This window comes from Notamacropus eugenii, chromosome 3 (genome assembly GCF_028372415.1).
Source record: "Notamacropus eugenii isolate mMacEug1 chromosome 3, mMacEug1.pri_v2, whole genome shotgun sequence".
Lineage (NCBI taxonomy): Eukaryota > Metazoa > Chordata > Mammalia > Diprotodontia > Macropodidae > Notamacropus > Notamacropus eugenii.
In genome coordinates, this window is record NC_092874.1 from 70,397,319 (window position 1) to 70,541,497 (window position 144,179).

Consider the following 144,179-nt stretch of genomic DNA (forward strand, 5'->3'; position numbering starts at 1 on the left):
TCTGGAGGTGCCAGTGTTGCTCTCGGGCTGGCTATCTTCTATTTCTTATTCTTGTGGCATTACCAACTCATCTTTTCCATCGTATAGGCCTTCGATGATGTCACTACTCCGCTATTCACCCACAAGGTATCATGCATTGATAATGTGCTGCACCCTACTTCAACAGTCATGGGTCTTGCCATTGTCCTTTGGGTTACTAGAAACTCTGACTCCTTTGAGATGGTGGATTCCATGATTCTCAGTTAAATACCAACACCACTGGGAAGTTGTTGATGTCAGAAAGATGGACTTTATAACAGTGAGCATTTGGGGATCACCAACACACCACACAATTTTCCACCTCTGGGAGCCTCCTTATGTAGAGGGCTTCCTGGCAATTTTGTCCCCTCCTCCCCCGACCCTCTTCCTGTCTTCCAACTTCAAAACCTCTTTTCCTCCCACCGTCCTTTCAACTCCCTTTTATGTAATGTCTTCCTCTGTCAGAATATAAGCTCCTTGAGGGCAGAGACTGTCTTTTCTTTTTACTTATATTTGTATCCCCCAAATCGCCTCAGCACAATGCCTGCCACATAGCAGGTGTTTAATAAATGCTTCCTTTCTTCTTTCTTTCATTCTTCCTTTCCTTCCTCCCTCCTTCCTTTTCTTTTCTTCTTTCCTTTTCTTTCCTTTCTTCCTCCCTCCCTCCTTCCTTTTCTGCTCCTTTCCTTCCTTTCTTCCTCTAGCCTTCTCTTCTTTCCTTTCCTTTTTTCCTTTTTTATTTCCTTTCTTTGTCTTCCTTTTCTTTTTTTCTATCCTTCCTTCCTTCTTTCTTTCCTTCCTTCCTCCAATTTCTTCCTATTCAATTTTGAGGCCAGCTAATTGTCCATTTTGCACCACTTATTCAAGATATATTCTGATGATCTAGCATAGTGCTTGCCACTTAAGTGTTTGATTACTAATCATTCATTCATTGTCTAAATGTAATGGAATTCCTTTCAAGTTATAGGTAATAAGCTGAATAATGTGCTTTTTCATCTACTTTTCTTCCTTCAGTGTGGATGGTTAGGCTATTCTCTTTGGAAATGATACAGATTTCACTAGAAAAGTTGCACAATGTTCCAAGACATAGGGTTCAGTCTGTGAAAAGACCTGGAGATGGGAAATGGAGAGCTGAGTACAAACCAAAAGAATTCCATCATTGGCAAGAGCCTCCAAAGGGATCTATTTAGAGATTGTGTAGTATTGCATAGTACCAATCGCATCGTCTTTGATAAAAAGTAGAGAATTGGTATCTGGAGGTTCTTCCTGCTGTTTTTATCTTATATCCAATTTCTATGGTTAAAGAGCAGAAGGAGATTCCCTTTCCCCATCATATTACATTGATCTGAGGTAAAAAAAAAAAAAATTAAAATAACTGATTAGGAAGAGTCATGCCAGTGGTTCTTGTCTCAAAGGGTGGCTAACATTTTCACAGGATCATAGAACTAAAGATTTTGAAATGTAAAGGACTTTGGAGGCCATGAAATCCAACCCTTTCATTTCACAGATGAGGAAACTGAGGCCAGAAAGGTTATATACAAGATTATGTTTCTTGCCCATTGTTAGCAGTTCAGTACTCAAGCCAACAATTCAATACATGATTATTGAATTATTTTTTCCCCAGAAATATGGTTGGATTTGCATGGATCCAATTATGTTCTCTTATGTAAAGCCCCTTATAAACTACCTGTCTGTGAGATTTCTATTGATTGCTGGGTGATAGGGTGTGGAGAAAGAGGATGGTATGGGAACCTATAATCAGCTCTATATAGTATTATAGAGTTTGAGTGGGAAGGAAATTGAGAGGTTAGTTTAGTTCAACTCCTTCATTTCACAGGTAAGAAAACTGAGGCCTAACACAGTTAAGTGGATTACCTAAGGTTACACAGAGTGGCAGATTCTGAATTTGAATCGAGGGCTTCCTGATTGCAGATATAGAATAGTTTCATGATACCACAGTGGGAAAAATTGCCAGATACTCTCTATGTGAACTGAACCTCTGACTTGGCCTTATTAACATGTGTTCTATCTATTGGGCTAATCAGTCACAGACAAAAAGAAAAAAAAAGTAGGTTGTTCACTGGTTTATTTATTTTCCTTTGAACTGATTAGGTTCTCTTGCCTTCTGTCCTATCAGTAATGTCAGGGATAGCTGTCATGCCATGTGCAATGATTTTTCTGCCAAGGCCACTGAGGACAAAAGTTGAGTGTATGCTGAGAGGCTGTCCAGTAAGTGGACTTTGTTTCTAGCTGATTTTTTTAAAAAAGCAGTTCCTCTACAGCATGTTTTTTGTACAGGTTTGGTTTTCCTAGATAAAAATCTCTTTTTTATTTGCTTAATTGGAAGCTGTTTTTCCCCTGGCTTTTTGCTAAACAAAAACTTTATGAGAAAGCTTAGGTTTCAAAGGTTTTCAAACTGGAAAGATCTTAGAGGTCTCAATTCCCTCATTACAGATGAGGAAACTGAAGAAGTGAGAAGAGAAGAATTTCTCAGTCGCATAGGTAGTAAGGAGTGTGCCTAGGATTCATGCCTTTGACTCCAAATCCAGTGGGCTTTCCACCACATCAGAACTGCCACATAGGCAAATATTCTGTTTTTCAGATGAGTCAGGAGACACAAATGACTTATTAACATATTCTGACATTTAATTTTCTATTTCATTTCTATTTTTTTCTTTTCCTGCTTCCTTTCTTCCTTCCCTCACTTTTTCTCTCCTTCCCTCCTTCCTTCCTTCCTTCTTTCCCTTCTCACTGAAGGGCTTTCAGTCTAGTTCTTTGAGATGGAAAAGACTATGAAGATTGTTTCTTTCAATCCTCTCCTTTTAAAAACAAAGGTGGGGCAGCTGAGTAGCACAGTGAATAGAAGAGGGGGCCTATAGTTAGGAAAAATGGAACTTAAATCTAGTCTCAGGCAATTACTAGCTATGAGACCTTGGATAAATCGATTAACCTCTGCCTACCTCAGTATCCTCATCTGCAAAATGGAGACAATAATAGTACTTACCTCCAAGGGTTGTTATGAGGATCAAATGAGACAATACTGGGAAAATGCTTAAAATAGTGCATATATAAATTTAAGTAACTTTAACTGGGCCCTCACTGCTGCTAGGCAATCCTTTTATATCTCCCTTATCAACTCACTATCCAACTTTCCACAGGGGCTCTCTTAAGCCTCTTCATCCCTCCTCAAATTCCCATGGCTCCCTCTCTCTCCCTCCTCTTAGTTGAGAAACTTGCCTCATAATTTATAGGAAAAAAATGAATATTATTTACCCAGAGCTCCCTCTTCTCTCCTCATCCCCATCACGCAGATACCTTCTGCCTTTTAATCCTCCTTCACCCCTGTCTCACATGAAGACAGTCTCTTTCAGTTCGAAAGTTCTATGAATTTCCTGTGGGTGTCTTATGAGAGAAGGCCAAGAAGAATTAGTGAATGAAGCATTTATTAAACACTTACTATGTACAGAGCACTGGGGTTAAAAATAAAAAAAGTAAGACACTTAGTCCCTACTTTAGAGAAGGTCATCTTTTCGTGGAGGAGACAATACATGTAGAGTTACAGAGCATAGGCCCTGACTGGCCATGCTTGTTCCCATGTAGGCAGGCATGAATAGGTTGTGATCTACATCACTGAGGAAGTATCTCACATTGATGATGCAACATATATTAAAGAGCTAGGTGGCATGATGTGTAGAGCACCAGACTAGGAATCAGAAAGACCTGTGTTCAAATTTGACTGTAGACACTTATTAGTTGTGTGACCACGGGCAAATCATTTAATTTGGTTTCCTTATCTATAAAATGGGAATAATAAAATATCACCCACCTCCCACGGTTGTTCAAGGATCACATGATCCTTGCGTACATGTGTAAAATGCTTTGCAAATCTTGAAGCATTCTAGAAGTGCTATTGTTTTATGGTATCAGGAACTTTCTTACAGTATGATTCCCCAGGTTTTTCCCCCTAAGGGTCAATAACATATTCTATTTTATGAGCATCTGATTTGTAAGTAGTGCAGACAGAAATTATTGGGCTCTTTTAGAAAGAAACAGAAAAATATCTCTAAAAAAGAGGTTCAATCAGTCCAATGTGTCAGATTTATGTTGGATAGAATGTTCATTGCAGAAGGCACAAGATGGTCATCTGATGACCTATTGGTTTAAAATGTGAAATAAGTAATATATAATATGAAATAAGTATATATAGTATAAATAACATTATATTATATGTATAATCAATAAATATGAAATAAGTAATCTATGTCAAGAGGAACGGAAGTCTGAGCAAACTATTTAACCCTGTGTCTTGAACACCAATGGTAACATTACTTCCAAGTCACCAGAATTCAAGAAATCCTTTTCATTAGCCCATAAAGGCACCATGCAAAAGTGTGAACTATATGAATATATCTAAGTAGATATTTGCCACGTAGAGGACTGATTGATGAGTTTATCCTTCTTTGGGAATTTTAATTGCACCTTAGTTAAGTAAGCTGTGAACATGTCTATGAACAGGCTTTCACGTAGTATTCAGGTCCATTAATAAGTATGAGTGATTAAGTTTCCTGGGTGATTTAGCTTATCTGTACCTTAGGTTATTATGGATTAGAACCACCCCTTTGTACAGGACCTGTTGATGAAGGTCTTGGTGCCTTGAGGTGATCTTGAAAGAACATATCATGTAGTTTAGGGGAAAGAGTGGAGTGGACCTGGGGAAGGAGAGTTGGAAGTGGCATCTACACATGCAGAGGAAGCATGTGACCTAGTAGTCCCACTTGTCAGTACAATGCCCTGTGTCCTTTGTTCCATTAAGTAAAAAGGAGGGGAAAGAGGGAGGATTTCAGTCTTTATAGCTTTCCTCCTTGTGAGCAAAGTTCTTTGTAAACTTTAGGATCAAAGGATCATAGATTTAGGGGTAGAAGGAAGCTTAAAAATTACCCAGCCTAGACCCCTTGTTTTACAGATGAGGAAACTGAGGCCCAGAGATTTAAGTGAATTGCCTAAGGTCACACAGGACTGGGTAAGCTGCTAATCACTTCTGGTTTTAAAAAGTCAAATTAACTGCACTTTTTCCCCCCATAACCTAAGTTCCTACTGTACTCTTTGACCCTATTGCTTTGCTGGTTCATGGCTGCAGATGACTGACAGATGTAGAATTGGTCTCTGCTTCAGCCTCAGCTCCAATCAGCTTGTGAGAGAGGGAGAAAATGGTTCAATTTCTGAGGCAAGCCTTTACATCTCAGAAATCAGCAAATGTATAGATGTGGGCTTGACTTGTTTTGTTGATTGTCTAGACCTAAGGAAGTGATAGAAAAAATGTTAATACTGCAGATTAACCTGAAAAGTTTCTTGAGTGCACATTTTCCCCACTAGAGAGCCAGTTATTAAACATTTACCAGCATGACCCTGCTCTGTACATGCTCTTTGGGCCAGACTGTACTAAGCTATGTTAGTCTAGTGGGGACCACTAGTGATTCCTTTCAAAGATGTATTGAAAAGATTCTCATTATCAATGGAGGTATTATAAACAAATCTCAGAAACCCTAGAAATCTACTCCACAGGGTCATGGACCTTCAGTCACTATTTTAAACCTGTCATATATGTGTGTGTGTGCGCATGTGTGTGTATGTGTAAGAATCTTTTAAGGTTTCTTGTCATTGATGCTACGTGTAGGGTTTAATAATACATGTGTACATTCTATACACCTATTCTAGAACCATGTTTGACTCCTCTCTCCCCTCCAATTCCTCATCCAATCAGCTGCTGAGGTCTATCAATTCTAGTACTGAGATTTCTTATCTGTTCCCTCTCCCTTTCCACTGACATTTTGACTACCTTACTTCACACCCTTGTCCCCTCTGATCCAGAATATATTGTAATAGTTTACTGTCTGGATTTTCTGACTCTAACCTCTCCCTTCCCCAATGCATCTTTCATCTGGTTAGGTGAGTAATCTTATAATGTGCCACTCTGATCACTTCAGTGCTCTACTCAATGGCTCCCATTCCAACTGAATAAAGCACAAGATCTCTAAGGTGCTAGTCAAAACTCTTAGCTATTAATCTCGAAACCATTTTTAAAAAAATGTTCTAACACTCATTCCCTTCATGGACTCTATACGTTAGTCAAAAGGAACCACTAGCCATATCCCCCTTTCATCTTGCCCCTTTCTGTCTCAGTTTGTGCTTGAAACAGATTTTTCTCTCATCTCCGATTAAAATCTTTCTGGCATTTTGAGGTGCGACTCAGTTACTACCTCTGGCATGAAGTCTTCTTTATCCCCTCAGCTGAAAGTGATCTCTCCTCTCATGTTTTCACAGAACTTTGTATGGATTTCTACCTTGTCATAGTTATTTGTTGATATGTCTTATTCTCCCTGTTAGACTATAAGCCTCCTGAGAACAGAGACTATGTCTTATTTCATCTTTGTGTCTTTAGCACCTAGCAAAGTGCCTTGTGTACAGTAGCTGCTTGATAAATGTTTCCCAGAGTATTGGGAATATATACTTATATTTATATATTTGGAATATATTTATTTATATTTATTATTTTATTATTCATTATTATTTACATATCTTTATATATTTGGACTATACATGTATATATGTGTATATACACACATGTGTATGTATGCACACACAGAATTAAACATTTTCAGAGAAAAAGATTCAATGACAGACAAAAATATTACTTAAATGAAATAAAAGGCTAGAATTCAGTCAACTTCTAGCTGACAAGTCTCGGAAATGATATGCCCCCTTTGGCTATGAACAAATTTAATCCCTGTGAAGACTAAGTAGATATTTCTTTTATGACAGCACTTGATATAATTGTGTTGCATTAGAGGTGATTTTTCTCACATTCAGCTACCAAACAAGTGTCTACTCATTTCCAGTAGCTGCTGTATGCCAGATGTGTATTATCTCATCGTGGACACATGCCTCCAAGATGCTGGGGTGCTTTCTCGGTTCATAGACATGCCTGGTACCACTCGAAAGTGCTGAAAGAAGTGATAACCTGCTCAAGCAGACCTTGTCTAAGGGATAAAAGAAAGAAAAAGGAAACTGGGTTTAGATTGAGCTAAAGTTTATCTACCTTCCTGGGTCAAAACCAATTCTTGAATGATGCTTGTTGACAGCAAGAAAGGGAAATTGAAGGGAAAATAATTCCTGAGCCAGGCAGTAATGGCCAGTGATGAAGGTGATGGAAGCTATGTCAGGGATATTAACCAGGTTTGTTGGGCTGGAATGGAGAGTGATAGGGGGTGAAGACAGTTGGGGATGGGGAGGATGATGGGGCAAGGGGGTGAAAAATTGTGAGTGTTTTTGAGAGCATCATATCAAAAGCAAACCATTGCATTTGGTACAATGAGAAATTGAGGTTAATTGTAGCTTTGTGCACACAGGAGTGATATGATCAAAACAATGCTTGAAAAGAGAATTCTTTGTGTTGTATCAGTTTCTGAGGATGAGGTGGTCCTCATTGTCAAGGTCAGCTTCTCTCATACTTTTAATTCCCTCCCTACAGTGTCTTCTGGAAGCTCATCCTCATAAGCATCCCATACCCTTCATACCCCACCTAATACATAGTTCCCTTCTTCCCTCCTTCCCTTTCTTTTCCCCTTCCTTTCTCTCATCCTCCCTCTCTTCTCCTCTTCCTCCTCTTCCTTCTTCTCTTTCTTCTTCTTCTTCTCCTCTTTCTTCTTCTTCTTCTTCTTCTTCTTCTTCTTCTTCTTCTTCTTCTTCTTCTCTTTCTCCTTCTTCTTCTTCTTCTTCTTCTTCTCCCTCTTCTTCTTCTTCTTCTTCTTCTTCTTCTTCTTCTTCTTCTTCTTCTTCTTCTCCTGCTCCTCCCTCTCCTCTTCTTCTCTTCCTTTTTCTTTTCCTTCTTCTCTCCTTTATCTCCCCAGCTACTGTATCTTTTTGCTCCACTTACAGGCTTGAGTGCCCCACCCCCGTCCTTAAAAAACCTTCACTAACCATAGCATCCGTTCAAGGTATTGTCCTAAATTTCTCCTCTCCCCCTCTCCCCACACTCTCTCTTCTAGTGAGTCCAATCTGGTTTCCAAACTTATTGCTCAAGTGAAACTATTCTTTCCAAGGTAACCAATGATGTTTTAACAGCCAAACCCTAGGGTTATAGACTCAGAGCTATAAGGGGCCTTACTAGTCACTCCCTCATTTTGCAGATGAGGAGACTGAGGCCCATAGAGGTGAAGTAACTTGTCCAACAGCACAACAGGCAAAAAGTGGCAAAGTCAGGATTTGGACCCAACTCCACTGCCTGCAAGTGCTGAGGCTGCTCTTCTGTGCTCATGACCTTTTGTTGCTCCTCATCTTTCTTGATCTCTCTGCATCTCTTGGTTCTGCTAGCCACTCCTTCTTCCTGGATATTCTCCTGTGCTTGGTTTTGTTTGTTGTTGTTGTTTTTGTTTTTTGACACTGGCCCTGACTTTTCATATTCAAAAACACAGGTAGGAGAAAGTATCCAAGAAGTATTTTTCTACCTTGTTCTCAGCCTGCTCTATGTCTTTCCCATCCTTCTTAGGCCTTCCATATCCTTTTCATTCTGTACACCTTCTTCTCAGTGACATCAACTCCCATGGGTTCAATTATGACATGAACCCCAGGTTTATATAGCAATAACAGGCTTTCCTGAGTTCCCACTGACCATCTGCTATGGGACATTTCCAACTGGATGTACACCTCTTAAAGTCAACATGCCTGAAATAGAACTCATTCTGTTTTCTGCACAAGGCCACCCCTATCTCTCTTGAAGATATCAATATGCTTCCACCCAAGGGTTCAGAACTTCAGTCATCCTTGACTCTTCATTCCCTTTCAACCTTTATATCTAGTAAGTTTGCAAATTTTATTGATTCTATCCCAGAATTTATTGCAATTATTACATCACTTCTCTCCACTTACATTGGGCCTTGACCTCATCACCTCAAATTTCTCCCTTCTCTAGTCTATTCTATACATAGTCACCAAAAGGATATTCTTAAAGGATAAGTCTGACCATGAGACCCCCTTGCTCAAGAAACTGCGATTGTTCCATACAGCCCTTAGGATAAAATACAAATGATTCTGTTTGACCTTTAAAGTTCTTCACCATTGGCCTCAGTATCCCTCTCCAGGCTCACTGAACAGTCTTCTGCTCACACTTTATGTTCCCTACACACTGCATTTCTTTTCCCATATCTGTGGATAAGGTCATAGTTCTCATCAAGGCCAACATAGGTTGGCCACACTCCTTGAGGGCAGGGATTGGCCTTGTAGAGGTGAACCCAATCTTGAAATGCCCACCTTCCTCACTTGTGCCCCTGAGGACCATTAGCTTTTTACAAGCCTCAATCCAAGTGCTGCCTCCTACAGGTAGTTTTTCCTGATCCCTCCCGCTGCTAGTACCCTGAAATTACTTTGTATTCATTTTTTAAAAATATATTTATGTTGAGTGATTGATGTCAATATAAGCCTCTTGAGGGCAGGAATTATTTAATCTTTGTCTTGCCAGCACCTAGCACAGGTTCTGACATGGAGGAGGCACTTTAAAAATGGCTATTCAATTGAATTGACTTGTATGCAAGATATCTTGGAGAGGGGGAAAATTTGAAGGGAGGTCACAAAACAGAACTATTTCACATATTCTAATTGCTAGATCAAAAATGATCATGGCTATTTGAACAGAAAAAAAAATAATCTATTTTGCTTCTACAATGTATATTTGTTGCAATGGTTTTGATTTTCTTTCTTTCTTTTCCCAATGGGAGGCATGGAAGGGAGAGCAAAATGAATGCTTAAATGCTCAACTTGAAAAAGAGTGGAAAAGGAACAGATCCAAAAGGAAGAAATGTCGAGACTTGATCATGACTCACTATTACTTTTGCTGTCTAGTTTCCTTCATGCAGTCTTCAAGCCTTTTTGATTGTATCTCCAGTGTTTCTCTTGTTTCTTACCAGAGGATCTGGGTTCAAGTTCTAGCTCTACCACTTACTACAAGTATGCCCTTAGGGTTATCTCTCTGGGTTTCAATTTCCTCATCTGTAAAATGCTGGAATTGGACTAGATGACCTGTACAAGTCTGTCCTAGCTTTAAATCTATGATCCTCCTTACTGCCAATGACATCACCCTAGTTCAGAACCTTATTTTCTTTCACTGTGACTGTTGTAACAGTATTTAGGCCTCCAATATCTTTTCTCCTGTCTGATCTGACACACTGTTGCTGTATTTCTAAAGCATAGTTTGCATCCTTTCACCCCAACTGGATACTCTGTTCTCCATTGCCTACTTAAAAAATAAAGACTACTACTCAAGGCCCTTCACCATGTGGTGCAACCAGCTCTCCTTACTTGTCTCATTCTCCTCTCAAGCTATGCTACTTGATATTCTCCCAACATCCTTCCTTTTCCTACTTCTATGAGTTCTTCTAGTTATATGTAATGCCCTTAGTCCAGGAGTGCAATCCATTTAATTGCTGCCCACCTACTTACCTATTGTATTCTTCAAGACCAAGGTCAGTTCTCTTCCTGTGAAACTGATTACCCACTTTCCCCTGCCTTCCCTCCCACCCTAGAAGGAACTAACCTATCTCTCCTGATACATTGTTTGGCTCTTGTTACACTTTCACAGCCTGCTTTCATCATAGCTCAGTGAACATCATATCTCTGCTACTAGCTTTCTCCTACTCCTTGAGGTCAAGGATAATGCCTTGTTCAACTTTGTAGAAGGGTCTCAAGAAATGTTTGTTTCCTGTGGGACAACTTTTCCACAGGCAGTGGTCCTAAGATGGCTACATACGATGGGAGAGGCTGAAATAGAAGGAGCAGGGTGATAAGTTGTGAGCCTGGAGATCAGGGAAGTAAGGGTGATAGTGATGGTCACTGTGAAGCTGGGATGTGTACTGGAAATATGGAACTCTTTTTAAAAACAAAGGTTCAGTTGAACAAATATCTATTAAGCTTTCACTTAAGCCTATCAAGAAGAAATTAAGAAAGAAGGAAGGAAGAAAGGAAGGAAGGGAAGGAGAAAAGAAGGAAGGAAGGAAGAAAAGAAAGTCTAATATGACTGACTGACTTGAACTCATGTTGGCTAGTAAAGATTGCACCTTCCTTTTTTTCAATAGTCATGAAATAACCATTTAATAACCAACTAGAAATCAAAGTAAAATTAACTAGTTTATATAGTTTGAAGAATACATTTTTCTTATCATTTAAGGAATTTGAACATTTTCCCATCCCATAGTGTAGCTCCCATTACTCTGATTCCTCAACAGTTCAGCAACCTGAAAGTTTTTTGAGTGCAGGGAATATGGTTTATCTAGGCCAGATGACCATAATTTATTGAAGGTAGGTGCAATCTGACCATCTCCTTATTTATCTTCAACTTTAATTTTCTGTGTTTCAGTTTTGCTCTATTCCTTCTGGTCTAAAGAGCATTCTCTTTGGTAAACAGACACCATAGGAATTGAATGGCTCTTCCTCCTCTCAATCACCTATTATCCACCATTTCACTTTCCCACACACTGTGGCTCTAGACTTTCTTTGATCAGATTCTTGCTTCCCAGCCTACCTCAAAATGCCCTTTTTGTTGTCCTCAGAATTTATTGCGAACGTTAGCTCATACCAGTCTCTAGATTTCCTTGACATTTTTCATATAGGAATGTGTCACTCTTGTGTTCATATTTAATCACCCCTCCTCCCTTCAATGTTTTTGTATATATTTCTCTTTAAGGGGAATACAAAAATGGGGTAGAAGGATGGAGTTTTTTTTTAAATCTTGCCCAGTGACCATAAGAACGAATAGCTGGCACAAAGAATATCATGGACAATTCCAGACATGAAGACTAGAATACACTGTACTTAAGCCTTTGTGTCAAATCATTTGAAGAAAAAGAAAAAAAGCAAAAGACATTCCCTCCCCCCCCCCCCCCCCCGGCCATTTCTACCACCAATTCTTTTGGACATTTAAGCTATTTTTTTTTAATCTCAAAGATAAATGAAAATGGGGATTAGTGATGCCTGTCGTAAGTATGACTTCAGTAATTTAACTAAAGACATGGTGTCTGTGACTGTCTGTCTCTTTCTGCCACATAACACAAAATCCATACTTTAAAAAAAAAATTTCGTTGAAAAAAATTGTTCCAAAACCCTGCAGTCAGTCTTCAATATGACTGTAAAGTGAGTAAGCTCACTATGAGATTGTGTACAAAATATTCTGCTCCTAATTAGCTAGCAGCCCCTGGAGTTAGCACATTTTCATTGTAAGGGAGAAACCTAGAAGAACCTTGCAAAGAGGAATATCCTAAAGGTTAGATGTAGTTTTACTAACAACTGGAAATGAATGATTATTTCCATATTTGTAAAGCTATGGTCTTTGCCACCATTGCTCCTGAAGGGAAGGCATAAGGATAGCTACACACACACACACACACACACACACACACACACACACACACACACACACACATATTTTAAATACTAAAGACAGAGCATGTGGGCTAAAAATTACATGAGCTACTTATTACCTATGTGGATTTTTTTAAATACTCCATGTCTCCGTATTAGTGTTACCCTTTATTATCCACTCCCAAGCAAAGCCAGTGAGAGAAGTGACCCAAATGCTTCCTCTAGTTCTACTGTGGATTTGTTATTGTCTTGTGGACCATCCTATGGAATGGCACAGTCAGCTTGAAGCCCCCAGGAGACTTTCTTCTATCAGACAATCATTATGGAAGTGGCTCCTCTGAATAATTTTTCAACACCTGTCTCCAATTAGCACAGATGTACATTTTTTCTTAACCAGTCTGACTTTTATACTAGAACTATAATCATTTGCCTCAAAGGCAGTAGGCCCAGGAGGGGGGCTCCTTTTGTCCAGCCATCCAGACTGCTCAGTCCTTATTTGATGTGTCTCCCCTGGGTTTCAGTGGGGGTGGGGGGATGGGGGGGGGCAGTGCCTAGCCTCCTGTCAATGACCATTTTGCAATGTTTGTCTGTTAAAAGATGAAACTCTTTATCCCAGCCTTTAGGGTCAAGTACATGCCTTGATTCAGATGTTTGACTTTCTCTAATTCCAATTAGTCTTTGTGTACCATACATTTGATACTGTTACAAGGTGAAATCCCTGTAGCGATGTTCTGTGAGATTTGTCAAGAAAACAGCATTATGTCTTTGTGGTTTTGTTGCCAAGAGGGTTGGCTAGAATGGATTATTTCTTCCACAACCTTCACAAGAAAACTCAACTCTGTCTGCAGTGACTGGATTGGAAAAGTAGGTTTCATTTTGTGCATTTTCCTGAAAACTACTTAAGGCACTCCAGTTTTAATGTGGGTATTTGCCTTCACTGGGTTTCATAATTTCTGTATCATGCTGCCACTCCATGAATTTGCTCTGTTGGATGTAAAAAGATTGAAAGAGAAACTACCCTGGGAGGAGGGCCACTTTGATCACTTTGTGGCAGTCACAAGTAAGAGAGCCATGGAAATGTTTTGGATCTATTGCTCTGACCAGACAAATTTTTCAGCCTCTGCCACATCAATGAACTGAGTATTCCATGGGACCTACCACTTTCTCTCTGTGTGAGAAGTCACATATAGAGAAAGAATATGAATATATGAATGAGTAGTATAGGGAAAAGACCTGGATTCAAATGCTGCTTCAGAAACTTAGTACCTATGTGACCTTAGACAAGTCCCCTGTCCTCTCCCAGGTCTTGGTTTTTCTTATCTGTGAAATGGAGGGTTGGATAAAATGACTTCCAATTCTAGATCTCTGATGCTATGAGCACATTAGCTTTCAATTCTGGTTTTAGCTAGACTTACTGAGAGCAGGGACCATCTTTTGTCTTTCTTTGTACCTCCAGCATTTAATAAATGCCTGGCATATGGTAGAAACTTAATGCATGTCTATGAACTGACTGCCCAAACTTGTTTCAATCTATTAAAGCTTTCGTGTTAAGAGGGTTCAAAATTCCTAAGAGAAAAAGCATGATGTCTTTACCGTCATGCAGACATTTTTTTCATCAGTGCTAAGATTAGTATAAAAGATAGACAGTAATGAGTGATAGATTTGTAGTTGGAACTTTGGTTAGAACTTTAGATTTAGTTAGAACTGCTAGGTAAAAAGGATGCTTCTGACTTATTGGTTTTGTGATGCTGGCAAAGTTGCTAAATTTCTCTGAGCCTCAGTTTCCTCATCTGTAAAATGGAGATTATAATTGTACTCACTTCCTAAAATTGTTATGAGTATAATAGAATAATAGATTTTGAATTGGAAGATAACAGATTTCATTTAGTCCAAATGCATCATTTTAAAGGTGATGACACTTAGGTTAAGTGATCTGTCCAAGGTCACATAGAGTGTAAGAAGCAGAGCTGGGATTTGAACCCAAGACTTCTGACTCCAAATTCAGCACTGGCCTTCCTCAATGAGATGTAAAATGTTTTACACACCTCTAGGCAGTATAATTAAAGCAGAAAAAAATTTATTCATCACCTACTGTAAGCTGTATAGGAGGCAGTTAGAAGCTTCAGTGGATAGAGAGCCAAGCCTTAAATCAGGAAGACCTGAATTCAAATTGGGTCTCACACACTCACTAGCTGTGTCACCCTGGGTAAATCCCTTAACCTCTGTTTGCCTTAATCCACTGGAGAAAGAAATACCAAACCATTCCAGTATCTTTGCCGAGAACATCCCATGGACAGTATTGGTGAGATATGGTCCACAGGATAATGGAGGGTCAGACACGAGTGAATGAACAAATATGCCGTATAGTATATATCTTTTGAGTATCTCATCAAAATTCTATTTTGCCTCCCTAAATTGTGAGTTAGGTGGCATAGCAGGTGGAGCACTGAACCTGAAGTCAGGAAGACCTGAGTTCAAATATGACCTAAGATACTAGCTCTATGACCCTGGGCAAGTCACATAACCTTTGTTTGCCTACCTTTCTCATCTGTGAAATGACATTAGCAATAGCATCTATCTTCCAGGGCTGTTGTGATATAAGATAATATCTGGAAAGTGTTTTGCAAATCTTCAAGTCCTATATAAATGGTTGCGGTTACTGTTAAGTTACCAGAATGCCTATGGCTTATGATTTTGGTCCTTTGTTCTCAGATGTTTTCACCCTCTCTGCACTTAGTCCTTCAAATCACAAGGGGAGGAAATTGACAACTGTTTACTAAATCTGTCTCTTTTCACTGAAATGGGGGTGTGTTTTATTCCTGGAAGGGTGAAAGCTCTATACTTGGAGTCAATAAAGCTATGAACTAAATAATAATAATGCGTATATAACAACATAGAGCACCTTTTATTTATTTCGTTTGAATCAATCAGCGAGCATTCATTAAACACCTACTATATCAGGTACTGTGCTATGCGCTAGGGATATAAATACAAAGGAAGACAGTGCATGTCCCACAAGGATCTTGCCTCCTACTAGCATTATATATTATATTCATGCAGAGGTACATACAGGCTATATACAAAATAAGTACATAGAGATTTGCCTAGCCAGTACAATCAGCCTAAAAAAAGATAGACTGGATTCAGAATTAGAAAGCGATTGAAGAGACAAAGAGAGGAATTCGTATTTTATCTTAAGGGTGATGGGGAGCTACTGAGGCTTCATTTGAACCATGTGAAGTAGGTTTTACATGTACTGTTACAATGTTCATTTTACAGAGGAGGACACTTAGGCTTAGAGACATCAAGTGACTTGTCCACTGTTAGTTCACACAGCAAGGTGATAGGTGTGAGATTCAATCCCAGGTCTTCTGAACCCCAAGCCCAATCCATGCACTAGCCACTGAACCACCTTTTTAAGCTGTGATTATTATAATCAACAAATACTGTTTTCATTAAAAACCAAAGCTTTCCTTCTCCCCAACTAGAATAGAATAAGATTTCTAATTTTCTGTGTATGTTCTAAATTGCCTTTCAACCTCCTTTCTTGAACAATATTTATAACTTAGAAAGAAATTACATAAACCCTAGGAAACATTGTACCAACTCCACTTATTATCCAAGGCTCCAAGATGCCTGACAAATTATAACCCCTTTAAGTAAACATCGTAATGTGATTGTAATATAGTGTCAGGTTGGGAAAAATAGATACTAGGCACAGACAGATATAGAAGACTTGTATTTCTTTGCTGTCTACCTTAATTCTGCTGGAGAACTTTTTATCTCTTTATTTATTTATTTATTTTTGCTGGTAATGGTGAAAGACACCCTTTTTATTTCAAATGATGCTTTGTAGCTGTGGTTTCTAAGTTCTTTCTGAATATTCCTATATGCTGTCCCATAAACTGACTTCATGTTTCTGCAAGCTTGGCATACAATGGTATTTGGCATTCATGATGTAGCACCAGCTGGATATTATGTAAAACACACACACACACACACACACACACACACACACACACACACACACACACACCCCATATTTTTCTCTAAAATGAACATAGTTTCCTGGGATCCATTAAACGTCCAGCATCTGATTATAATATAATAAAGTTGGTGCAAGCTTAAATGTCTCTGTCTGTCACTTGAATTGTTCATCTGGTCCCTGCTTATAACTATTTTCCAGGGTTCTTGTTATTGACATGAATGTTAAATCAATGGGGTGCTTTAAAAAAAAAAACACAACAACAACACTATCCTCCATGAATTTGGGTCAATTGCATTAAAATACACGACTGGCAGTTTTAATGAGAAAAACAGAACCCAAAGAACCCTACCAGACACAGACTTTTTAAAAAGCACAATGGTATTGGTTATGTGAATCTCTATCATATGATGGTAGCAATGTGGTTATAGTTAATGTTCATAAGAATTCATATCACAGATCTAGGGTTGGAAAGGACCTTGAAAAAGTTAGCTTCCTCCTTTTATAGAAGAAAAAACAAGCTTAGGGAGGCTAAGCTACTGTCCCAAGGTCAGGAAATCGGCATCAGAAGTGGGATTTGGATTCACATACTCAAAATCAATGTTCTTTCCACTATAACAAAGCTAGGGCTTTCCTTCTGACATTACCTTCCATCTCTAAGTCTTTGTAGAGATCTTTTATACACAGTTATTAGACTATGGGTCTCTTGAGGGTGGGACTATATTTTTGCCTTTCATTGTATCTCTAGTCTTTAATACAGTCCTTAATACAGTCCCTGGAACAAAGTTAGTCTTTAATAAATACTTGTTAACTGACTATCACATTAAATCTCTCTGGGATTCAGTTTCCTGATCTGAAAAACTATGGAGTTAGACTGGATCCCTAAGGTCTTTCATATCTTCAAAATGTTATGATGTCAACTACATAACCCAGACGTTTAGCTTCCATTTTGGAATACTCAGGTTGTATTCTTTGGGAATGAGAGCTCTTGGAACCTCACGGGATTGCTATCTTGGAAGAAAACCAATCTTCTTATAAAGGCACAATTGGTTGAGTAAATAAATGAGAGCGATCATGTCATAAACAATATATGGTCCTTGATTCTCCTTTTCTCTTTTTGGTGCCTTTTCTGGATTCTCTGTCCCAACCAAGTCCTCTAGCAATTGGAGACTTGCATAGTTGCAGATTCTGATACTTTTCTCTTGGAGGGTGAGAAAGAAGGGGAATAAGGATGTATTAATTATCTGCTATACACCAGGCAAGGTGCTGAGTGCTTTACAGATATTATCTCATTTGATCCTCACAGCAACCTTGTCAGGTAGGTGCTGTTATCACTCCCATTTTATACTTGAGGAAACTAAGGCAAACAGAAGATAAGTGACTTGCCCAGGATCACACAGGTAGTGGGTGTCTGAGGGTGGATTTGAAAACAGGTCTTTCTGAGTTCAGGCCCAGCACTCTATCCATTGCACCACCTAGTTGCCTTTGGACATGCCTTGAGGACATTACCATTGAATTTTTGGGAGATATCCTAGGGGTGTATGTGCCCAGTACCTCCACTTTGGCTTACTAGTGTTTGTTGTTGTTTAATTGTTTTCCAGCCATGTCTGATTCTTTGTGACCCCTCTTAGGGGTTTTCTTGGCAAAGATACTGGAGCAGTTTGCCATTTCCTCCTCCAGCATCTTTTACAGATGAGGAAACTGAGGAAACAGTCTTAAGTGGCTTGCCCAGGGTCACATGTTTAGTAGTGTACTGGTGTACAATGACTATGAAAGAGTGAGGAGCAGGAGGAGCCCTTCATTAGTGTACAAAACCTATTCTTTCAAAGTTATGGTTAGAGAATGACCCCATGGAAGTAGAGCATATTTAAAATGAAAATAGTACAGATATGGTCATCTAAAAAAACCCTTGCTGTTACCACTTTGGTTCTCTTTCACTGAAACTCAGAAAGAATGAAGAGACAATTATAGGAATAAGTGACATTTATATGGAAGGTAGGGGGTGCTGTGTATAGAATGCTGGACCTGGAAGCAGGAAGACTTGAATTCAAATACTGCTTCAGACACCTATGAGCTGTGTGAGCTTGGGCAATTCACTTTACCTTTAAGTCTTGCTCAGTTGTCTCATCTCTAAAATGGGGAAAATACCCTTACCATTCAGGGTTGTTGTAAGGATAAAATGTGATAATATTTGTATAGCTCTTTGTAAATCTTAAAGCACTACGTGTTAGCTATTGCTATCAGCATCATCATTAATTACCATTATTATGGGGCTTTGAAGTTTTCAAAGAACATTTCAGTTTTGATGGCCTAAAATTGCATTAAGACTTCTGGGATATCCTGTTTTATCTCCTTGAGTCTCACAAAAGCCCCATGAAGTAAATACCATGAGGTAGATACCAGAGATTCCCATTGTACAGATGATGAAATAGATGTCTAGAGATATGAGGTTTAGAGACTTATTTAGAAGCATCACAAAGTGATTCAAAACCAAATTTTCTTGATTCTAAGTCTAGCACCCAATCAGCTATGCATTGAGTCATACTATACCATACTATGCCATACCACACCGTACCATACCATATCATGCCATACCATACCATACCATACCATACCATACCATACCATACCATACCATACCATACCATACCATACCATACCATACCATATCATGCCATACCATACCATACCATACCATACCATATCATGCTATACCATACCATACCATACCATACCATACCATACCATACCATACCATACCATACCATACCATACCATACCATACCATACCATACCATATCATGCCATACCATACCATACCGCATTATATTACACATTAACTAATTTTGTTGGCTTCCTCAATATAGGTACTAAACAAATTTGACCAGGGTTAGCCTTATTGCTGGTCTCAATTCCAACCCCTAAGGGTAAGAGGATTATTTCACTTCTGTTGCTTATTTCCTTCATAGTATTTCTGTCAATACTTCTAAGGAGAAAGTGATTAATAGACTTCTAATGTTTTTAATAATTGTACTGAGATAATCTTTCCAAGAAAGCTTAAAAATCAAACCCTCCCCAAGTGTCAAGGATAAAAGCCTATGACTTCTTGTTACATATTACCCTCAGGGCATAGATTCCGTTTTAGAGTACGTTTGGAGATAAGCTTAGAACTCTTGTGATATCTAGGTTTAGTGGCAGAATGAAACAGATAATGACAAGTGACTGCTCTGACTTTTCTGCCTTAAGGGGATATCTGGAAGACCTGAACAGTATTTCAGTATGTTCCAAGGGAATTTAAAACTTTTCAGAACTGTGAGTGCCAGCATGCTTTATAATACCCTCATTTGTTTTTAAACACCAATCTTGCTTTCTAGCTACAAGGCTAAACAGAATCTTGGAACAGAATTTAAGTAAGTTCTTGTTTCAATAACAGTCTGTTCCTCTTCAGCCAGTGTCAAAGACAGTTAGGATTATAGTCACTATCCTTCTTTAGAGGCTGCTGTTGAACCCTCCCAGATTTTATGCTAATCATCTGGTATTTCTATACCATTTTCTACTCCAATAAATAAAACATGTGCGTATATTCTTCCCATAGTTTGGGTAAAGGCCCCAGGAGTTACTCTAAGATGCTATATTTAGCCATGGAGAAACTGTTGAGAAGAGAATGTGAAAACAGTTACTGAGAATATGTAGTCAGGTTCCTCAACTGGCAGGAAAGCTTGCTTTATGGGGAATGAGTTCTCCACAGTTGGCAAAATGGTGGTACCACCCTGAGTCAGAACAAGGCACTTAGGCACCCAAAGGAACATTTAAAAATTATGCTTTTTCTGTATGTTGAACCTTCATTGAAACACAGGTAACTTGGCATCACAAAATCAATTGTCTACTTGCCATAGACAGGAGAATTTCCTGGCATTAAAATATTGGTAGAATTGGTAGTTTAAAATGCCCATTCTTATCCACACAAACAGAGCCATGTTGCAACCTAGGAAGCTTCCATATTTCCCACCCCTAGTTCTGGCATCTGTAAAAACCTTCCACTGGTCATTGTCAGAGTGATATAATCACTCAGAATGGAAGTGAAGGTTGGTGGTGAGACGATCTTCTCAATCACCCACATATAAGCATGTGTCTGCTGTTCGTCAGTCCCCTGATATCTACTTCCAATGCACGTATTTGTAGATTGTACCTTTGACAGTCTAACTGAATGGATAGCAAAATTATTGTATTCTAATTTACTGGATGGCTGCTACTATCATTATGGATTATTAAGATATGGATGCTTGTGGAACCCAGCGAAGTAAAGAAGTATGGTTTCTTCCTGTCTGTTCCCAAAGCTAGGCATTAGTATTATTATTATAGACATTTTTGATACTTGAAAATTTCATCATTAGGACAGTTTAGTTGGACTTTATGTTAACAGGAGGGTCATCATATGGGGGCAGGAATTCTTGATCAGCTAATTCTTGCACATTCAGTAAACAAATATTTATTGTGTACTTACTATGTACCAGGCATGGTGTTAAATGCTAGAAGTTCCTGCCCTCAAGGAACTTACTTTCTAATGGGGAAGACAATATATAAAGAAGCTGAAAGTGGGGGTGGGTGGGAAGGAGTAAGGAGTCAAGGAGGAGAAGGTATCTCTGTCCGGGCATAGAAGAGAAAATCTAAAGAGTCAGAAGTGGAGTCTGGAAAGGAATGAAGACATGGATGATCTGGACATTTTTCTTAAAATAGAGGTTCTGGGAGGAACCAGCTAATCAGAGAAAGGAGCTGTCAGGGCAGAATGTATTTCTAATGTGAGAAGTTCAGAAGAAGGGTGAACTTCCAGGATGAAGAGCCTGTTTTGTCATGGAAGAGAAAATCCGAAGAGTCAGAAGTTGAAACTGGATAGCATAATGTAGTGGAAAGAACATCTTGAAGTCAGGACTTCTGGGTTCTAATTCTTACTCTGACACTTAATTGTTCTGAGTCTTAATTCCAACAGCAAATCTCAATCAAAGGGATCTGTGAGCTCATTGATTTGTAAAATGTTCCCTCTAATTACAATGAAGATCACAGCCCTTTATGTTCTCCCATAAGTCTGATGTGGGATTCCATCCAGTGTGCTTTGGCACCATCATCATTTTCTCCTGATATTGTAAGGTTACCCAGGGAGTGTCTAGGTCATCTACTTGTGGTCCCTCATTTGTGCAACATGACTACTCTATCCTCTTTATTGTTCATATGTTCTCTGGTGATATCCTTTAATCCAGTTCTTCAAAGTTCCATATTTGTTACATGTTGTAAGTTATCTACACACAGCATACACTTTTCCATTCATTTTTAATTCCTCAGTGACTGTTTTTACCAGTTATAGTCATACGACACTGGTAAAAAAAAAAATGGTATTAAAAAGATGGGTCTTTGTGTCTAAAAGAAGTTTAGGATCATTAAAGGAGTTTTGCAGTTTCCTGAAGGCAATCCAGCCCATCCTTTCCCTCCTGTTTAATTCTGGGCTCAATTCATTTGTACTGTCTGTCCTATTATATTCATACTGGTGGACAAGCTCTACAGTTTGTAGATCTAACAATATCATAATCTTTGCAACAAGCATTATTCATCCATTTGCTTTTTCCTGTGTGAATGGCCAAATTCCTTTGAGTGTTAGGGTTTTCTTTTTTTTTCCAGGGGGCTCTGACATTTTGGGGAGGGCTTGAAGCAGTTAGCACAATGCCATATATAAAGAAAAACAAAAATATTTGCTATGGTAATGTCTGAACTATTTAACCTTACATTATTTTTTGAGGAAAGCATTTTACAGACCTTTAATTGACAGATAAATATGATATGTTGTTATACACACTGAAGTTACCAGGGATCCATATAAGGTAACAGTAACAGGAGGAATCAGCCTACAATTCAGAGTCAGAATATCAGAGGAGCCAAGAAAATAAAATAACCAGGTCAGAGTCACTATTTAAGAGTAACTTGCTAAACAAGTTAGAGCCTCATCCAATAAGGTTTTTGTTTTAAAATTTATTGTAGCAGTGTGATCTAGGGACTTTTGAGAGTCCCCAAGACCCTTGTTATAGCATTTTCCAAGTCAAAACTATTTTTCATAAAAAGCTAAAGTATTTTAATTTCTAATATAGCCAATATTGATAGATATAGCCCATATAAGCAAAAATACTTTGAGATCCTCGGTAATTTTAAGAGTATAAAGGGATTATGACATCAAAAGTTTTGAGAACTGCATAGCTTGATCTGATACCCTCAAAATGCATACTCAAATAATTTTTTCAGGAAAAATATCTCCAATCAATAGATACTTCTTAAGTGCCTATTAAGTGCCAGGAACTGTGCTAAGCATTGGAGATACAGGAAAAATAAAGGCAAAACACCTTGGACAAATTACTTCATTGTTTTCCTCAGTTCCTCATCTGTAAATGAGCTGGAGAAGGAAATGGCAAACCGCTCCAGTGTCTCTGCCAAGAAAACCCCAAATGGGGTCACAGAGTCGAACATGACTGAAAAAATTACTGCACGAGAACGACATGTGCCAGGTCCAGGGCTGAGTGCTGGAGACAGATACAAAGAATGAAACAGTCCCAGCACTCAAGGAACTTTCATTTCAGTGGAAGAGAGAAAAGGTACAGATATTAGTATATGTAGGGTAAACAAAAAGAGAATGAATAAACACAAGGTAGTTATTGAGGGAGAAGCACTAGCCTTTGGGGAAATCAGGAAATCCTTGTTGTAGCAGGGAATTGCTTGAGCAACCTCTTTAAGTAAGAGAAGGATTCTATGGAGTAGAGATGAGGAATGAGTATATTCCAACCGTGGGCCAGGCAATGCAAAGGCATGAAGAGAGGAGATGGGAGTGTGAGTGAGTGAGTGCGTGTGTGTGTGTGTGTGTGTGTGTGTGTGTGCATGTGAAATGAAGTGAGAAAAGTCCAATTTTCATTATGGGGTGTGGGAGGGGCAGTGATGTAGACATAATTGGAAAGGGCAAGCTTTTAAAGCTAAATAAATATAGGATTTTATTTTATCTTATTAGGGAGCCATTGAAGTTATCAAATAAGGGTGTCTCATTGTTAGAGTTGCCTTTAAGGAAGACTACTTTGACAGTTCTTTGGATGATAGGCTGGAATGGAGAGACTAAGGAGACTTTAGGAGGCCTTTGTAATTATCTAGGGAAGAGGTGATGAGGGACAGAGCTAGCAAAGTGATTGTATGAGTAAAGAGAAGGGGTCAGATGTGGGAAAAATAGTGTGTAGAGATTAAAGCAGCAAGATTTGGTAACTGATTGGATTGTAGAACAAATAAAAAGTGAGAGGTGGAGAAAAATGCTGAGGTTATAAACCTAGGAGACTGGAAAAATAGTGTCTTCTGAAGAGAGAAACTCAGAAGAGAAGTGAGTTTGGGGGAAGTATAATGAGGACATGCTGAATTTGAGATACCTCTGGAATATCCAGTAATAAACTACACAAGGGGCAGTTGAGGACTCAGGATTGAAGCAGAAAGGAGAGAGATTAGATATAGAGACTGGATGTAGAGTTCTAGAGATGATAATTAAACAGATGGGAGCTGATGAGGTTCTCAAGGGAGAATTTATATGTATGTCCATCCTAGGACAGAATCTTGGAAAAGATATTAGGCCAATATATCTCCATCTGATATAACATGTGATAAGTACTAGATGAGTAGCATAAAATAAGTGCAAAAGAAGTATTCTAATTCTAAATCCAGTTCTACCAACTTGCTGTGTCAATACCTATGCCAACAAATAATTCAGCCTGTGTTTGCTCATCTATAAAACTGGAATGATAAAACTATCCGGTTCATGGAGAGGTTGTGAGAACTAACCAGAATTCCAAAGCTCTTTGTAATTATTAATTGCAATGGAAGTTAAGGGATTATGAAACTGGCCTCTGCTAATAGATTTTTATAGGGAAAAGGCAAATGATTTTAAAAAGTGTATTTTATTCCCTATTCCATTATCCTAAAGCTGGAAGAGTGGCTAGCTTACTGGGTTGGGTTCAAATTTTGATTCTGACACTTATTAGCTATGTGACCTTGGGCAATTCACTTAACTTTACTTCCTTCAGGTGGATTCCTTGGGATTTTTCTTTTCTTTTTTTGAGGGGGGGATTTTTCTATTAAAGCATTGGTGGGTTGAAATCTTTTTGCTTTGATGGAGGGAATCTCTCATACTCTGAAAATCTGATTCTATATTCCATTATTCTATCTCAACTAAAAGTAAGAAAATTCATCTGTGTTTTGACTTTAATGGATAGTACTTTACACATAGACACTGAGACCCTCTGTTTTTAATACTTTATTTAAGGTCTGATTCATCATCCCATTATTGAGCCACAATTAGCATTATCGTCTAAGCTCCAGTGGGCTCTGTTTGCTAGAACAAATTCCACAATTGATAAAGATAGTTTTTCAGCACTGGAGCCTACGCTAAGGAAGCAGAGAAAAAATGACCAATGAACTTTCTCTTTCCTCCCACATTTTGGACCCATCTTTTAATGGATAAAGTCAATTGGTATCTCATATTTATGATATAAAATAAATATGAATTAAATAAACAGGTGGTAACTTGTTATATAAAGGCAGGATTTATTTTTTTTAAAAGATAATAGTAGCTTTGTTTATGAATAGCATCTGTTCCAAGAAAGTTTAATATATTATGACTCCAATGTGTGCTATATAGAGAAGAGAAAAATACAGCAGCGGATTTAATACTACATCTGTGACTAGTTAGTTATGGTAACCTTCAGGTATGTGGTGGTTTCAGCAAAAGTTCTAATACACATTCCAGACACCAAGAACTATAGGGAAAACTGTAAAAAAAATAAATAAATAACACCCCTCTCCCCCACACACATGCATACATGGAGAATTAATACATTCACTAGTTTTGAGAACTAAAACGATAATGCAGTTATTTCCTTGCTCATCATCAAAAACACATTACTTCCTCCCTTCCTCCCTGAACCCACCCCCCACCCCCACCCCATATTGTTCCATGTTGGATAAGTTGATGTGCTAAAACCATTGACTTGGGTTGGGTTCCCAAATGGAGCCATACGCTTCAATAATGAGATTTTCAGCAAGGAGAAATGAGCTTTTTCTTATAAAAAACAAAACTGATTGATATATTTTCAGGCTAAACCATTAGCAGTTTCACTGGGGAGAAAAGCAGGACAAAAGACTCCAAGTTGCAAAAAGTCACTGCGATCCCGACAAAATGCTAATCTTTGGGTAAATGCTGCTACAGCAACAGAAGGGACATTCAGCAGCTTCTTAGCCTGAACAAGGCTTTGACTTTAGAATGTGTTTGTTCTTCAAAGTCAGCTGTTTCTGATGAAAAGCTGATGAACCTGCTTGATTTTCTTTTCTGTCACTTTGATTGTCTGGCTCAGGTATCTTCCTATAAATCACAAATAAACTTTTTTGAGGGTGAGGAGGTGGCAGTGGCGGGGAGAGTTCCTCCTGTTTCCATGTTTTGCTTTGATTTACTGGACACGAAAGTTAATTTTCATGAGATTAAGCAAAACACACAAATAGTAAAAGATCTTAGGGTTAAACACACTTAAGAAGAGGCACTTAAGAGGAAAACAAATAGTTTTAAGACAATAAACAGAACATAAGACAGATTATATGAAAGCAAAAGTATGTCACAAGATAAGATTGAAGGCAAACAAAGAACTCAAGGAGATTGGGTCAAGGGGAGAGCTGTTCTTGAGGTGGGGGCCTTTCAGTGCCTCCTGGGCAACCCTTGGACTTCAGCTGCAGTCTTAATCTCGTGGGTGACATTTTGTGTTTAATTATTAGGCACTGGTAGTATTAAGGAGTATGAGTGACTATATCTGTTTCAAAGATGTAACTTACCTTGCCTCCTCTTCTGAATATAAGTTTTGTTGCTAACTCAGAAGAAGCACAAATCAGTTTAGAAAGTTGCTTGTTAAATAATGATTTCCTTACTAACTTCAGCTAACTATTCATAGATGTCACTGACCCGCTCAACATCTATGACTCACTCCTCCAATCAACTGGCAATATTTTGCTAAGAGATACTGTTAGTGAAACATTTGGTTCACTGTTCATATTTTCCCTATTTTTTTTAAAAAAATTAAAACACACAACATAGCAAAATAAAAATTTTAAATCTCTAGTGATTTTCTTGTGATTCTTGGATAAGTGGGATATGAAATGTAGCTGAGTTGGTGGAGGAATTTACACACACACACTCACATATACTCAGTCACACACATACATATATTCACACACAAACCATCTTGCCTTGTAAACTGCATCCGTGTCCTCCTTCATGCCCTGCATAGCCTTTACTCCAGTGGGGATCCAGCCAGCTATTGTCATTGCCTTAAAGATGGTACCAATGAATAACTTCATCGTGAAACCAGGCAAAGAATTATCCAGGCTGCTCATGGATGAGATGCTTTGGATATCCATGTGTCACTAGTAAATAACAACCCTTTGCATAGGGTAAGTGGTGACAGAACTTGGGAGGGAGGCAGAAAAGCTGTTTCCCATTAACATAGCTTGTAGAAAAAAGCTGACATTAAGATAGCAACCAGATAATTAAGGAATAGTTTTGCTCATGCAGCCATTGTTCAGGTTCAACCTTCCTAGAGAGGTGGTTGGACAGGGCGAAGGTACGTGATTAAATATAGTTGTCTTGCAACATCCCCTCCCCTTCCCCAAGACATGAGATTTTAAACCATATTAGAGTCAAGTCTCTGATATATAGGTTCTTTGCTTAATTGATGACAGAAATACATACACAAATCAACAAATGTATGTTTTCTTTTTTAAATTAATTTTATTGATGTCTTTTTTATTTCCCAAAATTGTCTCTAGTGTACTTCCTTCTTTTCTCCCCATAGCAAGTTATAAAGACAAAAAAGAAAAGAAAAATAAAAATCAGCTAAACTGATCCATGCATCATGAATATCTGAAAACACACACAACATAATATTTTTGTAGGGATGGGATAGGGGTATACACTTTATCTCTTCTTTGGAACCATGCTTTTTCTTTGTAATTTTGCAATATTCACTTTTGATTTTTTGTGTGTGTGTATGATTGTTATTTCCATTCCCATTGTTGTCATGTATATTTTGTTTTCTTGGGTCTGCTTATTTCACTATATATCAGTTCATACAGATCTTTACATTCATCTCTGTAGTTATCATATGTATCATTTCTTACAATGTAGAAATATTTAATCAGTTTAGTGTATCGTACTTTAGTTAGCCATTTCCCAATCAGTGGGAGTCTACTTTGCTTTCAATTCTTTGTTATCACAAAAAAATACTGTTAGATGTATTTTGGTATATGTGGGCACTTTTTTTCTTATCAATGGCTTCCTTGTGGTTCTGTGGGTTAAAGGGTATGGAAATTTGAGTGAGTCATTTTGTTTGCATAGCTTCAAACTGCTTTCCAAAATAGTCATTCTAATCCACCAACAATGTACAAGTGTAGCTATCTTCCCTAAATTTCTGCAACACTGACTATTCAACTATTTTGTCATCTCTGCCAGTTTGCAGGGTATGACTTAAAACCTCAGAGTTGAGGGTATAACCAAGATGGTGGAAAGAAGGCAGGAATTCAACTGAGTTCTCCCCCAAATTCCTCCAAAGACCTTTAAATAATGCCCTAAAACAAATAATGGAGTGGTGGAAATCAAGGATGGGTGAAACAATTTTCCAGCTCAAGATAGTTAAAAGTTTTGTAGGAAAGGTCTGTTGCACTGGAGTGAACCAAGCCACACCAATGCAGACCAGGCCCCAGAAAACCAGGAACAGGCCTTGGGAGTGAAGGAATCAGTAGCTGCAACAGCTGCTTCCAGAACTCTCAGCCCACAGATAGTACAAGAGTTGAATAACTGGTCAGAAGAAGATTACAAGGATCCTTTTGTTGGCACTGGGCTGGAACTCTTTCGCTTTGCTCATACTCAGATCCTGGTCAAAGTCCTGGTTGGCAGCTCCAGGGTGAGGTGGAGCATTTAGCATACAGGAGCTTTTCAGTCAACAGTGGAGCAGAGACCCTTCCCACAGTTCCAGAGCAGAAAAGGGTGCTTGTGAACCCTCACAGTCCAGAGCACAGGTCAGGGGAGTAGCAAACACTTCTCCTTAGATCATACCACCTTGGAAGACCTGAAAACTTACAGGTCCTTAGAAGGATCTCTGAAAACAGCTGCACAAAACCTCTGAAGCTTGCGACAGTGTACTTTCATGGAAGCAGAGTCCCACTTTAGCAAAGAGTTAAAAGTCAAGAAATAGCCTGGAAAAAATGAGCAAACAACAGAAAAAATTCTGACCATAGAAAATTACTATGATGATAAGGAAGATCAAAACACACACTCAGAAGACAGAAAAGTCAGAATTCCCACATTCAAAGCCTCCAAGAAAAATATGAAATGGTTTCAGGCCATGGAAGAGCTCATAAAGGATTTTAAAAATCAAATAAGAGAGGTAGAAGGAAAAATGGGAAGAGAAATGAAAGTGATGCAAGGAAATCATGAAAAAAGAGTCAATATCTTGGTAAAGGAGGAACAAAAAAATAATGAAGAAAATAATACCTTAAAAAACAGACTAGGCCAAATGGTAAAAGAGGTACAAAAAAATCAATGAGGAAAAGAATGCCTTGAAAAGAAGAATTGGTCAAATGGGGGGAAAAGTCACTGAAGAGAACTCATTAAAAAAATAGAATTGACCAAATAGAAAAGGAGGTACAAAACCTCACTGAAGAAAATAATTCCCTAAAAATTAGAATTGAAGGGGACCTAATGACACTGTGAGACATCAAGAAACAAGAAAACAAAACCAAAAGAATGAAAAAATGGAAGGCAATGTGCAATATCTTATTGGAAAAACATCTGATCTGGAAAACAGATCCAGAAGAGATAATTTAATAATTATTGGACTTCTTGAAAGTCATTATTAAAAAAAGAAGCCTAGACAACATCTTTTAGGAAATTAACTAGGAAAACTGCCCTGATATTATAGAGCCAGAGGGTAAAATAGAAATTTGAAAGAATCCACTGATCACCTCCTAAAAGAGAACCCCAAATGAAAACTCTCAGGAATAGTATTGTCAAATTCCAGAGCTCCCAGGTTAAGGAGAAAATATTGCAAGCAATCAGAAAGACATTTCAAATATCATGGTGTCACAGTCAGGACAGCGTAAGACTTAGCAGACTTTACATTAAAGGATCAGAGGGCTTAGACTATGATATCCTAGAGGGCAAAGGATCTAGGATTACAACCAAGAATCACCTACCCAGCAAAACTGAGTATAATCCTTCAAGGGAAAAAAATAGATACTCAATGAAATAGAGAACTTTCAAGCATTCCTGATTCAAAGATCATACCTGAATAGAAAATTTGACTTCCAAATACAAGACTTCAGAAGTATAAAAAGGTAAACAGGAAAGGGAAATCATAAGGAACTTAATAAGATTAAATGTTTTACATGACTACATGGTTAGATGATACTTGTAACTTAAGAACTTTCTCATTCTTAGGGTAGTTAGGAGTATACATGAACAGAGGGCAAAGATGTGAGTTGAATGATGGGATGATATCTTTAATAATAAAATTAAGGGGTGAAAAAGAGAAATGCCCTGGGAGAAAGGAAGAGGAAGGGGTAGAATGGGATAATTTATCTCACATAAAAGACACCAGAAAGAGTTATAACAGTGGAGAAGAAACAGGGGAGAGGGCAGGGAACACTTGAACCTTACTCTCATCAGAATTGACTCAGAGGGAATAACATACACACTCAACTGGGTATAGAATTCCATCTTACCCTGCAGGAAAGTAGAAGGGGAAGAGGATAAGAGAAGGCAGGGGTACTCATAGAAGGGAGGGTAGATTGGGGGAGACAATATCAGAAACAATACACTTCTGAGGAGGTCAGGGTGAAAGGAGAGAGATAATAGAATAAATGAGAGAAAATAGAATGGAAGGAAATATAGTTAGTAATAACTGTGAAAAAAATTTTGAAGCAACTTTCTCTGATAAAGGTCTCATCTCTCAAATATCTAGAGAAATGAGTCAAATTTATGGAAAAAATGAGCCGTTCCCCAATTGAAAAATATAAAAAAATTGTTCAGTTTTCAGATGAAGTAATCAAAGCTATCTATAGCAATATGAAAAAAAAATGCTCTAAACCTCTATTGATTGGAGAAATGCAAAGCAAAACAATACTGAGATACTACCTCATACCTATTAGATTGGCTAATAGGACAGAAAAGGAGAATGATAAATGGTGAAAGAGATGTGGGATAATTGAGACACTAATGCACTGTTGGTGGAGTTGTGAACTGATTCAACCATTCTGTAGAGCAATCTGGAATTATGCCCAAGTATTTATAGCAGCTCTTTTCTAGTGGCAAAGACCTGGAAATTGAGGGGATGTTTATCAATTGAGGAATGGCTGAACAATTTGTGGTATATGATTGTGATGGAATACTATTGTGATATAAGAAATGATGAGCGAGATGCTCTCAGAAAAACCTGAAGAGACTTACATGAATTGATGCAAAGTGAATGAGCAGAAATAGAAGACATTGTACATAGTAACAGCAATATAGTAAAATGATCAACTGTGAATGACTTAGCTATTCTCAACAATACAATGATCCAAGAAAATTCTGAAGGACTTATGGTGAAAAATGCTACCCATCCCCAGAGAAAGAACTGATGGAGTCTGAATACAGATCGAAGCATGCTTTTTTACTTTCTTTATTTTTCTTGCATTTTTATTTTGACCTAAGTTTTTTTTTTAACATGATCAATATGAAAATATGTTTTGCATGATTACACATGTACAACCTATATCAAATTGCTTGCCTTCTCAAAGACAGAGGTGGGGAGGGAGGTAGAGAATTTGAAATTCAATTTTAAAAATGAATATTGAAAATTGTTTTGACATGGAGTTGGAGAAAATAAAATATTAAAGGAAAAAATAAAACCTCAGTTATTTTGGTTTACATTTTTTATTAGTGATTTGGAGTATTCTTTCATGTGGTCACTAATAGTTTTTGGTTCATTCAGTTCATAGCTTTTGATCACTTAGCCATTGGGGTGCATATTATACTTCATTTGTTTTTAAATGGCAATTCAGGTAAGTCAGCTTGCATTTATTTAGCACTTACAATGTCCCAGGTACCAACCCAAGTGTTACAGAGAAAGTCAAATGCATCTCCTACCCTCAATAAGTCCATATTCTAATGGAAAAGAACCTCGTGGCTATTATTTCCTGCACTAATCTATGGCTAAAAAGACCTATGGAAGGTTGTTTTTTATACTTGGAATACGAATGAAGTATGTTGGTTCCTTTAACACATGTTGAAAACTCCGCTGAGGAGTAGGAACTCTTGAGTGGGTTGATTCTGGGGGATGGGAGTGAGGGCAAAGATGACCTGGCTAGCTTAATTTCTGGGAAAGAGAATTAAGGAGGAACTACCACATCAGTTGGAGATGATACAAACTTTCTTCTTTTTTTTTCCATTGTCAGTCTTATTATCTGTACAGCACAATTTATCACTTTGTTACCCACTTTTGCCACTGAAGGGAAGTATGACCTAATGTACATGGCCTGACCTTGAAGTCAAGAAGTTCTGGATCTAAGTACTACTTCTGTCTCATACTAGCTTGTGCTCATAGACAAGTCACTTAACTTCTCAATGACCTCAGGTAACTCTAACACTGTAAGTTATTGATGAAGTTCTGATCTGTTTTGGTGGAATGGCCTATTCAGATTTGGAGACCCTTATGCCCGATGAAATCACAAGTATGTACCCCCAAAATCTATTTTCCCCATTAATTGTTTCATTGTACAGGTCTTATTTCCCCAACTGGATTATAAATTACATGTAAATACTTCTTTTGTACCCAAAAGGACCTGGCACTGGTGCCAGACATTTAAGTATTCCAAATATGGTTATTTATATTAAGTAATTTCCTGAAAAGTGGTAATTAGAGTCAATGTGGAACTCATTTTTACCTAGGTTGAATCAACTGGACAAAACTATTTATAAACATACTAACAGCTAACGTTTATATAGTGTTAAAAGGCTTTTCTTTACATCCTCATTTTGTGCCTCAAAACAATTCTAGGAGGCTGGCACTTATTTCCATATTGTTAATGAGGAAAATGAGGCTCTGAGGCTTAGAGGATTTGACCATATCATGCAGCAAAGTGTTAGAGGAAGCACCTTATTTCAGGTTTTCCTGACAGAGTCCATCACTCATTTGGTTACTTCATACAAGCAGAGCAAACCTCTGAGGAAGACATACATATTTTAAGATTTGAATTTTTTTTTCTGAAAGGCACAAGATTTAGAACACAAAGAGACACTAGAAAACATTTAAATTTTACAGATGAAGAAATTTAGAGGCTGACTCTAAATCAAACAGAAGCCAAGCAAACCCAGAATCTTGGCCCGCTTCTAATTCCAAATCCAGGGCCCCTTCCAGAAGAAAAATGGTTCTATTTGCTTTTTAGCTTTTCTTGCTAAGAGAACCGGATAAGAACTTGACTTGCCACATCTCCAGAGCTAATGTGGAATTATAGGATCGAGCCCAGCACGTGTAGGCAGGAGATTTAACTTCTAGACCCAGGTCTGGCCCTAGGCTACTGAGTGACCTCGGGGGAGCCACTTAACTCTGGGCTTCCATTTGGCCGTCTAGAAAATGATAGGGTTGCACCGGATGACTTCCAAGGTCCCTTCCCGCTCTCACGTTCTGGTTTCCCCAGGATCTTTATTTAAAAACAAACCCCCAACTTCACATCTATCACCATCCGAGACTTCCACTGCCTCCTTCCTTATATAGGTGCTCTTGCTCGGCTGTACCCCTACACGCAGGGCACACATGCCCCTGCATCTCCTGTATTCACCGCACACGGAATGCGGGCGTTTGGTCAGCGTGACAAAGCTCCAGTACAGGTGAGCCACCAAGTTAAGGAGCGCAGCCCGGACCAGCCCACCTGTGTCAGAAGAGAGCAGTGTAGTGTTCCCCAAAGGTTACCCCAATTCCTGCTTCTTTTTCTCCCTCCTCTCCTCCCCCATCCCTCTTCAGATCTTCTCTCTAAGCACCCTCTGCCTATGTTCCCTCTTCTCCTTTCGCTTCCCATCCCCCCCCCCCCCGCCCCTTTCCTCGTCTCTACCCCTCCCAGCACCTTACACCCCTGCAGAGATTCGAACCTCTAACTAGGGGTTGCCCGCAGAGGAAGGAGGCCGGGAGGGAGGCACCCACTTCCAAGTGGTTGAGCGTGGGGGAGGAGGAAGACCAGGGGGAGGGGGCCAAGGGGGCGGGGGCGGCAGAAGCTGGAGGAGGAGGAGGGCGAGGCGAACTAGGCATGCTCGCTCAGCAGCGGCCGCTTCAGGCTCGCCTGCTAGCTCACAACCCCGCGGCCGGGAACGGCGGCGGCGGCGGCTGCGGCGGGGCCGGCAGCGGGAGGCAGCATGAGGGAGCCTCTCGGTAAGTCCCTGACTTCCTCGTCTTCTGCCTTGCACCCTCCCCACAATTCCTACACCGCTTTCCTGTGTCTCTCCTCCAGCCCGAACCCTGCCTTTCTCCCCTCCGAACTTTTGTAGCCTGGGACCTGCAGCCGCCCCTCATTCCTTTCCTGTGGACTGCGTCGGTAAGGGTCGTTAATAAGTGAAGCCAAGCAGCGCCCTCCACCCCCAGCTTCCGCCGCCGACCCCCGGAGGATCTCTGCCATCCCGCCGCACTACAACCCCTCTAGGTGTCCTCCCTGTTCCGGTGCTGCCCAGGGTAGCCAGCGCTAGTCCGGGCGGCGGCGGCGGCAGCGGCTCTGCCCCCCGAGGTGCCCGCCTCTCCCCCCACCCCCGCCCCAGCTCCAGGACTCTGTGCCCTTTTTGCGCGCTCTCGGTTCCAGGGCTGCGCCCTGGGCGCACGCCGCCTGAGCCTTCCAGAGTCCCTGGGAAGACGGTCCCTCCTCTCTCCGCCAGTTTCCTCTTTTCTTGGGATCTTCCCGACGAAGGCTTCACCTTGCCTGTCCCTTTGCTCCCTTGGCAGCTGCCTATCGCCGGGGCGAAGAGGACAAACGGGTGACTTTTGCCCCCTCTCTTTTTGGAGGCTCCTCCCTGTCTCCCGAGTTCCCCAACTTCATAGAGGCGACCCTGCAGCGCTTCCTTTTGGACATCTTCTTAAAGCAACCGCAAAGCAGCAGACTACCCTTTGGGGAGCCTCACCTTTGTGGTCACTGCACATCGCGAACTAGCTGCATTAACATTTAGAACTTCAATATACAAAGTTCTGCCCTTTGCCTCCCTCCCCCTGCCCCCGGCACTCCCAGGCTCCAGCCTTTTGCCTGTTTAAATACCACAGGCAAGGGAAAGGCTGGTGGGTGCTAGATGTCCTCGGCTCCCGCCACAGCTGTAACGCACCCACGTGCACACCACACACAGTTTAAGGTCTGGGGGATTATGACTGTAATCTCTGGCTGTGAATTCTGAGCACTGCGTGTTTCTTCTGCAGTGTTTATTGTTCTGAGAGAGAGAGAGAGAGAGAGAGAGAGAGAGAGAGAGAGAGAGAGAGAGAGAGAGAGAGAGAGATTGTAAAAGAGATGCAGTAAATCCAGTTTATCAGCTCATTTATGAACCTGGAAACCTGTTCTGTCTTTCTCTCATTCCCTCAAGCATCTCACCTCATTCCCCCTCTCGCCCCACCCCTCCAAAGAGAAGTGCGGTAATCGGCCATAAAATGTCACAGCAACTCCAGCTTTCTTAGATGTTGAGACCACAAGCGCAGGACTGAATCAGGATTGTATTCCCGCTGCTGCAGCCTACAGGATTAAAAGACGCGCCTTTGCTTCCTTCTTGTTACTGTTAATAGGAACTAATACCTCCGATGCTTCTGGGTGTTGAAAAAAAGAAACTGTGATTTCACTACGAAAGTATCAAAAATGAAAACTTTTTTGGTCAGTGAAGCCTGACTATGCCCAGTAAACTCACTGGGGTGTGTGTATGTGTTAAGCTAGTCAGAAATAGATTGAACAAATCTGCTTTTACCCCCACCCCTGCCCTACCTTATCACCTTTCCCTCCTCTCCCCACCCCTAGTTTCATTTCTCAGATCCTGCGGTGAATTCTCTTCCCACTGAGAAAGAGGGATGGAGTAGAAGGGGGATATAGCTCAGTGTTCCTAGCTTTGACATTCGAATGTCATTTCTTTCTCTTTGCCATTTTGCAGAACTTCCCTCTTTGCCCCATTCTTTTTCAGTCCAGCAAACAGGAGAGTCCACAATCTTCAAAGAAATCAAAATCAGAGTGAGTTCTGAATTCATTTTCTTAAAAATGGAGGTGAGGGTAGATGATTTTTAAATTGTGTGTACTGAATAATACTTTTTAATATAAAAAGAAGGCTTAGCATTTGAATTGTTGGAGATTACTATGTTATACTATTGTTTAATTTCTTTTTGGATCTGATCTAAGATTTTTTTGTGGCATGGGGGAGCTCCCAGGATGGAAACTCCCTTTGTGGATATAGTTCTGCCTTCTGTAATTTATAGCCAGAGGGAGCTGGGTAGGGCAAGTGACTTGTTCATGGTCACAAAACTAGTCTGTGTCAGAGGCATGTAATTCTACATTCCTGACTCCATGGGCCCATGCTCTGTCCACTACTTCATATTCATTCTCAAGGTATATTGCTAAATGGTTTAAGTTTTGTAAACTAAAGTTGAGAAATGAGAAGAGTTAGGATAAATTAGAATTACAGTATTGTGGTCAAGCCAATTGAGTCACTTTGAAAGCTAAATGCCTTAGAAAGCTGCTTTTAGAAATTTAGGCTATGAATAGTGAGGCTTTTGGGGGGTACACCTCTCCATATATGATTAGGTAATTTAGTAAATTCATCAAAAGCAGAGATGATCTTTAGCATATAAAATCTATAAGAATCTGGTTTCCCATCTTTATTTGAAAATAGGCATCTGAGGTGGTATAACTGAGAGAATGCTGGATTTGGAATCAGAGTGCTGGATTCAGATATTGCCTTAGATACCTAGTAGTTGTGTGACCCTGGGCAGGCTATTTAACCTGAAAAAGGATATTATAATATATTAGCATTTACCCTACCAGGTTGTTGGTAATCTAATGATGTGTTTGTAAAGTGCTTTGAAATCTTTAAAGAGTTACGTAAATTTTATTATTATAGTCATTCCATAAATACAACTTTGTTTTTAAAGATTAGACATTTGGGCAGGAACCAGAATATTACTTGGAGGGAGGTTATATTTGAAAACAAAAAGAGTTGGATTTTTTTTAAACTTCCTTCTATGTTACTTAAAACATCCAGGTGTTGAATAGTGTGAAATGTTACATAAACTTGGATTAGCTTGTCTATCTCATCATAATCTCTGGCCACAGATTAGTCACATATTGTCCAGTAGCTCCATACCTGTTGCTGTTGGGTGATCTAGAATACCAGAAGTAAACAAGAGCCTATTTGTTCAGTGAGAAAAGCAACATTATGATAACAGTTTTTTTCCCTTGATGAAGGAATTTTTAAAATCAATATGTCACACATATTCAGGAGAAAAACTCTGGTATGACCTGTTTTCTTCTCCTTCCCACCCATTGGATATATTTGAAGGAAGACATCTTCCTAACTTTGTGGTGATATTGAATTCGAAACAAGTTCCTGTAGGAATGCAAAGTCCTGTTTAAATAAATTTGGCCAGAATCCACCTAATTAGTCTGAGGGGAGTTCTGGGACTGAGAAAAGTGAGTATGAAGCAATTGTTGTGCTTTTTATTTTTTTTCTCTGACAAGGAAAAACTGTTTCTGAAATCCTCTGGGCCTGTTGCTAAACCCATCACTGCATCTTATTTGGTTTTAACAGATGTTGTTTTCCACCTCTTGGATGGAAAGGGTTATCTCACTTGCTAAAACCTTGCCATTGTGCTTTGTTTCAAGGGCCTGCTGACTTAAGGAATGCTGGGGGAAGCTTACTCACAAAATCCAGCCTAAAAGGAAAGGGTAGGTCAAACTTTAAACACTTTGATATTGCCTTTAAAATCCAAACCTCTTCTATATCAGAACTTTAAGGGGGGGAGAAGGATGACCCCCAAATCTCATCTTGAAAAAGATTGAAACTTTAGTGTTATCTTTGTTTGCATATATCATCTATCTACCTCTAACTTAACCTTTAAAAACTTAGTTGTGGGCATCCTGGGTAAGTGTGATAGAATGTATCTATTAATATATAATATTAATTCTATAATATAATAGAATGTATCTATTCATGTCTAAATATTGCCCATTCTGATTCAGTACAGATTAGTTACCACTTCCTACCAGAATCTGCTAAAATTCTCTTGGATATCTAAATGTAAACAGTCAAAATTCAATATATAGAGGGAAAAAGACCCCCAAACAAAACAATTTCTTCAATGTTATAGTTATCAGGATTGTTAGGTTATCTGTGAAGTTTTTTCTTCTCTTTTTATTTTGGTACTGACCTGTGATTTCATCCATATGGGTACTCCTGGTACTAGTCAGTTACTAAAATTATATGTCTGAGAAAACCTTACATTGCTGAATGTGGATTTGGGCTGAGAATAATAGGTTATATATTTTGCTCTATTATCTGAGGTTATATAGCTGTCTTAGAACCAAGAAACTGTTCCCGCTCCCATCCCTATCTCTCTAGGGTCTGAGAAATTGGAAAGTATTTGATCTTAGTCCTTATGAGATGACTTCTAATGCATTTTAAAATGTGGTGGTATTTAAGTTGTTATAATGAATGACTAATGCCATTATCATATAAAGGGACATGTAGAGAGGAAGGAGAAGTCAAGAAAGAAGAAATTTTGTAAATCTGAATGGTGGTGAGAAAGATGAGATATAAGGAGTTCAGGAGTATGGCTGAACTGAAAAAGACTGAGGTCCTACTGTGTGCCTATGGGCAAATCATTTAACCTCTCTGAAACTCAGTTTCCTCCTCTGTAAATTGCAGATAATAATACAGTATTTGCTGGGATGGTTATGAGAAGAATATTCCACCAACTTTAAAGCCCTATGTAAATATTGGCAATTTTTAATGTTATATCGTTAGGAAAGAGGAGGTAGCATTTTTTTAAGAGAAAAAAAGTATTGCATACTTGACCCATTTTAATTCAGGCCCAGTGCTGACCAAGTCTGGTGAGATACTATTGTTCCATAATGATTTTGATTTAAGACACCAGTTTCCAAACTTTTCTGTCCCTTTCAGAAACCCCAACTCAGTGAAGAAGTCCTTATTAGAATAATGATTTCAAAGATTAAATACTCTTTCTGGTGATCTGCAGTGTTTCCCACAAATTTGAGGCTCTGGCTCCAATATCACAGTGGTTTGGGAAGAATTTTTGAACTTAAATGTTTGGGTATTTTAAGTGGGGCAGTTGGACAATCCTGCTTAATAATTAAGATAACAGGAGCTGGCAGCCTCATTTCTAAGAATGGAATTGAACAGTTTGGCCATTTGGTGGGTTGGGGTGGGGATGACAAATCTATGGATCATTTTGTAACTCTCTTATGTCTAGTTTGTTTTCATGCCTTGGATATTAACCTTTTGTTTAGTGAGAATACATTGTTGTTCATTAATCATAACATTAGAACTCAAAGTTTTCAGTTTGAAGAAAACATTTACACTGAACTTCCAACAACTCCAAAGCCCAGTTACATCTTAAGTATGGAATGTCAGTGAATACAGCTTAGAAGTTGCATATTTAAGGGGTTGGGTAGGGAGGGGGGTGGAGAATGGGAAATTCCTGGAGTCCGGAAACTTGGGATGTTTTTAGAGTAATTATATATCAAGCTTTGTTAGCAGTGCCATAAGCTTATCACAAACAAGTTAATCAGTTCATGTCACAGGTTGTAAGACTATATGCCTTATGTGATTTGGCTCTGTATAACGAGAAATTGGAATTCTTCATTTATCTTTAGGGTACCCCCCCAATCTTTCTTTAGTTACGCACAGTTGGGTTTTTGTTGTTGTTTTTGTATTGTGGCATATTAGATAGAGCATTGTATTTGAAATAGGAACACGTAGGTTCAGGTTCTTTCAGATACTAGCTGTGTGATCATGGGAAAATGTCCACACTTCAGTTCCCACATCTACAAAATAGGGACAGAATTGCTTATAATATATACATCTCAGGGTTGCTATGAAGTAAATATCTAAAGTGCTACGTGAATGTGAGGCTATTAAGCCTGTCCTGGCTGTAGAGATGGGGCTAGGGAGAAGCCAAAGTTTTGGCTTTATTTTATGATTATACTAATTTTTATTGAACTGTTTTGGAGGTATGGGATCCATCCCCATGTTGACTGCTATTTTTGCTCTTATATGACCACAAAATACTCTAAACTGTCTGCCAAATGAAGGCTGCTGGTCACAAGGGAAATCAGCCAAGAGAAAATAGGTGGATATTCAGGAATTCATTCCCATTACTAGAAAAAACAACTTGAGAGCCCCTGTCCTACTTATAGTGATTGATTCATTAGCCTTCTCTTTATAGATTAATGTTGGTCCCTTAGGTTTGTGTGCACATATATGTTACCTCCACTGAAATCTTGTTCCAACTTCTCATCTGTTACCTGGAGGTGACCCTGAATTCTCATAGATTGTTTCGGTAGAGAATAAATGTTGTCAGATTCTTCTGAGTTGGAAAAGATCCAAGTAGAGACCCAGGAACAAGCCTGTATCTGTTATCTAGAAGCTGGCCTCAGTTCTGAGGGTCACCAGAAGGTGGAGATTTAGAACTGCAAGGGGCCATAGAGATCATCTAATCTTAACCCTTCATTTTGGTCATGGGGAAACTAAGGTCCAGAGAGCTTATGGAGTTGCCTGAACTCACACAGCTACTAAGTTCCTAGTCAAGATTTGAAACAAAGTCCTCTGAATCCAAATCCAGCTCTTTCATAGATTCTGTTTACTAAGGGAGAAAAGGATTCTCATCGTCTTGGGTGGAAGAGTCTCCAGTACAGTGAAACCACATAATTTTTAGCTGTAACATCTCCTTAGTAGTTCATGTGCTCTATAACAGGTATTAACCTGGATATCTTCTTGTGATGCTACTATTTAGTTTGAGCTTTTCATTGGCAGGTTCATTTGAGAAAAAATCATCAAGAAATTGGTGATATGGGAAGAGGTAATTTAACACAGATAATTTCTGATAGGATAGTTGGGTGGCAAAGTGGATGGAGCACTGCGCCTGGAGTCAGGAAGACCATAGTTCAAATCAGGCCTCAGACACTTATTAGCTGGGTGACCTTAGGCAAGACACTTACTCCAGTTTCCCTTAGTTTCCTCATCTGAGCTGGAGAAGAAAATGGCAAAGCACTCCAGTATCTTTGCCAAGAAAACCCCAAATGAGATTATGAAGAGTCAGACATAGGTTTATAGTGTATGTTAACACTAGGAATTAACATAAGACAGAGATAACAGTCATTAATCTGTTGTTGAACCTTAATTAGACAAACATTAAATACTTGTTATGTTCTAGGCACTGTGCTGAGTGCTAGGGATTCAAAGACAAAAGCAAAAATCTGACCCTCAAATTAGATGTACACAAATAGGTAAATACTTGGGTAATTTGAAGAGGGAAAATGTGTTGGGGGTGGGTTGGATGTTGGACAGAGGGAGGTGAGAGTGGATCAGGGAAGGTCTCTTGGAAGAGGAGGCCCTTAAACTTAACTGCCCATAAGGAATTTTACAGATGGGATTGAGGAAGTGGTATATTCCAGGTGTGAGGGAAGGCTTGAGTGAACACAGGTAGCCAGAGGGTGGAATGTTGGGTTCAGGGAACAACTGGCAACACTCTTTGGCTGGAACAGGGAGTGCATTAAAGAGTAATATGAATGTAACAAGGATGAAAGAGTAGTTTGGAACTAGATTTTGGAGGGTCTTAAATGCCAGGTAATTTATCATAGAGGTAATAGGGAGCCGTTACAAGGAAATTAGGCGGTTATATCTATGTCTTAAGACTATTTTGGCAGAGGGTAGAGACTGGAAACACAAAAAACAATTAGTACTCTAAGTGAGAAGTGATGATATGAGCTATAACTAAAGTTATTGTAAATGATTTATTTTTGTAATGTACCACAACTTATCCTCTCAAATGAGTGTTTTCCCCATCAAAACAGTCACTTTGGAAGGCCACGAACTTATTACTGCATTTTGCCATTGCTTAAAATGGCTCTGTAATCCTTCAAAATTGGTGGTCTACTTTCTTCTAAATATCTTCAGTGGTGTCTTCATTCTTAGGGGACAGATTGATTTTTGGAAATAGTCACTTTGAGACGTGTCTGATAAATAAATAAGAACCAATTTAAGTGAACAGATGAAGATGCTTTGTGACAATCTAGCTTGAGGACCAAAAAAAAGAGTGCCATACAATTACAATATCCCAGAGATGGAAGAGATCTCAGATCTCAGAGAGAATGTAGTGTCATTGTACCTAGCCAAGAAACTTCTAAAATGGACTTGAAAACTGGTCATCCAGTTGTCCTCTTGGAAACCTCCCCAAAGAGGAAACATGTTACTTCCCAAGGTGAACAGCTTTCTTACAGGTTTTTTCCTTACTTTGATAGCTTCAGTGCATCTGCATTCTCCCTGGTGTGAGTGTTCCCTTCATTAGTGCAGATTTTGTTTCCTTTCAATTCAGTATGATTCTTACCTACGTTATCCCATGGATCCTCCATAAGCTATTTGTCCAACATCCTGGACAAATCTGGACATCCTCTAAGCCAGTGCCACGCTCAGTCTGGCAATCACTTACTCCCAGTGCATAGCCAGCCCACCTCCTTCTCCTGTCATATATTTCCTTGATAATATCCCTTTTTATTCTTCTGGTGTATAGACCATGGAATCAAAGAGTAAGAGTTGGAAGAGACCTTAAAAATCATTTAGTCTAAACCCTTTATTTTACAGATCCTGAGATCTAGGGGAGTTTAAGTGAGTTGCCTAGAGCCACATCTGTGTCAAATGCCAGATTTGAACCTGGAACTGCTGTCTCCTAAAGCACTGCACTTTCTCTGTTAAAAATGGAAAATATGGTTTAACCTACTCGCTCCCATTCTGTGCCAGTTACCCTTTGGGTCACCTGCCAATCTGAGTCTTTTGTTCCATGAGTAACTCTACATTATGTCACTAGTAGGAAATTGGTGTTAACAGCAAACATGGTGGGCTTTTGTGTCTGGGAATAGCTTGGGATCATGAAAAATACGGTATGGTTTCTCAAATGCCAGCCCATTTTCCTTCTCTCTCTTCACTTCTGGGTTTAATGCATATCCATCTGCAGTGCCTATGCCAAGTTTTAATGTTAATGGACTAAATCAGAGGCCTCACCTTCAACTGAATGAGAGGCAGCTTTAATCCAGTTAGTTTTTCCTGTATGGATTTTTAGATTGCTTTCTTCTGAGCAATTATGGATCTCATTGAGAAGGCCCTGGAGGAGGCATGGGAAGATTTATATGAACAGATTCAAAGTGAAGTGTGCAGAAGCACTATGCCTTGCATAGTGTTAATAATGAGAGGTCATTAGATGACATGAACAGTCCTGGAACTGCATTTACCAAGGATATGCATGAGAGACTGTCTTATTGGAGCACCTAGCAGAGGATGTAGCATATAGTAGACACTTAATACGTGTTTATTGAATTGATTTGAAATTCTTTCCATCAATTCTTTCCATCTTTTCTAACTCTGTCTCTGTAATTTTTACCTGTTATTTCCAGGCCTGTCCTCTGGGGTATGCAAAGTGAATCTACTCCTTTAATAAGATAGCCCTTCAGATAGTTAGACAGCTATCATATTCCTCCTAAAGTCTCCTCTACTACATGTTTCCCTCAGATTGATTCTCTTATGGCACATTTCTGCCCTCCCCACCTTGGTAGTCTTCTTTTATACCAACTCCACCAGACACCACCATGCCTAGAAGGTGGGGCTGAGAATTCAATGAAATACTACATATTTGGTCTAAGGCCAAGTATATTTAATAGGACCATCACCATGTCTGTTTTGTACATTGCCTTTCTTAATACTGTGTAAGATCAAATTAATTTTTTTGGTTTTCTTTTTTAAAACTATTCTGTTACTTTGAGTCAACAGCAATGAGATTCTTTTTCTAGTTTACAAACCATATTTGTAGGCATTCCTCTGACACCCCCAAATTGTTTTGAGCAATGGCTCGTGTGTCCATGTGAGTATGGCTTCCCAAGGAGACAGCTTTGAAGTGGACAATGTCAATTATAATGTATTAGCTCTGGTGTCATGTGATATGCTGTATAATTATTGGTCCCATCATTCTGAAATGATCCCTCTTGGAGATGTAGAGTGTTCCTTAAATTCTGAGTGGTGAGGTATACATGGGACAATATAAATACCCAGAATTGGTTGCCATAACCAAGGACTTAAACTCTGCCCTGAAATAATGTTCCTTGAACCTGGATAGTTTTAATCCTGGGCAGCATGGTGTGGTGGATGGAGAGCTGGCTTTGAAGCCAGGGAGGACTTGATTTAAGTCTCAGCTCTGACACATACTGCCTGTCACAACCTCTTAATGCTCAAGGCAGCTGTCTAGGATTTTAAGTTGCAGAGTAGGTGCTGACCTACATTGGGAGCTTCCGATACCATTGGACTCATGGGTCTAATCCCTATCTTTATCCTTAGGTCAGGAGTTCTTAATCTGAAGTTTGTGAAATTAAAAAAAACAACAACAACATTTTTATAACTATCTTTCAATAGAATTAGTCTCCTTTGTAATCCTATGTATTTTATTTTATGCATTTAATAATAGCCAGCATTTATATAGCACATTAAGTACTGCAAAGTGCTATACAAATAGCATCTCATTTGGTTCTCTTAGCAACCTGGGGGGTGGGGTAGGTAGACACTATTATTTCCATTTTATAGATTAGGAAACTGAGGTAGGAAGAGGCAGGTTCACATTGTCAGTAAATGTCTGAGGCTGAGGCCAGATTTAAACTCTGCACTTCCTGACTCCAGGTTCAGCTCTCTGTCCGTTGCAACCACTGAGCTGAGTAGGTCCATAGCCTTCCCCAGGCTTCCAAAATGATCCACAAAACAAAAATGGCTAAGATCCCTTGCATTAGGATTGTTGTTGCTAACAGAAAAAGATTTTAATGAAAATCTACTTGGCAATTTGGGAGAATTTGGTTTTTGGAGGGAGTAAGAAAGTGTCCAGAGAATAGTAGTTAAAATTATGTAATATTAAACACTAAACTTTCCTTGTCACATCCTCTAAATTGGCTCCCCCTCCTGGTAAACTATTCCTATAGAAATAGCTCCACTGTTTTCCTGGTCACTTAAGCTAGAAACTTGGGAATCATCTTTGATTTTTTTCACTTCACTCCTTTAGTCATTCACCACGTCCTATATTGGACAATGCCATTCACCCCATTGCCCTCCTTTCCATTTCCACTATAATATTATTCTTATTGCCTCTCCTCTCAATTACCTCGTAGCCTCCTGACTGGCATGCTCAACTCAAACACTTCCTTCCCATCCCACGTGTAGCTGCCAAGCTAAGCTTCCCAATGGACAAACTTGATCATGACAGACTTCCCATCAGAAGTCTCCAGTGGCTTCCCCTTGCTCACGTGATGGAGTCTAAACTCCTCTTGTGATTGAAAACCCTCCAAAGTTTGACTCCAACTTACCTTTCCAAGCCTTACCCTCTTCCTTCCTTCCTCCCTCCCTCCTTTCCTCCCTCCTTCTCTCTCTCATTTTCTCTCTCTCTCTCTCTTTCTCTCTTTCTTTCCCTTCCTTTATCTTTCTATCTATACATATAGTTGCACATACATATACATACACATATATACACACATGTGTGTGGAGGAGGGTATATATATATATATGTGTGTGTATATATAGTATATATAACATATATACTATATATCTATCTATACACATACATATACATATATGTGTATTTGCATATATATATGTGCGTGTGTGTGTGTGTGTGTAGTGTTATAATGTCTATATTATAGTATCCATTTGTCTAGTACTTGAAGTAATTGAAAATCTTCTCCTCCACACCCATCCACCTGCCAAAATCCTGCATCCTTTGTGAGTCTTCCTTAATCTGCTTTGTGGCCACAATCTCCCTTTCTTCCAATGGCCAGTAGCACTGTGTATCACAGTTCAGTATGGTGACTCTAATAAGCAGAACTTGTGACATTTTCAATAATACTTTAGTTTACAAAGTGTCCCCCTCGTACAACCTTGTGAGGTAGACAATATAAGCAGTACTGTGCCCATTATACAGAAGTTTAAGACACTTGACCAGGGACATAAAGTGACTGCATCTCCTGACTACGAATCAGACAGAGCAGTGCAACCTGGCTGACAGGTCTGTCTGAGCTTCACAGGGTATTCTTATTTTTTTGTGTTCTCACTTATTCTTGTCCAGTCTTGAACTTTGCAAGTTTGTTGCATCATGGGAGCATAGATTTAGAGTTAGAAGGACCTTGGAGGCCACTGAGTCTAACCCCTTCATTTTACAGATACGGAAACAGTCTGAGAGAACTTAAGTGACTTGTCCGGGGTTGCATAGCTATTGTCTAAAACTGGATTTGAACTCAGGTCTTCCTGACCCTAAGCCAACTCTATCCACTGCTCCAAACTAGCCTCTTCTTACTGCTCTATTTTAACACTTATTTCAGGAGGCAAGAAGAGTGAGGAGTAATATTCAAGGGTCTGGGAGAACTGATTTATGTTGGCTAATTTTTTTAAAAAATGAGAACTCTAACTTCCAAGTAGGCTAGAATACTCACGTGAGGTAGACACATTTCTTTCCCAATAGAAAAGTGACCTGGGGAACTAAAGTAGTATCCAGATGATTTCTTGGTCAACAGAGCCCATGTAAATTAAACAATTTCATTGGACAGTGTTGTCAAGCTGTGATAGGTTGATGCACTGATCTCTATTGTAGGGATATACCTGCAAAGTTGAGTGAAATGTGTCTTCCAGGTGGGATACCCTTTCCCATGAGTTATAGGCACTCTGACAAATTTTTAATCATTCACACTTCAGAATTCCCAAGATTAGTTTCTTGAATTACCTTTTGATTATGCCATCCCAGTTGGATTTTTGAAACTATAGATTATTAGCATTGAAAGGAACCTTAAAAATTCATCTAGCCTAAATGCCTCTCCTGGACCCTTTCTTAGCAGTTATCCCCACCCCCCTTAACAGTTATGAAAACTGAATCCCAGAGAAGAAACATGACTTGCCTCAGGTCACATGGCAAGTGTCAGAATTTGAACCCAGGGCATCTAACTCCACGTCTACTACTCTCAGCTGTACCTCACAGTGCTGCATGTCTTTGGAAGACCCTTTAGTTACTTGAGATTTGGGAAGCATCCTAGTCCCCTGATGGAATCCAGAAGCTTCCTGTTCTAATCTTCACCCTCCTTATACACCTACCCTTTGGCTTATCCCAGTCATTTAAAGTTGTTCTTTATTTACATCAGTTTCAGAAGGGACATTGGGTCACTTTGTGAATTCAAGAGCAGAATTCTTAACCTTTTTGTGTGTTTTTGACAGTTTGATGAAGCCTATGGCCCTTTCCTCAGAATAATATTCTTAAATGAATAATGTAAAGTACATAGAATTAACAATGGAAACCATTCATATTGAAATATGGCTATCAAAATCTATATAGTTTTTAAAAGTTCATGAACCCCAGAATAAAACCCCCTGTCCTAGGTATATTGTCAGAAGCCTGCAGCCTCCCATGTGCTGACCAACATGTAGCCCTCCTGAGTCACTTATTCCATATATTATCTTGAAGTCATGTTATTTGGGTACCTGTCTTCTCTGCTCTACTAACCCCCAAGACCCCTTGGTGCAGAGGCCATATTTTATTTATCTTTGTATCCCTTGGACAGACTTACTACATCACCTTATACCCTGGAGTAAGTTAATCAATTATTGTTGTGTTCATCCTTCGGTGCCGAAGAAGACCATGCCATCAGAGAAATGAGGACATGACTTGCACTTGACTTTGTTTTGAGTGAGAGAGGGCTGTGCAAGGTCACTAGTCTCACTTCTCCTCCAAATGACTCTGGATCTTAATAAATATTCACTCAATGAAGAATATGTAATAATGAAAAATATGTAATGACTAAGAATTCAATATTTAATTCTAGGGACATTTATGAAGCACTTGCTATGTGTAAGAGAGAGTTCAATTCAATAAATATTTATTAACCATCTCCTATGCCAGAGACTGTGCTAAGCATAGGGAATACAAGGAAGACAAAGACAGTTCCTGTCCTCAAGGAGCTTATAGCCTAATGGGGGAAGATAACACACAAAAGGAACCTGAGGGTGGAGTTCTTTGCTCTGCCCTCCTGCCTGAGGCACCAGTATCAAAGTTGGCATAATCTCTGAGTTTACTGGTGATGAGCTTTGCTGAATCATGATCATTGCAGAGTCAGATCCAAAGAGTCCAACTAGTGGGGCATGGTTGAATGGAGTAGTGAGTGGATAGAGAGCTGACTTCCAAGCCATCAGAACCTAGCTGTGGAACTCTTGTCAAGTCACTTAAATTCTACCTACTCTAGACATCTCTGTAAGGTGCTAAGTTGTCAAGCAAGTGTTTCCCCATTTGGGAGATGGGTATTATGTTAATGAAAGCACAGGTCCTGTCCGCATCCATCTCCCTCACCTTATCCCTATCCCTATCTCTGTCATTATCCCTGTCCTTACCCCTCTTCTCATACTCATCCTTCTCCCCATCCCCATTCCATTCCCCATCTCCATCCCTCTCCCTATCCCCATACCTGTCCCTATCCCTTTCTCTACCCCTACTTTGGGAAGGGTACTAAGCCAGATACTACAGATAAGAAATAGGCTGAGGAATTTTATAGCCTGGTAAGGGATGACACAAGAATAACTTGAATATAGATCACTAGACAGGTGCTGTGCCAACAATGGGCTATATGAGGTCCAAAGGTGGAGGGGGGAGGGAGGATGCAACATGGGTGGGAAGGGTTTGGCTGCTCTCCAAGAAGCCCTCATGGAGGAGACTATACTTGAATTGGGCTTTAATGAATGAGTCACCAGCCTCACTCTTTCTTCCTGAGTCATCTGGGTCCAGTAGCAAGATATAGATCAAGGTGACTGGAGATGGCCTTGAATGCAGTGGGAAACCTTGACCTTTTTAAGCTAAGATCATTCCCAGGTCTCACTTTGTCTGAGGCAACACCCATTCAGTGATTAAGGCTAGGTAAGAAATGGACCAAGAATGGCCTCTTAGCTAGTAAAAAAAATAATCAGTATGGGAGGGAAAGACCCTCAGGGTTTCTGGCCAAAACAGAATTAATGAAATTTACACTCACTCTAAACTAGCAGAGCCCAAATAATAACCAACTGAGGCTTGGTCTGGGATTTACTGTTAACCAATCAGTGAGAGCCAGAGTGCTTTGGATTTAAAGCGTGGATGGAAAGAAGGAAGGGAGGAAGGGAGGAAGGGAGGAAGGAAGGAAGGAAGGAAGGAAGGAAGGAAGGAAGGAAGGAAGGAAGGAAGGAAGGAAGGAAGGGAGGGAGGGAGGGAGGGAGGGAGAGAGGGATGTAGAGAGGGATGTAGAGAGAGAGGAAGGAGCTGTGTTATCCAACTGGAACTGGCCAGTTGGGTCCCCAGTGGAGCAGCTACTAACATAGATTGTTGATTGTTGTTTGTCCTTCATTCTTGAAGAGGACCATGACATTTAGGTGATGTCATGACTTGCAGGTGAATTGGATTTAAGTGAGGGCTGTGCAAAGCCACCAGCCTCACTCTCTCCTCAGGATTCATCTGGGTCCAGAAGCAAGATATAGATCATGATGATTGGAGATGGCCCTGGATTCAGTGGGAGACCTTGGTCTTTTTAAGCTAAAGTCTTTCCCAAGGTTTCAGTTTGTCTGGGGCAATGCCCATTCAGTGATTAAAGCTAGGTGAGAAAACCCTGCCTCATTTAAATGCAATTCACTTGCAAGTCATGACATCACCTTCCCAATGTCATGGTCCTCTTCTGTGAATATTAGTAGCTGTCCCATTGGGGACTCAACTGGCCAGTTCCAGTTGGGCAACACAGCTCCTTCCTCTCTTTCCTCCCTCCCTTCCTTCCCTCCTTCCTTCCTTCTTTCCTTACCTCCTTCCTTTTGTCCTTCCCTCATTCTCTTCCTCCCTCTTCTCCCCATGTGCACATAGGGAATCATACCTTTACCTGTGGGTACTCTGCCCAAAGGAATATAAATCTTGATTGCTGAAACCTTAGAAGATATCTTGGAGTTTATGGGCTTGGAGTTTAAGGACCATGCTTTAAACCCAAAGCACTCTGGCTTTCATTGATTGGCCAACAATAGGTCCCAGCCCAAGCATCATTTGGTTGTTTGGGCTCTGATGGTTTAGAGTGAGTATAAATAGCAATTGTTTCTGTTTTGGCCAGAAGGCCTGAGGGTCTTTCTCTCCTAGACTGGCATTTTTTTTTTGACTAGATGAAAGACAACATTCTTTGCTTCATTCCTTACCTGGCCTTAATCACTGAATGGGCATTGCCTTAGACAAACTGAAAAATGGGAAAGACTTAAAAAGCTTAAAAAGGCCCAGGTCTGCCACTGTTCCCCGGGGCCATTTCCAGTGTCCTGATCTATTTCTTGCTACTGAACCCTGATGACTCCTCTGGAAAAAGTGAAGCTGATGACTTTGCATAGCACCGCCTCACTTAAATCCAATTCACTTTCAAGTCATGACATCACCTTCCTGGTGTCATGGTCCTCTTCCAGGAGGAAGGCCAAATAACAACAATGACAATGCATAGGTAGGATTCATCAGAGAGAAGGGAAGGCGAAGGGAAGGGAGAAGTTCATGGACAATATTCAAGAGGGAACAACATGCACTAATGCAGAAAGAAAGTGTGGGATTTATATGGGGAATGGTTTGGCTGGAGAGTGGGATACATGATTAGAAGTATGAGATAAGGGAGAAAACATGTTTTCCTGGATTTTTAGAAACCATTTATTACGCACACCAAAATATTGTCATATCAATTGCATATGGAAGATAATTGCTAGCAAGATAATAGCGGCCTTTAGTGTTGAGAGTAGTCATATCTGATGCCGTGGCTTTTTCCACCATATTTTATTATATATTTTTTGTCTTGCTTGTTCATCTTTATCAGGTTTTACAAATATTATTCATGTATAGTCCAGTTAATACCATGGTAGTTATTTGTTATTATTATCATATTATAATGAATAACAAATGGTAATTCCATAGCATTTTCCCATTTCCAACATACTTTTTCATAACAACCTTTTGGCATGACACTCATTTTCCTAAACTACATTAGAAGAGGGGGAAAAATTCATGTTACTAATAAACACCAAAACCCTAGATGATCTAATAGCTCAAGGTCATGCAGCAGATCAAATGTAGATTTTTGACTGATGACTCTACTGATGCTTTTGAGTATCCCAAATTCTGAGTGCACATGAGAACTCACATTCAGAGTTTTTTTTTCAATAAATTTTACTGATACTTTTTGTTTTTACATCAAATTATTTGACTTATCCTTCCTTTGAGCCTACCTCCATTGGACCCTTCTTTGTAACAAAGGAAAGTAATTGAGGAAAAAATACTTGATACGCTGGTTTTTTTGTCTTTGTTGGTTTTATTTATATTCCTCTAAAAGCTTTTTATTTTATTTTTTTGGTCTAGGTTTGTGATTTGTGCAGTGTGGGAAGCTCCCTGTTACGGAAACTCCCCATTACTGCAGATCAATCAATCGATAAACATATATTGAAATATCTACTCTGTGCTAGGCACTGTTCTAAGTGCTAGGGAAAGTTTCTGGGATAAGCAGAGTGTGGAACACCAGGTCTCAGAGTAGGTCTTAGGGGCACTGAGAGCTTAAGTGCCTTGTCCTGGTTTACGTGAACAACATATGTCAAAGGCAGAGCTCAGAACTCAACTCTTCCAGCTCCAAGGGCCACCTTCTTCTGCATGATACCATGCTGCCTCTCTTTCTAATTTCAAGCCATCAGAATTATCTGTGTTATCTTTTCAGGTCACCTCTATGCTTTGTTTGATTAATAATCCCCCCTCTATCCAGAATTGTGAAAGCTATCTCCTTCCATTCTCCTCATCACTCTCATTCATAGATGGGCAGTTGACTTTGGGTCTGTGAAGCAGGCCTCTTAGTGAACCCACAGAGTAGATTCAAGCGTGTCTAATTTTGTCTCCAGACACAATGCTGGTTTGTTTAATATATGATATTATTTTCTTGTTTGTTGCCTCGTAGCTTAGGAAATCAGAAAACTTCTTATTATTGTTAGGAAAATGTTGGAGAGGCAATCTGCCAGAGCAGCTAGTGGGCTTAACTTGGAATCAGGAAGACCTGGGTACAAATCCTGCCTCAGACATCTGCAAGCTTTGAGATTGTCCAAGACTCTCGTTACTGATGAGTTGTCAGTCACCATCACTGGATAGTATTTCCAAATTGGGAAGTTCCCCACACCATTGAAATCACAATCAAAGAGGAAAAGAAAATGGAGAAAGTGTAACACAGTACATTTAGTTAGTCCTTGACACAAGATCTGTTAACTGGATTTATGTTCATAGAATAAAGCCTTTTTCTTTAGTGTGCATGTATGTACAGGTTTCTCAGGAAAAAAATAACACATTGACCTTGAATCAGAATGTTGTGTGGGTAGCCAGAGAATTTGTAAGGTTATGCTGTTGGGAAACTGAAATGCTTAACTTTGACAGTTCATGCTATAAACTGGGTAGCAGTAATCTGCAGGAAGCAAAGCCTGTTATGGAACAGGACAAGGGATGTCACAAGTCAAACAAAAAAGAAGGTCTGGGAAAACAACTGCATTTGCCAGATTGTTGGGCTTTTTCCCCTCCTCAAATTAGAAACCATGCACATGTATATTTTTGTTTCAGCCTATGGAAATGGCAGTTTTATAGAGAAATGACAAAGAAATTGATGATGAATTCTTCCTTCTTATTCACCTACTTCAATTTTATTCTGATTTAAGCTTTTTTATTTTTTTACAGCCACTATTGCAATGAAAGCACAGCATATGTTTTAAACCATGTGAGTAGTCTCAGAGACAGCCCAGTTTAATAGAGTATTGGACTAGAGTGCAGAAGACCTGGGTTCAAATCCTGCTTGTGATACTTTATAGATATGTGACCCTGAAACAGTCACTTATCTTCTCAATGCCTTAGGCAACTCCATAGGACTTAACTGCTCAGTCATAGTGACTTGTGATATGTATTGGCCTAAAGTACAATTTAGTAACAGGTAATAGTAACAGCTGCTGGGAGAGGGAGGAGAACAAAATGCTATAATTCTATCTTTTCTCTTCACCCCAGAAATATTAAATGGCTAAGTACAGATTTCTTCTTTTTATGAAAATTGAAATAGTGCATATGTGCATCTATACTTTCCTCTCTTGCAAAAACAGTTTTATAAATTTGGTTTTAATAACAATGATAATAATTTTTTTTTAAATCTGGTTTTATTCAACTGAATCTCACTTGGGCAAGATTAAAAAGCAGAGAGCAGCAATGAAGGTTGTATGAGGAATTTTGTATGCTGTGTTACTTGGTCTTAATCTGATATTTTGCTGTGTAACTAAGCCACAGGGGAGATGTTTGCATGGAAGAAAAGACTGAAGTAGATGGGGCATCAGTGGAGAAATAATACACTCACAATACTTCCTAGGCAGAAAGAAAGACCAGCCAGAGTTTTGCTTTTTGTTAGTGAGCTTTTGTGGGGGAGGGAAATAGTATTGTGGTCTCATTAGACTGAGGAATATTTGGCTCCAGGGAGAAGGGGGAAAGTGAGGAGGAAGAGGAGGAGGAGGAAAAGGAAAAGGAGAAATAAGAGGAGGACAAAGAAAAGCAGGAGGAGAGGGAGGAGGAGAAGGGAGAGAAAGAAAAAAGGAAGATGAGGAGGAGGGGGAGAAGGAAAAGGAGGTGGAGGAAGAAAGCATTAATAATCATTAAATCCAGAATTAAAAAAAAGAATTAGAGAAATTCATTTAATAGAGGAAAGGGATTGCTTTCTACCTTTCTCAAACTGAAAGAGAGTTAGAGTGATAGTTTCCAGATTTTGATTACAATGTAAAGGAAGGTCAAGAGAAATTTCTCTTTAAAATGTTTTGTCAATGAACTGGAAGTACTTCTTAGTCAGATGGCGGCTCTCTTGATCCATAGGCTTATTGGGAGTTAATTGCAATTGTAGTCAAGTGTAGTTGGCCAACGAATAACAGAACACCATCACCGTTTAATATCACCTGGTGCATTTTTTTGGTAAAGAAAGTGGTCTCAGGATAGATTTCATGATATTTGATAGGTCATCTCAAAGTTTGTGTGTCCTTTTGAAAATGTACTCTAATTACATTTAAAATTACCTCAATGTGGTATGATAGAAGGCATGCTGGATTTGGATTCAGAGGACTTGGATGTGAATCTTGCCATCTGTTGGTTTGAACTTTGACAAATCAGTTAACCTCTCTGAGTCTTGGTTTCTTCATTTGTAAAATTAGAATATTCAATGATGTGATCCCTAAGGTTCTTTTTAACTCTAGATCCTGTGATTTTCCATTCCCAGTAGACAATAGTCTTTCTAAGTTTTCTTAATCCAGTAATAACATTTATTCCTGCTCCCGTTGGGTAACGTGCCACATTGGGTGTTTTGTGGACTAATGAGAGATGCTGAAAATACAGCCCTGACTTTTTTAGGGACTTTGGCCTCTCTTCTATCTTACTTCTGGGGATTAGGAAAGTAGTTTAAATCAGTGAGTAATCATTTTCTAGAAAAGCAAGTGTAGAGAGGTAGGATTGTGAAAGAGAATTGTTATTAAAAAACAGAACAGTGAGCTGAGGAGTTTCTGAAAGCTAATTGTATAACCTTTGCCATGCAAGTGGCATATTTTGATTATGCTAGAGCTTTACAAATCCCTTCTCCCATCTTTGTCAGGCTTACTGACTCTTAGATTCTAGGTGGAAAGAAAAAAGGGAAAGAATGAGGACTGTAAAGGTCACTGGATGGCCCCAATGTAGGAATCCCTTCCAGGACAATACTAAAATTGTCAGTCATTCTAGTATCTTGGCATGCTCAATAGCTCCAGAGGCTAGTCATGACATTGTTGGACAGCTTTATCCATTAAGAAAACTCTTGTTTTCATCGAACCAACATATTTTCCTCTCTGACTTCCACCTTTTGGTCCAGTTCTGTTCTCTTGAGTAAGGCAGGACAGATCTAATGAATGCCCTTTCTATCTTGTAGCACCTTAAATATTTGATGACAGCTGTTGTGTCTCTTGGATTTCTCTTCGAGGTTCAATGATGCTTGTATCTTTAACTGCTCCATATTAAATGTTACCAGTCCCCTTACTATTTTTGACCACCATCTTCTGGATGGTCTGCTAGGAATATTTAGGTCAAGAGAACAGTGGGGAAAAAAACAAAATAACCCAAAAAGAAGGAAGAAAAAAGAACCTTCCAGAAACTGACCAGCATTGAGTATACTTAATCCTTTACCACTCACATCTTAATGATGCTTCATTTGCTGTTTTTGTGAGTTGGATGAGCCACAGTCTTTAACACTGGAAGGAATCCTCATGTCGTTGACAGCAGATTCATTCGAGTGTTTGTATACATCTTAAAAAGGGCCTTAGTGAATGAAATCTGCTTTTGTAAAGAAAGTTATAGATTTCTAGGTCATAGGAAGCCACCCAGAGTTAGTTTCTCAGAAGGTAAAAAAAAGTGTGCAACATAAAGTAGATAGTAGAGAATTTATTCGTTTGGTTGACTATTTCTTTAAAAATCACTATAAAATGTTTCCCTTAGGAGAGTAATGAACTGGGAAAGGACTGGCTAACTAATTACTACTATGAATAAAACCGTGTGTATGTGTGTGTGTGTGTGTGTGTGTGTGTGTGTGTGTGTGTGTGTGTGTGTGTGTACTTTAAGGTTTGCAAAGCACAGTACAAACCTCTCATCTGATTCTTACAACAGCTCTAGGAGGTAGGCACTGTTATTATTCCACAGAGAAGAAAATGGAGGCAGGCAGATGTTAAGTGACTCGTCCAGGAAGACACAGCTCAGCTAACAGGTTATCTGAGGCCAGATTTTTAACTCAGGTCTTCTTAACTCCAGATCTGATTCTCTCTAATTACTGCACTACCTACCTGGGTGATTAGGTGTTTGAATGATAGTGATCTGTTCTACTGAAGAGCCATTCTAGAAACTATCTTGGCCTTAAGCTCAGAAAATAACTAACACATTCATACTTTTTGATTCAGAGATCCTACTGCTAGACATATGCACCAGAAGGTTAAAAATAGAGAAGTTCCATATTCACTAGAGTATCTATAGCAGCACTTTTTGTAGCAACAAAGCCTGGGGGGAAAAGGAGAAGAAGCTCATTGATTAGTAAATGGCCAAATAAATTGTGGGATATGAATTTAATGAAATATTTCTGTGCCATGAGAAATAATTAGTGTGACTTATACAGAGAAGTATCGAAGATTATACAAACATGCCAAACAAAGGAACAGAACTAGGGAAACACCCCATATGATGATAAGTACAACAGTGTAAATGGAAAGGACATCAACAAAAAACTTGGACCTGGATCTGTGTCATTAGAATGATCAGGGTTGGCCTTGAAAGGAGGAGGAAAAAAAATATGTTTTCTTCTAGTCTTTGAAGAGAGTGGAGGACTGGGAAGGGGGTGGGGGTGGGGGAACACTGTATTAGTCTGTATGTGCTGGCAGACTTGGTTAATGTGTTGGTTATTTTTATGGAACTGCTTCCCCTCCCTTTTCTCTCCTTTCTTTTTTTCCCTCTCTGGGGACAGGAGAAGGAAGGGATATATTGAGAGGAAAGCAAAAGATATAAGAATATTTTTTAAAAGAAGAGTTAAGACTGAGTTGAAAAGCTAGGAAGGTATAAGAGGGAGAGAGAGAAAGAAGAGAGAAAAGAGCCCTTTCTGGATCAGAGGGGATACCTGGGAAGATTTAACATGGTTTCCATGTGACTTCTTTTGCTTGATCCCTTGCCCTCTGATAGCTCCTTCTCACTGTGTGAAATCCACTGCTCTTGTACCTACCCTTTGTGGCTCAGATGAAAACAAAGGTAGGCATTTCAGACAATCGAAACACTTTGGACCCCATGCTTCTAAGGTTATATTATGGCTTTTTTTTTTTTTTTTAGCAAAGTCTGAAACTGCCACCTGCCCCGTCACCTCCAGTTATGATTATATCCATGTCAGGTCATCATATGATCCAGTAGCTCGCTAGACCTAAAGCCTTGATTGCCAGTTTTGCTCATCTGTGGTAGACAAGCCTTATTCTAAAACCAGGGGTGGGGAACCTGCAGCCTCAAAGCCACAGGTGGCTTCATTTGTTCTGTGAAGTTTGGATTCAGTCAAAGGGCTGCACTTGAGCACCTAGAGGGCCACATGTGACCTGGAGGCTGCAAGTTCTCCACCCTTGCTCTGATCCTACTGGATAGAAGTTTCCTAACAGAGTTTTGTTATCATTGTTTCTACCTTTGTTTTATTTCATTCTCATTTTAGTGAAGTCAGTAAACATTTATTAAGCACCTACTGTGTTCCAGGCCCTGTGGTAAGCTTAGGGATAAAAGAAAGGCAAAAGGCAGTCCTTGCCCTGAAGGATCTCCCAATCTAACTGGGAAAGACAAAACATTAAAAAAGAAATCAAAAAGGAGGAGCAGAGGGTACCTGGTGAGAGGATGAGATGAAGGTCTGAAGGCAAGAGGAAGATGAGGAGATGATGACCCTGGAACTCTGGGAGGAGCACTCCAGTATCCACCCTCTTCAATCCGAGGAAGGGCAGGGAGTATTGAGGAGGTGTGGTTTTCAGATCTTGCAGAAGGATGATTTCTGGAGAAAATACTGAAGTCTAGCAGAGTGGCCAGGTGGGAAATGAGGAAGGACAACCCTGAGCCCCCTGTTTCTGTGGAGGATCTGAGAGGAACTCTCTGATGTTTATTTCTGGAATACTAAATGGTGCCCTATAGGGATCACTTCAAAGCTAGTCTGTCCCTTCATTCCTGAGTGTGTCTCATGGCCCTGGAGGAGATCTAAAATACTTAATTGTGAATGGTTTACTTTTTTGACGCAAAATCTCTTCAGTTTTTGTTTATACAAAAATGTCTGAATCAAGAGTCTCTATCTAACCTTTATTCCTGTTGAGGACCCACTTTGGAATTTTCCTGATCACTCTCAATAGAGAGGTCAAGACTTGTAATGGCCCCTCTTCTTTCTCCTCATATCCCTTGGGAACTGTGGAGATGGTGAATGGAACTTACCCACCGTCAGCTTTGGGGTCTCTCAAGAAAGGCCAGTGATAGATCATGATCTGTGGGCTTGGGGTTCTTTCCTGGTCTCATCTTTTGCATTTCTGCTGTAGCTTCTATGGTAGTTCCATCCTGGAATTGAATATACCCCAAATCCATTTAAAAAATTTTCCTAGTCTTTTAATCACAGTCTGGCAGCTGGAGTGATAAATGGAGATTTGTCCTTGGAGGCAAGAAGATGACCTGAGTCTAAGTCCTTCTGAATGACCCTGGACAAGTTATTTAACCTCTTCATGTCCCTAATCAACTCAGAAGCTGAAAGATGTGTTTCCGTTGCTCAGCTCTGATGCAAGAGGAAGTTTTTCATTGGATGTGTCTTATCCTGGTAAACAAAATAATAATAAAATTGATCACAATACAGATAAAGAGTTAAACATGTGAAAAATCCCCCACAGGGACTTGTCTGGGCTATGTTTTAAGAGTGACTGTGTTGCTATGGCAATTCAGCTTTGCTCTTGGTGGTCACTAGCACATTCCCTTATCAAGGTTTCACTAGAATGACCTGGAAAAGATGCCAGCGAAAGAATGCAGAGCCAGATCTTGGCTGGAAGTGGCCACCTGGGCCGTGCTGTTGGTCAGAATCTGTGGATTGTAGAAGTGAACGTAAATGAGTCAGTCTTTTTGATGGCTAAGAAGGCATGTATCTGATTGATACTCTGATCTGTGGTAACTCATAGCTAGCCAATGAAAAGCCAGTGTGGAAAGTGGGTAGATTTGGAGTCAGATAACCCAGGTTTGGATCACACTTGATGCTTGCTTCCTGTAGATATTTACCCTTTCTGGGACTCAGTTTGTCATCTGTAAAATGAGAGGGTTGGACTATAGAGGGTCTCTAAAGTCGCTTCGAGCCCTAAATTTAATATAAACTCTTAATTAGGAATTAATGGAACTCTTTGGAGATATCTCATGATGTAAAGAGCTAAGTATATTTGTGTGCTTACTGTCTCAGGGAGGGGGAAGAGAAGGGAGGCAGGGATAGAATTTGTAACAAAACCTTTTTTTAAAAATGTTGAAATTGAGGGGTTTTTTTACATGTAATTGGGGGGAAAATAAAATTTTTTTTTTTAAAAAGATGCTTAAAAAAGAGTATTGGTGATTTAGAGTTCAGAGACTTCTGTCTTTAGTTCTGGTTCTGTCATGACTAGTTATTGCTTTGAGAATCAATCACAATAAATTTTGTTTCATTTTTCTTTAATTATTAATTTATTTTTTTTTCACTTTTCTACAATCATCTCCATAAGTCTTAGATTTTCTCCCCCTCTTTCCTCCCTCAATTAAACTTTTTGCACCTTGGTTTCTTCATTTGCAAGATGAGGATAAGACTTATCCTACCTACCTCATGGGGTTATTATGAGTATCAAAGAAGATTAACCAAAGTGAGATGTTTTGGTTTGGTTTTTTTTTTTGGTTAGCTAATCCATATAAATATGAGCCAGTATTATTTTGGGGGGAATCAGTATTCAGCTGAAATTTGATGCAGCATCCTTACTTTTCTACATTCTCCTGCTGCATCTCTGTGAATTCCTTATGCCATTTTTTTTATTATAGCATGACTCCCAAATGGTGCCTTGTCTGAGCTTTTTTTTTTTAGCTTCCTATGTCTAGTTGACCACGGAGTTCTGCCATTCCTGCCTTCATCTCACCCCATCCTTCCCATTTCCTCAGTTCAGACGCTGTTCGTCTTCCTTTTGGACGCTAGCAGCTTTCTCACTGCCCTGCTCTCCCTTCAACTTCTATGAAGATGCTGATTTTTTGTTGTTTTCCTTAAAGAGAAAAAATTTTATTTTTCAATTACTCATTGTGTGAGCAATTATTCCTTGTTTTTTAAAAATTCTTTTTGCTTTTAGTTTGTACACAAGACCGTTCCCAGTTAATCTTCTCTTATAACAAAGAAAAATAATTTAGCAGCAGCCATAAATATATCTACTGCGTCATTTTCGATCCAAACGTCTCTACCTCCCTACTGAAAGGAAGTGGACGTGCTTCATCATCAGTTATCTGGGACCAAGATGGGTGATTAAAGTTATTCAGAGTTCTGCTTTTTTAGTGGTTTTTTTGGTTTAATTATTGTAGTCATTGTGTATATTGGTGAACATCACTTTATACAAGTCTTTTCATCTTTCTCTAAATTCTTCATGTTCCTGTCCTCTGACACAGACTGGCAGTGGGACCTTGGATAAGTCATCCTCTTTGTGTGCTGGGCAATGCTTGAGCTCCATTTCCTCAACTGAGAGTTTCCCCACACTGATGATGTCATAAGTGCATTCCCTATCCTTGATTTTGCATGATAATATTAAAATTTAAATAAATATTCATTGAATTTACCATACCAAATTTGCTCAGCCTTTTCAAAATTAATGGGCACCCACTTTATTTCCAATTTTTTACTATCACAGAAAGTGCTGTTTTCTATGAAAATGTGACCTTCCTTGACTTTTGAGGGTCAAAGGGGTATAATGACTTGTTGACTTCTCTCACATAGTTCCAAATGGTTTGGACGTGTGCTGTTGGCAGGAGTATTTGCCTGTGGCATCATCTCCTCTTAACTGCTTGCAGACCTTTATCAAAACTCTTTAGCTTTAAATTCAGGACTCTTAAAGAAATGTGTCTTAATTTTATCCCCAAAGGGCTGTATGGTTCCTCTTATTGAGGGATGTTTTTCCTAGCCACTTGTCCCTAAAATGATTTCAGTGGCATTGAGATGTGTCTGGGACTGTCCACCCAGGGGAATCTTCAGTGGAATATTTTGCCACTTAGGACATAAGAATCAAAGATCACTCCCTTCTTGTCTGTTGCCCCATAAGGACAACAACGAATTAATGGGAAACATTGAACATTGAGTTGGATGAAAATACAGACTCTCTCTCAAACCCTGGTGAGACACATTTGACTTCTGGTGCTTTTGCTACTGTACTCTAGTACTTGAAAGCCGGGATCCTGTTAGTGTCAGCAGAACTGGAAGCTGGAACTGAACAAAAACTGCTGTTAACAGGAAGCACACATGTCTTCCTTTCACCTGCAAGCTGTCCAGCGGCATTTCCTGACTATTGTTTATGATGCCTGCAGCAGAATCTATTTCCATCCCTCAGTAAAGTGTGTCTAAGGGCCAGCACAGGGAGGCACTCCCAAGGCCCAGATGTGACTTCTATGGAGGTAGGAGTGGATTGTGGTGTCTGTTAACGCCTAGCCTAGCTGACATGCATCATCTGTACCCTGGGGTGAAAGGGAGACTAAAAAAAAAAAGACTTTGGGTTAATCAAGGAATTTTATTTTTTAAAAAGTTTTATTTGTTTTGGTTTTTTTATCAGCCATTTCCCGATATGTAACCTCCACACCCATTAAGCTCTCCCTCTTGATAAAATTACTAAGTTTGACAGAATATGCAACATTTTGGACCCAAAGTTCCTCATCTTTCCACCGAGATGGCTATAATATTTCATCATCTGTACTTTAGGATCAAGATTGGTAATTGCAATTAATCTGAGTCTGACTGCCTTTTAATTAAATAAACTTTATGACAACTTCACCTCACTTCCCATGTTGTAGGTTCTAAAAGTATCCTTCTTCCTTTCTTTCTCTTCCTTCCTTCTTTCCTTTCTCCCTCCTTCTTTCTTTCTGTTTTCTTTCTTTATCTTCCTTCCTTCCTTCCTTCCTTCCTTCCTTCCTTCCTTCCTTCCTTCCTTCCTTCCTTCCTTCCTTCCTTCCTCTCTCTCTTTGTGTCTTCCTTTCTTTCTCTTCCTCCTCTCTCTTTCTGTGTCTTTCTCATTCTCTCCCCCTTCCTTCCTCCCCCCCCCACCCCTTTCTTTCATATGGTATGTCTTGGCCTCTAGAAAATTTGCTCTAGAAGGTACTGTTATTTGCATACTAATATAATATCTCAATTTTGGGGTAGAGACCAAGACTTTGGTTTTAAGATTCAGTATAATTCCACCTGATCCACTGGAGAGAAATTTCATTCTTATAAGTTCCCCAGTAGAAAGGAGAGGGCTCAGACTGTCAAATTGTTTGGGGAAGGAGTATATTTCTGAGTGTGATGTTTGCTGTGTTTCCTTATTATAAGCCTTAAGGCTGAGAAGCTATTTTCAGATGCCAGTTAACTGCCATGTGGTAGGATCCTTTGCTGTCAGAGTTTAGATATATACCTCAGAGGAGACAATCATGCCTACTTGATTAAAGATCTCACTTGGCACTCCTAGGGCAAAAGGTATCTGATGAAAGTAATGGGATATGATGAGATTAAACAGGACATTGGCAGCTTCCCATTTTAGAAACTATAAAGCTGTAATTTAAGCTTTAAACTCTCCTTTTATTTTGTTCTTATTCCTTATGACTGTTGATTAGGTGAGTAGGTCATGGCGTGTCAGGATGAGGATTTAGCCCTAACCATTTGATTTCTTCAGATATATATATAAGGCTGGCCTCCTCTTGGACTCCCAACAGCCCTTGTGTCCTCCATGCTTAATTCCAAGATCTACAGTTTTATAGATCATTTATTCTCTACTCACAGCCATCACTCCAGTTTGGGGTTTCATTGCTGCTTACCTAGGTTATTGCAGTGGCCTCCTAACTGGTCTTCCTGCCTCTCTACATCACTGCCAAATTAATGTCCACAAAGCACAAATTGGATCACGTCATTCCCCTCTTCATAAATCTTTAGTCACAATCAGACACATCGTAACTTGATTCTAACATGGTGTTGTCATTTTCGACAATAACCAAATTTTTTGTAGCTTCTGATTGCCTTTAGGATAAAATGCAATGAACTCCTCTGTTTGGTGTTCAAAACCCTTTATAATGCACTTCCATATTCCCTTTCCAGGCTTATTGTATGCGACTCTCCTGATGCTCTATATCCCAACCAACCTAGACTGTTATGTTCCTTGTAAAGGGCATCTGATCTCTTGTCTTATGTAAAAGCATTTTTGCACAGCCCTTCTTGGGTGACTGGAATGCTCTCTCTCTCTTCACCTCTGCATCCTGGAATCCCTAGCTTCCTTCAAAGTTCTGCTCACATGCCACCTCCGACAGGAAACTTATCCTCATCCCCTTCCCAGTTACTAATACTTGCCTTCCCAGAAATTACTTTGTATTCACTTGATCTATATTTTGTATGTAATTTTCTGTCGACATGTTGTTTCCTGCTGTTGAGAGCAAGAGAGTTTCCTTTTGCCTTGGTGTTCCTATGTCTGGTACCCAGGAGGAGCTTAATAAAAGGTTGTTGGACAGCTATCCCAACTGTGATTATCGAAGAATTGTTCAGTGCAGTATGTCAGATCAGTGCCTATGATATATCTATTCTCTCTGGGAATAGTCTTGAGTAGACCAATGCATAATTCATCCTTTACACCCATATTTTGTTCTATTGCTTAATCTCTGGCATGGTTTTCAATTGGAATAAGTCAAGGGATGTCTTGGGGTCAGAAACAACTCAGCATTTCATGTGGGAAGAAAGACTCCTTGCAAATGGAGCTTTTTTTATTTTTCCTCTCAGTGACGGATCCTGCCCGAGAGAGGTTTCCAATGACTGAGCTTTGACAGACACCAATGCACCATGTACAGTGTGGAGGATCTCCTAATTTCACATGGATACAAATTATCCCGCAATCCTCCAGCACCCCATGAGGATAGATATGATGGATATCAGCAGGAGAGTTCAGAGAGTAGAGCTGGTCATGGAACACTAAATGGGTATGAAGCAGACCCTACAGCCTTTGCTTATAAAAAGAAATCGCTGGGAAAAGGATATTTGAGTGACAATGAGAACAGTGGAGCAGTACCGGGGAGCCACAGAGACCCCCCAAGTTCATCTGCTTTCCATCATTCTGAGGAGGGGTAAGTGTCAATGGCATGGAATTGCTTTCCTTTTGACTTTGGGGATTTTTCTTGGTTGTAGACAATTAAGCTGGAGACTGCGATCACATAGCAAGAATAAGGGAGACCAGGTGGACAATTGGAACACTGTGCTGCTATTTACAAAACATTAAAAGAACCAGAGAAAGGTCTCCATGCCCTGGCTAGATCCTCTATGTAAGACTTACAGGGGGACTTGTTTTTTTAACTGAACTTGTAACTTTATTGGCATAGGGAACTCCATGGAAAGAATCTCATTCTACCAATGCAGGGTGGCACTGCCCTGCTGGTTGTTGTCAATGGCCTGGGGCACCACCAAGAAGTTGAGGGCCTTATCTATAATCATGTAACCAGAATATGTCAGAGGTGAGACTTCCTGTATCAGAGATGATCCTCTATCTGCTTTCCTTCCATGAATGCTGAAAGGTACAGATAAAACTTGTGCAGAATGAGAAAATGTGACCACACTGCAGCCTGGATCAGTGGAGGGAACACTTACAATGATAAGATTATAGTTTCATGCTTATTAGTTTCTTTTTAAAAAACCCTGTATTCTTTATTTGATTATACCTATATATTTTTTTCACTTTCTTGGATTAACTCGGACAAGATCATGAGATTATAATAGATAAACATCTGGAAAGGACTTCAGAGACCAGCTAGCCCAAATCTGGGACAGCTAGATGGTGCAGGGGATAGTGCTAGGTCTGAAGTCAGGAAGATTTATCTTTGAGGGTTCAAATCCAGCCTCTGACATTTACTATTCTTATGACCCTATGCAAGACACTTAATCCTATTTGTCTCAGTTTCTCATCAGTAAAATGGATTGGAAAAGGAAATGACAAACCACTCTAGTATCTTTGTCAAGAAAACCCCAAATGGAGTTACCAAGAATTGGACACAAGTGAAACGACATAACAGCAGCAATCCAACCCCATTACTCTGTACATGAAATTGTGAACTAGGGAGATTCAATAATTTGCTCGAGGGCACTTGGGTAATAAATAACAGGATCAGGATTTGAACTCAGGTTTTCCCAAATCTAGGGCATTCTCTGCTACATCATAGTTCTGCTACATACATAGTTCCATTGGCTCCCAGTCCATCTTTTTTCCTACACATACGCTGAGGTCAGTGAAGGGTAGGGTTAGCGGTGGTGGTGATCATGGTGGTAGTATCCAAATGAAAGTAGCTTTCTCAATGAGGAAAATGTGGAATAGAGGTCAGGGGACCAAGGAGAAGAGGAGATTTAGACTGTTTACCACAAAGGCAGCAAGAGAAAGGACTTTGTAAATATTGATTAAAGCTGCTCCAGTCCAGCGGAAGCCACTGTCGTCACATCATAAAAGTTTGTTTGTGCGAAACTACTACATTGTAAAGTGGGAAATACGCACCTCTGAAAGGGAATAGATTGGGTAGGAAGGGCTCTGAGTACGTGGCACATGTTACATAATTGTGTGGGATAGGTTATAAGTGAACAAAGGAAAGGGAAGGGAGAGGGGGAGAGATAGTTTAAATAGAAACCACCAAAAAAAGGTCGTTTTTCAAGCTAAACAGGCATATACTAACTTTCTGCTCCTCGCTGATGTAATATGTAATCTTTTTGCAGAAGGTTTGGTACAGATTTGATGTGTAATGGCTGTGGAGGCAAGAGTGTGGAGGGCTTAGCTCTCAAGGTTGATTTTAGACTCTTCTGTTAAAAAAATTAAATTTTTTTCCTTTTTATTTATTTATTTATTTATTATTTAACTTTTAACATTCATTTTCACAAAATTTTGGGTTCCAAATTTTCTCCCCTTTTGTCCCCTCCCCCCCCAAAACACCGAGCATTCTAATTGCCGCTATCACCAATCTGCCCTCTCTTCTATCATCCCTCTCTGCCCTTGTCCCCATCTTCTCTTTTGTCCTGTAGGGCCAAATAACTTTCTATACCCCTTTACCTGTACTTCTTGTTTCCTAGTAGCAAGAACAGTACTTGACAGTTGTTCCTAAAACTTTGAGTTCCAACTTCTCTTCCTCCCTCCCTCCCCATCCCCTCCCTTTGGAAGGCAAGCAATTCAATATAGGCCAAATCTGTGTAGTTTTGCAAATGACTTCCATAATAGTCATGTTGTATAAGACTAACTATATTTCCCTCCATCCTATCCTGCCCCCCATTGCTTCTATTCTCTCTTTTGATCCTGTCCCTCCCCAAGAGTGTTGACTTCAAATTGCTCCCTCCTCCCACTGACCTCCCTTCCCTCATCCCCCCCACCCTGCTTATCCCCTTCTCCCCCACTTTCCTGTATTGTAAGATAGGTTTTCATACCAAAATGAGTGTGCATTTTATTCCTTCCTTTAGTGGAATGTGATGAGAGTAAGCTTCATGTTTTTCTCTCACCTCCCCTCTTTTTCCCTTCACTGAAAAGTCTTTTGCTTGCCTCTTTTATGAGAGATAATTTGCCCCATTCCATTTCTCCCTTTCTCCTCCCATATATTTCTCTCTCACTGCTTGATTTCATTTTTTTTAAGATATGATCCCATCTTCTTCAATTCACTCTGTGCACTGTCTCTATGTGTGTGTCCATGTGCATGTGTGTGTGTGTAATCCCACCCAGTACCCAGATACTGAAAAGTTTCAAGAGTTACAAATATTTTCTTTCCATGTAGGAATGTAAACAGTTCAACTTTAGTAAGTCCCTTATGACTTCTGTTTGCTGTTTACCTTTTCATGCTTCTCTTCATTCTTGTGTTTGAAAGTCAAATTTTCTTTTCAGCTCTGGTCTTTTCATCAAAAATGCTTGAAAGTCCTCTATTTCATTGAAGGACCAATTTTTCCCCTAAAGTATTATACTCAGTTTTGCTGGGTAGGTGATTCTTGGTTTTGGTCCTAGTTCCTTTGACTTCTGGAATATCCTATTCCATTCCCTTCGATCCCTTAATGTAGAGGCTGCTTCATCTTGTGTTATCCTGATTGTATTTCCACAATACTTGAATTGTTTCTTTCTAGCTGCTTGCAATATTTTCTCCTTGACCTGGGAACTCTGGAATTTGGCCACAATGTTCCTAGGAGTTTCTCTTTTTGGATCTCTTTCAGGCGGTGATTGGTGGATTCCTTGAATACTTATTTTGCCCTCTGGTTCTAAAATCTCAGGGCAGTTTTCCTTGACAATTTCATGAAAGATGATGTCTAGGCTCTTTTTTTGATCCTGGCTTTCAGGTAGTCCCATAATTTTTAAATTGTCTCTCCTGGATCTATTTTCCAGGTCAGTTGTTTTTCCAATGAGATATTTCACATTATCTTCCATTTTTTCATTCTTTTGGTTTTGTTTTGTGATTTCTTGGTTTCTCATAAAGTCATTGGCCTCCATCTGTTCCATTCTAATTTTGAAAGAACTATTTTCTTCAGTGAGCTTTTGAACCTCCTTTTCCATTCGGCTAATTCTGCTTTTGAAAGCATTCTTCTCCTCATTGGCTTTTTGAACCTCTTTTGCCAGTTGAGTTAGCCTATTTTTCAAGGTGTTATTTTCTTCAGCATTTTTTTGGGTCTCCTTTAGCAGGGTGTTGACCTGCTTTTCATGCTTTACTTGCATCTCTCTCATTTCTCTTCCCAGTTTTTCCTCCACGTCTCTAGCTTGATTTTCAAAATCCTTTTTGAGCTCTTCCATGGCCTGAGCCCATTGGGTGGGCTGGGATACAGAAGCCTTGACTTCTATGTCTTTCCCTGATGGTAAGCATTGTTCTTCCTCATCAGAAAGGAAGGGAGGAAATACCTGTTCACCAAGAAAGTAACCTTCTATAGTCTTATTTTTTTTCCCTTTTCTGGGCATTTTCCCACCCAGTAACTTGACTTCTGAGTATTCTCTTCGCACCCACTTTGCCTCCACATCCTCCCAACCAGTGCTTGGGGTCTGAGATTTAAATGCTGCTTCCCAGCCTCAGGGCTTTGGGCGGGGGCAGGGCTGCTATTCAGTGTGAGATTAAGTTCAGGTGCTCAGGTGGGGGCAGGGCCACCTCATGGGGCTCAGTTCCCTCAGGGGGTTTATGCAGAGACCTTCAACAATGGATCTGGGCTGCTTGGGGAGCCCCGGGCTGCTTGAGGAGTCCTTGTCTCCTGCTGCCTCCACTGCTGCCTCCCAAGGGGGCCTGAGTTATGGGGGCACCCCACTCCCCTCTTGGCAAGCCAAGAAGACCTTCTCACCAAACTTTGGGGCCTGTGGGTGGAGGGACCCGCGTGGCTGCTGGAGATTCCATCCCTGAAGCCCGCTCGGATCCGCTCCTCTCAGTGCTGCACGGCCAAGGCAGGGCTGGGCTCAACTCCAGGTCCGGGGCACGACGGACCTTTTGTGAGAGGTTTTCAGGGCTCTCTGGAACAGAAATCTCCTCCGCTCCGTTGTTCTGTGGCTTCTGCTGCTCCAGAATTTGTTGGGAGTTCTTTTTTACAGATATTTTATGGGCTGTGGGTTTGGAGCTAGCGTATGTGTGTCTTTCTACTCTGCCATCTTGGCTCCGCCCCCCCAAAAATTAAATTTTCTTTCTCAACACATATTCTCCAGCACATTCAAGCCCATTAAAAATGCATCTCTGTTCCAAAGCCAGAACCATTTCTGGCTGGCTCATAGTTAGTTGGTATCAGTATTACTTGTTTCAGGGAGAGAACCTATGGAACTTCCTTATGTACAAATTTCTGAAGTTCCAAATTCCTTTTGGTGCCTGCTCCCCTCTTTCTGCCCTTCCCTCTTTGCCAGCTACTTTCCCTACAAAAGATGCTCATCATAGGCTCTGAAAGATGGAAAAACTTGATGAGGAGAGCAAAGATTATATAAAGAGGCAGCAGGAGCCCTGGATGTAGCCAAAATAATGAGGGATGGAAAGAGAATACCCAATTGCCTTAAGTAAGTACAAATTCTCTGGGGCAGGTGAGTTAGATCTCAAGACAGTGAAAAGATTGAGAGATGTGGCTGCAGATTCAGTGTCAAAGATCTTTGAAACAACTGAAAGAAGGGGAAAAGATGCTACAAGGCTGGAAAAGAATAGTTGTTCCAATTTCCAAAAAAGGGAAGAAAGCAGAACCTGCAAAGTATTGACTGCTGAGCTAAACTTCTGTAAAGTTATGGAGCATAATTACTGAAGAGATGATTTCTGAGTATCTAGAAAGGGAGGCCCTACTGGGTTTAGTCAAGAACTGATCATGACTGTCCAGCCTGTTCTTTTACTGGAAATTTTGCTAGACTCAGGGGGAGTGTTACAGATGCAGTTTACCTAGGTTTTAGTAAAGCATTTTCACCAAGTCTCATGCCTTCCTTTGGACAAAATGCAAAGATATGAGCTAGATAATAGGGTAGTGAGGTGGATTTTGAATTGGCCACCTTTAACCCAAAGTTAATAATTGCTTCTTGTCTCTTAGAGGGAGATCTCTGGTTGAGTGCCCTGTGGAAGTGGTTTTGCCCTGCACTATTGAATGCTTGTCTAGGTGGCTTTTTTCTGAAGGCATAGATGAGATGCTTATCAAATTTGAATGCAATGCAAAACTGGAAAAAATACTTAGTGAAGTCGGCAAAGTCAAGATCACTAAAGACTGACAAGCTAGAATGCTTGATGAAATTGATAAAGATGGAAATTGGTAGAAATAAATGTCAAATTATATATTTAGGTTCAAAAATCAAATTTGTACTAAAAGATGAAGGAATCATGGCTAAATAATAGTTCTATGGAAAAAAAAGGTAGACATCTATTTGATGAAATACAAACATTGAACTTTGATTTGATGTGATGACAACTAAAAAATTAATGTTAAACTGCATTAGGAGAAGCATCATGATAGAACAGGAGTGGCCCGCTACTGTGCCCAGATCCAAGCATTTCTGGAACGTTGTGTTCTGTTTGGGGCACCCCAATGTAATAACAACATTGATAAACTGTAGAGTGTCTAGGTAACCAGGATGGTGATGGGTCATGGGATCATGCCATACAAGGAGAAGTTGAAGGGCCTGGGAAAGAAGAGAAAAGAAGAACAGGGAGAGGGACAGAGGGATCCAGGAAAGGCATGACAACTGTCTTCACATGCCATGAGGGATTCTGTCTGGCCCCAAGGACTAGACTAAGAACACTGAGTGAAAATTATAGAGAGGCAGGTTTAGGTTTGAGATATGAAAAAAAATGTTCCTGATTAGTTCAGTCAGCTGCCTCAAGAGGTATTGGGCTCCCCAACAAAAGAGGTCTTCAAGCAGGGTCTGGGTGACTCCTTGTCAAGGGTATTGATAGGATTCTTGTGCAGATAAGGGTGGATAACCTGGCCTTCATTACAGTTCTGAATTCTGCCATTTTGCTCTCAGTGTGACCTCAGTTTGGTCTTACACACTTTCTGAGACTATTTCATCATCTGTAAAGTGGGGATGACATTTGAATGGCATACCTCACTGGACATGGACAGACTCAATGAAATAAGATATGTAACACTCATAATTGAAAGTGTTATGTAATTTAGACTACTCAAATTTTGAGGCTTAGTATTACCCCTCACTCCTGCACACATTTTGTTCCCATGATTCACTCAGATACCTAGGCCAGTGGATGTGGGCCTTGGGACTTGCTGAACCTTTGTCACTTCCTTGAGGATTCCAGGTCTTTGGATGATTCAAGAGACCTTTGTCTTAAGTATCTGTACTTTCATCTTTACTGATTTCTAAATTTCTCTAACCACTGAACCCTAGCCTCGTCTTCTACACCTGAGAGAATCATTGAGATTCTCATTGTCTCGTCATATTTCTCATCATCCTATTAATAGAATTTAAGCTTTTCAGGGCAGCTAGATGGCTCAGTGGATAGAGCACAATGAGTCAGACATGACTGAACAGCAACAAAAAGGTTTGTATATATTAACTCAGTCTAAGCCCCTCATTTTTCAGACAAGACTACTTGGTCATAGAGGATGAGTGACTTTTTCCTCTCATGCTCCTTTCACTTCCGGATAGCATCTAGGTGATATAATGGAGAGAGCATTGTACATGGAGTCAGGAAGATCTGAGGGCAAAGGTGGCCACAGACCCCAGACAGGGAAAGCCATTGTAAAAACAAACAAAAAACCCAAAAAACAAACCAACACCAACAAACAGAGCAGAACAGAACGAACAAAAAATAACAAAAAATAACAGAGAAGAGAGTATGCAGGAGAAGATGTAATGGTGAAGGAAGTTCAAGAAAGATGGAGGAAAAGTCATCAAATTTTAAAATTTGGAGATTGTTGATAATTTGGGTCCCCCAACTACTGGGGGGATCACATACCCAGGGCAAGTCATTTAATCTGTCTTATTTTCTTCATCAGTAAATAGCACCTGCCTCCCAGGGTTCTTGTGAGGATCAAACAAGATGATATTGTAAAGTGTTTTGTAAACCTTGTCGTTGCTCATTTGTTTCAATCATGTCCCACTCTTCATGACCCCATTTGAGATTTTCTTGGCAAAGGTACTGGAGTGGCTTAACATTTCCTGCTCTAGCTCAGTTACAGATAAGAAACTGAAGCAAACAGGGTGAAATGACTTGCCCAGGGTCATATAGCTATGAAGTATCTGAGGCCAGATTTGAACTCAGGAAGATGAGTCTTCTTAATTCCAGGCCTGGCACTCTATCTGCTTCACCTCCTACTTGTTCTTTGTCAACCTTAAAATGCTATAAAAATGGTAGCTATTGCCATTTTTATTTTGTTTCTACACTGATAAGTCAAAGTCTCCGTGGCAGACTTTGGATTAAAACCCAGTTCCTCTGGGACTGCTGATCATTGTAAAGACGACATGGTGGATACAGCCATGGACTTGGCTGTATCCCACTTACTAACTATGTGATCGTAGGCAGGTCTCTTTGAAATGCTGTTACCCTTATTTTCTGAATCTATAAAATGGGAATAATTGTAGTACTTACCTCACAGCCCTAGCACATACTTGATAAATGTTTGTTGATTGATTGGTTGCAAAGATCAAATGAGAAAAGGCATGTAAAGCATTTTATATACCTTAGAGTGCTATATAAATGTTAGTAGTAGCTGTTGTTATACCATGTGGCCTCCTGATCCCAGGCCTCTGAGACTGCTTGACCCCTGGGTTCAGAGGTCTGTTATCTCTGATCTTTCCTTGCTTTCCCCATATCAGGTTGTTATATCATTGTCCTTCCACAGCCAACCTTCTATGAAAAACATCCATTTGTGTTGCTTTACTTCTCTCTCTCTCTCTCTTCCTCCCTATCCCATTCTGATCTGACTTTTGACTTCATCATTCAACTGAAACTACTCTCCAAAATCATCAATCATGTCTCAATTTTAAAAGCTGAAGGCCTTTTGGCTTTTTCTCATTCCTTATCTTTCTTGAAATCTTTTCACCAGGTAACCCTGTTGACTCATCCTCCTGGATACTTTCTCTTCTATGGTCTTTTGTTTGTTCTCCTGTTTGTTTTAGCGAAAGTTCTTTCCTGGTTCTCTCCCCTTCTGTCTCCCTTTCTTCGCAGACCTAAGGCTTTCTTCTGACCCCTCTTTTTCCCCCCTCCAATATATACATTTATTGCTTAGCGATCTCATCAGCTCCCACGGCTTCAAGTGTCATACATATATATCGTTAAATATCATATCAAAATACCACCAACCACTTTGGTCATCATCTCTCAGACTCTGATGGAGACAGCCCCAGACCCCAAAGCTGAGAGCCTTGGGAATAACTGTGCTTCCGGCCCGGTGCCCTCATGCTGGGTAGCACACCCCTGGAGATACAGCCTTCCATCTGCTCCTGCAGGTGCTATGGTCACAGCTACTAAAGACCCAGAAAACAAAGTTCTTAGCACCAAAGTTCTTGATGCTGTCAAAATGATTCAACAGCAGAAGCTAACAATGGATGTGACATTAAAGAAAAGGCATCAACATCTGCTTTGCTGTTCTACCCTAAGGACCATGGGACCTTTCCATCGGTTTTGTGGAAGGAATCTTCCATATATGTGATCTCCCCTATTAGAATGTGAGCCCCATGAGGGCAGGGACTGCCTTTTCTATTTGCATCCTCAACACTTGGCCCAGTGTTTCACATGCAATAAGAGGTTAATAATTTTTTTTTGTACTAATTGATTAATTCATTCCATGTAGAGGCTAAGTGACTTGCCTATGCTCACTTGGGTTTTGAACTCAAGTCCTCAGACTACAGAATAGTTTTCATCATGTTGCCATCTGTGATCCAAAGGCAGAGAGACAGACATGAATGGGTACTTGCTAAAGCATGTGAGAGGACAATGAAGGATTATCATGTATGCTTTCCCTCCTATTTGATTTCAGTTTAATAAGTGTTTATTGCAAAGCTCTATACCAAGACAAAAAAGACCCCAAATTACCCCTGACCTTAAAGAACTTATATTCTACTGAGAAGATAGCATGTCCATAGATAAGTCACTGCAAAATGTATATAAAGTAGTGGAGGGGGTAGGTAATAGATAGGAAGATCAAGAAAGACATAATGGAGGAAGTATCACTGAACTAAGGTGATAGCTGTGCAAAGAAGGAGAGGACTTGGCCATTGATTAAATATAGGAGATATACCAGAGTTGAGTATGATTCTGAAGCTGAGGATTTAGGTAATTAGAAGGATAATGGAGACTTCCATAGACATCAAAGAGGAAAAGTCCAGGATGAGAAAATGTGCCAGGTATGTAGAACTGAGTCGTCTGATCAGAGGAAATTGAATCCCGTGGAGCTGATGAGATCACTGAGAGGTTATAAGAAGAGGACTCAGTACTTGGCAGAGACACTAGAGGGGCTTGCCATTTTCTTCTGCAGTATGGCAAATAGAAGTAAAGTGACTTGCCCAGGGTCACACAGCTAGTAAGTCTTTAAGGTTGAATTTGAACTCAGGTCTTCTTGACTCCAGGTCTAGTGCTCTATCTACTGAGCCACCTAGCTGCCTTCTTCTCTTTTAAACTAGCTTACCATGAGAAACCTGGAAAGATTTCCATGAACTGATACAAAGTGAAATGAGCAGAATCAGGAGAACACTGTATACAGTAACAGTAGCAGTTTACAACAAAGAACTGTGAATGACTCAGCTATTCCCACCAATACAATAATCCAAGATAACCCCAAAGGACTCAAGATGAAAAATACAATCCATCTCCAGAGAAAAGAATTGATGCTCTCTGAATGTAGACTTGAAGCATACTATTTTTTACTTTTAATCTTTTATTGTTCAAGTTTTCTTGCCTAAAATGACTCATATGGAAATGTTTTACATGATTGCATATGTGTAACATATCAGATTGCTTATCATCTCAGGGAGTGGGAAGGGCATAGATTTTGGAACTCAAAACTTTAAAAAAACAACAAATGTTAAAAATTGGTTTTATGTGTAATTGGAGGAAAATAAAATATTATTTAAAAAATAAACTAGCTTACCATAATTTCTCTTTTTCTTTCACATTCACAAAGTCACCTGAAGATCTCCCTATTTCTGTGAATAGGAACTAGATTCATGATTTACTGGTATAGGGCAGCTAAACCTAAACCTTACATAAAGATCCCTGCAGGCCACATATTAACTTAATTTTAAAATACCATATTATCTATGTTTTATATATTTCACAACTGCATTTTAATCTGGTTTAGACTGTACTTTGGAGTGTTGCAGGCCGCATGGAGTCTGTGTCCTGTGTGTTTGATACCTCTGGTATGGGAAACACTCACATGAGGAAATTTCCTCCTCCAGTGCTGGTCCGCATCCTTGCCTCAGCTTATGTATAGTCTTAGATTTGTCTGAAATGCTGAGAAGTTAAGAAACTTTGTCATAATCACACAATTAGTGTATATCAAAAGTTAGACTTGAATTCAGCAAAGGCTGATTTGCTGAAGAAAAAGTTCCTTTATCCAGGCTCTTCTTCCTCAACCATTTAGGACTATCTATTTCTGTGAAAGGGCAGTTAGGTGGTGAAGCAGCTAAGATCCTGAGCCTCATGTCAAGAAGACTTATCTTCCTAAATTCAAATCTGACCTCAAAAGCTTACCAGCTGTGTGACTCTGAGCAAGTCCCTTAACTCTGCCTCAGTTTCCCCATCTACAAAATGAGTTGGAGAAGGAAATGGCAAACCACTCCAGTATCCAAGAAAACCCCGTATGGGGTCACAAAGTCAGACACAACTGAAAAGAACTGAACAACAACAAAAATTAAGATTATGCTGTATTCGACTGACCTCCTGTATGAGTGTAGTTACTATTAATTCGTAGCAACATCCCTCTCCTTGTGAATCAGAAAACTTAATGAGGATGATCACTTGAATAGGGTCTTATGGAAAGAATTCTGATAAATACAAATGATGAGGCTAAGTTTCTGGGGACCAAATACCTTTTTCCTTCTCTAAAAGTTATTCTCTTGAGAGCAACAGTTCTATATTCAAAGACCAATTGCTACAAATAATAATGATCATTTTAAAATTTAAGTTTAGCACATACACAAGGTTGATACATTCTACTTTTAATAAATATATGATTGGGAAAAGAAGATGGGCTGGTCACATGGCAAGAGCTAGGGATACCTGATGGAAGTCAACACATGGTCTACTGGTTTCTTTGCGATGTCACTAGAAAACAGGTTGACAAACTATGGCCTGTGGGCCAAATACAGTGCAGCACTTGTTTTTGTATAGTGAGAGGGCCAATACACACACCCACACACATATGTACACATACTATATATTGTGTATATAAGTATATATGTATACACATATATGTTTTATACTTTAAAATAAAGTTTTATTATATTGAAAAATGTAAAAAACATTCTTAGCTCACAGGCTGGGCCATAATTTGCTGAGCCCTGCACTGGAAATTAGGAAGATCCCTAGCACATTGCCTGGGACTTCGTGTGATAAGGTTATGGGAGAACATGAATCAGAGTCGTACAGGTTAGGCCAGATATGGATGGATTACCCTCCATATTCTTGGAGGAAATAGCCACAGGTCGGTGGGTGTATGTTCCATCAAGGTTTGATGCTTCATTTAGCCCTGGAAAAGACTGTAGCTTCCCAAGGAATGTGCCAGCAAAATCCAGACTCTGAATAGGTCCCACCAAACAGAGAAGGTTTTGGGTACAGGAGACCCAACTTAGCTAAGTTTAGGGATGTTCATCACCAGGTTGGCCACAAGACTGAATTCTTCAGCCATAGCAGTTCTCTCTAGAGTCTTGAATTTTAAATTCATGAAATATTGAAATTTGTTTCTGTGTGCATACCTGTGTAACCACATGAAATGAATACCAGTGATCCAAATATAATACTCATAATCATAGTTAATGTTTCTGTAGTAGCACTTTAGGGTTTGCCAAAGACTATATGTGTGTGTGTGTGTGTGTGTGTGTGTGTAGTATGCATATATGTATATATATGCATCTATGTATATATATATGTATGTATCTATATATGTGTGTATGTATATATAGGGGATAATGATAATACAACTTCAGGACTGTATGTGTGTATCCCAGTCCTGAAGTTATATTATGATTATCCTCCTTTTATAGTCGAGGAAACAAGCTGAGAGGGGTTAAATGACTACCTCGCTCCCAATATCCAATCTCTTGCCAAAGCCCATTGATTCCACGTTTGTGATATCTCTCACACAAACTTCTTTCTCTCCTCTGGCTCTGCCAGCCCTCCAGCACAGACCCTCATCACCTCATACCTAGACTATTACAGTATTCTGTTCATGGTTCTACCTGTCTCAAACTTTTCCTCATTCCATCCATCCTCCATTCAGGAATCAAAGTTATTTTTATCAAATCAGTTATTTAATTTTAGGAAAAAGTTTTCCCAACCCCCAGATCTAACCATTTGTCCCTTACTCAGTAAACCTCAATGGTTCCCTGTAACCTCCAAGATCAAATAAAAAACCTCTGTTTGATATTCTAAGCCCTTCATAACATAATCTCCTCCTACCTTTCCAGTCTTCTTACACTTTATTCCCTGCCACATACCCTTCAATCAAGTGACACTGGCCTCCTGGCTGTTCCACAAACAAAACGCTCCATTTCTTGGTTCTGGCCTTTTTATTTGGCTGTCCCTTATGCCTGGAATTCTCTCCCTCATCATCTCTACTTGCTGCCTTCCCTGGCTTCCTTTCAATCCCAACCCAACTAAAGACCTCTCTACAGGAAACCTCCTAAGTGTCCTTAGTTCTGGTGTCTTCCCTCTCTTAATTACTTTCTATCTATCCTGTATAGGGCTTGTTTGGACATTTTTGTTTCCTTGTGTCTTCCCCATCAGATTGTGAGCTCCTTGAGGGATAAGGACTGTCTTTTTGCCCTTTTTGTATTCCAAGAACTTAGTAAAATGGTTGGCATCTAGTAGAAGCTTCATAAATGCTGATCAACTGACGACTTGCTCCAGGTTTCCAGAACTCGCAAATGTCTAAGGCATGATTTAAAGACAGGTCTTCTTCGTTTCAAGTCTGGTACTCTATGTAAAATAATTAGCCAAGAATATACAGAAGACTTGGGACCTTGTGAGAAGGTTGCAAATCGATGTATACCTTGATGAAACATGAATCAAGTCCCCAAGAATTTACTGAGCATCTGTTACAACATACCAAGCACTCTGGGTAAATACCAGGAATATAAAGAAAATGGCCAGAACCAAGAAATGGAGCGTTTTGTTTGTGGAACAGCCAGGAGGCCAGTGGCACTCGATTGAAGGGGATGTGGCAGGGAATATGGTGTAAGAAGGCTGAAAAGATAGGAGGAGATTATGTTATCAAGGGCTTTGAATATCAAACAGAGGTTTTTTTATTTGATCTTGGAGGTGATAGGGAGCCATTGAAGTTTATTGAGTAAGGGACAAATTTTTGGATCTGGAGGTTAGGAAAATTTTTTCCTAAAATTAAATAACTTTGATTTGATAAAAATAACTTTGATGCCTGAATGGAGGATGAATGGAATGAGGAAAAGTTTGAGGCTTGTTACTTAAGGTTGCTTAAGTAACCTTGACGCCCTGTTAAATGAAGAGAATGAGAACTGTGCTATGAGAAGTTAGAAAACATAGCCCCTACCTGCAAGGAACCTAGGTAATGGGCTGGTGGAGAGCAGGCAGGCATGCTTGACCTTTAGCTAGTGCTGGCTAGTCCTCATGGATGTGATGTTCCATACTGCTTTTGGGCTGTCTTTCCCAGCTCTTACCAAATAACCCGGGAAGGAAGATGGCAGAGAAAAGGCAGGCACTCGCATGAATTCACCCAAACTCCCCACCAAATAACTTTAAATTTTGCCTAAAAACAAATTTTGGAGTGGCAGAATCCACAAAAGGATGAGATGAAACAATTTCATGACAACTAAGAAGGTTGGCAGAAAAGATGTGTCGAAGTGATGACAGTGGAGCAAGTAGCCAGTAAGGCAAATCAATACATACCTTGGTGAAACATGAATCAAGTCCCCAAGAATTTATTAAGCATCTGTTACAACATGCCAAGCACTCTGGGTAAATACCAGGAATATAAAGAAAGACAAAAACCTTCCGTGCCCTCAGGGAGCTTATAGTCTAATCGGACAGACAGGATGCATACGGCTATGTACAAACAAGGTCTAGACAGGATAAATTGTAAATAATTACAGAGGGAAGACACTACCATGAAGGCACCAGAAAATGCTTCTTGTAGAATTGTAGGATTTGGGTTGGGGCTTAAAGGACACCAGGAGGCAGAAATGAAAAGGGAGAGAATTCCAGTTCTTGTGGGATGGCTAGAGAAAATGCTTGGAATCAAGAGATTATTGTATTGTACTGTGAGTAACAACAACAGGGCTAGTCACCATGTAATAGATTATGTGGAAGGGAGTAAGGTATAGGAAGACTGGACAGGAAGGAGGTTAATTATTTCAGAGGAAGGTCCCATAAGGTAAACTCAAATTATCTGTTAATAATTTTTAGATTAGGAAATGTTTTTAATTAACCATGCTACTCTGGTGGTTGCTTTATCTGGGTGAGATGAATGCTAGCCTGTTAACCCACTGCTATGGTTTTATGATCATAGAAATAATCATGGTACTTCAGGTGAGGGGAAGGATGAAGGAATGGAAGTGGAAAGAGTGTTATTGGTGTCATTGGGGCCCATCTGGAGAGGAATCATTGTGAAGAGGAATATTGATCAGCAAGGGCATAATGAAATGTTTGTAGATCATTCTTAGTATTTGTGGATCCCCAGGGTTGGTGACTGAGAATTTCTGTAAAGCTATTTATGAGCACCTTTGCTCCCTTGCATTAAGGTCTACTTGAAGTTGAATAGACCTTGGCATGTTAATAGCTCCCCACCTTCACAAACCATTTGGGGAAGTTGATTACTATTGATTTTCTTAAATTGTTGTTGATAACCGTGACATGAGGACTGAGAAGGGGGTGATGAAATTGGCTATTGTCTTTTCAGAGTCAGAAGTAGCCTAGAGAAAAGCATATTATTGGAAGATATCGTTGAAGTCCTTCAGAGGCAGGGTGGCTTAGAGAATAAAGGACTAACCTTGGAATCAGAAAGAACTACTCTGAGGTCCAACCTCTGGCACATCCTGGCTGTGTAACGATCAGCACATCAAATCCCTTGCCCTCTCTGTGCTCCAGACAATTCTCTAAAACTGTAAATTAGAGGAAAGTTACGGGTCTGCATTAGCGTAGGAAATTTCTACATAAGGAGTTCCTTACACCCATGAAATTGCTGATCTGACCTATGTGCAGCACTCCCTCCTTCAACTGAAAAACCTTCTATAAGGCAAATTCTGGTTTTCATGACCTGTAACTCCAGTATGTATCAACAGTATGATGTGGCAGCCAAGAAAACAAATTCCATCTTGGGTTGCATGAGGAAAGGAGTATTTTCTCTGATTAGGGAGGTGGTAGTCCCTCTGGGTTCGGTCCAGGTCAGATCACATGTGGTACATGGTATTCAGTTGTGGGTGCCTCATTTTATGATGTTATGTTGACAACTGGCAGTGTCTAGAGGAGGGCAATGTGAATGGTAACGGCTTGAGTTTGTACCATATGAGAGTCAGTAGAAAGAAATGGGGAATGATTATCCTGAGGAAAAGAAGATATAAAGGAGCACATGAGAGTCACATTTCAGAGCATGGCACACAGTAGGTACCTAATAAATACTTGGTGATTGATTATCAAGTGGAAGAGGGACATGATTTACTCTTATGGGCTTCATATCTTCAATTCTGTAACTAGGAGCAGTGGATAAACATTGGGAAGGCAGAGAGCATCTTTATATAGGGACAAACATCTTAACCATTAGAATTACCCCCAAAAAGAATGGGCTATTTGGTAGACCTTAGTGGAGGTCTTCAAGCAAAGGCACTTTAGGAAGGACATTCTTGTTCCATCATGGGTTGGATTGAATCATTTCTAAGATCACTTCCTACTTTGAGATTCTATGATTCTTTGATTTTTTTCAGTGTGCTATATCATTATTAACAACAAACCATTATGTAGTGGAGGGTGTTGAGTGATGTTGGGTTCCCTCCCTTCTAAGGAGGAAAGGATGAAAACAGAAGGGATATATTCATAACCTCTGCTAGTTTGGCACAGATCTGGGTGGAAGTTGAATAGTATGTTTGGAATGCTGTTTGTTAGATTTGCATATAATATAATAATATAACTATTTGAATATTAAAATTAATTTAGATTGCTTTCAACTAGACAGAGTTTTGTTCATGTATTTGAGCTGAAATTTTATCATCAGAGGAAATGTTACTGTAACTTAGCACAGTAGAACTTCATAGGTTCCTAGAATCAGATCAGGACAGCTAAGTGGTGCAGTGGATAGAGTGCTGGCTTAAAGTCAGGAAGACTTGTCTTCCTGCATTCAAATCTGGCCTCATACACTTCCTAGTTGTGTGACCCTGGACAAATGACTTAACCCTATTTACCTCAGTTTCCTCATCTGTAAAATGAACTGGAGAAGGAAATGGCAAACCACTCCATTATTTTGCTGAGAAAACCCCAGATGCGTTCATGACGAGTCAGACACAATTGAACAACAACAGGAATTATATAGTCGGTAGAGATGGAAGAAAACTTGGTCATTTATATTCATATTATAGTGTATAGGAACGTAAAGGCCAAAAAGATGAAGTAACTTAAGCTTTAATAATAACTAGTGAAAATAGCTAACATACAACACCTACTATGTTCCAGGCACTATGCTTAGCACTTTATAATTATTTTTTATTCAATCCTCACAACCACCCTGGGAATTATCCCTATTTTGTAGCTGGGGAAACTGAGGGAGAGTTTACATGACTTGCTGAAAGTCAGAGAAGTAGAAAGTGTAGGCTTCAGACACAGTTGTCCGGACTCCCAGCTCTGTGATCTTTTCCATGGGAAGTTTCAGTGGCGGAAGCCTTGCTTTTCTTTTCATGCTATAATGTTCCCCCCACAAACCCCCTTCAGGAATTCTGGTAAAGATTTTTGTTGGTTCGTCACTGCTGTAACTTGTAATTAGCCATCGTCTGCGCTTCTGTGTCCCCAGTAAGAATTGTGGCTGATTAGAGACTTCCCTCTCCTGTGATGCAGTGGTTTGGGGGGCCCACATCTTGGGAGGCCTGCAGAAGATCAGTGAGCCAAGCACACCCTCCAGACAGGGCTACTGCCCATAGAAAACACTTCATTTTGAGAGGCTTGTTTGTGTCTCTTTAAAATCATATCCTGCTTAGATTGGCTTTGAAAAAGAAAAAAAGATTCCAATTTAACATCTGTTTTGCTGTCACATCGACAAACATGATTTGTTTTTTTAACTAATTTCATTTCATGCCTTCAGTATTAAAAACTGTTGTCTTGACCTTCACAGAGAGACATATGTATTTCTTGGGCTGTTCTGCTTCAGAACATGTTTGCTGAGGCACACATCCCCACCACCTTCCTCCCTTGCCCTCGAACCCCCTGCACTGAGATGCTTTCCTTTACTCACCAGGCAGATTTTCAAGAAGCTGTCAGAATGTGAGGGTTGGAGCACCTCTCCCCGCTGATGCTGCCATGGTGGTCTGCTTCCTCCCCAGCTCCCATACTCAATGCTAGTAATACAAAATTTTCATCTGTGTCATGGGTTATTGAAATAACAAGGATAATAGTAGTACGTTGGTTGAAGAAAGAGGAAGAAACAAAAGCAGCTGCTCACATTTACACAGTGTTTTATGGCATATAAAGAGATTTCCTCACAACCCAGCCCAATAGGGAGGTAGCTTAATGTAGCAGAATACTGGACTTCATATCTGGAAGACTGGAATTAAATCCTGCCTCAGACCCTTAACTAACTTTGTGACCCTGGCACATAGTAGGTCCTATATGTTAGCTGAGCTAAGCCTCAGTTTCCCCATATGCTAAATGGAGGATAACAACTGCACAGGTTATTGTGTGGACCAGATGAGGTAATGCAAGCCTTGAAGTACTACATAAGTGTTAGCTATCAGCTCTTGTTACAAATAAGGAAACTGGGATAAGGAGATAGAGAGAAGGTAAGTGACTTGGCCAGGGTCATACAATAAGTGACTGATCTGGGGACTTGCACTTTCAGTTCATTGCCCTTTCAACCACACTACATTGTCTCTCCCTTAACAGCAGGTACTTTGTTATTGCTCAGCATTTACAGTTATGTCCCACTCTTTATGACCCTATTTTGGGTTTTCGTGGCAAAGATACTGGAATGGTTTGCCATTTCCTTCTCCAGCTTATTTTACAGATGAGGAAACTGAGGCAAACAGGGTAAAGGGACTTGCCCAGGGTCACACAGCTAATAAGTGTGTGAGGTAGGGTTTGAACTCAGGTCTTTCTGACTCCAGGTCTCCACTGTGTTTGGATTCTTTCAGGAATGAGATATTTTGGCATTGAAACTCCAAAGGGAGAGGAGGACTAGGAAGAGAGAAAGAGGTAAAGACACAGGGAGAGAATTTATTAAACTCTAGATAAAAAATACAACCAAGCAAGATAGCCCTTGCCCTCAAAGAGCTTATATTCTAACAGGGGAAAGCAACACGTTGAAAGAGATCTAGAAAGTGGCAATATATGGTGGTCGGAGATGGTTGGGAAGTGGTGTGGAGACCTGGTTCTGGGCCAAATATGGCAAAACCTTACTGATCAGAGCCCATTGGTGATTCCAGAGGTAGAGGTCAATGTCCAATGAGGAGCTGTCCCAAGGGGAGTCAATGTGGTTTGGAGCTCTGATGAATGGGCTTCACCAACATCAAAAACCATGAGATGTATGGACTTGGTCACAGCATCAGCACTGGGAAGTTACTGCTGGTAGTAGGATTATTTTTCACTTGGAGAAAATTGGGTCAGTGTTCTAGGAATGACAGAGGTGATTTTTTTTTTGGCAAGGTTGATCAAGATGTGAAAACCAGATCTAGGGGACGTCAAAAAGATCATTTAGTGTAGTAATCTCCCTTCCAGCTGCCCTGAAACTTTGCCTCACATCTCTGACAAACAACCATCTAGCCCATAATAATCATCCTTTTGTGGCATTTAAGTCATGCTCTCCGGTCTTCCTTCAGTGTTCTCACAAACTTTCCACTAAAAAAGATAGTGTTCAAAAATGTCACCCTGCTTCTCACTTGTTAGTTGTGTTATGAGTTGTGATGGGATGAGTATTAGCTCTGAAATACAACTACTGTAGCCTGGGATGTTTTCCATTGATTCTGAGCTCCCAGGGCAGTTTGGTACCCAGATAGATCCTCAACTGGGTAACTGGGGATCGGTGAGTTCCTCTGGTTTTCCACATTTTCCCTCTTCTCTTTTCTTCTCTGTCTTTTCTACAAGAGTCTGAGAGTTCATCAGGCAACCTGTACCTGTGGCTTTGGGGTCCTCCCTCTGACCTGTAATCAATGGTTGCACAGTTTAGAGTTTGCCAATCTCTAAATGATGGAAAGAATGTTTGAAGCCTCCATTTGTTTGCTCAGCGATGACCCGTGGAGCTAATGGGTGCTTTGGTGATGGGAGTTCTATTCTGAGAAAACATATCTCTGAAGCATGAACTTCCCCCTCGCAGCTGGATTTTAGGACCTCATATCTCAGAAGTACGTAAATACAGTCTGGACTCTAGACAGAAATAGCAGATTACATCCTTGCAAATCCTTGCTGTATGCAGGCTAGATGAGGATACTGGTACTTAGCTTTCTCAGAGAGCTGCTTCTTCAAAAGGAGGGGAGATGGCCTCTATCAAATTCATCTCCATATCAACCAGGGAAATGAATGAATGATAGAAATGGCTAAGTGTAGCAGAGGTCAGAGATGGGAAGGTTTTCCTTATCTCTTATAGGCATTTGTTAAAGACTTGTTTTTTATGGTTGTTCAAGATTTTGAGTATCCCATGGAGAGAGAGTTCCAAAGATTTTCATAAGAGACTTTTCTCAGGAACAAATCAAAGGCATGAAATCTTTGATGCTGGTGCCACTGAGTGACACCCAAAAGAACTGATGGTGGTGTTCTTCCATGCCTCTTATGTGTGTGTCTGGACCTCTTTCTTTGCTCATTCTCCTTCTATAGCCTATGTACTACGTTAATCCAATTAAATAAACAATAAGCCCCTACTGTGTACCAGGAACTCGGAGATACAGAGGCAAAAATCCAGAATCCCTGCTCTCAAGAAGCTTAAATTCTGCCCCTTCTCTACTCCCACCTCATTTTCCTTTCTCCCTCCAACCTCTCCTCCTCTATTGGTTTTTAGCATCCGTAGAGATTGGCTTCCCATTAGTAGCACTCAGAGAATCCCAAGCCCTGCCTAACACAATTCCAGTTATACATATATTTTTCTAACATTTATTCCTTTTTAGGTCTAACATTTTCCACATACCTTGTAAAGTTGGTCAGTTTTTTGCGTCAATACCAACAATGAACTTGGCTGCCTTTTTTTTTTTTAACACACCAACCAGCAAGTAAAGTGAAAACCAAAGCTTCCTCAAGGAGACCTCCCCCCTCGCATCTGCTCCTGTGCCCAGCATCACTATTTCTGTCCATATCACTACATTTCACCCATTCTTCCTTCTTTACTTCTCTAGCTAATTAACCACGGTTGTTGTGGGATTGTTCAGTTGTGTCTGACACTCCATTTTCTTGACAAAGATAGTGAGTGTTTTGCCATTTTCTTCTGCAGTGTGTCCCCATTTTACAGATGAAAAACCAAGACAAATGGAAATTTTATGACTTGCCCAGGATCACACAGATACAAAATGTCTGAGCCCTGATTCGAACTCAGGTCCTCCTGACTCCAGGCCCAGCGCTCTCTATCCACTGAGCCACCTAGCTGACCCAGCCAGTAAATTACCGGTTGCGATTGAATATGCCCCCAAAATAGCATTTGTTCCCAGCTTCCTCTCTTATTTTTATGGTTGCCATTCTACTATAGCCTCTCACTTCCCTGGACTATTGCAGTAACCCCCCTTACATTCTGCCTATCATCTCCTCTTATTTCATTCTGCCCTTCACACCATTGACAGAAATCTTGGTTATCTGGTCATGGTGCTTTTCTAGTCAGAATTCCTTCAGTGTTCCCTATCAATTACCAAGTCAAGTTCAAAGTTCTTTGGTATGTGAAACTCTCTCCAATGTGGTGCCAAGCTCCAGGTGCCTTCTTCCCCTTCTCCTCTCTTCTCGCTTTGCTTTTATGTATTGTTTTCCCCATTAGAATATAAGTTTCCTGAAGACAGGGTCTGTCTTTGTTTGCCTTACTATGTGCTAGGTGGTCTTGTCCCCTGTTATTCTCATCTATACAGTCTTTGCTTTGGGCAAACAGTCACTGGCCCTGCCCTGTAGATGCCACACCATGCAGGGTAGTCTTGGCTAATGCTATTTCCGGTACCTAAAATGCCAGTCTTGTGAAGTTCAAATGGAAATGCCATCTCTTCTAGAAGGCCTTTCTAGCCCTACCAGGCAGTGGCAGGCATTTGACTGGTTTTCACCTTTCCCTTTTATGTAATTAGCTCATGATGTCCTGGATAAAGTCCTGAAGTCAGGACTGGCCTAGAGTTTGTGTGACCAGAGGCTATTTACCTAATCCTTAAGATCCTAATTATCTTCATCTGTAAAATGCAGGTAATGCCCATAGAACTGGACTCATAGAGCTGTGGTGAAAATCATAGGGTCATAGATGAAGAGCTGGAAGGGACCTCAGAAGTCAGCTATGCTTTTGCAGATGGGAAATCTGTGGTCCAGAAAGACTGAGTGATTTGTTCAGGGTCATGGGTAGTAAGCTGTGGGAAGGAAGGAAGGAAGGAGGGAGGAAAGATGGAAAAGAAGGGAAGGAGGAAAGGGGAAAAAAGAAGGAAGGCAGGAAGGAAGGGAAAGGAAAAGAAAGTAAAGGAAAGGAGGGAGGGAGGAAAGAGCAAAGAAAGGCGGAAGGAAGGGAGGAAAAGCTGAAAGCAATCTTATTCTCTGAATATCATACTTTGATTGGATCTCTCCTTTACCATTATATTATACCTTATACCACACTTTGAAGCTCATAGGATCATAGATTCAAGGGGAGGGATTTTAGAAGCTCTCTGTTCTAATTTTCCCATTTGCCTTGAGCAAACTGAGGCCCACAGAGATTAAATGACCTAAGGTTAAATCTACTAAATGACAGAGATGGAATTTGAACCAGGGCGTTCTGATTTCTAACCTAGTGCTCTTACCACTGTACCACTCTCTCTGCTGTTTTGTAAGCTCCTTGCTAGGTGGTGCAATGGATAGAACACTAGGCCTGGAGTTAGGAAGACTCATTTTCTCAAATTCAAATCTGACCTCAAGGACTTACTAGCTGTGTGGCCCTGGCAAAGTCACTTAACCCTGTTTGCCTCAGTTTCCTCATCTGTAAAATGGGCTGGAGAAGGAAATGATAAATCACTCCAGTATCTCTTCCAAGAAAGCCCCAAATGTGGTCCCGAAGAGTGGGGCATGACTGAAGAACGACTAAACAGTATGAAAAAGTTTCTTGAGGGGTTATGTCTTTGTGTTCTACCTACAATTTGGAAATAACCTTTTAAATGTCTATGAATTGAACTGAAGTATTGCCCCGAAAAGTTCATATTTAGTAACTATGACATTTCCCCTGACACATGCTTTAGGAATTTGCCATCTAAGTCACAAAAAAATGTAGTGTATATAAAATTAGTAGGACACATACTTAAAGCTGCCTTTTCATACAGAAGGGCTGTTTTGAGTTTTCCTTCTTGTGTTTCTTTGTCTGCCTCACAAGGGAAAGGCAGCTGTCAAAACTGTGAATTTGAGTATAGGTTCTGAACCTAGTAGACATATCTGATTGGACTTCCTTCAGGGTCTTCTTTTTTCATACATATTGTACATATAATACAGGCTTTATGAGATAAATAGTAGGAACCCTATTTGTAAAAAAAAGTCATCTGTTTTTGCAGGACTTAAGTTATTAATCAGTGGTAACTGAGGTATGTGTTTTCTCTGGGCAGACCTAACTATCCTCCTGGGAATAAAATCTATGCTATGGCCCAAAGGCCTCTTTGTCACTTAATTTGTGCTAAGCTAAGCAGTCCCGTGGGTATCACTATACAATAATGTAAGATATAAATGATGATGGGAAGCTCTGTGGTGCTTTTTCCTTTTTAATTTATAAGACTTGATGTGGAAGTTATATCATAGTCGAAAGGAAAACCCTTTGTGGGGACAGGAGCCCCATCTGGGGGTGGGAACCCTGCTACCTCCAGGCCTTCTAAGTCCTCAAGTGTGGCCCTTTGAAACAGATTCAGTCCAAGATTCCCTGCCCCTGGTCCAACCTACCCACTCCTGATAGAAGTAAGCTCTTTGATTCCTCAGTGCCTAACACAATACTTGGTATGTAACAGTCTCTTAATAAATGTGTATCATATGATTCCCCCCCCCTTCCCCACCAATTTCTCCCTTCATTCACCTTGATAGACTTATTTCAATACAGAACTGGATCCCCTTTGTTTGTGATAACTTTTTGTTTTGGGGTGTTAACACTTTTCTAGTATTTCATTAGAAAGCTACTTTCTTAATGGCGATTTCCAGCATTACTACACTACCACCACCTGAATCCTTCTTCCTTTTTTTTTCCCTCAGCATGCATGTTCTGTTTTGAAAGTCATTCACACACAACCTCTAGGAGTTAGGACCTATTTCCTGTTGTCCTGATTTCTTTCACAATTGATTTTAAAACGTTCAGTTATTAGGTTTACTGATTTTCCTTGGTTTTAAAAGATGTCAGTCATCTAGAAATAATGCTTTTACACATGCTTAGATTTTTAAAATATTTCCTGGTCTGTGTATTATCTGTTATTTTACACTTATTTTCAAGAATCCCAGTCGTCAAAATTCATTCCCTATCTTTCTTAAAGATTTTCAGAAATTGTGCCTTCAGTGGAGGAATCCTTTTAGCAGGCTCCTTGCCTGCTTCTGTCCCTTCTAGTCAGTCTTTTAAACACATAACTTCCAACAACCCACATCTGAATAAATGAATTTCATTTCCAAACCATACTGTTTGCATTCCAGCCATCATCTCCATCCCCTTCTCACCAGAATTCCAGACTCTGCCTTTGAAACAGTCCTAGGGATCAAGGAGCTTTTCCTTATCTTTCCTGGAATTAGACCCCCACTCACTTCCTGGCTCTTTCTAAACCATGACATGCATATGTACCATCCCCTTCAAGGTCCTTTTATCTGTTGATGCTCCTACTTAAAATGCCAGCTCCTTGAGGGTAGGTACCATGTTACTTCCTTATATTTTTATCCTTAGCACTCAGTAAAATGTGATTAATAAATGCTTTATCATTTATTCATTCAATGTATAAAATGTCCATAGTAACTAATCAGTTCCCACTCTATAAATCTTTGTAGACTCTTCCCTGGACCTATTTTATTTGGATTATGAATTCCATTGGATTTCCTTATCTTTTCCCTCTTTGCTTTAATATGCTCTGTTTCTTTCCGCTAGATTCCTCCTGCCATGTTAGCATTCATCTGCTTTTACTGCAATATTGAGTTTCTTTTGACTGATTTTCCTTTGAAAGAAAAACTGGATCTCGCTTTGTTGCATATAAATACTAGAAATCATTGTGAAGCCTTCTTTAGATTTCATAGGTAACACAGCAGTTTAGAATGTATGTCAGGTGCAGTAGCTGTCTTCTTTTCTGCAGGCTAAACGTTCTCAGTTCCTTTCATTGATTCACTCTTTCACCATTCTGATTGCTCTTTTCATCAATGTGCTATAACTTACTGATATCTGTTCCAAAATCTCCACAGAACCAAAGGCAGCACTCCAGTTACTGCTCTCATTTTTCACATCTAATACAGTCTAAGATTACATTTGCTTCCTTAGCTGCCATATTGTGCTACTGACCCATAGTGAGTTCTTAGTCCCAAAAAATTCAGGTTACCTGATAAAGAAGTTTGCCTATAGAATATAGTCTGTACCTTGATCAGCTTCTAAGATTTTTGGGTGGGGAGAGAGGATGGACAGGAATGGAGTGGTGTCTCATCTGGACCCATGATTTCATTAGTGTGGGGATCTAATGTCTCTGTAACTTATAGCTGCAGCGATTCAGTGATTTCCCCACGGTCACTTGTGTGTCTGACTCTGAGGCTGGCTGCTATTCCCCACTGCCTCCCACATCTTCAGATGGCTGCCATGATTTGACAGCTTTTCTGTCAGCTGGCCATGCCTCTGATCTGCTTTGGTGGTAGCCAGTTTCACCATGCCTCTCTCATCTCTCACACCACCCCCTCCAGGGGAGGCTGAAGCATCTGAAATGGTTATCAATAGCCGTTTGAAAGAAAATCCATGGCATCCCACTTCTCAAAGTGTTCGATGAAGGAAAGAAGCATTAACGCGCCCAATTCTATTCCATTTTAGCAGTCTTAATGCAAGGGAGCAGAAGGCATCAGAAGCTTTGTGAAATTCAGTCTTCTCACCCTGGAGGTGAAGGTGAACAATTTCTCTACAAAGCGTACCTCTCTTCTGGTGGGGTTTCTCCAGGGGTGAGAACCCTGTGGCCTCAAGGTCATATGTCACCCTCTAGGTCCTCAAGTGCAGCCTTTTGATGGAATCTAAACTTCACAGAACAAATCCCCTTAATAAAAGAATCTGTTCTGTAAAGCTCGGACTCAGTCAAAAGGCTGCATCTGAGGACTTAGAAGGTCACTTGAGGTCTTGAGGCTGCAGGTTCCCCACCCCTGCTCCAGCCTAATCTCAACTACTTTTTGTTACTAATAACCCCCTTTCCATTTTTCCTTCTTTCTTTTCCACCTGCTGAAAAACTGGGCACTTATAAGCCAGATCTTGTTACTCTAGCAGTGGGTTTAAATCATCTTAATGTTGCCCAGATGATCAACATGACTGATTCAAAGCATTCCATCATCTAGAAATTGCAACTCACAGTTTTAAATTTAGAAAGGACTCCATCTAGTCCATACTTTTCATTGGACAGTTGAGGAAACTGAAGCCCAAAGTGTTGAGGCATCTTTCCTAAGAAGACACAAGTCATAAATGACAGAGTTGAGGTTGGAACTCATGTCCTCTGACTCCACATTCCAGACTCCGTGTTGTTTCCTGAGAGTTCATATCTGGTTTGGAAATGATACACAGTGTTCTTCCCCAGGAGAATCAGCTTCCTTGTGATGGATTACTGAGGTGAATTTTTGTCTTACAGGAGTTCTAGGTAAGAGCTAGGGAGAGGTAGTCTGAAACAGAGGGCACACAGGGATGGAATACAATGCCTGCTAGACATGACCAGCACACAGTGAAAAGTCAGGTGGATCTATCTCACCTCTTCTATTAGATTAATTTTAGTCCTTTCAGGTAGGTTCTGTGTCTACTCCCACTTCACAATATAGTTATTACTTTCTTCACCTAGCTGGTGGTCAGTGTTAGTTGAGTTAATATCTGATCTGAAAGTTATGAGATAAGTCTGTTGCATATTTGGAACACTGTGTTGTGTACATGAGAGAGTTTATCAATGTTACGAGGATCCATGATATCCTCAGTGTGGGTACACTCTCCATCAACCTCTGCATAGATTAATAAGCCTTCAATTACTTCAAAGATGGTTTTTGAGAGCTACTGTGGCTAAAAAAAATAAAATCATCATTCTCTGGCCAACCTGTTGATGAACCCTCTCCAAACTTAGTTGTGTTGTTTCTCTGGTAGTTGCTCTTCTGCCGTTGTTTCGGTCTTGTCCAACTCTTTGTGACCCCATTTGGGGTTTTCTTGGCAGAGATACTGAAGTGGTTTGTCATTTCCTTCTCCAGCTCATTTTATAGGTGATGAAACTGAAGCAAACAAGGTTGAATGACTTGCCTAGGATCATACAGCTAATAAGTGTCTGAGGCTGGATTTGAACTCAGGAAGAGAAGTGTTCCTGACTCCAGGTGCAGCACTCTATGCACTGTGGTGCCACCTAGCTGCTCCTGTGGTGTACTCAAGCCTTTTTTCCTTGGTGGAGTCTGTACTCTGATGCACTCTAACAACCTGGAATCTTCTCCATGCTATTATGAGAGTCAGGCTTTAGTGAAGCATAGGTCCAGAGTGGAGTTGTAATCTCACCGATGATGCAGATTGTAACCTATTCATACCTACTCTTCTGTTGTGGTTTCTGTCTTCATGTTCCCAAAGGTTTACTAGGGTAGGGAGTTCCATCTTAAGTCTTTGGGGCCTTCCTCATAACCTACTGATGTTGTGAGAATGCTAGTGGGCCTCATGGGCTCATGAGATATCCTTTGATCTTGCCAAGAGACTAAACCATCGTGCAATGATTGAGTCAGGGTAAGTTTACACATCTATGTGCTAAGCTTAAATGAAAAAAAGTCTTTACTGTTTATAGCAATTGGTCTTTAAATGAGAAACTAACACTTTCCTACCTTCATAGCGCTTATTGATTCTTAAGAAGCAAGGATCTTTGCTAGGACTTTTGCATACTAGTGAAAATTTGCCCTGTATCAGCTATTAGCAACCCAGTGTTCACTGTGTTCTGCAGAGCACTGTTCATATGGCAGCTTAAGCACAGAGAGAGTTGGCTGACCTGTATGTTTTTCAGGCCCAAGGGATGTACCATGGACTTCTAACTGATTTATCTTCATGCCTTTTTTAATTGGTCCTCTGACAGTTTCAGTGTCTTACAAAGTTTATATATTTTGAGTTAAACCATCGCCAAGTACAGAGTTCTACAGAGTTTAATTTCTGATAACCAGCCAACCCCAGGGAATTAAAAATATTTCAGCTCCTACACTCCTCAGCGTGACCTTCCTGAGGTAGTGGAGGATGCTCCAGGGGACTCTTGGAGGGCAAAGTTGCAAAGTTTTGAGGTGCTATTGGGTGGTCTTGGATGGTGAACAGCGTGTATGTCCTCTGAACCAGTGGGGCCAGCATCAGGGATGACTTATGCATCAGTCGTCCATCAGCCAATCAGTAGAGCTTGCCTCATGAACCCAGGAGGATTTGGTGGTGCCTGTAAAGCTTTGGGGATTGTTATATGAAATTGTGGCTTTCTTTGCCCTGCCAATACACAATCCTCTTTTCAGAATCCATTGTGGTTCATCAGTGAAATATTTTACTTAAAATAGGATTTCAAGCCAATTAATCTTTTTTTTCAGCACTTGATATAGATATCTTTACTTCAAATAGCTATTTAACAGTCTGCTTCTATTGAAATGCTTTTAATTTCCATGTAATTCAGTCTTGCAGAACCCAGCTAACAGATTCAGTACTCCAGAACTTTTTTTTTCACTGATTTCAACTTTTAAGAGAAAGCAGTCAAATCACTAGCAAACAGTTTGCACCAGAAATTTATACCAAAAATTTAAAAAAAAGTAACTTCTTGGATAAATCCCTAGGAATATATATTCATTTCTGTCTCTTACTCCTGTAACTACAGTTTTAGACAATAAGACTTGATATTCTGAAGTAAGACCCTGAGGCACTACAAGTTCTCAAATAACCTTCAGCATACTGTGCTGGAAAGAGGAGTAATTTATCTTAGAAAGCATTTTACGACAAGAATTGAACTAGTTTTCTGCTTAACTATTCACTCACTGAAACACTTGTTTCTCCTCAGCATTCCAGATAGCTGAATTTTTATTAGGTAATAAAATCCTAGTCTCTGGACACTAATATACTGTCTCTTAACATTTTTATACTGCATCTAACAGAGAGCTTTTTCAGGAACTTTTTTTCTTTATGGTGGTAGTGATGATCGACTTAGAATAAGGAGAGCCATTTGATAAATTACATCCTAGGAGAACATTTTGGATGGTATCTAGAATCTCTTCATCAGACTTAGAGTCCCATGAAAAAGAACTGTCCACATTTACTCTTGACAGATCTCTAGGTCAAGTCTCTTCTTTAGGCATCCTAAAATCATATCATTCCTGCCACTATCTTGTCCCATAGTTGTACTTGCTATTTTTCTTATACTATGAGCCACCCAAGGGACATCTTGGGGTGGGGGGAAGGTTTTCCTGCTGGTAGAGGAAGTTAGGATCCACATCATGAAGGGAACAAATATAAACCAAATGTTAGGCCCAAGATCTAGTGCCAAAAGTCTATTGTTCAAAGTGTGGGAATCCAGTGACCTGATATAAGAGATAAACATTTCTGCAAGGAGTTTTCATATGTTTAATGGGGTGGAGAAAATGAAGGTAGTACCAGATGAGGAGGGAAGACACAGGAAACACCAAAGTGCCAATCATCATTTGCCTGGTTGTCAACCTATGTAAACCTTGAATCTTCTGATAATGGCCATGGCTTTTCTGACTGTTATGCCTTGCCTTCTCCTGCTAGCCCACCAACACTACCAGTACTACTAAGCTTAAATGTTTAAATGATTGGAATAAGGTTTACTGTGCTCTATCTTGATATAGCTATGGTAGGCAATGGGCTTGTGTCTTTGCCTCTTCATAGGTTAAAGAAGACAGCAGCTATTCTAACATCTAAATAGCTGGAGATGAAAACAAATCACCATTCTAATAATCATGAGCTATCCCATCTTTCCAAAAAGTTTTAATGAGGTGCCATCTGAGTGGGAGGAAATAACAAAAGGGAAATAGAAATTCATTTGGAATAAAGCGGAGTTTAACTTCTGGAAGTTCAGAGGGCAAAGAGAGAACACATTTCCTTTATGTGTTGTTTATTTTTTAATGCAACATGTGTGTTTGTTCTGTGTAGGTTTTCTAACCAGCCACCATTAGCGAGGTCTTCCCAGCCTAAGCCAGATCTTGCCTACTGGAGAAGAAAAGGACAAGATTTCAGTGTACTGTTGGATTACACAGACAGAGGAAACCTGGAACCCCCTAGAATGGCAGAGCCCCATGGGATGAACCGACATGTGAGAGAGAGTCAGTTGGAAGTAGGATCGAGGTTGGAAAATACAGCGAGGAGAGCAGTTTTAGAAGGCAGCTGGAAAGTATCTGGAGATCCCAAGCGGCAGAATGCAAATTTTGAGAGCTGGAACCAGCCTAGGAGACTGGGGAGGCAGATGTCTGATGGAGATGGTGAGAAACTGCTGCAAGATCTATATGCATTTAATAAAGGAGACAATACATTCAATTCCCAAAACAAGGGAAAGTCCCAGTCATTGCCTAGAGTTCTTTCCCCCGACACCCTAAGATGTGTGGAAATGCCCATTCTGCTAAATGATTACCATTTCCCAGGGGATGCTAAAATGCTATTTTATCCTCCAAATAGTACATCCAACTTGGAATACCTAAGAAACTCTGAGAAGGGTGACCCTTATATTCCTTTACAAAAACCCAAGTATGGGAGACCCCTAAAACCTCCATCTTATGAACTCCACCGACAAACTCGAAGTGGAGTAGAAACCAGCAGGTATCAGGATAACTACCAGAAACATTGTGTTTCTTTTCTGCCCAAAACTAATGAGCCCAGGCAGGACCCTTATAACCCAGACCCAAATTTAGAGCCTCCCATGTACGTCCCACCACCGTCTTATAGGTCACCACCCCACCAGAACACAAATCCACGTTTCCTAAATGAAGTGCCTCATTTCCAATATGGTGGTCACACACAGCAGCAGCCGCCACAGCAGCAGATGATGGAGAAGCCCATGACTGGCCATTACTCTTCATCCAGCTCTTACAGGTCTGGGAATCAATATAGTACAAGTGTGGGTCCCTCTCATGGGCTTCCCGGACGCTCTCTACACATGGATGCTTGTGACAGCTCGATCCAGTATATTCCCTTCAGTGACCCACGAATCCGACACATCACAATGGCCCATCATCAAGACCTCAGCCAGGAAACCAAATTCCTTGACAAACTATATACCACAAGTCCCTCTGGTTTCCAAGGACCAGCTCGGGTTCAAGCACAAGATGATGGTGCCTGTTTTCATCCTGAAAGCCAAGTCCCAGCAACCAAAAGTGAGAGTGATCCTGCCACTTATGAACCTAGCCTTGGGTGGTTCCCAGCAACACCCCCCCCAGACAGAGAAATCTGTGCCTTGCCTGACCAAAGAGACAATTGTGTTTTAAGTGAGCAGCAGCCTGATAAAGAAAGCAGCCGTCAGCCCTGTGCTAAAGGGAGGGTTTCTCCCCAAATCCCACAGTGGGAGAGTACCTGTGAAACCATAACTAAGCTCAAAACATTTCAAACTGGGATTCAGACCAAGAAAAGCTCAAAGAAAAACGTGAACGAAACTGTATTTTGCTTGGTTTCTGTCCCAGTTAAATCCGAGCCACATCTGCCAGATACAGATAGGAATAACAATGATTTAAAACAGAGTGCTGATAAAAAGAATGGCCATGAGAAGAGAGGGGCTTTGCGAGAACAAAGTCTCTTGAGCATGTCTTCCACCGACCTGGAGCTACAAGCACTTACAGGAAACATGGCCAGTAAAACTGAGCTACAAAAACAAGGCCTGGGAGGACCAAAGCAGGGCAAACAAACAAATGACCTGAGGTTCAGCTACCCTGCAAAACACAGGGAACTCAGATATTCTGGCTCTTGGCCAGGTGACCAGTACAGAGACCAGCAAACGCAGACCGCTGTCACCCAAGAATCCCAGATCTCCCAGTTTCTTCCTGCTAAAAAGATGGAGGACCAATACAATGCACTGCCCCTTCCAAAAGTATCAGACCCCACTCTGCAATTATCAGACCCTGCCTCTGAAACCCTGATGCCAACAGCATCCCCTCCCAGGGACTGGAAGTTGAGGCCAAATACTGAGAGTCTGAAAGGTCAGATGTACTTCAGTCCATCTAGCAATAGTGCTTTCTCAAGGACTGCTTCGTCCACTATTCAGGGGCCTTCGTCAAAAGCAGGCCAAAGCCAGCCTTATGGGCCCTCCACCGATGTAAACGAGAAGGACACTAAGCCAGTATTCAAAGGTCAAGCAGTAAAGGGTGAGGCAAGTGCCCCATGCAGCAGTAAAGAACTCTTTGGTCAGTTTCTCTTAAAACCAGTTAGCCGTCGTCCCTGGGATGTAATAAGTCAGTTAGAAAGTTTTAATAAGGAGCTTCAAGAACAGGAAGAAAGCAGCAGCAGCAGCAGCCGCAGCAGCAGCAGCAGCAGCAGCAGCAGCAACAGCAGTATTGATGGAGAAGTTGCAGAAAGTGAGTATCAGATGCAGGTTGATGATGCTGGTACTGATACTGATGCTGAGCCTGGGTTAAAGCACTATAAGCCTGATGAACCCAGCCAGGAAATGAGAGTTGGGCTACAGCCAAGGACACTAACACCAGAGATTCCTGTATTTAAATCAGGAAGAGTTAAGAGTGTGGAGCTGATAGCTGATTTTATATATGACAATCCTCAACCACAGATACCCTTCCAGAGAAGAGATAGCAAAGGTGAATCTGTCAAGCCCCCAGATGAAAGTGCGATTCCAGAAACAAGAAACCAGGAAATGGAGACGAGAATAAACAAATTGGCCATCAGCCCAGACCCTGTGAAAAGAATGATGTCAAGTGGTTTGATGAAGACAATTCCAAACCCTTTGAGCTACTCAGCAGACATAAGAGAGCCCCAAGAAAAGAGGCAGTATAGCAATGTATTAAATTCTGCGCAACCAAGCCAAGTGATTCATCCCAAGAGTGTTGGAGCCGAACAGAGGGAGTCAGCAGGACACGTTTCTTTAGTGAACAAAAAACAAGGTCTGTCTGAAGTAAAGTTTGTGGGTCTTGACACAAGTTCAGAGCGTAGTGCCAACAAGTTAGATAACATTTTAGAAAAACCCAGTGCAATAGAAATCCCTCCTAATGAACCCCTTCAGACAAGGGCTACCCGGATTCTGGGCATAGAAGTAGCTGTAGAATCCCTCATCCATGGTAACAAGGAAAGGGGGCCAAACCTTCCTCCCAGTCCTGCTCAAAATGTTCCCAAGGCAGATTTGCCAGCAAGAGAAACATCTTGCAATTTGGTTCAACCAAATGATCCTAACCTCATATCATCAAAAAGTGCTTTTGATAGCAGGAGAAAGTGTGGCTGGACTGAAAGCCCTCTCTTTGTAGGGGAGAGAGACACACACTTGAAGACACACATAATTCCTCAAGATTCTGAACTAAACCCAGATCTGGATGGAGATGACACCACTAATGATTTGGTCTCTGAACCTGAGCCCAAATCACCTTCCAAGCTCCATGGTCAGAAGGACCTCAGAACAAACCAATTCTACAAGTCAACTTTGTTTCATTACCTGGAAAGAAACTCCACTGGGATAGGCTCAGAAAAGAAATTCAGAAGTACCTCCAAGGTGATTGAAACTATACAAGAGAAATTAGTCAGCCCTCCAACCAAAACGGCTGTGGATCGGATAATGAGAATGAAGGAAGTTGATTCCATCTCTCGAATTAGACGTCTTAGTTCCAAAAGCACTGATTCTGGAGAGGAGACAGAAGAAGAGAAAATTCAGAGAAGACTGGAAGGACAGTCAAGGCTTGGCTTTGGCTCTTTGAATGGCGGTGACCCAGGACACAAAGTGGAGGAGGTTGGAGCTGTGTCGAAGCACATCACATCCCTAGAAGAAAATGGGCATCAGATAATACACAGTGTAAAGAAGAGTGCAGAGCAAGATCTTTTTTGCCTAGGTAAGTAGCATTAACACTTGAAAAATGCTTTGTTAGAGAAGAGTACAATCTATCTTCGGTAACTATGAATCCTTTTAGGTAAGGTGGAGCTTCAAACTTGTGGTTTCCTTGGTGTGGGGGAACTCCTGGTCTAGAGACTCCCTCCACCAAAGCAGATCACCAACTTGTGTGTAATTTATATGGCCTTAGAGAGTTGAGTAGGGACTCTGACATGCCTGTGGTCACAAAGACAGTAGGTGTCAGAAGCACAATTTCCCCCTATGACTTTCTGATGGCAAGGGTGGTCTTCTAGCCACTAGGTTGCATTGCTTTTCAGAATATGAGAAATAACTGTAAGTACATCCTGCTTTAAGAAAAACCTATGTGAAACTTGGCATGTGGACCAAATAAACTAGGGAATTTGATTTTAACTAAAAAAAAATTCTTTGTTTTATAAAAGGATATACCAGAATAGGGATTTTTAATCTCATTTGTGTCATGGAGCGCCTGGGAAATCTGATGAAGCTGATGGACCCATTCTCAGAACCATGTTTCCAAATACATAAAATAAAATACATAAAACCCCAAAGGATACTAATTACATTGAAATTCAGTTATCAAAAAAATTTTTAAATAAATTTACATATTTCAGATTAAAAATTCCTAGCCAAGAGTGTTCATTTAAGTAACTGCAGGATAACATCAGAGATATAGAGGTGGAAGGGATCTCAGAATTATATAGATGGTATGTATCAGAGGCAGATCTGAACCAGAGTCACTGTTGTTCCTACTGGACCACCCTGCCTCCCTTGACTCCTGTGATGTATTTGAACTTCTATTTGCAGAAATGAAGTTTAACGTAGTTTTCTTATAACCTAACTACTGAGAAATAAGTAACAACTTTGCTGGCTCCCATAAAATGGTACTCCATCTTAGATGGTAGCACTACTGGATATTTTATAGGAGACTAGTGGTTACCCTCCAGGGCCTCTAGGTGGTGCAGGGCCTGAGGTCAAGAAAACTTGAGTTTCAGTCTGCCCTCAGATACTAACTGTGTAACCCTGGGGAAGTCACTTTACTCTGTTTGCCTCACTCATCTGTAAAAATGAGCTGGAGAAGGAAATGACAAACCTCTCCAGTATCTTTTGCCAAGAAAACTCTAAATGGGGTCAATAAAAGCCGTACTTGACTGAAACAACTGAACAACAACAACAGAATTTACCCTCCGGGATATCGCTACCAGTGATTAGAAATATGGCTCCCAGAAATATGCCTAACCATCCTTTAATGGCCAAATAAGAACAAAAGAAGTGCTGTATTGGACTGGCCTAGTGACCTAGATACCTCACAGGCCTGCTAGGTCTTTCAGTAGTACCTTCAAAATATTTTTTTTTCCCATTTGTTTGGCTGCTTTCTTCATCTGATTAATGTATTAGACTTTAAGAGGTTTAGCAGCTAGAATAAGCCCATACTCTCATTCCTCCTCACAATACTCAGCAGGTCTGCCTTTTCGTATGTCTTACATCTTAATTATCAGATCTCCCATAAGCCAGTTTGGCAAGGAGAATGCTGAAGCCTTCGAGACTGACTCATTAACTTTTCAGGGCCCTGCATGATTTGTCAATTTTCCAATAATAGTGACCATTCTTTGCCTCAGTTTGGAGTGTACTTCTGATACAACTCTTACTAGCTTGAAGGCTTCTTAAATCTTTTCCACTCAAGACCCCTTTAGTTCGACTCTGACTTAAACTCCACAGATTAAGAAGCAATAAAGGGGTCTTGAGTGGAAAAAGTTTAAGAAGCCTTGGGCTAGAGGGCCTACCTGTGTAGTTAGGACATCCTGCCCCTTACACACAGTAATTATATGGCTCTAGGTAAGTCATTCAAATTCTCAGTGCCCCTAGCCAACTCTAAACTAACTTTACAAACATATCTATATCTGTGGAGGGAGTTTGCACACTAGAAGTCTCCCCCTCGGTAATGAAATCACAGGTTGGAGCCAAAAGTCTCTGGCACAAATAGCTCTCTTTCACGCCTACTGAAGTATGCAGTCACTAGGCTTATAAACCACGTGACTTTAGAGGCAGGAACACCTTTGTGTGGTCACAAGTAATAAATCCAATATTCAAGCTGAGAATGAGGAGGATAATGATTTAAAGAGAAAAAATGTTATAAGATAGAAGGGACAGATTTCCTTCAGTTGACTAGAAATCTAAGACTTTGTTAGTATTAAGCTCTCCTGGTTTTTGGAAAGAACTATTCTCTATTAAATTCAAAATCTTAGAGTAATATGAAAAGGAGCTGGGGGGGGGGGGTGTGGAAAGGAAAGAACCAAGATTTATTAAATGCCTACTAAGATACTGCTACCGTAAACCAAGAGTGTTACAGATATTATCTCCTTCAGTCCTCACAACAACCCTGGGAGGGAGGGGCTGCTCTTATCCCCATTTTACAGATGAGGAAATGGAGGCAGACAACTATTAAGTGATTTGCCCAGGGCCACACAGCTAGTATATGTCTGAGACAGGATGTGAATATAAGTCTTTTTGGCTCCAGGTCCAGCACCCAGGCCTCAGTGAGAAAAATAAGGTTATTTTAGAGCAGGAACTCTCATAATTTCTTATCTGCTGAACCTTCCTAGATAATTCACAAATGAATGAGTGTAGGAGAGGTGAGCTCTAATCACAAATTCCTCCAATTAGCAGGCATCTTAGAGATGATCTAGTCTAAGCCCACTCCCATCCCCCTGTTATTTTACAGATGAAGGTCTGGGTCTCTGAGATCCAAGATCCCACAGCTAGCTAAGTCAGCATCAGAGCAGGATTAAAGCATGTCTGATCCTTTATGGGGTAGAGTTGGCAAGTGTGTATGTTTGTTTTCTTTCTCCTATTCATTTTCTGTGCCCACTAAGCAGAGGAATTAAACATTTGAAAGTTGATGGGGGTTGGCACAGTCAGGAGGAACTGGCATAGGTTTGGTCCTTAATACATGACTACTTTAAACAAATGAACTGTGAAGACCTTGCGTTTCAGAATGCTTCACATGAGATGGAGCGCACATAAATGGCACGTTGTAAAGTTTGGCTACAGCAACACTTTTGGGAGGGAAGGAAGGAGGGAATGAATATTTATTAAGTACCTACTATGTGCCAGGCTTCATGCTAAATGCTCTATAAGCATTTTGTTTGATCCTTATAACAACCAGGGGAAGTAGAGGCTAATACTATCCTCATTTTACATTTGAGGAAACTGAGGTAGACAGTTGTACTTTTTGACTTAGAGGTGGCATGATATTGAGGAAAGAGCATTGTTTTGGAGTCAGAGGGCACAGGTTCAAATTCCACCCATGGTACTTACTCGTGGTGAGACTTTTCTTGGACAAGTCATCTAACCTTCCCGAGTTTCAATTTTTTTATCTGTAAAATGAAAGGTGGGACTTGACACCTTCAGTGTCCCTGTTGGCTCTGGATCTGTGTTGTTATTATTCCTGATTTTTTTTAACAACTCTTTTCTCTCAGTCCCCATGCTCCCTATAAAGAAAGAAAAAAAAAATTCATGAATATGGTATATCCTAGGGAGGGCCAAATAGAAATAGGAACAAATTCTGTGAGGCCAATCTCATGGTGTATGCCAACCTCACCAGGCCTCAGCTTTCTCATCTATAAAATGGGAGAGTTGGGCTGGCTGGTCTGCCCAAGTCTCTTTCCAGCTCTGATTTTATGACTTGGGGCTACCCTTCTCCACCTCAGTCCCTGACAATGGACCAGAAATTGTAGATACAATCAACTCTGGTTTCTCCTGCTGTGTAAAATAGAGGTCCCTTATGAGCTTATATACTGGGCTTTCTTGTCTTTATTGTGTAGTTATTATCCCTTTCCCTGAACCGAAATGACTTCATTGTGGTTGGAAGGATTATGTGGCCAGTTCCATGCTATCTTAATATACTTTTAGGAGCCATCTCACTGGTGGATCCCATCTACACATGGATTGTGTTGTAATCCAGTGCTGAAATACAGTTGGAAAGGTCCCAATTGTGTTCAACCTCTGTTTCAGCAATCTCTATTGCATGATTCAACAGGGATTTATTGAGTGCTTACTAGGTATCCTATTAAGGTGTTCCTTAAAAGGGAAGAAAATCCAAAAATCTCATACATGGTTGGGCATGGTGGTGCAGACCTGTACTCTCCAGTACCAGGGAGGCCAAAGTTGGAGAATCTCTTGAGCTTGAGAGTTCTGAGCTGTAGTGTACTAGGCTCATTGAGTCCACACTAAGTTCAGCATTAATATGGTGAGCTCCCAGGAATGAGAGGGGCCATTAGGATGTCCAAGGAGTAGAGAGCTGGCTGAGATTGGAAAATGGAGCAGGACAAAGTTTTCCAGGATGTCAGACACTTACTAGCTGGGCCATGAGTACTTCTAGCCTGAGTGAGATAGAGAGATCAGTCTTAAAAAAAGAAAAAAGATCTCTTATATGTCCAGTTTTTCCATTTTTCAACTCAGTAGAGGATTGTTGATGACTTAATTAAGCCACCATTAATCTCTTGGTGCCTCATTGCATGGCATTGAAGAGCTGATGTAAGGGAACCATCCTGAACTAAAGCATGTGTTCTGTGGGTTTGCAGTCCTGGCTGGCTCTTCATGACCCCACTTAGGGTTTTCTTGGCAAAGATACTAGTTTGCCATCTCCTTCTCTGGCTCATTTTACTGCTGAGGAAATTGAGGCAAACAGGGTTGAGTGACTTGCCCAGGGTCATGTAGCTACTAAGTGTCTGAGGTCAGATTTGAAGATGAGTCTTCCTGACTCCAGGCCCAGCTATCTAGGTACTATGGCATCATCTAGATTCCTTGTTCTAAAGCATAGATTATGTAATCTGCTTGAAGTCAGGGCTCTAATTCATTTTCCACTTTATTTTCCCAGTTCCTAGCAAAGACCCTGGCATGTAGGAAGCATTTCTAAATACTTGTTGGATTTATGGGAAAGAGGCAGATGAAACTTAACAGGGTCTTATTAACAGATTTGGTTTTTTAATGCCCCATTCAGACATACACTCAAATCTGTGAATCTTCTAGTCCAGTGACTATCTCGTGATTATGCCAGCTAGAAATGGGTATCAGCAGCTTTCAGGAAATCTTACAATCACTAACAAGCCCTGGTCTAGCCAAGGCAGCTGGATGGCACAGTGAGTGGATAGGATTCTGGGTCTAAAGTCAGGAAAACCTGAGTTCAGATCACTCAGACTTGTCTTAGCTGTGTGGCCCTGGGCAAGTCACTTAATCTCTCTTTCTCTCAGTTTCCTCAATGTAGAGTGGGAATAATAATAGCACCTCCCTCCCACCCCCTGCCCAGGGTTATTGTGTGGATAAAATGAGATAATATAGGTAAAGGGCTTTGCAAACCTTAAAGTGATATATACATGCTGTTATTATTATTCTTAGTTTAGCCCCATCTGTCTTGCCAAAAGACTCTGGAAGGAGTCTTTGATGACAACACTGTATAAGTATTTATCCAATGACTGCTCTGGGGTGTAGCTGCTCAGCACTCTATGTCATGGAGGTGCTCAGTAATGACTTATCATCTAGCTGATGATCCCACTAACTTGGCTTTAAGAGGGATTTCTTTTTTCAGGACTCCAGTGAGCAGCAAGTTTGACATTTTCAAACTTTCATGAATGAAAAGTCTCCCTTTTCTCTGTGTGGGCGGTGGGGAAGCCAGGCTTTGTTAACAAAAGATTCCTCAAAGAAACTAACCCAGCAAGAGGCCTAGTACAACTCCAGACCAAAAGCTCAGCATAATCTGGTTCACGTCGGAATCTGTCACATTAACAGTGAATATTATTCTGAGTGTTGAATTTCAGAAGACATGAGGAGAGATGTTTCTTTTTAACACAAAGCATTTTTGTAAGGCATTAAATGTTGCCCCCATTAAGTACAGAAATTGCCTAGACCTTTACGTATTTCAATCTTTACTGACTCGGGGTCCCCCAAATATTTCTTTTGAATAGTCTCATTCTTCATAGCAATGCACAGTGAGCTGCATTGAATAAAATAAAATGATTATTGAATACATTTTGATGATAAAGACATTAACATATTGTCTACATGGTCTACATGAGATGCAGCAAATAAGACAGGAAGCAGAAATAATGATTTTATTATTATGCCATAGCAAATATATTGTGTTAAAGCCACAAAACACTTTACAGGCATGATCTCATATGATCCTGAGTTCAGATCACTTCAGATCTTAGCTATGTGACCCTGGGTAAGTCACTTAATCTCTGTCCCTCTCAGTTTCCTCAACTGTGGGGATAATAATAGCACCTCCCTCCCACCCCCTGCAGGGAATGTGTTACAAAGGATAGAACACTGGAAGATCTGAGTTTAAATCCAGCCTGAGACACTTACTAGCTGTGTGAACCTAGATGAATCCCGTAACTGCTCTCTGTCTCACCTCCATCAAAGGATTCATGGATTCTGTATTTTCATATTTGATTAATGGGAGAAAGAGAATGTACCCCATATTCCAGAATTTCTGGGTGCCCCATTTTGGACTGGAAGCTGAGTTAATCCAGCGGCTGAGCCAAGCACTGTGCAGAATTCCCAAGCATCCGAGTGTACCTATGACCTGAGAACAGAAGGCCCACTCTCTTCAGTTAAGGATATCAACTTCATTCTCTTGTCCTCTTCAGGGAATGTCTGGCAAGTAACCAAGAATTGAGTATTCTTCAAGCCAACATGTTGTAGCATTTGAGTTTCAGGACAGAAATTCAGGTTCACTTGGAGAAGTTGGTGCATTGTGTTAAGCATACGTAACTGAATAAAAGCAAAAGGCATTCTCAGCCACAAATGGACACAACAGAAGTCAATTTGTTTCAAAGTTTATTGTATTACGTTTTGAACAAGGGGAAAAAAAATCTCTCAAAATGTTATTTATTTCCTCCCCTATGTGCCCCACCTCCCATGTGATTACTGAATTTACTTCCATCAGTTGAAATTCACATCCAAGTTCAAGTACAACAGGCTTGTAGAAATAACTGAAATTGACTTAGGCCTTGAAGAATGGGGAAGGAGAAAGAAAGAAGAGAACAATGTTGCTTTTTCCCCTCTGTGTGTTATTCTTTGCTTACTATCTGAGAATTAAAAGTGGTTAATTGATCTGTTGCTGATTATTTCCTTTTCTTGACTTTTAACAGATACATACGATCCTAGCCGAGTTGAACAAGTCTGACTTGAGTGACCTGCAAATATCGAGCACTCCAACCTGCTAATTAAGTATCCTCTGATTTGGGGCTGACCAGCCTGTCTGCCCCAGGTGTTTGCTTAGAGATCCTCACTAGTTTTGGGTGTATTGATAAAGCCTTTACCACTGCCGATAAAAATTAATCATTTTTCCAGAGCTGTTTTGTGGAGATAATGAAAATCTTACCCTTTGAAGCCATGCCTGTTTTCCATAGCAGTTCTAATTAAGTTGTGCCTACATTTGTCAAGGTATTTTCACGTTGATGGAGGTAGCTAGGGTGTAAATGGGATGGGTATTTCATCTAGTCCTTCGGTGTCAAAGACCAGACACGGGAATATTATGAAAATATTTGGAAAAGAATGTGAATGTGTTAGCTCTCTTTCTGAATCTTTAAAGCCCAAGCTTTTGTGTTTATAGGATGGAATCTTGGAGATAGACTATTTTTGAGAGTCCTTCTGCACTTTGAGTTGTGGGGAAATGTGGAATGAACATAAAGTTAGAGATTGATCCATTTAAAATCAATTTGGCCACATAGTGTCAAAAAGAATTTGCTTCAATTACATAAGTAAACTCACTACATTTAGGGAATAAAAGCAATATCTTATAAGCTCCTAAGGGGTAAGGACTTGTGCCATAATGGACTAAGAATATTATTTATGGAGCAACTAAAGATTTCAGTCAGTTGCAAACAAAATACCATTGTGTGTTTTGCACTCAGTATTATCTACTTTTATTTTCTGTATGGATGTTTAGAAATTCTTTTATATGAAAAAATGCTGATTTAAGATAGCCCATTTTAACAAAGTAACTATATTTCTTTTTAGGAGAATACTATTTTTCTATGATGTAAACTATTGTTTGGTGGCAGATTTTTAAAGAAGTATTATATTTAAAAGAATCTGTATCCCTTTGTGTGAAGGGAACCCTAAGGAGGGTTCAGTTTGATGTTTTAATGTATATGTTATATCTCAGTCGTATACAATGCTGCCACTTGGATTGTGTTGTGAAAAGAGATGTCTCTCTATATAAAAATATTATGGGGTTAATTAACTCTTTTTAAAAATGAATTTTTCACAAAGATTTTTCACAAACATAGCTGATGGGATATTTTTGAAAGTCATCCTTTTCAGGGCTAAATCCTCCAACTATCATAACTGGTGCCAGATTAACTAGAATTACCAAAAAGTGGTTTTGTATTATGTCTGATTGTACAGCCCTGAAATAAACCTTCTCCAATCCACCCAACCCTTCCCTCTCCCCTAACCACCACATACACGCATGCACACACACACGCGCACACACACACGCACACACAGAGTTAAACATTTTACCTAGAATGGTTCTGAATTAGTCTCTGTATTAAAAATATTGCTTTGAGACATTAAATATGTGGCATTTCAAAAGAGTTTTTGAGGCCTGTACATTCTGCTGTGTTTAATATTGCATTAACCTGCACAAACTTTATTTATGAATTTTTTATGTGTTTCTGTCCACTCTCTTTGTAAGATATGTTCATTTGCTAACCTTCGTTGAAGATTCCTTGCTTCCATCCCCCTTTCTTCCTTACAGGAGAGCTGTCCCTTACAATATCCTTTCTCAAAAAGCTCCCTCATCTATTTTTATTCATCTCAACTTTCTGAAATGATCATTTTTGGGTGGTCTATAATTTGGCCCCAAAAACAACCTTTGTGGTGCTTTAGAAAACCCCTTTTATATCTCTGCCATATGATTTTTTTTTTTTACAGAAGAGCTTTATATATTTAGTCTATTATAAACAAAATAAGATCCATGTAAATCATTCTTCAAAATCCCCTCAGATATACTAATGAACAATCTTGGCATATATTTTATTATTCATTTTAAGTTTTGGCTTTTCCAGCTGGAAAGTTACAATAAGATATAGCATTCATATCAGTAGGAACCAGGGCCAAGTCACTGCTTGGAATGGACATGGAATTACTCTTTCTGGGAAAGACTTTAGTGAGGATTGGTTCACTCGAACTCTGGTCATTGGTTAACCACTTAGATTGGTGTGGGGCCAACTGGCCTGAAACCGAACCACCTGACAAGCCTGTTTGGGGCTTGGTGTCCTTTTCACATTTAGAAAATGGGAACAGTCTTTTTTTTTTTCCAAAGACTAACCCTGTCCCCTCGAAAACTATCAACATATTGCCTAAAGATATTCAAATTAGAAATGTCATCCTAGAAATGACTGGAAAGCAGAAAAACTGAACTTTATTCTTACTCCAAATTTCTTCTAATGTCCACAATGTGAAAAAGAAAAATAGAAACTCAAGAGAAAGCCCAAAAAAGGAAACAAAATGTCTCATTCCATTATGGTAGATTGATCATTTAGGAAGTACAGAAGATCGTGACTTTGAGACTTCCGTTAGCCTCAAACAACTGACAAATATATCATGCCTAAATAGGACTTATTTGAAGATTTGAATCCAATAACATCAATAACAGTGACAGTTTTCTCCCTGTTAAGTGTAGCATAATTGATTAATTGGTAGCAATTACTTGATTCGACTATAAAAATATTTTTGCTGTTACCTATTTGCCAAATTGTTTTCTTAGTAAATATGACCATTAACATGGTCATGTTCATCAAGAGTTTGGGGACTTGAATGATTAAAATTTAGTTCTGATCAATTTTAAACTAGAAATTTGTAGAAAAATTTCATGTAAAGTAAATGATAATTTGAAAAGGAAAGAAAACACATTTAGCTAATGGCTAGTTGGTTCTGATTTGCCATGTCTTGTAGCAAACTTTTGATTGATTGAACATAATATTTCCAACATTGTTTCTCTGTGTCTTTTGCTTTATCCACAGCCTGTCCTGAAGTACCACCCAAATGTGTAAAGATTTCCCTCTGGGAAGCCTTTAGTGCCTCCCACCCCCTGCCTCTATTGTGCATAACTTTTCTGGCCCAGTGGATTTTTGAGACCCTTGCTTTTAGTATTATTGGGTTTATTGGCCACTTTGGTTTGGGTAGATGGTTTTAATTAGTGGGAGTTATACTATTCCTTTATGGAATAGGAGGGAATTCACATACTGATCAAATCCTTAACAAGACTTTAACCTTTGGGAACCATTTTTTCTAATTGATGAAAGGCCACTTTTATTTAAAATCATCATGGTGAAGCAAACTATTCCAAATCCATGGGACACACTTTGACCTATGGAATAGCCTATCCCATAATCTAGGATACATTTCAACAACCCCCACCACAAATTCAAGCAGCTCACCAGTGAGGTAGGTTGAGGTGACCCTAATCACTTTCAGAGAGCAAAACAATGACTTTTCCCAGCAACTGCTTACCATGGAGTTTCTACTGCTAAGACATGAGCAGCAGATCAGGGGATGCTAGTGACTGTGTAGAGAAAACTAGATTCTGATTCCAATCAGAAAAATTAACTGGAAGGAACCCAGGCTTAATCCAGCAACTTTCAAAGAGTGTATTTGTGATTGTTGGCCAACTTTGCTAAAAGTTACTAAGCAATGCAGAATTAAGTGTCAATGTTAATATCTCTTGGAAAGTGATAAGTGCCACAAGATTATAGTTATATAAATATTTGACCTTGTGTAGATACTTCTGATGTCCTACGTTTTTGTAAACAAAGACTTTCATATTTGGGGCCCTTGTTCTGCTTAAAACAGAGACTTGCCTGATCCATCTGTGTATGAAGACAGGATTTAAGAGATGGTGGTGGGATGGGGCTAAGCTATTGCTGGAGTGAGGAATTTTTGTGTCTTTTTGTTTCCACTCAAGCTATAGATTTTGTGCATCTGTTTATGGAAATAGAGTTGCTACTCTAAACTGGGTTTAGGAAAAACATTCCAAATGACCTTTAAGAGTCTGAACAGTGGGAGGTCTCTCCAAAGAGTGGGATGTTTCCCTCTGACCAGAACTGAGACCAAGAATAGGGAGATGATAAAGTAGCAGGAGAAAGAGAGACAGAGACACACAGAGAGACATGGAAAGTGAGAGAGAGAGAGAGGAGAAAGAGAGAGAGAGAGAGAGAGAGAGAGAGAGAGAGAGAGAGAGAGAGAGAGAGAGAGAGAGAGAGTGAGGAGGAGAGAGAGAGAGAGAGAGAGAGAGAGAGAGAGAGAGAGAGATATGAAGAGATAGAGAGAGAGAGAAAGAGAGAGGGAGAGGGGAGAGAAAGGGAGAGGGAGAGAGAGAGAAAGGGAAAGGGAGAGGGAGAGAGAGAGAGGGAGGGAGGGAGGGAGAAAGGGAGGGACAGAGTATGTCCCTTTTCAGCAAAAGTTTCTTCTACAGTAACCTGAAGGATGCAGACCTGGGACTGTCCCAGTCCTGGGTAGGGGGAAAAGGCAGAGGGTTCTCTCTATTAATTGCTGGCTTTGGTTTGTGAGCTCTTGTTTGCATAGTTGGCTTTATTCAGACAACACAAATCCTGGACGCTTCTTGTTACATGGCCCCTGCTAAGTGACCGAAACAGGAACCTGTGCTGGAATCCAGCCTTCCTTCCCATTAGCACAAAGGCCCTGATTTGGGGCAGGGAGGCCAGGCGATGTTTTCCAGAAGATAATCCTCTTTCCCATATGTAAACCAGGTCCCCTAGATCTCAGCTGCTGAGCCAAAGAAGCAGCTCAGCTTCCTTCTTCCTCCCCTCGCCGTTCACCCCGCACCTCCACCCCCCTCACTGCCAGAGACTTGCTGTGTAGCCCTCACTGTCTTGGAGTGGGAGGAAAGGGAATGCAGTCATGAGCAGCATATGGCAGGAATTAGAAATAAAAATGCTACATCCCAGCCAGGGGAAATGGCAATAACCTCCAGATTATAAAATAAATGAGGTCCTCTCCACCTGGGTCAGCAGAAATCCCAACCATTACACCCAGGCCTGGCCGAGAAAATAACCAGAAACATCCCTGCAGAAATCTCTGAAATGCAGCACAGGGAAGCACCCTGGTGAACCACGGATAGTCTGCATCTGCCCACATGTGTCAGTGAGCACAGCTACAGAGAGCAGAGAGGGGAGCCCCGTGGCAAGCTGCAGCAGCAGATAATGGCTTGTTGCCAGTTCTGAACCATGGCTACAGGTCATCCGGGCCAAGAGAATTCGTGATGAAAGGGGAGGTGAAAGGGACATTCAAGATTGGGGCAGAATTAAGTAAGCAAATGAAATATTTGTAAAATGTAATGGGATGAATGTCTTCAAAGAGCTTTGTATTTCTCTGCACAATGTAAATACTGTGTTACTATACTATATTACTATTTGAGGGTGATTAACCCCGCTACCTAATGCACATGTTCCAAATAAAGATTTTGCATGAATCTGCTAATGTCTGTTACTTTTTGTTGAGGGTAGGAAAATTGAACCTAAATAACATTCAAAGGGAAAGTTACTACAGGCCAACTAATTGCAGAGGGGTATACTCTAGGATAATGAAAGTTGGTTGACCCATCTTTGGATGGAAAAAACAAAATGAGGTTTTTGAGGCCACTCAGTGTGCATAGAGGATTGGATCCCAAGCAAATTAATGTCCTAAATTGTGTTCCCTTCAATGGTTCAGAAAAGGGGTAAGGTAGTGTAATGGATAGGGCACTGAACTTGGAGTCAAGAAGACCTGAGCTGGAAGATTGCCTCAGATATTTACTAACTATGTGACACTTGGAAAATCACTTGACTTCTCTGAGTCTTAGTTTCCTCATTTGTAAAATAGGGAGTTGGCTCAGTAATCTCAAAGGCCCTAAAACTCTAAATCTGTGAATCTGTGAAAAGACTCCTCTGGTTTGCTTTTAAAAAGATATTTTTAATTTTTTTGTAATTTTTATATTTAAGTTTTTAAGATTTTTTTAAAAAATCTTCATTTTTAGAATTTGCTTAATCAATTTAAAGGGTATCTCCTACTTTGAAGGAGATGAAAAATGTCAAACAGAGCTGACTAAGAGTCTTGCTTGCTTTGTTTCATACACTCAGATTGGGTGTTGCGTCTTCTAGTCTACTGAACCTATGATTTGGTCAACAAGCTTCTTACTTGTTGTTCCCAAGTTTAAAAATCATTCATGGGTCTCCTTCTCCCTTGGGGGAAAGAAATAAGGACAATTTCTACTTCCAATCAATTTGTCCAATGTCTATTTTCCTCATTCTTGCCTAGAGCTATCTTGGTGGTCATCAAAGCATGGGTCTGAGGAGGTATTCCAGGTAGTCTTGGGACCTGGTCTGAAATTCTAATCTCATAAAAAGAGATGGTCATGTGATGAAAATTATCAAGTATATCACAAAATTGCAATTGCAGATCTTAATCTATATTTTTAAAGTGCAAAAATGAATGCTTAGAAAAGGTAGTCACCCTTTCCAAATCTTCCATGGTTATTGTCCTAAGCAAAAAGTGTGACAAAATAGTGATAGCATGAGGTAATGGAAAAAAAACAACACTGGCCCTCCATTAATTATCTGTGTGACTCATGAGAAATCCCTTAACTTCTCTGGACCCATATCATCCAATGACAAAAGTTGGACTCCAATAAAGCTGGAATTCACCTTTGGTGATCATGAACATATGATTCTTATTTCTTCATTTTGTGGGATCAGGAGTTGAAAACTATCTTGGTTCCTTGTCAAATAGTTTATAGGCTGAAACCTTTAAAAACCATAATGATGTGCTCCTTAGTGATCTAATTTCCCCCAAGCTTTCCCTCTTCTAATATCTATGCTGGTTCTTCTCCTGTCTCCTCCTCTTTCAGTAGCCCAACCAAGAGACTGACAATCTATTGAATTCCTACAGCATTTTTTTCCTTACATCAGAATTGAGGTACTTGGATGTCTGTAAGCCTAGCAGACAGCCTGAGACACTAATATATATTGGCCTACAGAGATGACCATCAACTTCCTTAGAATGGGGTTCCATAGGTTGCTCTGAGTCATTCTAAACTGGAAGACCTTTGTCTCTTAACAGCTGAGTATTTTCCATAAATATTGTACATCTCCCCCAATATGGATTAACATGAACAATCTATATGCAAGTACTTATGAATAAGTGCCAGCTTTGTGCCAGGAAATGTGCCAGGTCTCTGACGAGCTTTGAGTTGAAAATGCTGTTTTATTATGAAGCAATCAACAATCAGTTAATTCACTTTTTTGTAGACACTGTGTTAGATGCTGGGGATTCAGGGAACTCCAAGTCTCAATATCATGGTAAGTATATACATATATAAGAATACGCAGTCTAGACTACATCTCCTCATCTTGTCTCCAAGAATATTGGGGGGTGGGGATTTCTGTAGCTTTTGAATATGAATAATTGGAGGTTGAGTGCATAGGAATACTACTTAAAACCACAGAAAAATATGCAAATAAAAAGATAAACAAAAAACATGCAAAATAAATTTATTACTATCACCAAGAAGACCATTGGAGATGTCTGCACTGATGAACATTTTTCTTTTCATAAAAGAAAATGTAGGGTTGCTTATTATATCAAAGAAAACAGAAAGTAGATGACTAATGAAGGTGGGGAGTTGTGAAGAGGAGAAATTACTGTGCCAGCTTATTATTAGAAGAATGATGCATTTGGCTTTTCACTTGAGTGTGGGACTCTTCTAAGACCCTCTTGAGTCAGGAAGTAGGTGCTAAGAAGTAGGTAGCAGACCTGCCATTTGCTAATTTTTACACAGTAAAACCCACAGTAAAATATAGCATTTTATCCTATCCCACTAACTATAGGTCATAGCTCTAGGTTCAAAACTAGCCTCACACACTGACTGTGTGACCCTGAACAGTCACTTAACCCATTTGCCTCAGTTTCCTCATCTGTAAAATTAGGAAAATGATAACATCTAAATCCCAGGGTGGTTCTGAGGATCAAATGAGATAGTAATTGTAGCTATAAATGTTAGCTATTATTATTAAAGTGAGATCTCTCTCAGATGCCACATACACATCTGATATATATACACATATATACACACACATATATAAAAATATCCTGTACACATTTCATATATATATATTATATATATATATATAAAATACACACACACACACACACACATATATATATAAGTATGGAACATTGCAATGTCTCCTTATTTTTAAAATAAATTTTACATGCATTTACAATTTGTCCCTCCCACTTCCTCCTCCCACATTGAACAAGAAAAAAATACAATTCTCATCAGAAAAACTACATAGCCTAGCAAAAAAAAAATAATTCCCACATTGGCCAAGCCCAAATACGTATCTTTCTCTGTATATTTTAAGTTAATTACTTCCATAGCAGGAGGTGGGCGGTGTGTTTTTCCTGCAGTCCCCTGGACGTATGGTTTGTTACCACACTTGTCAGAGTTCTAAAGTTGTTCAAAGTTGAATTTCCCTACAGCGTTGTTGTTATTTTATAAACCGGTCTGGTTCTGCTCGTGGAGATCTTCCCAGTTTCTTCTGAAAGTGCCCATTTTGTCCTTTCTCAGAGTAATAATATTCCGTTACAAGTATGTTCTTTCATACAGGCTGGCCCTGGTGCCTGGAATACTCTCCCTCCTTAACTTTTGCTCTTAAAATCTCTAATTCCCTTCAGATGGCGGCTCTTACAAGGCTTTCCTTACTTCCCCGGTTCTCTTCCCCATCTTCCCTCCTGCTCTAGAATACTTTGCATTTACTGTTTTATTTTGTATACATCTGTATCTAGGTCATTTTCCCCCAATAGAATTCAAAGCCCCTTAGTACAAGGACTGCTACATCTTGTCTTTGTATCTCCAGCATAGTGTTCCCCACATGCTAGTCACTCGAATACTTGTTGAATTGTACATTGTATGCCTAATTTCTGCCACTCACCAATGCCTCCATTTTTTCAACTAGTACCAGAATGTTTTGGGAATTTCATCTTGGTAGAATAGTCTAAGATCTGGCACTCCCAGGTCTCTCTCACTTTTTTCCGCCATTAATTTCCCTTCGGATTTTTTTATCTTTCTTGCCTCTGTATGAGTTTTGTTGTTTTCTTTCTGGTTCTATAAAGCAATTCTTTACAGATATGACATTGAATAAGTAAATTAACTTAAGTATTATTGTCATTTTTAGAATATTGACTCATTCTACCCAAGAGCATTCAATATTCTTCCAATTATCTAGGTCTTTATTTCTTTAAAAAGTAATTTGGAATGGTACTTACATAGTTCTCATGTGTATCCTGGTAGGTAGACTCCCAAGGATTTTACTCATTCTATGATTATTTTAAATGAGATTTCTCTTTCATATTAGCTTTACTGGTATGACATAGAAATGTTGATTATTTGTGTGGATTTATTTTTTATGTCCTACAACTTTGCTGAAGTTATTGTTTCAATTAATTTTAGTTGATTCTCTTAATTATGCCATCATATCATTTGCCTAAAAAGTGATCATTTTATTTTTTCTTTGCATAACTTTTTCATTGCTATAACAAGCATTGCTAGCATTATGTCAAATAATAATGCTGACACTGGGGTCATCCTTTTTCTACCCCTGATTTTATTGGAAAGTATTCTATTTTAGCTCCACTATATACAGTGCTATCTCTTGATTCTAGATATATGCTACATATCATTTTAAGGAAAAGTTCATGGATTTCTGCCTTCTAGTGTTTTTAACAGAAATGGGTATTGTATTTTGTCCAAAGTTTTTTTTAATAACTCTAATAATAGTAATCTAATTAATTTTAATTAGGAATAAAAGTGGTTTATTCATTCTTTTCCTTGTTGCTTTCTTCATCTTCAGCATTTTCAGTTTTCAGGCAGAGTGCTGGACTTCACCTCTGAGGCCCTGGTGGTGATCCCAACTTTGTTATTTGTCTGTTTAGGTGACTTAGGGTAACTCCCTTAACCTTCTTGGGACTCAGTTTCCTTGTTTGTACAAGGAGATGGTTGAATGATATGGTTTCTCTAAATTCTCTAATAGCTCTAAATCTGCGATCCTGTATAATTTTTGATGTTATTATTGACATTAAGCCCAAATTCGAGTCACATTCTAGTTTTTCTACAAGTTGAATTTTGGAGGAAAGTGTGGTGTCTGTTTGGATAATTCTAGTCTATGATACTTATCATAGATTCAGAACCAAGAGGAACCTTAGAGGTCAGGTAGTTCAATTTTGCATGTGGGAAAACTGAAGTTCGTACAGCTTAATTTGCTTAAGATTGTGTGACTTGTAAGGGTAACGAGTCAGGATTTGGGCCCAAGTCCATTTGACTCCAAATCTGTCATTCTTTCTGTTACCACATTGTTTCATTCATATCGTGGAACTGGTTATATTGAATATCAAATGGAGTATTTAACCTTAATCCCAGAAGACAACTGATTCCGGGTGATGGTTTTCCAATTTAAGAAGCCATTATAAACACAGATATTTAGCCAGTAGCATGTGTTATTCAAGCACTTCTCCAAACCCTATCCCAGGCAGTTTGGATCTGTGGAAAGAAGTCTGGGTGTGGAGTCTGAAGGCTTAGATTTAAATCAAAGCTTTGCTAATAGCTATTTGTGTGGTCTTGGACAAGTCACTTTATTTCCCCATGGCTTCTATTTTCTGATGTGTACAAAAGGATCCCGCTGCCATCTTGAAAGCAGTGTAGTATGGTGTTTTTTCAAACATTGACCCAAAAATCTTAGGATCCTTTGATCTTTGGGTAGAAGAATTCTTAGAAGATTCAAGATCTATCTAGAAGAGACCTTCGCTTCAAAGGACATCTAGTCCACCCCCCTCATTTTTTTGTTTTTGTTGAGTTGTTTCAGTCATATCTGTCTTTTAGTGACCCCATTTGAGGTTTTCTTGGCAAAGATACTGGAGTGATTTGCCATTTCCTTCTCCAACTTGTTTTATAAAGGAGGAAACTGAGATAAACAAGGTTAAATGATTTACCCAGGGTCACAAATCTAGTAAGTGTGTGACGCTAGATTTGGATTCAGGAAGATGAGTCTTCCTCATTCCATCCCTGTCTGGCAGTCTATCCACTGTGCCACCTAACTGCCAAAGTACATTCAGTCCATCTCCCTTGTTTTATAGGTGAAGAAACTGAGGCCCAGAGAAATTAAGTGATTTGCCCAGGATTCCATAATTAGTAATTATTTGAGGTAGGATGTGAACCCAGGCCCTTTGACTCCAGAGCCAATGTTCTTTCCACAGCACCAGATTGCCAGGGAATTCAGATTTAAATCTTGGTTATGCCACTAACTGAATTAGGGATATACAACTTTGAGTAAATCACTTACCTTTCCTGGGTCATTCTTCCTTCTCCTTTAAAATAGGATGAATCATAAATTGTCTTCTGCTCCTCTTGCCCCTACCCTGCCCCCACACATTCCTGGTTCCCTCAATAGACTTCCCTGCCTCCACATACTCTGTGGACCTCTGAGTGACTCCTTCCAGAGCAGTGAACACTCATTTGGAAGAAAAAGAGAACTGGCTTCCCAATAGCTGAGTCCTGATCACAGCCCCAGCTCTGCTGGCCAGCTGAGCGATGCAACTGCCACCTCTACACCTCATTCTCCAGACTGAAGAGAAATCAATCTGACTTCCGGAACTAAGCAGTTTAATATTCCACTCCCAGCGTTGCCTCATCTCCCAAGTCTAGCCTAATCCAGGAGAACACCATGCCCCAGAGCTTTGAGCAGCCTACATCTTTAGCCTTAGCCAAATGAGGCCATTTCCTTGTTTGCAGTTCTCTGCTCCTAATGGAAACAACCCTATTCCAAAAAGAATGAAAAGCATCCTAAGTAATTGACTAGCATTATTTCCAAGGAGCTAAATGGTGAGACCTCTGAGGGGAAGAGCATGAGAAGCAGAAGAATATGTCATTTGGCTTAAAATAGGTTTGAGATGCAAGGTAAACCCAGAGAGATTTTCAGAGTCAATTTCCATTTTGGCACTATTGGAAAGCTCAGTCCCAGGATTAAGGGTGTGTAACTTAGGAGGTCACAGCAGAGAAAGGGGCTCTTAAGTACCCCCTGCTCCAACCTCAAAGAATTGTTTTATGATTGTCATTATGAACCAAGACTTAAAGTTGAGAATAATTACATATCCAGTTTATTAGCCCAGTGCTTAGCATATAGTAAGCATTTAATAATTGTTTCTTGACTTGATTTATTCCAATAAGCTCTTCTAGAACAGGGACTCTTAACCTAGAGGTATGTGAATAGATTTCAGGGGTTTCTGTGAATTTGGAGGGGAAAAGAAATACACCTTTATTTTCACTGACCACTGATGGAAATTTAGCGTTTGCTGTCATTATGAATGTAGGTAACAGATCACTATTGAAAGGGGCCCATAGGTTTCATGAGATTGTCAAAGGAGTCCATAACATAAAAAAGGTTAAGAACATTTTCTAGAAGTTAAGAACCACTATTCTACAAGATAATCAGAGTACCTATACTCCCTATTTCTGTTTAATTCAGTTCAGTATCATGAGCATTTACAGGATTAATTGTCTATTGCCTGTTTAGAACTAAGCTAGTTTTATTCATTTGGTTCCCTCTGAGGGATTTGCAGCTCAGATATTTTTCAATCACTCTATTCAGCAAGTATTTGTTGAATCCTTCCTCTGTACCTGAGACCCATAGTATAAGCCACAGATCTTTGCCTTCAAGGAACTTATGAATGAGTAGGAGGCGTGAGACAATGAACCTTTAGAGAATCACATAATACAAGATAAAAATGAGTGTCATGAAATCAGTTAAAATGATTTTCCAAGGGTGCAGTTCCCATCATGTTACCCCCATCCCCACCCCCAAACAACACCCTCCAATGATCAGGATCAGCCTCCAGCATCAAACACAAAGTCCTTCATCCCAGCCCCCTCCAGCCTTTCCAGTCTTCTTATACCTTACTCCCTAAAATGTACTCTTTGATCCAGTGACACTGGCCTCTTGGATGTCCTATGAACAAGACCCTCTGTCTCCTGGCTTTGGGATTTCTCTGGCTATCCCTCATGACTAGAATATTCTCCCTCCTCCACTATAACTATAAAACTATTACTCCACTAGAACTACTTCTTTCACTAGATGTCTTTAAGTTTAACTAAAATCCCATATTTTACTGGAAACTTTCCCCAGCCCTTCTTAATTCTAAATTATTTCCTGTTTATCCTGCATATAGATTGCTTTGGATGCTTTTGTTTGCATGCTGTAAAGCTCCTTGAAGGCACAAAATGTTCTTTCCTTCTTTTTGTGTCCCTTGTCCTGGGAATCACTTAATACATGTTTACTCACTGATTGGATGTCAGTATGGGTGGGACAGACCATACCATGGGACATCAGGAAGGGGAATGATCAGTCTTGGTCAGAATTACTCGGAACATTATCAGCTGCACAGCCTACGTTAGGGCGGTCAAGCCATACTGCCCCACGAATCCAAGCAAAATTTTAGAAGGAAAGGGAAAGCACATTCTTCTACTTCCCCATCCCTCGCAAGATCACATAGGTCTTCAGTGGTGACAACATCTACCATCATGGCTGTGACTTCATTGGTATAAGAAGGAATTGGTATTAGAATGAAATTTGACTTGATTCTTTAATTGAAGAAAGACAAACAGTGACAAATGCAGAATGGCCAGCAGCCTTTCAAACCTGTTAATATCCCAGTGAGCTTAACTTTCAACTTCCCAGAAAATAGTCATAATTCTGCTCTGATCATTCTGTTGGTATGTGCTCTACTTCTTGGGATTATCACTGCTTTTATGTAGGAATAAATTTCCTGTCCCATACCTAATTCATACTTTCTTCATTTCGGGGGAATCCCTCTAGACTTTCAACACGTAACTATTTCTATAATTAGCCATTTTCTCCAGGATGCTGAGGAGAGAATCAAAGACAGTGAAGATGTAGACCCTTCTTCCTCAAGTAAGAAGGCTCTTCTACCTTTGAGCCTGCTATAGACAGGACCACATAGTTTGGCACAGGACAGGAGGAGAAGACAAGCCTAGACCCTGGGTTCCACCAGCAGTGTCTATGTTTCATATAAGCATGCACATAATGGATACAAAATAAATAGGATCTTGGTGAGGAATACACTAGTATCTAGGGAAGAAAGCATTTGATCAGTTTTGTTTGTTTGCCAGGCATTGGGATTAAGTGATTTGACAAAGGTCACACATCTAGGAAGTGGCAAGTATCTGAGGCTGGATTTGAACTTAGGTTGTCTTGACTCCAGAGCCTGTGATCTGTCTACTGTGCCACCTAGCTTTCCCTTGGTCAGTTTTAAAAGAGGACAGAATGACGGAATTGCAGAGTGTATAGAGGTGAATAATGAATCAGAAGCCTGGAAAAGGAGGATGGAGGTTGTGGTGTTTCCAGATGCCCAATCTTACAGCATTATTGAAAAGACAGTTCTTTGCAGCTTATGACATTGCTTACCATGGGTGATTAACTGGAAAGATGACATGATAAGTGGAGAAGAAGTAGGATTTGGAGTCAGAAGTTGTTCAGTCCTTCAATTCAATAACCCCATAGACCATGACTTGCCAATGCTGACTGTGAAGGTTTCTTGGTGCAGATATTGAAGTGGTTTGCCATAGCCTTCTCTGGGGAATTAAGGCAAATAGAGGTTAAGTGACTTGTCCAGGGTCACACAGAGAGCTAGTAAGATCTGAGGCTGAATTTAAACTCAGGCCTTCCTGACTCCAGGCCCAGTGCTCTATCCATTGAGTCACCTAAGTGGCTCCAAGACACAGAGAGGATTCAGTTTCAAATCCTGAACTATGGTACTGTACAATCTTGACCTCTCTGGGCTGTATTCTCCTTATCTGCGAAATGAAGGGGTTCCAATAGATGATCTCTGAGGACTCTTCCAACTATGATCCTGTGATCCCGTGAAATAGGAAAAAAAGAAGCACATACCAGAAAACTCATGATTAAACCAGAAACGCAATATATTTCTAACAACAACATTGTAAAAATAAGCAGCTTTGAAAGACTTAAGAACTCTCATCAATGCAATGACCAGCCATAATTCCAGAGCAAAAATGATGACCTGTACTATCGATCCCCTGACAGAAAGATGATAGACTCCAGATGCCGAAGGAGACATACATTTTTGGACGGGGCCAGTTCAGAAATTTAACTATACATATTTTTACAAGGTTTTTTTTTTGTTTTTTTTTCAAATGGTAGAAGGAGATGGGAAGGAAAGAAAATAAGTGCCTGCTAATTGAAAAAAAAAAAAAAAGAGAGACAAACCTTATACTTCTTTTACTTCTGTCCCTACCCCCAAAACATAAAAACAAACACCCAATAATTGACTTCCTAGTGAAGCAGGGGAGACAGTGCGGGGGCCAACAACATGCAACATCTCTGCCCAGTTCTCCCCTGTCCTCCTCCCCTCTTCCTAACAAGACTGTAACTTGGATGGGAACTGTCTCTGGTTTTCTTCATGCTCCTACAATGCCAGGCACACAGTTGGCACCTACCAAATACTTGTTCCTTTGTTACTGACTCCTCGGGTGACTCATTGCCCTCTGTTCCTCTCTAGCCCAAGATACAGAGCAGTGTATTTTATTTGATCTGGCATGGTTAGATGCTCTTGATACCACAAGTTGATCTTCAGACAGATGTTGGGGTCAATCCTGGGGCTCCAAGGTCACAGGCAGTGACGCTCTGGGATTAGAATGGAAACAGGAGATGGATGAGGAAAACCCTTTTGATAATGTCACTGTGTCTGAGCCTTTATTGTGTGAAGAGCTGGATTGATTCTGTTATAAGACAGAGATACAGGGGCTGTCAGAAAGGGGAAAGGACCCTGTGGAACACTTAATGGGGCCCAGGGCCTCACATTTGGTCTCTGGCCAGGCTTCCTCCCATGCAGGAGTGTCCAGTTCAGTTTCTTGCTAGAATAGTTTCATTCCAGATCTGGACAAACCTCCATTAGATGTTTCCTGTTCCAGTTGCTTTCCTTTATCCGGTGCTGCCCACCCTGTAAGACTTGGCTCTCTTTACCGAGCCTGGACCTGGTATGTTTATTTTTAGAGCTGTGTTTGCAAGGATGGCATTTTCCATGTGAGCTCCTGCTTTCACTAGAAGAGATTTTCCTAAAGATTCTCACTCAGAGAAGGAAATGCCTCTGTAAAACTGAAAAAAAAATCCATTCAGCTGTTTCTGATAATCAAGGGTATAAATAAATATAGGGACGTGTGTGCATGTTCTTAGCAATGAGTCTTCTCTCTGGGGGTTCTTAAAGTTAAAAGCTCAGCATCTTGGAGGGGGGAGGTAACTAGCTGGAGGATCAGTAAGAGCATTGGTTTGGAATTTAATGGTAGTCAGGAACTTCAGACTTAAGGTTTTCACGATACTTCGTCCATTGGCATCCACTGAGTGATACAATAGTGTCATTATTTTGACATCAACAATCCTAGGGACTGTGAAGGCAGCTTGATGAACAATGCGGCACAGTGTGTTCTGCTCCACATCATTTTGGTTTGGAAATCCTCAAAGGGGACCTTGAAGGCCAGCCTGCCTTGATAAAGAATTCTCATTTGGCCTTAAAGTGAAATCTACTTACAAGTGGGACCACTCACTGCTTCAAAGAAAGGCAGGGATTTCAATCCTATGACTTTGGAAAGGCAACATGGAAGGACTCTTATGTACAAAAACATTTATAGTAAGTCTTTTTGTGATGACAGAGAACTGAAGAGGTGCCCCTCAGTTGTGAAATAAATGACTGAACAAGTTACAGTCATTGAAAGTGATGGAATACTATTGTGCCACAAGAAATGATGAAGGGGATAGTTTCAGAGAAACCTGGGAAAACATGCATGAGCTGATACAGAGTGAAGTAAGTGGAACAATTGAACAAAACAACAACATTGTGAACATAAACAATTTTGAGAGACTTAAAAACTCTGATCAATGCAATAATGGAACATGCAATAATTGATCATCAATCATGAACCAAAATGAAACACACTTCCTACCTCCTGAGAGAGAAGTAATAGACTCAGAAAGTAGATTTTTTGAATGAGGCCAATTTGGAGATTTGTTTTTTGCTATACTATCCATATTTGTAACAAGTTGGCATTGTGGCATACTGGATATATGGAGTATTGGACCTAGAGCTCAAGAGGAAGACTTGATTTCAAATCCCACTTCTGACATTTATTGGCTAGATGACAATGGACAAGTCATTTAACCTTTCAATGAATAAATGATATTCATATAGCGTACTAAGGTTTGCAAATGCTTTACATATTACATTTAAGCCTAATAACAATCCTAATGGGGCAGCCCCATTATTAACCCCATTTTACAGATAAAAAAATTAAGGTTCACAGGCTTGTCCAGGGTCACACAGCTAGTAATGCCTGCGGCATGATTCAAACAAAATGTAGGTCTTTCTTCCAAGTCCAGTGCTGAATACACACCAACACAGAACAAAATGTTAGCACTAGGAAGGGACCTCAGATATCATAGGATCATAGATTTAGAGCTGGGATGAACCTCAAAGGCAAGCTCCTTCATTTTGAAAATGACACTGAAACTTAATGGGGTTTTAGTAAATTGTCTAAGGTCACTCAGACTGTGACTATTAGATGTTGGATCTCAAAGGTATTCTAACTCCAGAGATAGTGTCCTCTCAACCTCCCAGATAGTTTAGCTTTCTCGTTTTACATGAGAAAACCACAGCCCCAAAAGCTAAAGTGACTTGCCCAAGGTGACATGGCTCTTGTTCTTATATATTTGAATCAGTTCTTTAGATATCTTGAAAATGAAACCTTTATGAAAAGATTTGAAGAGGCATTTTTCAAAGGAAAAAACATCAAGCTATTAACATCTGTGTGAAGAAGTACTCTGTATCACTAATAATAAGATTAATGCAAATTAGAACAGCTCACTCTATCTCACATCCAGCAGATTGACAAAATTGACAAAAGAGGAAAATGGCAGCTATTGGAGGGTATAGAGAAGGGCAGGCATACTAATGCATTGCTGGTGGAACTGTGAATTAGTCCAGCCATTCTGGAAAGCAATGAGAAACTATGTTCCAAAAGTCAGTAAACTGTACAAATTCTTTGAGTCATCAACTAGACCTATATCCCAAAGAGATTAAAAAACAACCAGGAAATATTTATAGCAACACTTTTCATTTTACAAAAAAAGAAGGAAAACTAATGATATGCCCATAAATTGGAGGATAGCTTAACATATTATGGTATGCAAATATAATGGAATATTACTGTGCCACAAGCAATGAAAAAGAAAAGATCTTTCAGAGAAACCTGACTTTTATGAACTTATACAGAATGAAGGGAGAAGAACTAAGACCAGTTTATATAATAACTACACCATTATATAGAAAAAGGTCTGGAATAATTAATAACTGAACCATATAGTGACCAAAAAGAACCCCAAAACCCACCTCTTCATTGAAAGGTGATAAGGTTCAAGGTACAAAATCTGATATAAGTTTTTGGACAAAGACAATGTTGGAACTCGTTTTGCTTAGCTAGATGTATTTGTGGCTAGAGGTTTGTTTTTTTTTAAAGAAAGTGAATCAGTCTAATAATAGAATTGCCAAAAATTTTAAAAAAAAAAGCAATATTGTATAAATTGTTCTCTTGGTTCTGCTAACTTCCCTGTTCTTTCAGGCTTCTCTGGAACGATCCCTTTTGACATTTCTTGTAGTGCAATAATATTTCACTACATTTGTATGCCATATTGTTTAACTATTTTCCAGCTAATGAGCATGTCTTTGGTTTTCTTTTTTTGCTACAGTAAGTAGAGCTGTTATAAATATTTTTGCATACACAGGTCATTTCCTTCTTTCTTTTTTCTGCTTGAGGGCATTGGTTTATTAGTGTTATCAATGGCTCAAAGTATTTTGCACAACTTAATGATTTTTAAAGTGTAATTTTTCATTGTTTTTCTTTGCTCCACAAATAAGCATTAAAATGCCTATCTTCCCTCAGTCCCTCCAACAATGATCATTTTCTTTCTTTCTTTCTTTCTTTTTTTGGTCATCTTTGCCAATATAATGGATATGAAGTGGAACCTCAGAGTTTTTTGAATTTACATTTGTCTTATTATTAGTGATTTAGATTATTTTAATATGGTTACTGATAACTTAGGTTCCTGCCTTTGAGAACTTCCTGCTCAAATCCTTTAACCAATGACTAACCTCTAATAAATAAAAGCAACTTTGAAAGATTTGAGAATTCTGGTCTGTGCAGTTTGCTTCAGAGGAGTAGGAAATATGTTTCTCATATCCTGACAATGAGGTGACGGATTAGGGTCTCAGTATGAAGCATATTTTCAGACATGACTATGTTTTCTTGTTACAACAAAAGGCTTTTTACATTGTGGGGGGGGGGGGAGAGGAAAAGATCATGAAAATGATACCCCTCCCCCCTAAAGAAGAGGAAAAGAAAAAAAAAGAATGTTGATAAAATGTATAATCCTCTCTTTTCTATTCTTTGGATGTGGCGATAATCATATTTGCTAATGCTTAAATTCAAAATTTTAAAATTTAAAAAATAAAGAATGTATTACCCTGAAATTGTTCTACAAAATTCAGTTCAATTCAACAAACATTGCCCTCTCCTTCCACATAGCCTACAAACATGCTCATGTCTCCTCTATCCTTAAAGAAACACCTCTCCAAATCCCCTCACTTGATCCTGCTCTATTTGCTTGTCACCATCCTTTAACTCTCCTTTGTGGCTTAAACTCTAAGGAAATGGTCAACAGTAAAATCTACTCTTCCTCTCCTCTCATTCTCCTCCAAACCCTCTGAATCATTCAACTGAAACCTCCCTCAAAAAGTCTGCAGTGGTTTCTAAATTATCCAATCTAATGCCTTTTCTAAACCTTCATCCTTTTTGATGATGCTGTGACTCACCTTTTCCTCCTGGGTACCGCCTCCTCTCTAGGTTTTTGTGTGTTACTGCTTCTTGCTCTTGTTTGCTGGTTTTTCATCCATGTCACACCCACTAAGGGTGGGTGTCCATCAAGGCTCTGTCGTAAGCCCTTTTTTTCCTTTGCCAGTCTATACTATCTCACTTTGACTCTATACTATCTCATAGTCCATACCACTCATAGGTTTGATGATCATTTCTATGCAGATGATTCTCAGATCTAATAGATGCTTCCCTAAGCACTTTCCTAACCTACAAATCATACATCTCCAGTTGCCTCTTAGGCATTTTGAACTTGATAGCCCACAGACATCTCAAACTCAACTTAACTAACACAAAATATAGCTTTTCTGGGTTGCCAACTCTCCTTCCTTCTGAATTTCTGGACACTTCCATCCCCCTAGTCAACCAGGTATCCACTTCATGGTTATTCTTGCTGTCAGTCATTCACCCCACCTTTCCAATATGTTGTTAAATCTTAGTGTTTCTGCCTTCACAACATCTTTCATATACTTTTTTCTTCTCTCCACTAAGAGAGCCACAATCCTTATTTACTTGTTGCCTAGACCACTGTAATAACCTTCTAAGATGTCTTCCTGCCTCATCTCTCCCCACTCAGATCCATCCTCTACTTAGGGAACTCCTTTTCCCTCTGTGTTCCAGCAAGGCATAGTCTCTGAGAGTTGCCTGGGAAACTGAAAGGATAAATTACCTGCCCAGGGTCACCAGCCATGTGATCAAGGTGAAGTCTATCCACTAGACATTATACACCACTACCTCCCATATACCATGTAAAATTAAGTCAGGAAAGAAAGAGTACTAAGAATGGAATCTATGAGGAAAGGCCTCCTATCAAGAGTTGTGCCCAAGTTGTGCATGGGTGTAAGCTATTTGAAATCAATATGGAATATTCTTCAAGGTTTGGGGGTTACTTTACTCTGGAATGCATGTGACTTTGGTGGGTTATGCCAAGTACCCTGGCATGTGACTAAATCTTAACAATCTCTTCAACATTTGAGTCATTTCCAGGTGACCAGATATCACTTGAGTCAAAGCTTTAAAATAAATCATTCCCACACATGCTACATTTGGCTGAGATTCAACTGAATTCAAGAAACATTTATTACGCATCTACTGTGTGTGGGGGCAATATGACAGGTACTAGGGAAGACACAAAGATTATTTAAGACATAGCCCATCCCTTCATGGAACAATTACAGTTGGAGGATAAGCCAAATGTAATAATAGCTATGATAAAAATAAAATATAAGTGCATCAGAGGTATAAAACTAAGTGTTATGTGAGAAATGAAAAGTCATTGTCATTTTGGTGGGGAAAGGTAGACAAAAGATTAGGGAATGAGACTGCAGAACTATAGATCTGGAGCTTGAAAGACCCTTAGAGAAAGAACATCAGTTCCAACCCTTCCACTCCATTTTACAGCTTAGCGAGATGATGCGGCATGCCCCAGATCACACAGCAGTTACATGTTTGAGGTGGGTTTTGAACCCAGAGCTTTCTGACTCCAAGTTCAGTGCCCCATCCATGATGCCAAATTACTTCAAAACCCTCAAGGAGGAGGTACAGGATAGGTGAAGGGGAGAAGGAGGACATTCCAAAGATAGCATACAGCAAAAATAAAGGTCCAGAAGCCAGAAAACATAGATTGTCTTCAGAAGAAAGAGAATACTATTGATATGGCTGGAAAAGGAGGGTGGTACCAGATGTGGCACCTTGAATACCAGGAATTAAATACCAGATCTTGCATACCAGGGAAAATTTGTACTTCAGGATTCAATAAGGAACCACCAAAGAGGAGAAAGCTGTCATAGCTAGTCATGTGAAAGGCTGGCAGGATGTGAAGGGTATATTGGATGACATATTGCCTATTAATAATAACTAGCATTTACCATATTCCAGGCACTGTACTAAGCACTTTACAAATTCCTCATCTGATCCCCACAAACAACTCTTGAGATAGGTCCTCTTATGACCCTACTTAACAGTTGAGGTAAATAGAGATCAAGTAGCTGGTAAGTATCTGAGGCTAGATTTGAACTCACATCTTTCTGACTCCAGACCCAGTGTTCTATTCCCTGAACTGTCTCAGTGACTGATAAAAGACCCTTCTGGAATAAGTTTCTATTTCTCCTTAAAAGTCATCTTTTTTTAAACTAAATTTTATTTTCTTCAATCAATAAAAATATATATCTTACTCTCTCTCTCAGCCTGCTCTCCACTCCAACCCCCCATCACCACCAGGGGAGGAAAGAAGGAGGAATAGAAGAAAAACAAATTGTATCAAATATGCACAGTGAAGCCAAACACATTCCCACCTTGGCCTCGGCCAAAGATTCTGCCTCATTTTGCATTAGGAGGCAGCATTTATGGACTGGTGGCTTGTGAATCTCTCAGTTAGTTCTTCAGGCACTTTGGTCACCCTCTCCACACTCATCTTAAGACACTAGCCCCCTTGGGATCCCATACACACAGAAGCATTACAATTCAACCAGCTTGGAGTAGTGCTTCAGGGACTGTGGTTTTATTTTATTTAAAAACAATTAAACTTCTAATGGAAGTGACTTAATTAAGCAAGGGTGGTCAGGAAGGTAATGAAGGAGCCCAGTAAACCATCCAAAATACTACATGCTTCTTTTCAAACTTCTTTATTTTCTTGGCTTCAAGAGAGAAGCTTACTGTCTTATATAACAATCAAGGGACACAGGTTGACTGACATCCAACTCTTCTCTAGCCCCCAAAGCAAGCCCAGCTTCTGCTCATTTGTATGCCTCAACTTACCTGGAATACTTAACAGTTTTCTCCATGCATGTGGCTAAATGGCTTTATTTTTTTATAGTCAAGAATGCATGTTGCTGGGTGTCCCTAGCCAGCAAGGAAAGGAAAAATAGGCCTTCACATGACAAATTTTCATTTCTTTGGGCAAATTGAAATCCCAGAAAGGGCCCTCAGAAAGAAGAAAGGCCCTGATGGGAGATCAATGGAGTAAAAATATTGACATTATACAATAGCACACTTACCGCATAACTACCTGTGGCATCAGTCCAGCTCCATGGGATGGCACAGAAAGTAAGTGAGATCTGAATAACTGTTGTTTTATTTGGGGCAGGTCCTTTCTACCAAACTCAGGTTTCTCCATTTGATTTAGTCTGTAGAGAATTTTCCTTTTGTTATTCATCGAGATTCGATTTTCATAACACACTGATATTGACCTTCACACATCACACTGTTTTCCACGTGGAAAATTGAAGGAGACTATGTGGAAGGTTGGTTGGCCCTCCTGCGCTAAGGATTCTCTGCTAGGACAGATGCCTAGAACCCAAATTTTGGTCTAAGATCAGAAGCCTGACAGAGGCTCCTTCCTATTGACAGTCCCATTGGGAGAAGGGAATGAGTATTCATATAGTACCTGCTATAATACTAGACACTATGATAAACACTTTGCGAACACTATCTCATTTAATCCTCATAACAAATCTTTAAGACAGATGGTCTTATTATCATTCCCATTTTACCCCTGAGGAGATTGAGACAAGCAAAGGTGAAGGGACTTGCCCAGGGTCACACAGCTAAGTAAGTATCTGAGGCTAGATTTGAACTCAGGTTTTCTTGACTCTAGACCAAGTTCCTTATACACTGTATCGCCTAGATGGGGTGCCAAGCTGCTGGATAGGAGAGAACCCAGTCCTAGGAAATAGTCCTAGGATTTTTTTTGCTCTCCTCTGTGGCATCACTACTAACCCTATCCATCCCTTGTTCCATCTTTACTTCCCAGTGGTATCAAGCATAGCTGTATCACCCATATCTTGTCTGATACTTACATTGCATTTTAAGGTTTGCCAAACACTGCATTCATTATCTCACTTGCTCCTTAAGACAACCAGTGGGTACTATGGATATCATTACCATTTTACAAATGAGGAAACAGAAAGTCAGAGAGGTTAAGTGATTTCCCCTATGACCACAAAGCCAGGAAATGTCAGAGGCAGGATCTGAATCTGAGTTCCAGTCCAGATCTTTTTTCCCTGTACCACATGGCCCTCATTAAACCTGAGTGTTGAACTGAACTCAAATATTTTTTTTCCTCTTCTACTCCTAGGGAGAAAAAAAAAATTAAGAGCTGATAGAAGATCTTAAGTTGTTTTTGGTTGTTTTTTTTGTTTCCCCAAGCCAAAAGGTCTTGTAAAACCATATTGTAAGCAGTGGAAAGTTTTTGATTCCTTTACATATGGGTTGAATTTGCCTTGAAATATACATGATTTTTGTAAAAGGGGAAAGGGTGGGTGGAAATGTGTTTGGGGTTCAGTGAACCTAAGAGCTTTGGAAAGTCCTGTCAAACTTCATCATTTTTCATTAGAAACAGAGATGAGGAACTCTAGTGATAAGCAGTTTCAGCAAATTTGAAAGTAAAATATCTCACTAATAAAGCCAGGGAAAGAGTTTGATTTTTATCATTAGGGGCAGTAGGTTAGAAGCCATTAGGGAATGCCCTAGATTTGATGGGTGAAAATTCCAGGCACTATTATGCCACTCACCATGTAGATGAATCCTTGCACCAGGGATAGTTTCTCTATAGAATAAGTGGGTTAGGTGAGGAGACCTTGAACATCCTTTCTGGTTCTTAAACCTATGATCGTGTGATCCCTTGACAAGCTCTACTGAGTTAGCACCTGAGGCAAATGACAAGACCGCGAAAGGGATTTCAATTTGACTTTTAAGCACTAGAGGGCAGTGTGGACTCATCCCGAGTATTAGCATCCAACTAGAAGGAGGAGAAAGATTGCGATCTAGAAGGTGGTGAAGTCCACGATCTTGGGTGTTATGTTTATGTGATGGATGCCAAATAAATTCAGCCTATCAACTGACCATCCAAGTTGTAAGAATTCCACTGCAATAGTTTGGGAAAGTCCAGACCAAAAGTAAGCCTGATTAATCTCTTAAAAAGTCCAACCTTCCATCATGGAGGAGCAGGGTAACCTTCCTTCCTTTGAAGGTGGGAGGGTAGGTAGGCATAGAATAAGAAACAGTGGTGGTACAGTGGATAGGATTATGGGCTCATAAATCTGAAAAGGACCTTAGAGACCATACTTTTCAATTTTTTTTTCTCCTCCAATCCTAGTGAAAAAATCAAAAGCTAATAGAAAATCTTGGTGCTTTTGGTCTAGCTAAAAGATCTTACAAAAACCATTTTGTAAGTAGTGAAAAGTATTTTGATTCCTTTACCTGATCTACCATTTTACACATGAGAAACTGAGGACCAGAAAGAGTAATTTGCCCAAGATTACTTGGTAGTGGCTACATACAAAGGTAGTAAGTTGACAGTGTCAGGAAGACTTCTGCTAACCTTTTTTTCTCCTTGACCAAATCTATGATTTCAATGATATGGAGAAATGGCAGTGAGGAAAGTTCCTCTTCCAGTGTAGATATGCACAATAGAAATGTCACCATTATTGTTATTTGCACAGTGCTTTATGACCACACAGCACATTCAGTATATCCCCACTTTGGCTATTCACAGAAACCCTGTGTGACAGGAAGTGTAAGTATTTGTATCCTTATTTTATAGAGGGAGAAACTGAGGTTTGAGGAGTATAAGAAGTTTGCCCAAGGCTGCACAGCTACAAAGTGACTGAAGTAGAATTCAGTCTTGGGACTTGGGGCTCTGGAGGGGACAGACTTGACTACATGCCTGTGAAAGTACCAATTTGCCCAGAACACATGCACCCCTCCTCTTAGAAGGCAGCAGGAAATAGAAGTGCTACTAAGTGGAGGGCACCTAAGTCATACTTCTCAAGTCCTGGCCACAGCCTTCAATTCCTACTCTCATCTAGCCACTAAAATCATGAAGTTCATACCCCAACAGGATAACCTTCTATAATATCCCCAGTATGGTCATCCCTCTTTTATCCCAAGTCCTTTAATGAGGGTCCACTCTTCTTTTGATTAATTTATTATTAATTAATTTATTAATAAATGTTTCCTTCTCTCTAGCCTAAATTTGCTTCCTTTGTACCTTCTGTCCATTGTTCTTACCTCTGCATTCTGGGGCCAAGAGTGACAAGTCATGAGACCTAGAGATTTCAGGGACCTCTGAGACTACCAATTCCAACCTTCTCATTTTATAGAGAAGGAAACTGAGGCCTCAGAGAACTTGCAACTTGCTTTTGGTCCCACAGGTAGTAAGTGGCAGAACTAGCATTTGAACTTGGGTGTTCTGATTCCAAATTTCTATCCTGTCACGCTGCCTACCTGAGTTCTAGTCTTAGGCATTACTTAATACCTTTTTCTGTGTTCCTAAACAAACTCCTTAATGTTTTGGTTCCTCTTGAGAAGATAGGAACCTCCCCCTTCCTCACAGGAATTTGGTTCCATTTAGCTCCATGCATTTTGAAAAAAAACATTGTGTTAAATGCTGGGAAAACACTTTAGAAAGGCCCATTGCAGGAACTTAACACATACTTGTTGACTGGCAGATTACAGTATAGTAATAGTCCATTTCATTCATTGTTGGTTTGGTTGTTTATCAGTCATGTCTAACTCTTTGTGACCACATTTGGGGTTTTCTTGGCAAATTAACTTGGCAAAGATACTGTAGTTGTTTGCCATTTCCTTCTCCAGCTCATTTTACAGATGAGGAAACTGAGGCCAACAGGGTTAAATGACTTGCCCAGGATCACACAGCTACTGAGTGTCTGAGGTCAGATTGGAACTCAGGAAGATGAAAATCTTTCTGACTCCAGGCCCAGCAGTCTACTGCACCACCTAACTGCCCTGCATCTACTTGTCTTCCAGCTTTTTGCTATCGCAAATGAATACTTTCTTGTATGTGGGACTTTTTTCTGTCTTTGACCTCCTTGGGCTGTATGCCTGTCAGTGGGATGTAGGTCAAACAATATAGAGACAGAGTTACTTTCTCAAAAGAACTCACATCTTTCAGGAGGGTTTGCAGCTGCTTAGGCTCAGACACAAACACCCACACCTATAGCAGATCACCAGGTGTTTTCATGCAGGAAATCACATCTGGCAGATGTGAATTGCAGAATCTCCTAGCAAAGGCTCAGAAAAGAGCAGCTGGGACACATGGCTCTATGGCTGTGCCAGGTTCATACGTCTTAAAACTCCCCTTGGATGCCTGGTTGTCAGAGTCATCAGGGCTCTGCTCCCACCTCAGGTAGGCAGGTGAGGAGGAGTTGTGTCTAACAGGCCTGCTGACATGAGAACAAAGGGACTCTATGGGAATGTTTTCTCTCTGTTGTACTGTTCTGACCAAATCAATTCAGCAATTAAAAAAAGAAACATTTACTAATTGTGTGTGCAGAACATGGTACTGAATTCTGAGCAAGGTGCAAAATTTGGAACAACAAATGACAGGTCCAGCTATAGGGGTGGGAAAGTTGCGACTGTACTTGAGGACCTAGAGGGCCACATAGGACCTCAAGGACACAGGTTCCCCACCCCTGGTTAGCAAAAGGTGTTGGCGGAAGAGGGAGAGTAGAAGGTGGAGAAGGAAAGTAACCCTTCACTGTATTTGGGGTCTTGTAAGATTAAGAAGTGAGGAAGTCCTCTTGGAAAATACAAGGGTTTTCCTGCCTGAGTAGTTTTCATGTCTTTAGCTGGAAAAAAACCAATGGCCTTTTGTATAAGAATATTAAAATCCCCTTTTAGTGTCTCTAGAAATGGTAAGAAATATTTTCTCCTAAAGCCCTTTCCATGGGAATAGTCCCTTGGAAAGATGGGTGATAGATTGAGGGGGAACGCCTCTCATCAGATGAATGAATTAAAAAATAATCTCCTTTCTTTGTGATCTGAAGAGATTAAACCAGGGACCATCCCAAACAAATGCCTTCTTCCACTCCACTGACAGTACTCTTTGACCTCTCATTCTGTTTAGACTCTTCATATCCACTCTGGGAGGGCTTCATTGATTCCTCCCTGGGAGTGGTCCAGAAAGAATGAGATAGAGACTTGATTGCTCAATTCTGGACTGTTTCCCCTGACTGTATTTAGCATATCTTTTCTCAAGATCCCTTTGAAAGTTAACTGAAGTCTTTGGGGCAGTCATGTTAGTGGAAAAGGGGGCTGTGCCAATTTGGCTATCTCTGTCCCCAAATTAGAAATGACTTGGATATGGAGTAATGATAAATTAAATAATTTAATAATAGTCTGGTAGATGAGCCTCAAATGAAGTGGATAGTAGTAATGTGAAGGAAGATAATAGACTCTCCTCTAATTTTGTCTTCTTTGTGGTTTCATTTTGATGAGGGGAAATTCTAAGGGAGATCCCTGAACGTGTCTGTGAGGCACATGTCATATCCCTTTGCCCAGTAATGTGGGGATAGAGGGAAACAATAAAAAGAAGTTTAGGTGGTACAGTGGATAGAGTGCTGGGCTTGAAGTGAAATGAAACCATTCCAGTATCCTTGCCAAGAGAACCCCAATGGGGTCACAAAGAGTCCTGCATGACTGAAACGACTAAATAACAAGAGATAGAAAAGCCGACATGATAATGGAGTAGAAAGAATTTGCCACTGGTGTATCTTTGCTCTCTGAGCACCAATTTCTTGATCTATAAAGAGTTGGACTGGATGATTCCAAAGCTGCCTTAGTTTAAAAACTGGCTTAATTGAATGAAAATATAGTGGCAGGACAATGCAAAGAGTGGGACCCCTAGGTGGCATCATAGTGCCCAGAGTGCTGGGTATGAATTCAGGAAGACCTGCATTTAAATGGGACCTCAGACACTCATGAGCTGTGTGACCCTGGGCAAGTCACTTACCTCTATTTGCCTCAGTTTCCTCATCTGCAAAATGAGATCATAATAGCCCTTACCTTATGAAGATCAAATGGGATCATATTTGCCTGGCACATTGTAGGTCCTATATTAGTGTTAGCTATTATACTTATGGAAACTCCAAATGTTGGTAAATAGCAAATCTGTAGGGACCAGCTTGCTCTACCACAGAGTGATTTCTGTCTATGAGGGAGCCTGGTTCTGCTAAAGGTGACAGCTATTCAGCTCTGAAGAACCTCATTATCCTGCAAGATCACTTCAACCCTGAAATTTATGCCTCCTAAGTTCATCCTGCCTCAGAGGCTCCTCCCTCTGATTGGAGAGAGTGGAGATGGAGAAGTCCTCTTAGAACCCCCATTTAGGGAGGGCACCCAGACCAGCCATCTCTTCATTTCCCACTCACCTGCATTCATGCCCCTGTGTTGAGCACCTTCCCCCACTCCCTTTTTCAGCATCCTTTCATAATCTTTTCCCCCAATAGATTGTGAGTTCCTTGAAGGTAGAGACTTGTCTTCCTTTTTCAGTTTTAGAAAAACTCATAGTGTTTAGCATAGAGCGTGATACATAGTAGGCACTTAAAACTTTTTCTATTGAATGCCTGAATGATTTGAAGTCAGGAAGGGTCATACCAGACACTCTCTAGTCCAGGGGTGGGAAACCTGTGGCCTTGAGGCCACTTGTGGCCCTCTAGGTCCTCAAGTGTGGCACTTTGCCTGAATCCAAACTTCCCAGAATAAATCCCAATAAAAGGATTTGTCCTGTGAAACCCGGACTCAGTCAAAAGGCTGTACACAAGGATCTAGAAGACCTCATGTGGCCTCAAAGCTGCAGGTTCCTGACCCCTGCTCTAGCCTTTGGTTGGAAATAAGGATACAGGAGGATGCTGGGCATCAAAGTCGGAGGAGTCTGTGGCCTCAACAGATGTCCCAAGGAAGGAAGCCTGTTCTTCTCTACCGTTCCTCTTGGAAATGCCACTATTGTCATTTTTATCCTTGTCTCCCCAAAAGGCAGTTCATCTGAGGGCCCCTTTCTCAGGGTTGTTCAGAATCTGGATGATAATAATACCAGAGTTTATAGGATAGACTATTGGAGCCAGAAGGGGCCTTCATTGCCACGTTCTTCATTTTGTAGGTGAACCACAGAATCTTAAGAGTTAAAGGGGACCCTAGCAGCCATCTGCTCCAGCTCATGATCAGAAGGAACCCCCACCCCCGACTGGAGTGGGGTCAAGTGTCTGCTTATAGGGAGTCTACCATCTCCTAGGGTGCTTCATTCTACTTTTTTGGACAGTTTAAATTATTAATTTTTATTCCTGACATCAATTCTAAATCTGCCTCTTTATAAAACCCACTGCTCCAGTTCTATTGAATCAAATCCCCCTCTTCCCTTCCAAATATTTGAAAATAGTTATAGGGCAGCTAGGTGGCACAGTAGATAAAGTGCTAGGCTTGGAATCAGGAAGACTCATCCTCATGAGTTCAAATCTGGCCTCAGACCCTTACTAGCTGTGTGACCCTGGATAAGTCACTTAACCCTGTTTGCCTCAGTTCCTTATTTATAAAATGGGCTGGAGAAGGAAATGACAAACCACTCAAATATCTTTGCCAAGAAAACTCCAAGTGGGGTCACAGAGTCAGACATGAGTGAAAATGACTCAACAGCAGTAAAACTGATGTACATCCCAGGCTCTGTTCAGTGTTGATACTGATGCATTAACAACCATTTTTTGAGCTCTGCAATACAGCCAGCTATGAACCCTTCGGGCTGATTTCTCATCTAAGCCATATCTCTTCATCTGCTCCCCAACAATAGTATGAGATACTTTATTGTGAAGATCAATAAAAATATATCCATGACATTCCTCTCAGTGATTTGATGAGGAAACTGAGGCCAGACTAGAATTCATATGTCCTGGGCTCTGCATTAGTGAGAAATACCCCCTCAATAAATCGTAGAGAATTTCTTGGAGGATGCCACCCATTCTGTGAAGTATGAATGTGGAAGCTAATTCATGTTTTTGAACTGCTTTTTTTTCTTTCTTTTGATTCTTTGTTTCAAGTCAAGTGAATAAGCATTTATTAAGCACCTACTGTATGCTTGGGATTGTCTTCATCGATGGGGATGCTTAAAAAGGCAAAAAAAAAGTTCCTTCTCTCAAGGAACTCACATTCTAAAGGGGAGACAACATGCAAACAACTGTATAGGATAAGTTGGGGTAGTCTCAGAGGACTGATCTAGGAGGATGGGGAAAGTCCCAGAAGCTGAGACCAGCTGGGACCTGGAAGCATGGTTTTCTGCAAGGAAGAAAGTAGAGTGGTATATCTGGAAATGAAGGTGATATTAAAATGAAAAATATCAATAACAATAATAAAGATGTGCAGCTAAGATCTGGTTTATTCTTTCCCGCAGGGTCCTCTCCTTGCAGATGACTGCTGCCTTTTATACTCAGGTTGGAAAGCCTTTGCAATGCTTCCCTCTACTGACCCACTGTTGGAAGTGCTCAGTAAGACTCCAGGCAGATTCTTCTCTTCTCACCTAATGGCATAGCCCTTTCCTCCCTGGTCTGGTAGATGGAGATACCCAACTGTCCCAACAGAATCGAAAAAAACTGTGAAATTGAAGATGGCAACCGTGTTCCCCTTAAGACTTTAGTTTGAGTTCATTTGTTTCAGTCTTTTCTGACTTTTCATGACCTCATTTGGGGTTTTCTTGACAGAGATACTGGAGTGGTCTGCCATTTCCTTCTCCAGCTCATTTTACAGATGAGGAAACTGAGGCAGAAAGGGTTAAGTGATTTTCCTGGGGTTATACAGCTAGTAAGTGTCTAAGGCCAATTTTGAACTCAGGTCTTCCTGACTCTAGGCCAGGGACTCTATCTACTGCACCAAGTAGCTGCCCTTAAACAGGCCTAGTTCCATTGACTGATGTTCATATGGCTTGGTATTCATTTTCTTGGTCCCTCACTTCACCTTTCAGATGATTATTTCTCTGTGTTCTTTCCACAGGGGCTTAGAGGATCTCTACCCATCCACTGATCGGGGTCATTGGAGGCCTGTATTTAGTGGAGAGTTTTCATCACATGTCAATAAAACAGTTTTCACCACCCCCACCCCCCTCCACCCCACTTTTTGGGATTCAAACTGTAGCTTATCTTTTGGGAGGGTGGCAGCCATGGGTGGTTTGGATTTCACCCAGGCAGGACAAATGTACAGGTCTGGCACATGGCCCCACTATGTGCCAGACACACACACACACACACACACACACACACACACACACACACACACACACACACACACACACACCAAGGAAAAATGAATGTCTAATGACCAAAGGGTTCAGGACGAGTATCTTGCAAAGACCATAGGTACGTGGTAGGAACTTCCATGCTGTCTGAGACACGCACACAAAATTGACTTGCTGGTTTTGTCCTGTTTTGTGTGAAAACTCATGACCCTGGGCACATTTATGGGACAAGAAGAACTCAGGTAGGCTGAGTGTGGAAGGTTCTCACATGTCTTAACTTCAGACTAAGAGAGGCAGTTTCCTAAATACTCACAGACTGGGAAAAAGTTCTTTTTATCCACAGTCCTCTGCCAGTGATAAAAGGCAAGCAGAGGTCAGGACCCGACTGGTGATTTCATCGGTATAGGGAACTCCAGGGGAAAGAAACTCTTTCTACTAGTGTAGGTTGGCATCTTCTCTGAAACCTGTGGTCACCAGAGCACTGAGTGACTAAATGACTTATCCAGGGTCATACAACTGGTATTTCTCAGAGTCAGAACTCAAATCCATGTCCTCTTGACTACAAGCAAGGCCAGTTCTCTATCCTCTTTGCCATATTGCTTCTCAAGCTGTGAATAAGCTCTGAAAATTTAACTTCTATAAGTACCCTCTTTTTCATAGGATCGTAGCCCTAGTCCTGGAAGGGACCTGGGTGGTCTTTGAGTTCTACCCCTCATTTTATGAATAGGAAAACTGACGTCTAATGAGGGCAGGCAACTCATCCAAGGGTCATGTAAATCATAAGTGATTGAGTCAGGATTCAGACCCAAGCCTTCTGACATTATACTGTCCTTCTCCATGCCTCATTCTGTGGAGCAGCTAGGAGATGTGGCTAGGCCCCAGGCCTAGAGTCAGGAAGACCTGAGTTAAAATCCAGCCTTACACCCTTACTTTCCGGGTGACCCTGGGCAAGTCACTTAACACTTTTGCCTCAGTTTCCTCATCTGTAAAATGAAAAGAATAGTAGTACCTCCTTTCTAGAGATGTGGTGAGGATCCAATAAGATAATAATCATAAAGGGCTTAGCACTGTGCCTGGCATATAGTAAGCACTATATAAAAGTTAGCTATTATTATCATTACCCTTCTTTCCATTTCCACTCTGTCTCTAGAGACAATTGCCTGAATGACAGGCACCATCAGGAGACACTGGTGAATTTGGTCACTAGTTCACTTTGTGACTGTAAGCATGCCACACCCTCTATAAACTTTAACGTCCTCATGTGGAAAATGGAAAATGGGAATAATCACTCCTGCCTTACCTCACCCACAGGATCGTGAAGATGAAAGGACATAGTATAGCTAAGTACTTGGAAAAATATGAAGCACTCCGTGGGCGTTAAGCCAATATCATAAATGTATAGGTTCCCTGTTTGTTGGTGGTAATCAGACTTTCTTAGGACCACAGATTTAGAGCTGGGAGGGGCTTTAAAAAGCCATTGAACATAACCCCCTCATTGTGCAGATGAAGAAACTGAGGCAGATAGCAGTTAAGTGACTTGCCCAGGAATACACAGCTAGTAAGTGTTCAAGGCAGGGTTTGAGCTCAGGTCTTCCTGACTCCAGGCCCAGTGCTCTATCCATTGTACCACCTACCTTCCTTTTCTGAGAGAAAATAACTCACAGCTAAGCAAACAAAAAAACATACATGGTATTGAAGGTTGAGCCAGCATCAATATAGTGTGAGTCATGTGGGCAGGATATGAGAGATTTCTGGGTAGAATTAAGGGGAAGGAGGAGGGTATTGAAAAAGAACCAGAAAATTTTGCCTATGCTACCCCTGATCATTTGGCCCCCTTCCCTCTGCAACACCAGACTTGGGAGGAAGAGGGGAAACAAAAGGACAGAGAAGAGAAGGTGGCAAAAAGTAAAAGGAGGGATACTCTAAGAGGAAATGGGAATACACTTAGATGTGGTAGAACAGAATGTGAGGGCTCAAAGAAGATACTAGAATGAACATGAGATTTATCTACACTGTTCTGTGTTGTTGGACATTAACCCAAACTTCAGCAACAACCATTTCACCTTCAAGAAATGGAAGTCCTAGTTGGCTAATCCAGCCATCAGGTTGCATTCATGGAGCCCCTACTATGTGTCAGGCACTGTGGCAGGGTCTATGGGACCAGATGGGGTAAACTGGTCTCTGAATCTAAGTGGAGAACATCTCCAGCTGTGTCTCTATCTCTGGTTGGTTCAATACCCCTTCTGTCACCAAAGAGGGACCTAAGGGTTTTTTTTGAAAGTTAGAGGCCCATCTTCATTGGAAGTCATTGACCTAAAACCAGAGGGCATTTTTATAAAGTCTGAGAAGATCAAGTAGAGCTTGAAGGAAAAAGAAAATTAACTGAATAGAGTGGAGATGTCTCTTGGTTTTCTGAGGCTATGTAAGATCTCTCAGGTCCTGTCAAGCTGGGAAAGGCTCCTAGATTAGGTTTATTAATGGATTCTGCGCTTCCATCAGAGGTTCAACTGGAGAAATTTGGAGTTCATCACCAGAAGCCTGGCCACTAGGCAATGAGTTTTTTTCAGATACCTCATAGCAATTGCTTAATAAGTTAGTAGGATTGTGATTCGAACCTATGAAGAGTGTCTATACAGTTGGATCCTTCATTGTCCTCTGAATGTGAAACAGCTTCCTTCAAGGTCCAGGTGGTCTTATTTCATGGTCTTTCATATCATTCTATAGAAATCATACCCCAAGCTAATATAATAAAAATGACGATTCTATCTTAATTAAATTGCTTATTTAGTGCCATACCAAGTAAACTACCAAAAATTATTTTACAGAGCTAGAAAAAATAACAAAATTCATTTGGAAGAATAAAATGTCCAGAATATCAAGGAAAATAATGACAAAAATGCAAGGGAAGGTGGCCTAATTGTACCAGATCTTAAATTGTATTATAAAGCAACAATCATCAAAACTACTTGGTATTGGTTAAGGAAAAGCGTGATGAATCAGTGAAATAGGTTAGGTACACAAGACATAGCAGTCAATGACTATAGTAATCTACTGTTTGATAAACCCAAAGATTCCAACTTCTGGGATAAGAACTCATTATTTAACAAAAACTTTTGGGAAAATTGGAAAACAGCATGGCAGAAACTAGGCATAGATCACTATATACCAAGACAAAGTCAAAATGGAGGCATGATTTACAAATGAAGGGTGAAACTATAAGCAAATTAGGAGAGCAAGGAATAGTTTACCTGTCAGATCTATGGAGAATGGAAGAATTTATGACCAAAGAAGAGATAGAGAACATTATGAAATGCAAAATGGATAATTTTGATTACATTAAATTAAAAAGGTTTTGCACAAACAAAGTCAACGCAACCAAGATTAGAAGGGAAGCATAAAACTGAGAAAGAATTTTTATAGCCAGTGTCTCTAATAAAGGCCTTATTTCTCAAATACATAGAGAACTGAGTCAAATTTACAATACAAGCCATTCCCCAATTGATAAATGGTCAAAGGATATGAACAGGCAGTTTTCAGATAAAGAAATTAAAGCTATCTCTAGGCATATAAAAAAAATGCTCTCAACCACTATTGGTTAGAGCAATATAAATTTAAAAAACTCTCAGTTACCATATTACCCTATCAGATTGGCTAGTGTGATAAATGGAAAATGATAAATGTTGGAGAAGATGTGGGAAAATTGGAACACTAATGCATTGTTGGTGGAGTTGTGAACTGATCCAACCATTCTGGAGAGCAATTTGGAACTATGCCCAGAGGCCTATAAAACTGTCCATACTCTTTGATCCAGAAATACCACTACTAATTCTGTATCCCAAAGAGATCATAAAAATGGAAAAAGGACCCATATGTACAAAAATATTTATAGTAGCTCTTTTTGTGGTGTCCAGGAATTGGAAATTGAGGAGATGCCCATTAACTGGGGAGTGGTTGAACAATTGGTATACAGATGTAATGGAATACTATTGTTCCATAAGAAATGATGAGCAAGCAGACTTCAGAAAAACCTGGAAAGACTTAGATGAACTGATGCTGAATGAAGTGCGTAGAACCAGAAGAACATTGTATACAGTAACAGCAACATTGTGCAATAACTGACTTTGATAGCTCTTCTCAGTAATGCAAGGACCTAAGACAATTCCAAATGACTCATGATGGAAAATGCTATCTACATGCAGAATAAGAACTCTGGAGTCTGAATGTAGACAGAAGCATACCATTTTGTTTCTTTTTTTGTTTTGTTTTTTCTTTCTTGTGGTTTTTCCCTTTGGTTCTAATTCTTCTTTATAACATGATTAATGTGGAAGTATGTTTAATATGATTGTACATGTATTGCCCATATCAGACTGCACACCATCTTGGGGAGAAAGGAGCAGAGGGAGGGGGAGAAAATTTAGAATTCAAAATCTTATAGAAATGAATGTTGAAAACTAAAAGAAAATAAATAAAATTAAAACAAGCAAACAAACAAAAAACATCATTTCCCTACCTCAATATTTATTTTCTGCTTGGCTTTTATTTGGGTCTTATGCCTCCACCAGTCAAAGTAACTTCAATTTTTATCACTTTTCCCTTGATTCTGAGGTTCATAGAAAGGATGAGACTGAAGCAATGTGACTCTCCAGCAACTTGGTTTTTGATTCACTAATGTCGAATGAAAGGAAAATGACCTGCTGTGTTCATTTAATCCAGAGAATGTTCTTCAGTAACAGTTGCCAGGGCCTTGGTCTATCTGATTTTCCAATTTCTAAAAGGAGGATGTGGTGGGGTGAGACCTACTGCTTCCCACACTGATTGGCTCAGTTGCAAAGTTCAGAAATCCCACTGCTTCTGGAGATTCACCACTGCTGACCTCACCCCCAGCACCCCCCTCCAACTAACCTCAATGTGACCCAGTGGAAATAGCAATGAATTTGGAACTGAAAGACTTGGGATTGAATTGGCCTCATTGCTTATGCCTCCTGTGACTTTGGGCAGTTCAGCCTCTTGAGACCTCCGTTTTTCTATCTGTAAGATGAAGGGCTTGCATTAGATGACCCGTAAGCTCATGCCAGTTCTAAATTCATCCTACTCTCTGCTTATCAGAAAGTTTTCCCACAATCCAGTTGCATGGCTTCTTCTTAATTTTCATCCTGTTATGTTTCAAGAGACAACCCCCCCTCCAGTCCCCCACCTCTGCACACACACATAGAGACACATTTATTTCTTCTCCCCTGGTGGTGTTTTCTCTCTGCAGTTATCTATAGCTAGTTATCATGGCTCTGCTTCACAGACTTTCCTCATAAGTCAATCTGTCCATTTCCCTAATCAAAACTGTTGCTTGGCTCTGAATCCTCTCCTGGGTGGCTATAGAATTCTTGTAATGAGGTGCCAGGACTCCGTGGAATGTGCCTGCTGAGATCTTGTCAGAGTTTGAGGCAAGGGAGCCCCCTCCTTCCTTCTCTCAGAGGCTGAACCTCTCTACCTGGACAGTGTAAGGCAGTATTAGCCTCAGAAATGCAAGAATTTCATGGTTATCATGTATCACGGTGGGTCCATGAGAGTGGTCACAGCTACTTACATTTCTATAGCTCTCTCAGGCTTATGAAGCGTAAGGTACCAGATGTGCTGAAAGACCAAAGTTCAAATCTTGCCTTAGACACTTGTTAGCTTTGTGATGTTGGGTAAGCCAACTTCCTGTGCCTCATAAAATGAAAGGACTAGACGTGAGGGCCTCTATGATCCCTTCTAGACTAGACCTATGAGCCTTCTCCTCTCAACAACTCTGAGAGATAGGGAGCATCATCTCGTCACCCTCGTTAACCCAATCCAACAAACATATACGGAGCGTCTACCATGTACCAGTGCCAAGCTCTACATTAGCTTGTAAGGATACAAATAAAGTATAAACATGCATACATACATACATATATGCACACACATATGTGTATGTGTGTGCATGTACATATAAATACATATACAAGCACACCTACATGCATGTACACATAAAATACATATACATATATGCATATATTCATTTTTGTGTATATGCATACACATATACATGCATGTGTGTATATGTATATACTTGTATGTATAGGTGTGTGTATGTATGTGTGTACATACACAAATATCTCACTGTCCTCAAGGAGCATACCTTGAATTGGCCTGTGAATGAAATACATCCAAGGGTAACAATTAACATTACCAAATGTTTTTGCTTGAAAACAATTTTCTGCAAAGGTCCTCCAGATGGCAAGTTTTCAAGTTCATTTGAAAAATGCTTGGGTTTACATATAACTTTTCAAGAACGTATTCATTCCATAAAGCATGGTTCACAGATTGCCTCTCTGACCTCTGAGTCATCTCCAAAACTCTCTTTGCAATCTTAGAGTTTTTGATTTTTTTCCCCCCAGCTTCCTTTCTGGTTTTCCTCAAGTCTCAGCTTAAATTCCCACTTCTACAAGAGGCCTTTCACAGTCTTGCTGAATGTTGATTCTATTGATTATTTTTAATTTATCCTGTATATAACTTGTTTGTATCATCTTCTCCATTAGATTAGAAGGTCTTTGAAAGACTGTCTTTTTCCTTTCTTTGTAAACCCAGCAAAATACTTGGCACTTTTGGGTTCTTAATAAATATTTGCTGACTGGCTGACTGATAGTTCATTCTGCTGGTCTTTTTTTTTTTTTTTTTTGAAGAGGGGAAGTAATGAGGATTAAGTGACTTGCCCAGGGTCACACAGCTAGTAAGTGTCTACACACAGTCACACAGCTAGTAAGTGTAAGGAGACCAAAGGTCAGAAAGTCTAAGTGATAGTCACACAACTGCCAGGTAGTGAAATCTGGCTTGGGACATATGTCCGCCATCTTGAAGTCTTGAAGCATTCTTCTCGTTACGTTTCCCAATCTACCTCTGAAGGCAGAAACAACTACATAGTAGTTTCATGGCAGTCCAGGTTACATTTCCTTCTTCTCTCCTTTGGCCTTCCCCAATAAAGCAACCAAGTATTTATTAAGCATCTATTGTGTTCCAGCCATACTCTGTGAGAAGCAGGAAAGACAAATAAAAGTCTAAGTGTCTACCATCAAGAACCTTACATTCTATGACTTTTATGACCCCTTTCAATCCTACTAAATACATAGAGGCAGACAGTTGATAAAAGGGATACAACACCAAGTCTACAATCAGGAAAACCCAAGTTCAACTTCTGCCTCAGACACTTACCAGCTGTGTAACCCTAGGCAAGTCACTTAACCTATGTTTGCCTCAGTGTCCTCATCTGTAAAATGGAGATAATAGGTTGTTGTAGGATCAAACAAGCTAATATTTGTAAAGTGCTTAGCAT

At 40.1% G+C, this 144,179-nt stretch overlaps 1 protein-coding gene and 1 long non-coding RNA gene across 6 annotated transcripts; one reads left to right on the top strand and one right to left on the bottom strand.

The window, feature by feature from the left end:
- The first annotated feature begins 33,773 nt into the window (after positions 1-33,773).
- Positions 33,774-106,346, top strand: JCAD (junctional cadherin 5 associated). 5 transcript variants are annotated; one of them, XM_072651849.1, is made up of 6 exons: positions 33,841-33,915; positions 35,652-35,728; positions 37,373-37,435; positions 63,344-63,684; positions 93,848-97,725; positions 104,897-106,346. In XM_072651849.1, the coding sequence occupies exons 4-6, from the start codon at positions 63,404-63,406 to the stop codon at positions 104,929-104,931; spliced, it is 4,194 nt and encodes a 1,397-aa protein (XP_072507950.1). In that variant the 5' UTR covers positions 33,841-33,915; positions 35,652-35,728; positions 37,373-37,435; positions 63,344-63,403; the 3' UTR covers positions 104,932-106,346. The 5 variants fall into 5 exon arrangements, with proteins under 5 accessions (XP_072507949.1, XP_072507951.1, XP_072507952.1 ...); XM_072651848.1 differs by lacking the exon at positions 35,652-35,728 and having other exon boundaries at positions 33,774-33,915; XM_072651850.1 differs by lacking the exons at positions 35,652-35,728; positions 37,373-37,435 and having other exon boundaries at positions 33,788-33,915.
- Positions 80,799-81,834, bottom strand: LOC140532857 (uncharacterized). Its single transcript, XR_011976701.1, has 2 exons — positions 81,638-81,834; positions 80,799-81,388 (listed from the first exon to the last, which is right to left on the bottom strand). It is a non-coding gene; the product is annotated as an uncharacterized lncRNA (long non-coding RNA).
- Positions 106,347-144,179: the final 37,833 nt, after the last annotated feature.

Bases quoted from the DNA above. Each gene is read 5' to 3' on its own strand.
- JCAD (XM_072651848.1), top strand. From the start codon at position 63,404: ATGTACAGTGTGGAGGATCTCCTAATTTCACATGGATACAAATTATCC. The intron at 63,685-93,847 runs GTAAGTGTCAAT...TGTTCTGTGTAG, and splicing joins TTCCATCATTCTGAGGAGGG to GTTTTCTAACCAGCCACCAT. The intron at 97,726-104,896 runs GTAAGTAGCATT...GACTTTTAACAG, and splicing joins GCAAGATCTTTTTTGCCTAG to ATACATACGATCCTAGCCGA.